This window comes from Cucumis melo, chromosome 12, assembly GCF_025177605.1.
Source record: "Cucumis melo cultivar AY chromosome 12, USDA_Cmelo_AY_1.0, whole genome shotgun sequence".
NCBI lineage: Eukaryota > Viridiplantae > Streptophyta > Magnoliopsida > Cucurbitales > Cucurbitaceae > Cucumis > Cucumis melo.
In genome coordinates, this window is record NC_066868.1 from 10,133,834 (window position 1) to 10,278,012 (window position 144,179).

Here is a 144,179-nt window from a genome sequence, read left to right on the forward strand (position 1 = left end):
TCAGATGTAGATCATGATATGCGTCCTTCATGAGGTCCACGCATGTTCGACACAAATGATTAGGATGGGAATGCTGATGGTTTCTTTGTTGATCAAGAGTTAACTTACAAAATTATTAATTCTCTTACAGTTGAGTCTCGAGCTCTTTCTACTTCCATTAATTTGTTATCTGAACGACGGTTAGAAGTTAATTCACTCATTCGTCATTTGAAATCATTAGCTTCTTCTACTAGTATGGGGGATCGTGGTCCTGAATGATATTTCTTTCTGGTCCAGAGGGGGAGTAGTGGCAAGAATGGATGTTGGAAACTAGATGTTGATTGATGGTTGAATGTATCTGAAGCAAGAAGTGTTGTTCTTTTTTTTTTTTTTTTTTTTTTTGCTTTCTCAAGTTTCTCCTACTGATTTGAAATGATAAATGAGTTAGGTTGTAGTTGGAAGCTTGTGGTGTTAGTTATGATGTTGATGTGAAAGTTTGATATGAGATGTTGATGTATCTTCGCTAGCTATCTGATCCTTAAGACGGTACTGAGAAAGCGTTATCTTGAAATAGAAAAAAAATCTCTTCTTTTAGACAAAATGGGAAGTTTGTTAAAGATTTTGTCTAAAAGAAAATATGAAATTATCTTTTTAAAGGTAAGATAATTAGTTTTTTTTTTAAAAAAAGATAAAAAGATAAAAAGTGTAATTAGGGTTAAAAGAAACACTTACCTTCGAAGCTCATGATGCTCTCAATCATCTTACGATCACGAACTTGGGACCACCACTAGAGTTGACCCGCTATACTTCAGACTTAGAACCGGGTTGTGGGACCCATTCAATGAAGAAAATAAAGAAAGATGGATGAAAATTGGAGAAGGAATTTTAGGGTTTGTGATTTGGGAGAGAGAAACTTTAGGTTAATTTGTAATTCAAAATTACAACATGGTAAAATCCTCTTCCATTTGAAAATTTCTCCTTAAATAGACTAATTACATGCAGAATTTGCATGTAATTGAATCACCAAAGCCCAACACTTCACAATCCACTAACCATTAGTGGATTGATTTACCATTCCATTTTCTCTTAGTGGGCTATTAGTGGATTGATTTACCATTCCATTTTCTCTTAGTGGGTTATGTGGAAATTCATGGTGATGACATTAAGCCCACTAAGAGTTAGTGGGATTATCCAACAAAATGTTGAATTTTCCCAATAACTTTAGTCGAGGGGCAAAATGGTCATTTGATCATTCTAGTCAAAGTCAACATTTTGACTTTTTAAGTCAAAAGTCAACATTTTGACTTTTTACCATTTTGTCCATCTTGACTAATTTCGACCTCCTGAGCATGAATCTGCATTCATTTTTTTTTAAAATTTAAATCATATTTGAATATAAAGTCGGTCAAAGTTTGACTTTTCAAAGCCAAAAGTCAACATTTTGACTTTTCACAACTTTGACCATTTCCATCAATTTCGAGCTTCCGAATATGAATCCATATTCATATTTTTAACATTTAAATCACATTTAAACATAAAGTCCTATAATCGACGGCTATATCACATATATTCGTCGATTTCTCTCTATACCTAATTCGAACAATTCAAATTATTCCAACATATTGTTCTAAGTTAATTCCATATGAGTTAACAGGGAAACCTAATGGACATATCGATCGTGGGCTCCAACGATCCAAGATTAATTGGCTAAACCCTTTTAGACCGAGCTAAACAACATTCGTTAACTAATGGGTCATTCCACTAAAGTCTCGTAGTTGCACTCCTCTCACTATAGATATGTTTTTATCCATTTGATATAACCATGATCAGTAAGTTAATCCTTCACAGGTTATTCGTAACCTCGGCTAGGTGAAAATACTGTTTTACCCCCGAGACTACATCTTGTTCCTTAAGTCCCACTGATCCAGTATTAAACATTTGGTTTAAGGTCCAACTTATAAACCAAGTCCCTCTCGGGCCAATGAGAGGATGAGATTCCTTGTTCAAGACTTGTATTCAATCCTTAAGAGAACAACCTATCTACTAACCCTAAAGCGGGTAGGAGCGAATTACGTAATGCACCCTATGTCCCTAGCCATCCATCCGATCTTACCCTTAAAATGGGAGGCTTATTGGGCCAACGTCGTTGAGCTGCCGTCACCTATATAGATCTAAGGATAATACTGTTTGAACAGAAGTTCATAGTTAGCTCAGGATTAAGATTAAGTTACCTAGGTCATCATAATCGAAATAGTCAGTTTATATATTCAACATTGTTATAACTTAAAAGTGACTATTTCATGGTCCCAATCTTATGCGAACTCTTTACATAGGATACCCCCACTCCCATGTCTCTACATGAACGATTCAGGATCACATCGTTTGTACTAACTACAAAGCAGACTGCATCCATAGTGTTTCCAGAATAAAGCGTCCAACTTTATTCATTCACTATAGACCGTTTGGGCTATATACTCAAATTTGATCCAAATTTATGTCTTTACATAAAGTTCAAGTCTACACTAGATAGCCTCTAGACCCTAGTTTATTAGATTCAAGATTATAGTATTCTATTTTTACTAATAAATCCTCAATAAATACTTGATTTGATAGAATATAGTTTTAACTACAAACTACGAGTTTTAGGACATAAGTTCCAACATAAATATCCATTGTTGAATATATGGAAGTTGTACTGACAAAAACGTAAAAGGTATGCATGGTGGAAGATTGACGGTTATATTGATTGCAGAACCTAGAGATACAAAAAAGGTAGTGTGATCTTATGTCTAGGGGATTAATATGTTGATCTAAGTTGAATCTTATGATGAGTAATGAAAAAGAGGAAGCAGTTATTCGAGTGGTCACAGTAAACTTCAGAAGAGTATAAAAATATCATTGAAGAGATTCACTCATGCATTCAGAGGGAGCTTGAAGTCAAACATCATTGAGAAGGATTACTCGTGCATTTAGGGGAGTCTGAAGTCTGAAGCTAATAGCATGTTAAATAGTCATATAGTTGAACAGAGTTCATATGCTGTATCGATGTATATTGACTAAGTGTGAATCATAATAATATTACTTATCAGGGCTGTGCGCAGCTCCCCAGACGTAGACAACATTGACCGAACTGGGTTACCAAAGTTTCTTGTATTATTCTCTTCTGCTATCCCTTTAGCTATTACAACAGTTATTTACTTTTGAATTAACTAAAGGTTTATTTGATTATCTCACATCATTTTTCAATTTGAAATGGACATCTCAACCACGTGATAATACAAATGCTACTTATTTCTTTTCTTTTATTTTTTTTTCTTTTATTTTACTTTTTTTAAACCATTAATAAAGTTCGAAGCATTCTTCAAAATTCACGCAAAAAATCAATGCTCATAATGGAAGGAGCTAATATTATACTCCTAAAATTAAAGATAAATTAGGTAAAATACTATTTTAAAATTAAAAATTCAGGGTTTAGGTTGGTTTTAATTTGAATGGATACCAAATATGATTTGAAACACAATTAAATCTTAATTTTTAAATTTGTAGAGTTTGCAGCCAATTTCAACATTTACAGTTTGTTAATTATTACTTTATTAAATCAGATTGGTATTTTACCAAATGTAAAACTAGTAAGAGAACATTGAAAAAATGTTATTCCTCTTGTTAATCCTTGTTTTTAAGGGAAATTTGGGTATATAGTATTAATTACACTATTACTTTGAGAGAATGGAAAACCTATAATTTTATAAGAAGAATAGCATACTCCTTCTCACGTGTCTTGGATTTGGATTAACTTTAAAATGCCCTTAGCATAGTTGCTCTTGGGTTTTGATTATTAACCTTAAGTGCCTGTTTGGGGTTAGGGTTAACACTGTGGGCTTAGGTTAGCCCAACCCTAACCCCGTTTGGGCCAAGGATTATGGAAACCCTAGTTTTAGGGTTTCCATAATCCCTGTTTTATCCCTTTCTTCTTCCAAAATGAGTCTACCGAAACCCTCCTTCAAGCCATGTTGCTGCTCCCTTCAACCCATGTTTTCGCCTCCCTTCGATTATCTTCTTCCTTCAGTTCTGCCTCTCTTCGATTATTCTTTCTATTCTCTTCCACTTTCGATTTCAATCGATTCCCCATAAATTTCCTTCCATTATTTTTTCCCAACAACTCCTTCTAATCGAAAACCCTTTGAACCCGTGTTTCTTCTTTTCAACTTTCGATTTCTGTGCTTTATTCTTCTCCGTAATCTCTTCCATGTTCAATTTTGGTAGATTCCTTAAAGAAGAGTTCGGTCGATCTAGAATTCTTGGCTGAAAAATCCATATCTCCGTTATTATCGAAAGGGGTTTCATACACAGATCCCACTCCGATCTACATCTCTCTCATCCGTCTCTCTCACTCTTGAAAAGGTAAGTGGATTTGTTGAAGGCAGCCTCCACCGGCGCTGCCTTCAAACCCCTTCCCGTTTTCTCTTTTTTTTGCATGTTCTATGTGAACATGCATGTGCGTTTTTCCCTTGAAGCAAGTCTTCCTTGCCGCTCGATGTAACCCACTTGTCGCCTGGTGTTAAACTTGTCGTTTGAGGTTGCCATTGACTGATGTAGAATAGGTTCTTCTTGGTCTTCGCTGGCAATGGGTCTAAACCGAGCATGGTAGGGAGGCATACTTCTATTTGAATACTCTTTTTTTCAAACACAACCAATAATGAGTACCTGTATGCACATACATCTGAATCCATGTTACATTTCATACATTTTTTGGTTGATTTCGATTCGCTGATTTTGATTCACTGATTTCGGTTTATATCAAATGCGATTCATGTTTTATTTATGCATTTTTACATATATCAATTCAGTACTTTTCCATTCAGTGATTCGTTTGTGTGAAATGTATCCTTTTTTTTTGTCTGAATTGTATTCAATCTTTTGCCTTTTGACTGTAATGACTGTTTTTTTTCAATGTCTATTTTACTCACTGATATATTTGGAAAAACTACCATTTATGGTGATTATTATTTTGTCCCTTCAAGCAATTATCTTATCTTTTCGTGGTGTATTTTTCTTTTGTAGCTTCCAATATCTACCTTTGACTATTGTTGGACTTATCTTTTAGCCTGATTTTGTAGAGATTCTCTCCGCCTTTTTCTTAGTGTGGTCATTTATGTGCATATTTACTGCCCACCTCCCCCTATATAAACCTCATCTCCTCTTACCATTTACCACTTCAATTTCTCATTGGTTGCCTTATTTCTTTGTTTTCCAAATTTGTCTTTCATAGGTAAATGTTTCAATATTTTGCATACCTTTTTCTGTAATATATGTTTTTGCCTTGTTTTCTCGCGTATGTTTCTACTTTTTTTCTCATGTATGTTTCTACCTTGTTTTCTCACGGTTTCTGCCCTTCTTTCTCACCTATGTTTCTACCTTCTTTTTTAAGTTCATTTCATATTTACATATTTCCTTATACCATTCACATGTGTTTCGTACGTATTGGTATTCATTTTCTTTCATGGCTTGCCTGCATTCTGTACCCTTTCATTTGGCTGCTCATATGCTTTGTTCTTTGTTTTTCATCCCTCTTAATTGATGTGTTCACAACAAAAAATATCTGGTTCAACTTATTGAACCAATTTCTAAACTTTGAGGTTGCTTAACATTTGTTTTCAAAAATGATTTTTATGTTTCAATGTTATTTTTTTAACGTACATGTTTCGATCTTAATTTCGTGTTATTGCTTCTACGTACATGGTATGCAATCCTTCCTTTTCTCCTTTATTTTTCTTGAATTATGCTGCATTTAAAGAACTTGTCATGTTTTCGGAGTTTCTTGTATCGTAACTTTTTTACTTTTTTTTTTTTTCAGAATGTCTACGATTATTCTACCCTTGTAAGAGGTATTACGGATTAGCCATGTGTAGATTCAATGTTTATATTGTATTTGTTTTTTCATTAGAATTAAAATTATGTACTTTAGGGTTATTTCCAGACTACAAACTATCGGTTTTGTAATAATTTTTTTTTTCATGGACATTTAATCTATTTAATTAATTTTTTTTTTTTTTGTTTCATTGTATGTTTCAAAGTTGTGTTAATTTTTTACAATGATGTGCAATACATTTTCTTTCCAAAATTGCCATATCAATGTCTACATTTTCATTAGTATAAGTAACCAATTATTTCACAACTCTTTTAACTTTTCTACTACCGTGTTATAACAAGTATAGGTTAAAACGTGAATTTCGTTCATTCTAAGTAATACAAATGAGAACTTGACAATTTTTTAAAGTTAACAAAGTAATAAATGGTTGTTTCTTAAATATGCCCCTAAGTTTGGATAGTCATTAAATTATGTAAGAGGTAATTTACTACACATTTCATAACATTCTAAAATCTGTTTAACTAATTGAAATATCTCATTCATTATGACACATAAAATTGTATGTCATGCTATTTTTAAAATACTATTTTGACAAATTAGTCATTGTAGCACATACTATTTTTAAAATACTATTTTGACGAATTAGTAATTGTAGCACATACTAATCTTAAAATACCTATCACACATAAAATTGTAGTTACAATTTTATAAAATTTAACCGCAACACGCCTTTTAAAAGAATGTTTGAAAGAAGTTATTTGTCTTATGTTACACTAAATTAGTAAGTAAAAGGGAACAATTTTTATATGTTTCTACAATTTTGGTTTTCGATAAGCTTTGAATGAAATTATGTTTATTATTTTAGACATGACATGTAACCCATAGTAAATAGGGATTTTTTTAAAATTACTAAGTATATTATTTTATTAAGTGCATAATAAGCTTTCAATAAATTACTAAGTGCATGAATTGAAAATTTGTGTTCATGTGCAATAGGGATTGAAATGTTCATTAGGGATCTTTTGACAATGTATATCGATAGTGTACTAATAAACTTAGTAAATATTTTTTAAGAAATTTTACGTACTTTGGAATTGATCAACAAACCATTTTTAGAGTCCTAACTGCGTTCACACTGGCACAACGTTAGATGCTCCTAATGTTGGAGCTACTAATGAACGACAATAAGCGTCTCCCACATATACCGTACGATACAAGGCATAGAATTAAGCAGCTTACATACTTTCACATGATACACGAGTCAGATCTTGTGTGTTGACAAAGCACGCACATGGACATGCAAACATTTCCTATTCTATGCCACTTAGGAATGTAGCAGGTTTGTCATCGATAAAGATTGTGGATGTTGAAGAAATGGTAGCGATGTTCTTGCACGTCCTTGCTGATGACGTGAAGAACCACATAATTCAACGAAAATTTGTACGGTAGGTTAGACAGTATCTCGACATTTTAACCTCGTCTTGTTGGCTGTGCTACGACTACACAACAAGTTGATAAAGAAACATGTTTCAGTAATAAACAATTGCAATGATCAACGTTGGAAGTGCATCAAGGTGGGCATAGTACGAGTTGTCTGTATGTGACGTATCAGTATGTGCCACTAATGTAAGCGTATTTGTTTAAACCTACAGAATTGCCTTGGAGCCGTTGAACGGGACATACATAAAGGTCAACGTGCCCGCAGCAAATTGCCCTAAGTCCAAAATGCGTAAGAGGGAAATTACCATAAACGTACTGGGCATTTGAGACATGAAAGGGGATTTCGTACACGTCCTTGCCGGTTGGGAAGGATCCGTCACAGACTCGAGGATTCTACGGGATGCCCTTGCACAATAAAATAGACACAAGTGCCAAAGGGTATTTACTATTTTTCATCAAACAACACTGGTTTCTACTTTCATCTTGAAAGCACATAAAACATTAGTTTCTGTAATAGGATATTATTATTTGTGTGATGCGGGTTATCCAAACGCTGAGGGATTTCTCGCCCCTTACAAAGGCCAGCGGTACCACTTGCAAGAGTAGTATGGTGCTGGAAATGCCCCAACCAATACAAAGGAGTACTTCAACATGAAACACTCTTCGGTAAGGAATGTAATTAAGCGCGCCTTCGTTGTTCTTAAGGATCGTTGGGCAATACTTCATGGAAAGTCCTACTATCCCCTGCAAGTCTAGTGTTGTAACAACCCAACTCCTTATACTAAGCCGAAGTCATTACTAATTAAAAGATAAATAAATTTTTTAAATTTAAAACTAGAAAATAAAACAAAACCTCAAATTTCTCATTAAAATCATAAACAAATGTATGTAGCAATAAATTTAAATAAAATCCTAACTCGGGCCCTATCTAGTTTTTTTAAAGGAGAAAATTAACAAATACACAAATACTGAAATCTGAACAAATAATATAGGGCAGAAGCAAGAGTTTTCCCTATAGCTCGCCACGGTCACTTCTTGTCATTCGTCAGCTTTCCTCTGCCTTTACCTCTATCTCTACCTGTAAAATTAAACAAGAAGGAGTGAGTATAAAAATATACTCAGTAAGAGACCTACTACTAGTCCCACTAGGTGTCTGTTAACTTCCTATTAGAGTCCTATAAAGTAGTACCCCTAAACTAGCACGTTCCCAAACACGTACGATATGTGATCCCGTAGGAACATCTCTGGTCTTCGGTGAACCCAAAAGAACACCTAGGACAAATTGGTCTTTAGTATACCCGGGGGAAATACTAAGACAATTGGGGTGTGAGTGACCTCGTCGAATCACTCATAATCATGTTTATGTCATACTGGACTTGTGATCCTGTCGAACTACACAGTTATAAAAAGGTGGTGATCCCGAGGGACACCCATGTGGGTACGACTCTAATAGATAAAGATTACAGTACACCATATCCATAGCATGGACATATCATCACATCATCATAAACATGACATAAGTATCAATCATAGCATCGTATTTAAATATTATCATCATAACATATCTCAATCGGATCTATCAGTTATCATAATCATGGAATAATCCTGACTACCAATCACCATACACATGATCATATTATGCATACTCGCTACATCAAAGCATAATAGAAGAATTTTATGCAAGCTTTCACTTCAATACGAAGGTCTAGTAGAAGAATCTCTTACCTGGAGATTATTTAAAACCGAGATTATCCTAACCATCACGGTCAAGCTTTCCAACAGTAAAGTCCAATTCACAAGGAAACCCAATAACTAAAGTAAATAAATTACTTAACAGTCGCTTAAGGATCAAATTCCAATTATTTCAACTTACCCAAAGTTGAGGACGAATCCAAATTTATCCTTGGTTTAGGAAATATTCTACAGTACAACTCCCAATTGAACTATCATGAAAAATAATTCAATTAAATCCATAATGAAATTATTTAGGATCCAAAACTGATTTTTGTTGGGAACCAACCAAAACCCAATCAAACTTACCAAAAATAGGTGAAAAGGATAAACAATAAGCCAGGTGGCTCAAATGGCTTGGTCAAAGGGGGCTCGGCTTGGCTGGAGGTAGAAAATGGCTTGCGGATGCAGGGATGACTTGGGTAAGGTTCAGCTTGGCGAATGGGAAAGCGGCTCGCACACGCACACGGTTGGGATGAGACATGGCTGGGAGATGGCCCAACGTGAAGACACGCACACGGCTGAAGGGAAACGACTGCGTGACTCGACGGCTTCGTGCGTGGCTTCTAGAAGTGATTAGCACGTACGGCTGAAGAACTAAACGCGACTAGGAATGGCAGCTTGCACACAGCTACAATGGAAGAGCTACGGTGGACAGCAGACGTGGCTGGGCTTCGACGGCAACACACGAAACGTAGACGACTCGACAGAACGACAGACAAAGAAGTGACTTGGCTTGATGAACGACGCGGAAGAGACGATGCACGACTAGGGCGGACGCAGACAATCGGCTGCGAACAATGGTAACAGCGGTGGTGGTTTGCGGCGGAGGAAGGTGACAGCTAGGGTTTGTGAAAAAAATTAGGGTTTTCTTTTATAAGGTTGGGTTCAAATGAAGAAGATGATGAATAGGAATCTCACGGTTTCCAAGGAGCCTTTTTAAAGAAAATTAATATAAAATTATCATTATTTTCTTTTCTTTTTCTTTATTCTCTTTCAAATAAAACTCATACACTCTCTCTTCATTTAAACCCATAAAATCCCCTTTTTTACTCAAAATCTTCCTCTCTCTCCAATCTAATCACTTTTACCTTTTCAAAAAATAAAATATAACCTTAAATAATTATATTACCCTCATAATATAATTAGTTTAGCCTAAATTCAATTAATCATATACCCAAACCATAATTAATTAAAAATTCTTTCAAATAGAAATCTTCCAACACAAACTACCTTAAAACCAACTAAAACAATCATTAATTTCAAACTCAATTAATTAGATATTTTTCAAAAGTATCTAATTAATTCAAATTCCACAAATCAAGGATTTCCACAATTTAAATTATATAACACCAAAAAATTTCAATGGTTGTCAAAATTTAACTTAAGGTAAATAAACTTAAAATTACCTACTTTGGGGCGTTACAAGTGTCGCACCATCCTAGCATGTTGCTTGCTCCACAATTTGATAAATAGAGAAATGACAAATTGCGACGACATTGACGACATGGACGAGGGGGACTGCGTATACCCCATGACCACTGCTGCAGAAGATATTCAATACATTGAGACGACAAACGAGTGGTCTCAGTGGTGCGACGAATTAACTGAAACAATGTTGACAGAATGGCAGTTGCGCAACACTTAGCTAAAACGATTTTAAATTAGAACCCATCGGTTATATGCGAATTTAAATGACCTCTACTATGTATTGTTTCATATCTAATGTATGCATGCATGCTGTACATAACTTATATGTCATAATATTTTTCGCAGTTATTTCTGTCTTGTAAATGTGGAATTGTGAAATTTCTAACCTATTCCATGTATTTTGTTTTGTCATTTTTCATTCTCAGTATGGCAACCTCGTCGTGTACCCCAAAGCATGTATGGACTAAGAAGGAGGAGGGCATTATGTCCATGGGAGGATGGAAATCCGAAAATGGTACGTTCCGTTCAGGTTACCTGGCCCAACTGGTACACATGATGGCCGAAAAATTACCTGGATGTTGTGCCCGCGCAACCACTGTAATCGACTGCAAAATAAAGACACTTAAACAGACATTCCAGGCCATTGCGGAAATGCGGGGGCCAGCGTGCAGTGGCTTCGGCTGGAACAATGACAAAAAAAATACATAATTGCATAGAAGGAATTATTTGATAACTGGGTTAAGATAAGGAAAATAATATAAATGTCACACTACTTGCGCACTGTATATTTACTTCACAATTTTCTTATCAGTACTTTTAAGTGGTCCTGTTTTTTATGCAGTTGCATTCTGCAACGAAGGGGCTCCTTAACAAACCATTTTCCTATTACGATGAACTTGTATATGTGTTTGGTAGGGATAGGGCGATGGGTCGCTTCACTGAGACATTCGCCGACGTGGAGTCTAACGAGCCTGACGAGTATGAGGGATTTGACATGTCGGATGGGAACGATGAATTCCTATCCGTGTATAGCTAGGGGATCGACATGTTCGAGGAGGATGTACGCTCATCACGACCTTCTCGCGCGTCAGAGGGTAGGGCCAGATCGAGCAAAATAGAAGAGGAAAAGGGGAAGCTAGCGAGAGGGCGAGATTGAAGCCATACATATGGCCCTCGAGTGTACGAACGACTAAATCAGGACGATTGTGGAGTGGCTTGCACGCGCCCTTGCCAATGACAACCATGTGCGCCAGGAATTCTTCCGCATAGTGCGTGAAATGTCGAAACTAACAAGTTTGGATAGGGCGTTGTTGCAAAGGCACCTATTATCTTGTATGGACGACATGTGGGATCTGGTGCAGATGCCTGATGATGAGAGGGAGAGCTTTTGTAGAGTCCTCCTACGAGATATTTCCAGATAGTTTATGTCCTTACTTTGTTGCCTTGCTTGTTATTTTATAACTTCAGTTCGACTATGTTGTTCACTATTATTTGTTTTTCTATTCTACAAGACTTTTTTTTTTCGTATGTACAATACCGATTTATGCATATGTTTTCTTTTTCTTCCTTCTACATCCCTCCAATTCGGTTGAAAATATTTGTTTCAAATTAAGGCAAATAGTAACAATGTGACCAATATGGCATTCAAGTGCTTCGTAATAAGTAATTTAATTAATGAATATAAATATTGGCGCATGCGTAGTCACGTAATTAAATATGTTAAAAACAAATGTATGACACTATCGCTAATTACAAATACACAATAATTAATTTGTATTTGTAAAAAATGAATTATAATAAAATTAGTACAATTTGTTAACAAATTATTTCAAAATTGGACAGTTTTGTTTACTAATTTAATAACATTAGACATAGAAAAAAAGGTTTGCAATAAGAGGGGTTCGACGCTTTCATAAAAGAATATGCAATAATAATTTCTTTCTTACGTCTACAATGTGAATTAAAAAAAAAATACTAAATAAAAAATATATATTCATAACTTAACCCACATAACACTTCCCCAAACACATCTTATCATAAAATTCCCTTGAAACCTATTCACATAACCCTTCCCCCAAACACATCTTATTCATAATACTAAACCTTTTCACATAACCCTTCCCACAAACACTTCTTATCATAAAACTACATTTCTAAACCCTTCCCCCAAATAAGGGTTATGATAAAACTAGGTTTATCATAATACTAGTTTTATCATAACACTAACTCTTCTATAACTCAATCATTCTCTTAAACGCATCCTAAAATGCTCTCAATTTTTTCAATTAAACAATAGCTATCTATGGAGATCTTTTAGTATAAATGTTGATTTTCTCCTAAATTATCTACCTTACATGTTTTGATCTTTTTTTTTATAATAAAACCCAATGTAATCATTTTTAAATATCAAACTTATACCAAATCTTCAATATCAGGTCTTTACTTTATCTAATTTTTCAAATTTTTATCCTTTTTCTACTTTTCTTTTTGTATTTCAAATTTTTAACATTTTTATTAGATTTCTTAGACCACTACAACAATAGGTTGATGTCTGATTGGATGATAAACTTAAATTGAGGATTTTGTTGACGACGCAGAGATGAAGGGCTCAACTTAAAATTGCCAAATCTTATTCCTTCTCAAGTGATTCCTCTCAAGACATCGTGAAAAAGTTAGGACCAAATTTCCCAAATTCACAACATATGAATTGTGTTGCAATTAACTAATACATATCTTATTTTGTTATTTTATTTTATTTATTTATTTTAGTTTATTTTACTAAAACCTAATTTAAATAAAGAAAAAAATGAATTTAAATTTAACATTTTTTTAAGTAGAAAACAAAATTAAAGGAAAAAACAAATCTATCCTAATTTCTCGTTTTTACCTCCTCCCTAACATCTCTCTAACTATTACCTCCATATCTCTCCACCTTCTCTCCTACGATTCTTTCTTTATCTTTCACTATTCTCCCACTTTCTCCACTCTCTAACAACAACTAACTCATTGCTGTATAAATAAAAATCCCAAGAGAAGATTAGGTTTTTTCCTTTCCACTTTCAAAAAGTCCTTTGCACCAGAATTTCAATTTGTTTTCAACTGTAAGAGTTGGAAAAAGAGAAGCAAAAGAACTTTTCCACCAAGTTAACGTATTTAAAGTTATTCTTTTTCTCTCCGATCTCACCGTCCATTTTTTTCCAAATTGTCATTTTTTGTTTCTGAATTTAATGTGATTTTGATTAATTTCGTAAAATTTAGTTTAATTTGACATTATATTGATTAAATTTGTCGTTTACTGTGTATTTATTAGATTTAGTTTAGTTATTTTTTTTGGTTGAATTTAGTTTAATTTGGCGTTATATTTATTAAATTTGAATTTAGTTGTATTTATTAGATTTAGTTTAGTTGAATTTAATGGGATCTTTTAAAAAAATATAAAAAAGCGTCGAAATATTTACAATGTATAGAACAATTCCAAAAACGAAAAAAACCCAGAGGCCAATTATGTAAAATATCGAAAATACCACGTCAACCACGCCGTCAATATATTTGCAATCGTTTAGATATGACTACAATTTATATGCGATCGTTTAGATATGGTTCAATATATACGTGATCGTTTAGATATGGTTCAATATATACGCCATCGTTTAGATATGACTATAATTTATACACGATCGTTTAGATATAGTCAAATATATACGCGATCGTTTATATATAACAATAATTTATACGCAATCGTTTAGATATGACTATAAGACGATCGTTTAGATATAATTATAATTTATACGTGATCGTTTAGATATGACTACAATTTATACGCGATCGTTTAGATATGACTACAATTTATACACGATCGTTTAGATATAACTACAATTTATCTTTTTAATTCCATCGTTTAATTTTGTTACATGATCCTTTAGATTTAGGGACCCAAATCTAAATGATTTTTTTTTTAAATTTGGTACACGATTTTTTTAATTCTTTTATACACGATCGTTTAGATTTATTTACATGATCGTTTACTTTTTTTATATGATCGTTTAGATATCAAAGACCATTTAAATTATTTTTTTTGTAAAGAAGATGGGTAAAATAAATATTTAGTTTATGGTGTGTTTATTTTCTTTTTTGTCTTTCTTAATTATTATTAATTTTTAAAATTCTATAAGTACAAAATGCATAACCAAAATTCGTTTTTTTTTCTTCTAATTTTATAAGAGTCTAAAAGTTTAACTCGGAGAAAATGTTGAGTTTTTTTCTTGGGTTTTATGATTTAAATTTCATAAACCCGTGAAGTTTCTCCTTTAAGTTTTTAATTTTGAGATTGTTTGAAAAATAATTAATAAATTGACTTTAAAGAATATTAACAATAATTCTATTTTAAAATGAGAATGAGTAGTGTTTTTTTTTTAATTTAGTGTTTTTTTAATTTATTAATTCTTTAGATACATGAAATTTTTAGTAAACACCTATGATGAAGAGTTTGATATTTTAATATTCTTGAGGTGAATGAAATTATCTTTTTGATGTTGAAATTTATGTCATAAAACTCTTAGTTTGTAAATTACATTCAATAATTTGATTATTGAAATAGAATACCATAATATTGAATTCAATAAACTAATGTCTCAGGGCTATCTTATAGACTTGAACTTTATGTAGATACATAATTGTGGATCAAGTTTGAGTTCATAGCCTAAACAGTCTATATAATATGAATAAGGTTGGATGTCTTATTTTGGCAACACTATGGATGCGACTTACTTATTTGTAGTTAGCACAAACGATATGATCCTAAATCATTCATGTAGAGAAATGAAAGTGGGGGCATTCTATGTAAATAATTTGCATAAGATCAGACCATTAAATAGTCACTTTTACGTACCATTGACATTTTAAAACTAATTTTTTTAATTTGATAACCTAGGTAACTTAACCTTAATCCTGAGCTAACTACGAACATCTGTTCACATGGAATTATCCTTAGAACTGCATATGTGAGGATAGCTTATCAGAGCTGGCCTAATATGCCTCCTGCTTCATGTGTTGCAATGCACCAAAAACTTTGTTGGTTTGGTTTTTGCTTAATTATGTTTAATTATTTATGTATTGAAAAATTCATTTGTGGATGTATCATGAAAGGTTCTAATATGGGACTAATACTGGTGTCTAAGTTAGGGTTATGCGATAAAAGATGCATGCCCTACCTATGCATTGTTAAATTCATGATAATCTACATTTAGTACAAGTTTTTCTCATGCTTGCCCAAGTTTAAGCGAAGCAAGAGTTTACTAGGTAAGCTAGGGCCGAAAACATGGAATTGCTATAAAAACTTAGATATAAAGTCTACTTCTACACAAAATGGTATAAATTCTATACAATATAAGATAAAAATATACTAATCTAATTATTTACTCAGAGGATTCTGTAGATGGAAATGGAATAGGGTGATTATAGAAAGTGAACTAACTTAATTGCATTAAGAAAGATGAAGGAAAGTCTCTGCATTATCTGTAATTTAAATGCGAGTCACACCTTGATGTGATATAGATCATTCGATCAAATTATATTTAAGGCGAGTAGCCTCTCAGCGTCTAGACACCATTTTTGTTCTCCTTTCAGGACACAGATGATTCAAGGAAAAATGCTAGAACGAAGTTTGTTTTCAAACTCCCTTTTGCACATGTTTAGCTAGGTATTTGCTACTTACTTTGTTGAGCAGTTGGCGACGAGTGCTAGCCTAGCGATGAGTTAAGCTCAGGCTAAACATGATGAATCTTATACTTAAAGAACCCTTATCAAACACGTAATACATACTTAAACTACTTACAACACTTCAACAAGATGAAAAGTAAGGAACTGGGAGAAAGACTGAGATATTTAAAACAATTGAAACTTAGAATAAAAGACAAAAAGTTTCTTTTAATGCTTATTTATGGAACTTAAGACTTGGTCACATAAATCTAAGTAGGATTGGGAGATTGGTTAAAAGTGAACTTCTAAGTTAGTTAGAAGATAACTCCTTACCTCTTTGTGAATCTTGCCTTAAAGAAAAAATGACCAAGAGATCTTTTACTACAAAAGGTCTTAGAGCCAAAATACCTTTAAAGCTCATATATTCGAATCTTTATAGACCTATGAATGTCAAAGGTTGATGAGGGTATGAATATTTCATCAGTTTTATTGATGAAATTGAAACGTCGTTCAAAATTATGTCTATTCATAGGTTATCCAAAGGAATCAAGAGGTGGTCTGTTTGACGATCCTTAAGAAAATAAAGTATTTTTATTGACAAATGCCACATTCTTAGAGGAATACCACATCAGGGATCATCAACTTAGCAGTAAACTAGTATTAAAATCTCCACAGATGCTACAAATAAATTTAGTTCATCCAATAAAATAGTAGATAAAACTAGGAAATCTGGTCAATCACATTCTTCTCAAGAGTTGAGAGAGCCTCAACGTAATGGGAGGGTTGTTTATCAGCCTAACCGTTACTTGGGTTTAACTGAAACTTAAATCATCATACCTGATGATGGCATAAAGGATCCATTGACCTACAAGTAGGCAATAAATGATATGGACCCTGACCAATGGATCAAAGCCATGGATCTCGAAATGGAGTTAATGTATTTCAATTTTGTTTAGACTCTTGTAGATCAACCAAGTGACATAAAACCAATTGGTTGTAAATAGATCTACAAGAGAAAATGAGACCAAGCCGATAAAGTACATACTTTTAAGGCTAGAATTGTGGCAAAGAGTTATACCCAAAGAGAAGGAGTAGACTATGAAGAAACTTTCTCTCATGTTATGATGCTAAACTCAATTAAAATACTATTGTCCATTGTACTTTTCATGACTATGAAATTTCGTAGATGAATGTTAAGACAACATTTCTGAATGGGAATTTTGAGGAGAGTATCTATATAGCTCAACCATAGGGGTTTATAGAACAGGGTCAAGAATAAAAGGCTTGTAAGTTTAAAAATCCATTTATGGTTTGAAGCTAGCATCTAGATCCTGAAATATAAGATTTGATACTGCAATCAAGACTTGTGGTTTTGAACAGAATGTTGACGAACCTCGTGTTTACAAAAAAGTCGTCATACCATCGTAACATACTTAGTTTTGTATGTTGATGATAAGAACTCATTGGGAATGATGTAGCCTATCTGACTAACCTCAAGAAATGGCTATCCACACAATTTCAAATGAAAATTTTGAGAGATACACAATATGTTCTCAGAATCCAAATTGTTCGAAACCGTAAAAATAAAACTCTAGCCATGTCTCCAGCATCTAAATGTTGTTAAGATATAAGATGGAGAATTCCAAAAGGGGTATGTTATCTTACAGATATAGAATTAATTTGTCACCTGAAGAAGTTGAGGATATGAGATACATTCCCTATGCTTCCGTAGTTGGGAGTTTGATGTATGCAATGTTATGTACTAGACTTAACATATGCTACTCAGTAGGAATCGTTAGTAGGCATCAATCCAATCCTAGACGTGACAACCATTGGACTATCGTGAAGAATAAAATGCTACATGCCCTTGTATGGTAATAAAGATCTGATTCTTATTACCTAAAATATCATAGAAGAACAAAATACTACATGCCCTTGTATGGTAATAAGGATCTGATTCTTACTGGATACACTAATTCTGATTTTCAAACTGATAAAGATGCTAGAAACTCTAATTTACAAACCTAGTTTATTGAATTCATATGTTTATTTTAATCATATGGATTATTCTCTCATGGCTAAATTCAACTTTGTTCTACCTCACTAGGAGTTTTAGTCTAAGTGGGAATTTGTTGGAATTTATGTCCTAAAACTCATGGTTTGTAAATTACATTCAATAATCTGATTATTGAAATAGAATACTATAATCTTGAATCCAATAAACTAAGGTCCTAAGGCTATCTTGTAGACTTGAACTTTATGTAGAGACATAAATGTGGATCAAGCTCGAGTTCATAGTCTAAACGGTCTATAGTATATGAATAAGGTTGAGTGCCTTATTCTAATGACACTATGAATCCAAATTATTTTGTAGTTAGTACAAATGATGTGATTCTAAATCGTTTATGTAGAGACATGAAAATGGGGACATTCTATGTAAAGAGTTTGCATAAGATCTAACTATTAAATAGTCACTTTTATGTTATAACATTATTAGTGTTTTAAAACTGATTATTTCTTTTAATTTGATGACCTGGGTAACTTAACCTTAATCCTAAGCTAACTATGAACTCCTGTTCACATGAAACTATTTTTGGATATGCATAGGTGAAGGTAGCTCATCAGAGCTGGTCTAATATGTCTATCATTTCAGGGGTAAGATCGGGTAGATAGTTGGTGACATAGGGTGAAAGATGGAATTCACTAATGACCTCTTTGGAGACAATAGGTTGTTCCCTTATGCACTGAATCCTAGTTTTGAATAAGGGACCCCACCCTCTTATTGATCAGAGAGGTATTTAGTCTATAGGTTGGACCTTAAACCAGTCGTTCATTAGAGGATCAATGGTACTTAAGGAACAAGAAGAATCTCAAGAGTAAAACGGAAAAATGACCCATTTGAGATTACAGATGATCTGTGAAGGATTAACTTACTAATCATAGTTATATCAGATGGACATAAATATATCTATAGTGAGAGGAATGAAACTACGGGAATTTAGTGGAATGAGCCGTTAGTTAACGAATGTTGATTAACTTGGTCTAAAAGAATTTAGTTAGTTAATCTTGGATCGTTGGAGTCCATGATCTATAGGTCCAGTAGATCCCTCTACTAGGTAATTACGATAATAAAATTTAGAGCATGGTGATAAAAAATTCGAATAGTTCGAATATTTTTAACGAGTTTTTGAGAAATAAGTGATATTTAAATAAGATTTAAATTTAAGAAAATTTTGATAGAGATTCGAATTAACTCAATTAGATTGATTTGGATTTGATTTAATATTATTATTTTATTAATATCAATTAATTAGATCAATTTATATTAAAATTTTAAAATAATAAAAAAAAATTGATTTTTAGAAAATCAATTGTGAAAAATCAAATTGAAATTCAATTTGAAATTGAATTTCTTGAAGCAGCGGTGAGATTTTTTCCACCTCTTCCATCTCTTCCACCTCTTCCTTTGGCTTAGTGTCACATCATTGATAAATTTGATTTGGTTATAAAAACAAAAGATGTCGATCAATTTTGACAAGATTTTTGGTGAAGAATTTAATGAGAAATTTGAACTTTTTTGAAAAAATTTCATATTCTCATTTTCTCTTAAATACTCATAAATCGTTACCGATTCGGTCCCATAACTGTGTTCTAAAGCTAGAGAGTAGTAGAGAAGGCTATTGTGGTCGTCTATGGCTTGAAATGAACGAAAACAATTAAGAATCGAAGGAGAATTTTGAATTCAAAGGCTAGTGTTCTTGAATTCTATGCTTTCCACAATTACAATTTCTTGTTAATTAGATGAAATTAGAGTGTGTTGTCCTGATCCCCTTCTGTTGTCATGCTTGAATTCCCATTATTTGAAACAAATAAATTTCTTTTTTTAAATGGCTCTTATGTCACCGATAATCATCCATTCAAGTTTTGAATTGAGAATCACGAGACATTTAAAAAACCAGAATCAAAATGTAGTTTTGTGAAACTTTGTAATTTAGTTTATAAAAGATAAAATTTAGTTACAATTTTCATTGGTGTTGTAGGGTGCCAACACCTTCCATACAGATAATTGACTTTTGAACGTAAATCTGAATTTACTTATACCAATATTTTGATTTTTCAAATGGGGTGACCAATCATACCTTAATATGGTTGGTGGTGACTCTAAACCTATTTATTTTAAGATTAAATAATAGCCCATATTTTTCAAAATAGCTATTATAACAAAAAAAAAATGTGGAAAAACATAACAATAACTATTTTGAAATAACCCCAAAAAACAACTAAACTCTAAGATTAAAAGCCACAAAGTAAAAAATTAAGGTTTCAAACAAAAAGTACTTAACCAATATTTGAAGAAGAATTAGTTAAAAATCAGCAAAGCTAACAACTATCACTACAACAAACTGTTCTTTTCATAGTAGTATTTTTTTTTTAAAAAAAAAAAGTAGAAAGAAAAATGATAAAGATGTACCAGAAAGTACTTATGATAAGATGTCGGTCTTAAGTGTATAAGTAATGTTGTATGTACTACAAGAAACTGACCCTCTCCCAATGATCAAGAAAACCACACGTTTTGGCGTAATAAGATACTGCGTTGGGAGTACCCCAAAACCCATGCGGGATTGGTAAGTCGTGGGGAGATAATATCTCTCCATGGCGTACATAGCACGCCGGGAGTTATGTGTCAACTCCCAATAATGGATCTACATACACTTGTTGTGATTTCTTGATCATCTGCTGACGAAACACATCATTGGGAGTGCCTAAACTCCCAAAGGAGTTATTAGAAATAGTTATGTAAAATAGCATGACCCTGTATAGATATTGAAATAGCTTGACCCTATACAAAATATTGAAAGTTCTGCAATCATAAGTAATGGTTTAGCAATCAATTGTAAAGATTTGATAAATAATTTTGCCAAAATATTTGTTGTATAAACATGATCTACAAGATGTTCAATACTTATCCCAATTGACATGCAATAATTAATAAATGTTTGGGATGTAATCTCACAAGTGTTATCAAGTCGAATGCTTTTGATTATATAATTAATCATAAAACTATGCTTTTAACTTTATTATTCGAGTTTATTATTTGAGTGAGTAATAATGCAAATGCAGCATTTCAACTTAATAATAAACACACATGTGATCATCTATTGAACACGTCAATTAAAACCATAAAGTATCTAAATTGTCTACTTGGTTGATTGATGAGTCCACATATGTCACTTGAAGGGATGAAAGCCCTTACGCAGGTAGCAGAAGAGCACAGAGACCAAAAAGCTCAATTTTAATTTGAGATTAAGAATCTACTGTATTAGTTAATAATAGATTAAGCATGCAACATTTTGATAAAAAAACAAAAACAGAGAAGAAATCTTAGGTAAGTTGAAGTCTCAAAATCTATAATACACCTTTTTGGGAGTTACGAACTGGAACCCACCAATCAAAAACCTCCACATTCTTTGAGTTGTGAGGTTTAATCTATGGAAAACGATCTTGAATTTAGGATATTTTACGGAGATGGGATGGAGTGAAAAATAAAGAATTTTTTTAAAAATGATGTTGTATATAAAGCTAGATTTTACATCGACATTTTTCCTTTTTAGGTTGCAGAAAAATATTAAGGGAGAGAATAGGAAAACGTGGGATCATTCCACTAAATATCTCCCACTATATATACATACATACGTACATATATATATATATATCTATATATATATATTATATATTATATATATATATATATTAATATAATATAAATAATTAAATCGTATTTAATTAATATTTCATTTAAATCATATTAAGATAAATATATCTCTCACAAAACTTATAGTTCTAATTCAATTAATTTAATTAAATTGAAATAAATTAAATAGTTAATTAATTAATTCATCAATTAGTTAATTACTAAATTAAATATTTTATATTTAATTTAATCTGTATTTAAATTATATTCATATATATTTCTCTTACGGCCTATAGTTTTAATATGTATCATATACACATTAATTTTAATTTATAATTTTAGTATAAATCTAATTCATATTAAATTAATATTTGAATTTATTCAAATTTTTTATTCTTTCGTAAATTAACTTTGAATCAAATCTAAAATTAAAATACAAACTTTATATTATAATGTATCATCATACATTAGATTACTTTCCTAAGTAAATCTGAACCATTCAAATTCAATCCAAAATATAATTGTCTTATTACCCTTTATGAGCTAGGAAGAGGGCATCTATAAATCATCATCTACAACGATATGAGATCAATTGGTCAAACTCATTAACCATATTAATCAATATTTGTTAATTGTGTGTACACTCTACTAAAGATTCATAGTTGAACTCTTCTTACTGTAGATATATTTCTATGTTTATGGATGTAGACCAATAACAATGAGATAGTCCTTCACAAGTGTCCTTAATACCAGTTGGGTCAAATTACTATTTTACCTCTAGGTTACTTCTTATTCCTTAAATACTAGTGTTCCATTAATAAACAACTTGTTTTTGGTCCAACCAATAAACAAAAACCCCTCTCGTGCCAAAGAAAGGGTAAGACACTTTGTTCAAGTCCGGAGACACAATTTAAGAGAACACTCATCTAGTTACTCTAAAGTCGAGGATGAGTGAATTTCATCTTGTGTGATTATGTTCTTAGCTCCTTATTTGATATTGTCCTTAAAATGGTAGGCTTATTAAATCGACAATCTAGTCACTCTCTGTAATGACCCAGCTTTTCGAACTAAGCTGAGGTCATTACTTTACTACTAAGACACTTCATTCAAACATAAAACTTATAAAATCTGTTTAAAATCATTAATCATCCAAAAACAAAACAAAATCGTCTTCGAGCCATATTTCAAAACAAATTCAGAAATTCATATTGTCGTCTAGGAAATTATCAAAAACAAAACAAACGAATGAATATCCTAAACATGACTCATTTTCAATCCTTAAAACAATTAAATTTAAAGACGTTTAGCGGAAGCATAAAGAAATAGGCGTCTCCATATGGCATTTACGAATCCTTCTTACCTCTCGCCGGTCGACCTCGCACGTTACCTTTACCGGAAAAAGTTAAACATAAAAGGGTGAGTATAAGATATACCCAGTAGGAGACCCACTACTGGTTCCGTTATGGTAATAACAATTAGCTTCCTATTAAGGGGTACCCTACAACATAACAGTCTAGTGATCCCATAGAATGCACACATCAATCAGTCTAGTGATCCCATCGGATATACATATCAGTCTAGTATCCCAAGGGATATGCATCTCAGTCTAGAGATCCCGAAGGATAAACAACATGTGGTGATCCCATAGGACACCTTGCTTGCAAGGTACGCTACCCTCTAGATAAAACTAATAGTTACTCCTCGAGCTAGTTTAAATATAGTCCATGATAGTCATATATAAAACATCTCAACTATTAGTTCAATGTCTATGCATAATCAGTCAATCAATCTAAGTTTAGTTAACAATCTAAGTTTAGTCAACAATATCGTTTCACAGTATATACATATATCTAAACTATACATCACAATCAAACCATCTAACTCCAATCCATAGTACAAACCATCAATATGCAACTACCTCTAACAGTCAAATCAAATGCATCCAGTTGGCAGCACAACCCATCAATATATAAATATATATATATATATATAAACTACACATAATGATCCATGCATCTAAACTCAATCAACGACACATTCCATCAATGTAACTAAACTACACATATCAGTCATGATGTCTATACTCAGTCGAAAGCATAACTTAGCAATACTTTTTATCTATACAAACAGTTGAATAGTGCAGTCATTACATTATAACTATCATATCAGTCAATACGTGCCAATCTAAAATTGAGTCCAGTAGTAGGAGTCTCTTACCTTAACTTTACCTAAGCTCATTGATCAAACTGAAGTCCAACGAACCAAGCCTATAAATAAAGATAAGAAAATCAAACACTTTCACAAACCAATTTCATCCGTTCAATTCACTCCAAATAATGTGTATTCCATAACTTACCCAAGTAAATGGAGATTTGAACTCCAATCCAAACTTGTCGCGAACCCAAGATTTCAACCATTATTTCGCCAATGGCACCTTCAAGAAACGAATATTAATCTAACCAATTAATATAACATTACACCTCAATGTAGCTACATTGCACAACCATAAAATCCACAATTAACACTTAACACTAAAACCTTGACGGTTCGCAGCAAGGCAAAAATGAAAGTGCACCTAACGAACCAAACGACAACGAGAAAAATAGGACTGAGTGCAGCTCAGTGAGAAAAATTAGCTTAGCGAAGGACAAATCGACGCGAAACTCGGCGGCTGGCATTTGCGATGAACGAAGAACGCAGCGATGACAGGTGGAGCTTCGCTAACAGAGACAGACGCGGCAGGGAAGAAAACAGAGTTGTGACGAGCAACGCTCACTAGAACTCAATGGTGGACGAAGAAACGACGACCGATTGAAACAAAGAAGAAGGAGGAAGACTAAGAGTGGAGGGGTTGTCAGCTGGGATGAAGAAGAAGGAGGAAGATTTTAGGGTTTTTTAAAAATAAATAATAAAAAAATAAAAAATATATAATAATAATAATATAATATAATTTATTTGATATTATATTATATTATACTATTATAAAACTTATATTCTCCTTTTTTTTTCTTCTTCAAACTTAAATAACACCACTCCCAACAAAATTAAATCTTCAAAATTTAGGATAATAATGTTAAGAAATTACCTCAAAGTTTTGGGGCGTTAGATTCTTCCCTCTTTAAGGAACTTTTGTCCTAGAAAGTTTTATTCCCCGAACAACTTTGGATAATGAGCTCTCATGTCGTCTTTCCTCTCCCATGTAGCCTCTTCGACTTTGTGATTCCGCCATAAGACTTTAACTAAAGGGATCCCTTTGTTTCTCAACATCCTTACCTCTTTAGCCAAAATTTCAACTGGTCGTTCTACATAGCTCAGATTTTCATCCATCTCTAATGGCTTGTAATCCACAACATGAGATGGATCTATCACGTACTTTCTCAACATCGAAACATGGAACACGTCATAAACAACAGAGAGTGATGGCGACAATACCAAACGATACGCCACAAGGCCAATTCACTTTAGAATCTCAAACGGTCCAAAAAAAACGAGGACTCAACTTTCCTTTCTTTTCAAATTGTAAAACACCCTTCATAGTTGCTATTTTCTGTTTGCTCTATGCTGCTTGCATATGTGCTATAACCTTGTGTCCATGGCAGTCTGAAGTCCCTTTTAGAACTTGAAAGTGAAACTGACATTTCTGTAAGAAACAATCAATATTGGCACCCCATGCAGTCTCACAATCTCAGTCAAGTATATGCCCACTTACTAGCAGTACAAGTGGATTTTCCTGGGATGAAGTGTGCTGATTTCGTAAGCCTATCAGCAACAACACAAATCACTGTATAACCCTTCAGGGTTCTAGGCAATCATGTAATGAATTCCATAGACACATTTTCCTACTTCCATTCGGGCACACTTAAAGGTTGCAATAAACTTGCTGGTTTCTGTCTTGGTGCTTTAACCTACTGGCACACCAAGCATTTATTGACAAATTCTGCCACCTCTCTCTTCATATTACGCCACCAGTAAACTCATTTCAGGTTCTGATATATTTTTGTGATACCTGGATGCATGGAAAATGGGGAACTATGAGCTTCAGTCAACAAATCTATCTTAATTGCACTGTCTGATAGCACACATAAACGTCTCTCAAACAAAAGTCCATCATTAGAGGATATGGAGAACTCATCAACTAGTCCTGTTTCAACTAGGCGACGCTTATCAACTAGATAAGGATCATTTCGCGGAGCGACAATAATCTTCTGTCTCAAGGTTGGCTACACTGTCAACTAAGCTAACTGTGAGATGACTGCCTCTATTGATATTGCAATTTTAGCTCTCTCTAGGTCTCGATGTAAAGGGGTCTGTTTGGTAATGAGTGTCGCTGAATGTGATACCTTTCTACTAAGAGCATCAGCTACCACATTTGCCTTACCTGGATGATACAATATCTCACAATCATAATCCTTTACTAACTCAAGCCATCTTCGCTGTCTCATATTCAACTCATTCTGAGTGAAGAAGTATTTCAAGCTTCTATGGTCACTAAAGATCTGTATCGTCAGTGCAAAAACTACTCCTGCCAACTCCAAATCATGCGTAGGGTAATTTTGCTTATGACTCTTCAACTGACGAGAAGCATAAGTGACTATCTTACCTTTTTACATCAGAACAAAACCCAAACCTTTCTTAAAAGCATCACTGTAAATCACAAAACTTCTTGAACCATCAAGTACAGTAAAAATCAATGTAATAATAAGCTTATGTTTAAGGTTCTGAAAACTATCCTCACAGACCTTGCTCCAAACAAATGGAGTCCTTTCTTGGTCAACTGAGTAAGGGGAGAAGCTATACGAGAAAAGTCCTCGATAAACCATTGATAATAACTTGTTAAACCCAGAAAGCTACGAACTTCACTGACCATGAAGGCTCGGGGCCAATTGGTTACAGCCTCTATCTTAACTTGATCCATAGAAACCACATGGCCTAGAAAGGATACTTGCTTTAGCCAAAACTCACATTTTGAAAAACTTTGCATATAGTTTATTGGTTCGAAGGGTCTCTAAAAACATACCTAAATTGTCACACCCCGTTCAGTTCCCTTCTAACCTAGATCGTGGTGAATTTATTACTTTAAACAACTCCTTTTTAAAGGTAAGATTGATAAAATGGTTTTCAAGAATTCTATAAAAATTTTGGTAGCACCTCCCCTAAAATATGGAATAGCCAAACCTGTAAAGAGGAGAAATTTTCATTTCCATATAAGTATAAACAACCACAGAAATCACAATGTGTCAAGTGTGTCTCACCATACACTTATCCAGATAGTTCCATAGTTTTAAAGTTACAGACAAACAACCATACTCTAATTAGATATGTTGTACAAAATAATTCAACCAAAAGAGAGATCTCCCCAAATCATGAGTTCTTAACCTTACTCTCGTTACAATTTAACCACTCCTTAATTTATTACAAAAGATAACTATATACGTACAAAAGAGTGGAGATCTGTAACCAATGACGAGAATTCAATCAAACTCTTGGCCCTTGATTGCTTCCTGAGGGAGGGAAAGAAAACATTAAAAACATAAGTCGAACACTCGGTGAGTGGCAAGTTTCTTAAATGTAAAGCTCATAAAACATACTTAAAGAGAAAAAAAATTAGAAATATGCATTAGAAATATAATATTAGGGAAAAACGTCATTAACTCATAGCCATTAGACAACCAATAAACCTGTAATCCATAAAGCCATGGCAAGACATCTAAAGATACGGCAAAAACTACTCCTGCCAAAACTAGCTCACGCATCTTTAGTACTTACATGATAGCAACCACCAACCAATCCAAACCAACCATGATAGCATACTAAGTACTGGGAATAGCTCACACGTGCTCCATATCCACAAGGAAACACGTGGCCAAACGGAGCTCACGCACACTTAGCAGCTACCATAGTATCTACATACCGCTCCTATGTGCACATTAGAGTCACCTAACCATGGGTTAAGCTAGGCCCGAAGCTATATCACAATCCTCCATCAATGTCCTCACCTAGGCTCAGGTTCTCCAATCTCCCGTCACAGCCTCTTTCAGCCCTGGAATCTCCTGACAACCATAGGTGGCGCTACCGAAACACATTCACGTAGCCTTTAGGGTAATCACTAACATTCATAATGTGACATATTTCATGTTTAATAACCAAACATGGTCGGGAACACATTTCATAAAGCCATTTTAAATCCTTAGCGACCAAAACATGTTTTAAGAATAATCTTTCATTCAAAACATCCACGTTTAATAACATATCAAGTATTCCTTAAATCAGCTGCCGTAAAAATCGTAATTAATAGGTTCAAGTTCAAAAATGCTTTCGAAATATAAGAGTCCATGGAAAATAGAAAGACATGTTTGACAACATTCCAAGCACATGGTTCATAATGTAATTGTATTCGAAGTTCTCACAATCATGGCACACTATAGAACATATATAGATTTATAAGGAAATACTTGAAAATAAGCCACTCACAGTTAGTATCTCTATCCCCTAGGGCTATACGCTTTTCCCACTTCAATTTGGCTTGAAATAATGATTAATGATTCTCAGTTATCTTCGCATATTAAGATACTACAATTATCTCTAAAATATTTCATCGTGACAACTCAAAGTATTTATGATTTGATGGGTCGAAGTCTCTACTTTTCTTATTAACATGGTATCATTCGCCACATGCTTTAATTCAGGCTAACTATTTCACTTTTGGATCCTTAAACTTCAACTTAAACTCCTAACGCTACAAGCAAACAGGCTTAAGTCGTCTTTAAACTATATGCTCTTATATCCAATATCCATACCTTAGAGGTTTAGATCCATTTAACAACTTCATATCAATCTAACTTTCCAAAACTAGGAACTCACCCAAACTTGTCTAAAACAACCTTAAATGTGTTGATTAATATTTCTAAGTCTTCCAAACCTTCAATCTTTCATACATAACCTTATGGGTAATATCAAGTTCATGTTAAAACTAAATGGGTATTCATAAAACTTACCGAAATTACCCAAAATCTTGCCAAACACTTATTAAAGTAACTTTAATCTTAATGGACAACACCCTAACGACTTCCTAATTCGAAAGCAAGCATCCACCATCATGGGCTATTCAATTTTAAAACTTAAACTTAATGGGCATTCAAGAACTCTAGGAAAAACTCAATGAAATTACTCCAAACTTTCAAAGAACTCAACAATGTAGTTTAAACTTCAATGTTCAATACCATAACTACTATGAAACTTCGAAATCTAACATCCAACACCATTAATATAGTTCTAAAATCTTAAAGAGTATAAAAGTATCCCAACTTGTTTTTCACCATTTAAGAGATATTAAATATATAGATAAAATAAAAGAGAACGGAACGAGGGCTTACATAAATACTCTATTCATCAAATCCATAAACACTGTTGGAGCATTTGTCAACCCAAAGGACATCACAATGAACTCATAATGCCCATATCTCGAACAAAAAGCTACATTTGGTATATCATTGTTCTTAATCCTTAACTGATGGTATCCTGATCAAAGGTCGATCTTAGAGAACACTATGGCTCCCTGCAATTGGTCAAACAGATCATCAATCTTGAGCAAAGGATACTTGTTCTTAACAATTACCTTATTCAACTCTCTGTAGTCAATACACAAGCGCATCGATTCATCTTTCTTTTTAACAATAAAACTGGTGCACCCCAAGGTGGCACACTCGGTCGAATGAAACCTTTGTCAAGGAACTCCTGTAACTGCACTTTCAACTCCTTCAACTCTGCATGGGCCATTATGTATGGAATTAGGTTCCAACTTGATAGCAAAATCAATCTCACTATGAGGGGTAATCCTGGAAGTTCTTCAAGAAAAACATCTGGATAATCCCTCACCACCGGTTTCGATGACAAGGAAACATCAGCTTCTCTAGTATCCACCACACTGGCCAAGATACTCCAAGTACCCTGGTTAAGTAGCTTGCTGGCTTTCATAGTTGAGATCACTTTAGGTAATACTACTGTCCCTACCCCTATAAACTTAAAACTGGTCCCTATAGGAGGATTAAACACCACCTCCTTACTGGAACAATCTATACTAGCATGATTAGCAACTATCCAATCTATACCTAGAATTACATCAAAATCATGCATATCTAGGACTAACAATATTACATTTATTACATGACTTGCTATCTCAATCTGGCATGCTTTTATCTTTTCGTTTGACAACATATTCAACCCAGATGGAGTAGACACTAATAAAACATGATCTAAGGGTTCTACTTCTAAGCACGCATGCGATACAAATATAGAAGAGATAAAGGAATGTGATGAACTAGAATGAAATAGAACTAAAGCATAATGCCCCGTACCTATTACTACAGTGCTTGCTCTTTTAGCCTTAGATTTATTTGTAGCAAAGACTTTACCTTGCTGTGGTGCACCTGCTCCGTGGTTCTGTGCAATCCCAGTAAGTCTCATAAGGCATCTGTCAGCTGTATGCCCCTCTTGCTTACAGTTGAAGCAAGTTCTGGCCTCAAACAAACAACGACGTAAATGATGCCTCTTACAGGTGGTACATAATGGCGTCTCTCTGGTAACTTCCCCTGCCTCAAAAGGTTTTTACTGAAAACGTCGAATGTCGCCACCTGATCTCAAGTTCCTCTACGACACTACAATAGGTTGTTGCTCAGCCTTCCTTTTCTGTCCTGAGGTCGACCCTTTCCCTGCAATCTTCGACGGATTAGCCCTCTCATGTAAACTGATATCCACTGCCAAGCGTAGTGCATTAGCGTGGATGGCTGGCCTGAAGCTCGAACAATACCCTAGAGATCTAACCGAAGACCTCTAACAAACTTGTTGGCCCTGGCAGCCTCAGTCGCTACCATCTTAAGAGCAAAGCGAAACAACATGTCAAATTCTGCATTATACTGCTTTACAGTCCTCTCACCTCACTCCAGATTTAGAAATTTTTGCCGCTTGGCATCTCTCAGACTAGTAGAGAAGAATTTTGCATAAACATTCTCCTTGAACTGCTTCCAGGTGATCTGATTCACGTCACCTTTTAGCAACCTTTTTGTCGTCTCCCACCAAGTGGTGCCTCTGTCTATCGACATGAATACGACGGACTGAACCTTCTGGTTGTCAAGACACTTCATATACCAAAATATGGTATCCACAGAAGACAACCACATCTGAGCCTTGGTGGGGTCCTCCAAACACCTGTCGAATGTCTTGTGGTTGTACTTCCTGAAATCCCTAAAATGCTTAGCCTCAGCTGACAGCTGGTCCAGCACGCTCTGGGGTTCAATTGGATCTTGAACAGGAGCTGGCGAGGCAAGCTGCCATGGTGCTCGCGTTTACATCAACAAGTCTCTGAACCTCTACTCCATAGTAGTGAGGTTCGTATGAGTGACTGGTGCAACAAGGTTGGTAACTTGTACTGCAGGCTGACCCTCAGGTTAGACACATCCTACTCCTCTTCCTCGACTTTCTCGACCACCCCTACGTACACCTCTCCTTGGCGGCATCTTTCTAATAACCACCAATTTCCTTTAGTCTCAAACAATAATTCACTTCGCAGTTTAACTTAGGTAAGGTCATACTATAGAGTTATACATAAAATTCATGGAAGCATACCTGACGAATGGTGAAGGATCGTTTTAGCCACAGGAACATAAAACATAGACCTGCATCATAAGTCAGTCTGCAGAACCTAAAACTTAAGCTTTGATACCAACTGTAACGATCCAACTTTTCGAACTTAGCTGAGGTCATTACTTTACTACTAAGACACTTCATTCAAACATATAAAACTTATAAAACTTGTTTAAAATCATTAATCATCTAAAAACAAAACAAAATCGTCTTAGGGTCCTATTTCAAAACAAATTCAGACATTCATACCGTCGTCTAAGAAATTATCAAAAAAAAAAAAAATGAAACGAATAAATATCCTAAGCATGACTCATTTTCAATCCTTAGAACAATTAAATTTAAAGACGTTTAACAGAAGCATAAAGAAAAAGGCGTCCCCATATGACATTCACGAATCCTTCTTGCCCTTCGCCAGTCTACCTCGCATGTTACCTTTACCTAAAAAAGTTAAACATAAAAGATTGAGTATAAGATATACCTAATAAGAGACCTACTACTGGTTCCATTAGGGGTATTAACAGTTAGCAACATAACAGTCTAGTGATCCCGTAGGATGCACACATCAATCAGTCTAGTAATCCCGTCGAATACATATATCAGTCTAGTGATCTCGTCGGATACACATCTCAGTCTAGTATTTCCAAAGGACACACAACATGTGGTGATCCCGTAGGACACCTTACCTGCAAGGTACGCTACCCTATAGATAAAACTAACAGTTATCCCTTGATCTAGTCTAAATAGTCCATGACAGTCATATACAAAACACCTCAACTATTAGTTCAGTCTCTATGCATAATTAGTGAGGCAATCTAATTTTTGTCACAGTCTAAGTGCAGCCAACAATCTAAGTTCAGTCAACAATACCGTTCGCTAGTATATAAATTTATCTAAACTATACATCATAGTCACACCATCTAACTCCAATCCATAGTACAAACCATCAATATGCAACTACCCTAGACAATCAAATCAAATGCATTCAGTCGGCAATACAACCCATCAATATCCAAACTACACATAATAGTCAAATCAAATGCATCTAGTCGGCAACACAATCCATCAATATATAAATAGATATATATATAAACTACACATAATGGTCCAGGCATCTAAGCTCAATCAACGACACAACTCATCAATATAACTAAACTACACATAGCAGTCATGATGTCTATACTCAGTTGAAAGCATAAAACTTATATTTATTTTTTTTTTCTTTTTTTTTCCTCTTAAAACTTAAATAACATCACTCCCAAGAAAATAAAATCTTTAAAATTTAGGATAATAGTGTTAAGAAATTACCTCAAAGTTTTGGGGCGTTACACTCTCACCCGTTCTAATCAAATTAAGGACAACCCATTGTGAATAAGAGTTCATAATACACTCATGATTAAGACTATGTAGCCTAGGTCATCCTATTGAAATAGAAACCTAAATAGTCAACGAAATTATATCTAGTGGTTATTACATCGTGGTCTAGTTTTATGCAAACTCATTGCATAAGATACCCATACTCGCATGTCACCTACATGAATGCATTGGATCATTGTGTTTGTATCAAATACAAAGTAGGTCAGTTATAGTATTATCAGGATAAGGTACCAAAGCCTTATCCATTCACTATAGCCCCTTTAAACTGTATCTTAAACATTGATCTACATATGTCTCCACATATAACTCAAGACTCATGTGGAGGTGTTAACTATATTCCATTGTTGACAATTGCTTTAAGCATTGGTAATTTAGAAAAATATTTTTTACTTTTAAGTATTATTTGTGTAGTTGCACTATTTGCCAAACATAAGTCTTCACTATTCATCTTTGAGTAAGCCCAAACATGAGAAATGTTCATGACTCTTCATTATATAAAAAAAAAAAAACGATTAAAATAAGTCTCAAGGTAAAAGAAAAACATATAAGCAAAAAAAAAAAAAAACTTGAAATATAGATAATTAAAATTAACTTGTAAATGTTGAAGAGAAAAAAACTAAAAAACAAATCAATTATTAATTTTGGACATTATCATAATGAAAGGAAGCATTTGCTAGTCCTTCAATAACATTATTAGTTTTCTCTTTAGGAGACTCAAAGAAGTTAACAACATCCAAATGCGTCATGTTGGAAGGGTTAAATGAAAGTTTTCTTACACATTCTTCTTTCTTTTTCAATGAGCTTTGATCTCAACTAAGTGCTTGGATGCACGACAAGTATGAGACCAATAACCCTTCATACCACATCAGAAAAGCATTGATTTTCACCATTTTTAGAGCTTTTATTTTGTGAAAATTTTCTTGTATGATTACCATTTGTAGTTTTCTTGAAATTTAAATGATTATTTCCACGAAAAGTATAATTATTTCTTCCTCTACCATGGCCACAACCTCGCTCACAACTACAGCCGAACCTCAAATTTGACCATGATTATTTGAAAATACGGCATTAGCTCGGAGGAATGGTGTTGCTTAAGTTGGTTGAGATTCATGATTTTTTTTATTAATAGCTCGTTATTTTGTTTAGCAACAAGAAGATATAAAATAAGTTCATAACACTTTTTAAAACATTTTTTTTCCGATATTGTTGATGTTGGAGCATATTTGAGACATGAAATGTGAAGAATGGTTTCTTTAACATATCTTCATCAGTAATGTTTTTCTTCGTATAACAATGAATTTGAACTAATTTTAAATGAAAGTGTAGATAGTCATGCTGATAATGTATTATGAGATAAGAACAATATAAACAAAACAAGAACAATGAAAGAAAAGGGTAAAGAAAAGTAGAGAAAAGTAGAGAAGAGAGAAAGTAAAGAAAAACAAATGACCTAAATTCTGTCATGTCTTACAAAAACACCTTACACTATTATTTATAGGACGTGTCATGGTATAGATTATAATATGAAATTTAATAGGATGTATGATAAAACATAAAATTGAATATGTTATTGTCATTGGATGAGATCTTTATGAAAGTTGGTAACCTATATAGGTTATGGATATCTACATTTATAATATATTATTATATTTGTAATAAGGAGTACATATTTATGAATATAGTGCTAGTATATATACAAGATTTTTTTCTTAATTTTTCATATATATTAGTTGATTTAAAATAATTTGAGAAGACTAAGTTACTATTTTAACTTCTTAATTATGCTACATTTTTTTATGTGTTACTAGCATCATGGTTAAAATCAATCACATATATATATAAAAGCAAACATAAAAAATGAATATAAAAAATGAATATATAGTCGTTATATATATATATATATATATATATATATATATATATATATATATATATATATATATATATAGTGATTGAAGATGGTTACAGGAAATATGGAGTGAGAGAATAAAGAAAATTTGAATACCAATTAGTGAGATTTAAGAAAAACGAAGAAGATGACTCAATTAAGAAACCATTAGTTATTAATAAACCATGAAATATTCTTCAGGAAGAAGGAACTAATAAAATCTATTGCAGTCAATGTGGAAGGTGAATAAAACTTGGTATTATTTATGAATTAATAAGTGTAGAAGTCTAGTATATGATTTTTTTTACTAACTTCTATATATTAATAAAATTTTAAAATTCTAAAAAAAGTAAGAAAGTAAAAAAAAAAAAAAAAAAAAAAGAAAATCATTCTCACTCATCTTCTTTTCACTTCTCACCTCTTTTCAATGTGAGAGAGAACATTAGGGAATGTCCTATAGCATTTATTCCCTTAATTTGTGATTATTTCATCTGTTTACTGGTAGATCCATTGGTGTAAATTTAGCTACCTAGAAATCAATAGTATTTATAATTAAAGATTATCACAATTGTATATTATATAAAATGGAATGCGACAATCAACAAAAATTATTCCTCCTTACTATTTATTCTTTGTTTTCAATTGTAGAGACTATATCCTTACAAGTTTTAAAATATAAATTTAATTTAAATAGTATTATATACTAAATATAGTCTACAAATTAAAAATATACAAACTAAATCATTACAAATCGAAAATATACAAACTAAATCATTAAATTGACACTTTAGTATATCATACAAGATTTGTATTTGGTGACTATTAGTTTTTAAAAACTTTTATTCTCTCCATTTCTTACTTGATTTTTTGTCTTATGGATAAAAAATTAAAGTTAAATTTACAGTTATATTCCAAAATAAAATATATTTTAATATAAAATTTTTACTTTTCAAAAAGCTTGATTAATTTTTGAAAACATTGGTTTAAAAATACTTAATAAAGCAAAAAGATGGAAAGAAGTATTTATCAGATTAATTTTTAATAACAAAAAAACAAAAGCGTTATAAAACCAAACATGGCCTGAGGGATAAATTCTTTTAACCCTAAATTTACTTGTTAATGAGAATTTGAAATAAAGCAAATAAACATATTTATTCACCAGAATTGAGATAATAGATAGATAATCCTTTTACAATAATTATAAGTATTTTAATAAGGGTGAGGAGTTAAATACATTACAAGTACGAGGACATTTTATTAGTTTTCAAATTGTAAAATGTCATAACACACAAACTAATATATAATATATGTTGTAAATAATAATTATCTAAAAACATACCGAACAACTCCTGGAATGTGAATGTTCATAAAATAATCATCCCAATTGATGCTTTTTGGATCAAAGTAGAACAAATCTGTCTCAATTCCATTGTCTTTTGCAGCTGTTCTCAACTTTTCTGTATTAATATCGTCAAAGCTATACAAATATAAAGAAAAAATGTTAGATTTATTCAAACTATACATATAGTTTCATTTTACTCAGCTCGTTCGTTTTAAAAAATATATTTAGAGTCAATTTGATATAATCAACTCATTGGTTTCATAATGTTCTTTAGATAGACATATTTACTACGAAGTCCAAGCTCTCAATTGATAAGAATTCTATTTTTGCCCCTTTAATAGAGACCCACCATGATAATTTTTAATTTTTAACAAATCATTTCCAGGAAAATTTAGTTAATTCTCTACACTCAACTCATTTGCAAGTATTTGTCTATGAATTGTGACTACAGTTAGCATATTTGAGCAGTTTTGATTAATATGAATCTTGACCAGTTAACTTCATTTTGAGTAATAATCTCCTCATCTAAAGTGGAATATAACATCACTATATTTAGAGCATCCATGGTGGAATGGATTATTCGCTAGATGAAGAATACGTACTATAGTATCATCATGGAATGATAGGAAAAAAATTCTTATGATAATACCTCACCAACCAACAATTTGATTCAACCACACTGCTTTATTATGCTTTACCATCTAAAATATATTCTTGATCGAGTGGCCAACAAAGCAAGTACTGGTTGTAGAGAAACCTTCTAACTAATCACATTATAAAATGAGCGAAAAATATGAATTGATAAATGTTTTTCTTTTGTCTAGGTCTGCAACATAATCCACATGTGTGAAATCCTTCAAATACTGTTGTTTGATCGTAACCCTTGTTCAAAAGACAGACACATGTGAAACACTTTTCGAATATTGTAACACTCATTTACTTGTATTTCGATGCCCATTCATTGGATTTGATATAGAAACAATCTTATCCTGCTCATTGAATAACCCAAATCATAATTATGCTTCCAAGACGAATTTTGTCAAACAAATGACTGTCAATCCACATATGGAGAGAAAACCTTGTGAAAACCAACTTCAAAACCAACTCTCTTCATTTTAGTATAACACCAGGCCCATAGCTTTTAAAAACTTTATACCTAGGCTTGTTATCTCCTATACCTAGGGGTGTGCAAACCGATTCAAACAGTCGAATCGAAGAAAACTGATGGCATTTTTTTGGTTGAATTCAGCTTGGATTGGTTTGTAAACCAAACCTGACTACCACCATTCGAAAAAAGTCGAACCGTCCGATTTAAGAAATAATAAGAATGACTTATTGATCTCATGTCCATTGCCCAATGTGCACACTGATCTCCATCCTTTATAAGTATAAGTAATGATTACCTATGTAATCATAACTAACTTTAAAAATATATATTGTTTTAACAAAAAACTTTTTACCTTCTTCCTCGTTTTTCCCTCTTTTAATTTTTTTTTCTTTTTCTCTTTGGTTCCTCATCTAATAGTCTCTCTCTCCTTTTTCTTCTTCTCCTCTTCTAGCTTTCTTTCTTCTTTCTTCTCCTTTTCAAAGTTTGTCAAGATGATAAATTGAAAAGGAGATCAATCTGCTTGTGAAGTTGATAGATTGACAACTCCACCTAGCTCAAACAGATAAACATCGATCATTAGTAATCGAAGTGTTGGTGTCAACGACGATTTTTGTTCAAAACTGACACTATTTGATCGATACTCACCCCTACCATACCTAGTTTGATTTAATGAAACTACTTTGATTTAATAATTATTTTGGAAAAGAAGCTTTGAGACTTGAAAGTACTAAATGCAACATAAAGCATATTCTCAGACATATGCAGACTTCTCCCTCGTGCCTAAAAAGTGCCCCATAAGGAATCACTAACAACTCAAAACATTTAAGAAGTCCAAAAAATTTTGGAACTTACCCTGTGGAATTGGTTTCGTGAACATATTAGCAAGGTTATCAATAGTACCAATTTTGATCACTTTAACTCTATGTTCACTTCGTAAGGAGTGATATCTCATATCAATGTTCATAGTTCTCTCATGATAAACTTGATCCTTGGTTAGGCATATTGCACTCAAACTATCACAATATACAATAGCTTGGTCATGACACAAACCAATGTCACCAACTAGATCTCTCGGCCATATTTCATCTTTAGTAGCTTCTGTTAAGGCCATGTACTCTACTTCACTAGTAGACAAAGTAACTGTAGGATGTAAGGTTGTCTTCCAACTAACAACAGAACCATCCAAAGTAAACACATATCCAATCATAGATCTAATGCAGTCTCCAACATAGTCAGCATTAAAATAATCGGTCACCAAATGTTTTGTGTTATGTAAACACATATCCAGTCATAGATCTAATGCAGTCTCCAACATAGTCAGAATTAAAATAATCAGTCACCAAACGTTTTGTGTTATTCCCATAAACTAGACCAATATTAGATATACGTGCTTAAGGTAACGAAAAATTCTGTTAACAACTTGTTAATACTTTTTTCTAGGTTGAATCATGGACCTGCTAATAACACTAATAGCATGGGCAAGATTAGGCCTAGTACAAACCATAACATACATCAAACTCCCACTGCATTAGCGTAAGGAACTTGAGACATATATTCCTTCTTAGTTTTAGACTATGGAGAAAGCACTGATGACAAACGAGCATTTGCAGCATTAGAAGGATCTAAAGGCTTAACTGATGTCATACTAAACCTGACAAAATTTTCTAAATATAGCTTTTCCGTGATAGGAAGAGCTTCTTTTTATCCCTGTTCCTATAGACCTTTTTACCCAAAACTTAATTTTCTAAGCAACACTCAAATCCTTCGTATCAAACCAAGCACTAAGAAGGTCCTTTAGCTTTTGAATATCAAACTTAGACGTCGCAGCTATGAGCAGATCATCTACATATAAGAGCAAATAAATCATCGAATAACCATCTTCAACCTTGTTGCGATATACACAATAATCATATGAACTCCTACTGTAGCCAAGTTCAACCATGTAGTTGATAAATCATTTGAACCACTACCTTGAAGATTGTTTCAGCCTATACAAAAACTTATTTAACTTGAAAACACAATCTTCTTTACTTGGACACTGGAACTCATTTGGTTGGGTCACATAAATCTCTTCTTCTAATTCTCCATGTAAGGAAGTTGTCTTTACATCTATTCAACTTCCAAATTCTGAAGTGCTACCATAGCCAGTAAGACCCTGATAGAAGTATGTCTGACTACTGGTGAGAAAATCTTATTATAATCAACTCCTTCTCTCTGCGTGAACCTTTTAGCAACAACTTAAGCTTTATACTTTATGTGATCCTCTAAAGGTTACATTCCCTCCTTTTTCTTGAAGACTCATTTACAAGTGACAATTTTTCTTCCCTTAAGCCATCTAACTAATTTCCAAGTTTGAATCTTGTCAAGAAATTCCATCTCATCCTCCATAGTAGCAAGCCAATGAGCAAACTCACTACACGAAACAACTTTTTTATAGGTGGATGACTTACAGAAATCCACTACTTTAGCAACCTATAATGCAATTGTAAACATATCCTTAAAATCATATTGCTTTAATGGTCCAACATCAACACTTCTAACTCTGTCACGAGCTATTATTGGTCGATCCACTTATGAACTAGATCTCTCAGGTACAAGAAGTTCTAAAGTTTCAGCCACTCCAGTTTCTGCCAAAAAAGAAAAAAAAAAGTTTATGTACAGACGTGTTGGTCTTATCCATCTTGGTGTTGTAATTCATTCACATATGAAGTGAATTGAATCTCTAGTAGTTTTTCAATACTACTGCTGTCTCCCACATCATTAGACATCACAACAAGCTTCACAAAAAGTCAAGCATGGATTTTTTTTTTTTAAATCACATTTCTATTAAGAATAACTATGTTTTCAAAAGGTATGATCAAACTCTACATCCCTTTAACTCCATTCCCAAAACCCATAAATATACTCTTTTTAGCTCTCGTTTCTAATTTACCCTCATTTACATGATAGTAGACAGTACAACCAAAACCTCTTAATGAAGAATAATCTATAGGCTTACCAGATCACACCTTGTGAGGTGTTTTGCAATCAATATCTGTATGAGCTCCACGATTAATCAGATAACATGTTGTATCTACTACTTCTGCTTAAAATCTTCTAGCCAACCCTACATTAGAGAGCACACATCTTGCTCTCTCTAACAATATCTTATTCATACATTCTGTAACCCAGTTCTGCTGTGGAGTATTCCTGATAGTATGATGACGAATAATCCCCTCAGCTCTACAGAACTCATCAAACTCAAACCCAAATTCCAAACCTTATCTGTCCGCAGTCGTTTAATCTTCTTACTAGTTTAATTCTCAATTAATATCTTCCATTGCTTCAAAATTTTAAAGGCTTTACTTTTATGTTTCATCATAAATTTTCAAGTCATTCTCGAATAATTGTCAATGATGGTCAAGAAATACATGTTGCCTCCAATAGATTCAACTCTTAAAGGTCCTCAACAATTCGAATGAATATAATCAAATGTCTTTTTTGTACAAGGAACACCTCTTGGAAAGTTGCTGCGATGAAGCTTCCTAAATAAAAAATGCTTATAGAATTCAAAATCCTGCACCTTGTGCCCACATAAAAGATCCCTCTTTGATAGAATTTACATTCCTTTTCACTTATATGATCAAGTCTCATATACCACAACTTAGTCATATCTTTCTTGTGAATGACAGATGATACAACAACAACATAACCTATTATAGTGGAACTTGATAGAAGATATAATGTTCCACGTTTTATGCTTCTCAGAAGTACCTTAGAACCCTTGTAGACATATATTATTCCACCTTTAACTCAAAAATCACAACCCTTACTATCAAGTACACTAAAGGATATCAAACTCTTTATCATTACTGGAACATGCCAAACCTTATTCAAAGTGTAGAAATTGCAATCATGTGTTCGTTTCTTGACTAAGCTGATTCTAACTAACTTACATGCAACACCATATCCCATGCTAACGTTCCCTTCTATTTGCTGATACATTGAGAACCACTCTCTATTTGAGCACATATGATAAGATGCCCCATAATTTAGAATCCACACATTATCAAACTGTGTATGTTAATTCAAAACTAAAACTAGGTCTCCATTATAATCAATCTCAACTTCTTCAGGATCAACCTCAACTTGTGCAACAGAGACATGTGCTTCCTTCTTATCACTTTTTTCTTTCTTTTCTTGATACGCTTTTAGCTTAAGACATTTGATTTTTCAATGCCCCTTTTTCTTTAAATTACTTTCATGCACCATTCAACTTAGTTCCCTTGGACTTCACAAATTTATGATTCTGATGCGACTTTTGCTTACCATATTTTTTATGCCCCTTGTTCCCTATAGAAGCTAGTCTAGATGTTTGACTTTCTGTACCTGGGCTTACTGCATTCTAATAGTTCTCTTTAATCAACAATATGAACTTGGTATCTTCTAATCAAAGTTTCTTTCACTACAGTATAAGAATCAATGAAAGTCTTATACGATTGGGCCAAAGACGTCAAAAAAATTAAGAAAGCACCCTTATCATCAACCTTAACTTCTACATTATGCAGATCTAATAGTATTTTATTCAATAGATCAAGACAATCTTGATAAGATGAACCTTTCTGCATACGTAGATGATACATACGTTTCTTTATAAACAACTTCTTGGTTAAAGATTTTGGCATATAGAGACTCTCAAACTTCAACCACAAATCAGAAGTAGTTTTTTCATCTCTGACCTTGATGATGACATCATCAGCCAAAGATAACATGATCATCAAATACACCTTCTCCTCAAGAGTTTTCTATTTTTCATCATTTGCGACAGACTTCTTTGACTTACTAGTCAACGACGCCCACAATCCTTGTTGTTTGAGCATGGATCACATTGATCTTCCATAAAAGAATACCACAAACTAGATTTTATCATATAAAGACTCTCCAACTTCAACTATAAACTAGTGACAGTTTCTTCATGTGCGACCTTAATGATGTTGCCATCATCCAAACACAACATAATTGTCGAATACGCCTTTTCCTTAAGAGTTTGCTATTCCTCATCATTTGCAACTTCTTCAACTTACTAGCCAATAGTGCCCACAACTCCTGCTGCTTAAGCAGGGATTGCATCTTGATCTGTCACTAAACAAAATTGTTCCTCCTAGTGAATTTTTTAATTTTCACGTTTACACCAGACATCCTCTATGTCGAGCAAATACAAAATTTTGAAAATTCTAACAAGTAGGCTTTGGTATCAGTTTGTTACGAAATCAATAATTAAACAATACGAAGAATATAAAGTTTGACACATAAGTATACGTTGTTCATTAACAGTGCGTTTGCTTTGTCCATGGAGAGAGGGAGAATAAATATTATTAAAGAGATTATTTCATAATACAATATGATGTCACTCGGTGGGAGAGTTTATATATTGTACTTATCTAAACCCTTTGGTAAAAATTGTATATAACTTTATTGTCAATCTAATCATTTCTTATTGAAATTGTCTACCATAAGATAGATATTGTTGTTGAGGCTTTACTTGCAAAACTAGTGGTGACTCAACTTCCCTCTTCCTTCTTAATTTCAAATTTTTAGGTTTCACCTCTCATCCAACATAATATCCATGGTTAAAGAATCTCTTTTATATTTTATGACTGCCCTAACTTCATGAAAACCCAAATAAAGAATTCAAAAGATTAACTGGTTGATTTTCATGATAACTTCTCATCGATATTATTAAGACCAACCAATTTTTTTTGAAAATCACCAAATCTCTCATCCAAATCTTTACTTTTGTCCTTCATATATCCAAAAAGAGTCTCATTTAGATTTAACTCGTTTAGCAAATACTTAGACAAAACCAAGCAAAGAATATATTAAATGGAAAATAGAGGAGAATCGACACGAAAATTTATGTGGTTCACTATTAGCGTCTTAGCTACACCTTCAGAACAGGAAGCAAATTTTTTATTAGAAAGAATCTTGCAAAGCTAGACTCCTGTCATTTGAAGCGCCATAGAATAAATTCAAGTCATTCCAAGACAGTAAATACCCAGTTTCATCCATTTATGGTATGAGGACAATGTGAAACTGACGTTTTGAAATGAAAGGGTCTTGACAAGAAGGAAGTTGTAAGAACTAAGTATAATTATTAGGCATTTTGGAGGAAGTACGCATTTGCCTAGTGACGCAAGGAAGAGTTAAGCATTCTGACTAGGTGATGCAAGGAAGAGCTATGTTTTGAGCTAGGTGAGGAAAGGAAGTTGGGATTTAGTAAGGACTCTTAAATCTGGATTAATCGGCGAGTTACGTATTAGGTTTAAGTTAAGCATGTTTAAAAGAAATATTAAGCGTACACGTGTAGGAGAAATGTTAAGCCTACACGCGGACACAAAGAAGGAGTTGCAAGCTAAGATGAGTTTAAAGATGACTAATCTAGTTTAGGGTTAATATAAATAATTTACAAAGAAGTTCTAAGAAAAGCTCTGTCAAAGAAGTCCAGGTGACAATTGGGAAAAAGAGAAGGTATAGGCGATAAAAAAGGAGAAAGAGTAAAGGAAGTTTAGCTTTGTGAGTGATTCTAAAGAAAAGAGAGAAGTTTTTCTTTCAAGTCATGTCATGTTATGTATAGTATATTACATGTTGTAATCTTACTTATGATTTATATGGAAAACATGACTATTTAAAAGTATATTTACGAGTTAAAACATACATTTTTTTTTATGCTTGTATGCTAGCGAACCATTAGCTTTGTTCCTATCAAGAGCTAGCTACTATGTGCACATAAGGGTAGAGGTTGCTTTGCGTTGAGTGGTCTTTTTGGAAGAAGGATGACTGAATGTGTTGAGTGGTCCATGTTCTGTTTATTGCTTGAGCAACTGGAATTGAACAAGAGTGTGTAGAAATACTGATGGTGAAATGAGAATCATTAAGTCCACGCGTTAAGGAAGTTCAATGTTTAGGTATGTAACATCCTAGGCGTAGGATTTGAATCAAGATTCAGAGTTCAATTCAAATGTAATATTGGTTCTCAGGATACCAACGTAGTTTGTTCTCAGGATCCCTCTTATTCAGATGTAATACCGGTTCATTCATGTCCCCCCTAAGCTCAGGATATTGTATATCCACCAGCTTCTACTTTGTTCGTCCTCGAACCATATCTTATTAGGACAGTTCCTCTCTGATACCATCTGTAACACCCCCAGGGCAAGATTCAGACCATGATTCAAAATTTAGATCTCTAACATTCTCTTACATCCCCTACGATCTGACAACATCATTTTACTTGTTTTAAAAGCTTATTAGAGTAAAAGGCATCCTTACAAACCAACACGAGTCCTTTTAGCATGCTTTGTCTTTGCTCACATGCATCTTGCATCTTAGAAAAATTCCTAAGACATGATCCAACATAGAATTATTTAGAGCTAAGCATGCTAACTTTGAAGTTCTTATGATAGAGCCATCGAAAAACAAGTTGCAACTTGTTTGTATAGCTAGTAACTTTTAATTCTTTTAAGTCTTTCTTAACCTTACATTCATGTCCTCACGAACCTTTCATTTAGATGTGGTTCAGGGATGAATTAAGCGAAAACTGGTGGGCATGTAGCTTCCTGAGTTTAGAAGGGGGACATGAATGAATCGATATTACATTTGAATGAGGGGGTTCTAATAACTTGTAGAAATACAAGTTATTGTATCATCTTTTATAGAATAAGGAGGCCAAAATATAGAAGAATTGTATCAAAATGCTAAATTGATGTTGAAAAAGTATAATTATTTATAAATACACTTTACATAAGCATCTATGTCTATTTTACCGTATTTCAATGTCTTAACGCAAGAATAAAAGCAAAAGAAGAGATTAGTAAAAAACAGAGGATATCAAGTAAGACCTACACGAGAAAACTCGTCTAGCGAAATGCTAGGCGAGGAGCTTCACTATTATACGAGGACGATTTACTAAAAGACAAGAATGGTAGTTGAGGATGGACTGACTTAACAATGGCGGCTTTCGACGCAGACATGATCAGAAGAATATAAGTTTCCATTGAAAGTAACCTATATAAAGGACTCCATCACCACCAAGAGAACGAGAGGTTTGAATGGACCTAAGGCTGAAGAGCCTAAGGTAGCCGACTGTGTGAAAAGTCATATGTTGATCTTTAGCCAAAACCTAGAGAGTGGAAGAAAGGAGTAGCCTTTCCACCGTCTATAAAAGCCATCATCATCTTCTTCTGCGACCAGGCTATGAGCGAGAGCTTAGAGTTTGAAGGAAAGGAAGTAAATTTCCCACTTCCCTTAACTTATAAACATTTTCCACTCTCTTTTCTTCTCATTTTCGTACTCTTTATAATATATGTTGTTCATATTGTACAATGACCGAAAACCTACATTCTTTAATATATATTACATATTTATATCTTTTGAATCCATTCATCTCTTTACTGTTCATCTGTCAATGTCTTATTTGTAGTTTAGTCTTGTGATAAGTTCTTGATAAGATGCTTTGCTTATAACTCTTATCACGTTAGTTGAGCTATTTTGATCACTTGACCAGTGCATATCGTCAACTATGCGAGAGGAAAAGTAGCAAGGATATGCCTAACGCGTGCAAGGAAAAGTTTGGAAACTCCACCTTTGTGAGATAACTTTCATCATTTGTACTCTGAAAGAATGACAAGTGTGAGCAATAGGCACCGAGAGGTTGCTATCCTTAATCGCAAAGCTCTATATATTTTATAAGTGAATCCTTCTTGATATATCTCGCCTAACTAGGTTGAGTCATTTATACCTCAAAAGGATGACAAGTGCGGCATTTAAAGACTCCTAGAGAAGCTAGCCTTAATCATAGACTAGTTACGAAAGTTATATCACATCACGGCTTTCATGGTCTAATCGCCTAGTTATGCATAAACATTCCTTCATCCATTCTTCATACAAGTTAGTTCGCATCTCCATTTCACATCTATCTAATTTCCCCTTACCGAATCTCTAGAGTACATAAGTAGTTTCAATCCCGCTTACATTTATTTATTCATTATTCATTATTCTTTATTACCGCCTAATTGATAAGAAAATTCTAGAATTAAGCTTTGATATCAATTTCCTGTGTTCGACTCTGGATCATCTGGATAAACTTATTGTTTTGCTTATACTTGGGCAAGCAATAGGAAAACTTGTACATGACAAGGACTTAGCTTTAATGTGATGAATAGAGACATTGGGAGCATTTTGGATGCAATGATCTTTAATCAATGACACATTATGAAGATTGAAATATAGTTCAACTCACTAAGTCTGCAATAACAAACAATCAAGTTGTTGGCAAAACAAGCAGGATCCTAAGGATATCAAACTAAGGTTAAGAAAGACTTAAAAGAATTAAAAACTTACTATCTATACCTAGAAGGTGCACCTTCCTTTTCGGTTGCTCAATCATAGAAAATTCAAAGTTAAGCATGCTTAACTCGGAATAAATCTATGTTGGACGATCTTCTGAAAATTTTCCTAAGATACATGTGAGTGAGGCCAATGCATGCTGAAAGGACTCGTGTTGGTCTATGGGGACGACTTTCACTCTAATAAGCCAAGACAAGTAGTGATGATGTTGCTAGGTTGCAAGGGATGCAAAAGAATGTCGGGGATCCGAATTTCAAATCTTGGGCCTGGGGTGTTATAAGACGAGAGGAATAAGAAGAGGCTAATATGATGTTTAATATACTAAGTGCATGTTTACGCATTAAGGCGTTGTAAATGATTTTATTGTGTGTACTTGTTTTCCCTGAAAGGTTTTCCCTAAGTTTCACTCATTAAGAATTAAGGTTATGTTTTAAGTTTTCTTTCCTCAGGCAAGAAAAGCAAAGCTTTAAGGTTGTTAAGACGAGGCGAGTTGCCAGACATTAGAAGCTAGCTACCAGGTGTTGAGAACCTTAAGGTTTAGTTTTAATTCCTTAAAATGGCTTATTTTTATATATATTAGGTTGTTTAAACATGATAAAGTCGTTAAATTATTTATATGTTTGAAGTGTATTATTTTGAAGCGTCGTACATGTTCTTAAAAAGATGAGTTTAAGGCTAAGCTCGAGCATTCTAGCGCTTCACTTAGAAGTGTTAAGGTTGTCCAAGTCACGACCACAATATTATTTTTAGAGGCATATGACTGTCATTGTAATTAAATTCAACTAAAAGTTAAACAATTGTTTCAGTTCATTCATTAATGAAGTCATTACCCTAGGATGTGCCATGTGCCACTATCTAGTGTTTTCTTCTTCTGTGTTTGTCCTCATTTATTTGCGTTCTTAGATTTAATTTAGGTTCTTATCACAAGTTTTTTTTTATATATAAAATCGAAATGACCTCTAAAATAGCTAAATGTATTATAAACATGTTTGTCAGCCGAGGATGATACTTGCAAGGAAGGCCATTTAAAACTATATTATAATTTGAGACGTGCATTTCGAGTATCATCTCACACTCAATGATTGAGGACCGAAAGGTGGAGATAAGGAATTGGAATTGGTGACTAGTGATTATCTTTTCGATTAACACTCAATGACGGGGATCATGGATCTTCGATCTAAGCTCTCCACCTATTAGCAACTGTTATTCAATCCACTAAACACTTGTAATTGGGATTAGTGACCAACAACCATTCAAACATGGTCTATGGCCGCTGGTACCTGAAATCAATTACTGTCCTTAGTCATGAGTCCTTGATTTTGAGTCTAAGTTGTAGACTAAAATCATTGCCATATCTAGCGATCAACAATTGAGACCAAAGATTCTATGACCAACGATTAGTGATGGTTATTGGTCATTGGTCCCAATCACCATTCATCAATGTCTAGTTTCTTGACCTAGTCGTTGGTTACTGGTTGTCTCTTGTTCAAATGGTCAAAGCTGAGTGATTGCTGGAGCTAGTCATTAGCCTTAATTACTAGTTTTCTATCCATGTTTAAGTTGTTGGCCCATTGTCATGATATCAACCATTGACCATCAATCAAAAGTCATTCTTCCTTGTTGCTACCATAATTGTTGATCTTGATATTTGGTCAACACATTAAATGGAGTTCGGGGTCGAGACTAGGGACCAAATTCAGCCCTATAGTTTCACTAAAAATTAAAGAAAAAAATTAAATTGAAGTAGATGGATTAGTTATTGATTTAAAGTTTTAAATTATAAACCAAATTAATTCTTTCTTTTTTCTTTTTAATTGATTTCAAAAAGAATAAATAAAAAGAGTAGTGGAGAGAATACATACACTCCTTTGAAGAACAAGTAAGGGCCATAGAGGTCGACTAATCGTAGAACATATTTGATCTTACGGTTGAAATTGAACAATATTCCATCAAAGTAGTGGCAAAGTGCAATATTTAGCACTTCTAATCCCTGTGAAATCAAGAACAAGGATAAATAAATAGAAAGATATATGAAAATTTGATATTCTTCAATAAATTTAACAATTAATAATTATTGAATTATACATTCCTTGGGTTAATATTCATATATATTCAATAAAATATTGAACTAATAAAAAATATACTAAGCATTTCAATTCAACAGCATATATAGAGGAAGATTTCAAAAACTTAGAACTTTTTAGTTGAAATATAGAACCTGTTTGATAATATAATGTGTTCACTATCCCTTATCTTATTTTTCATTATTTCTTAGGAAATAAACATGATAATCTTTCTATTTTTATTTCTAAATTATAAGTTTTTTTCTTAATAAAAAGAGACTAAATCTAAGAAACTATATATATATATATATATATATATATATATATATATATATATATATAAAGTAGTTTATAAATATATATATATAAAGTAGTTTATAAATCTTCTTTTTCGTTTTCATACATATTTTAGGCAAATATGAACATAGTTCATCTATCATAACTTTTATAGTATCAGTTCTGAGATTTGGTACTCGATCCCCTACCTTACGATTTATCTAAAAAATAAAACAACTTGGTCATATTTCTCTTTCCTCCTCTTTCATGCATATCTTCAATATCTTCATGAATTGATTGGAATGAGAGATGATATATAAATTTTGAAGATGTTAATTGTATGAATACAATTTAACGAAATTGTCAAAAATGGTAAAGTTAACAAAATTTTCATGAAAAAAATTATATATAGTAGAATTTTTCCTTTAGTGAGTTTCTAGCATGAGGTGTAGATATTTAGTTTTTTCTAATCATTCTTAAAATAACCCCTAAAATTTATTAAAATGATTTAAAAAAATTTTCATCGGTGCTAAAATTGTTTTAAATACAATAACTCTTTATAATTGTTTTATATTGGTTTTAATCTATATTTTTTTATTATAATATACATATTGAAATTTATTGTAACGCCCCAACAATTTGGAACTTAATTTATCGTCTTAAGTGTAATTATGGGAACATTGGAAGTAATTGAGAAACTTGATTATTTTGACTTTGTGTTTAATTAAGATTTAGAGTTATATAATTACCTTTTTTTGGATAATAAAATTGGTAGAGTTATACGTGGAAAATAAAGATAATTGGGTTGAGGGGAGAGAGAATTGATTTTTTTGTTAAAGGTAATGGTGAGATATTATTTGGAAAAAGAAAGAGAAAGAGAAGGGATTGATGTGATTGGTTGAAATTGAACGAGGGAGATTTTGATGGGTTTAATGGAAGAAAGAGAGTGAGATTTTTTGGGAACAGAAAAGATAATAATAATGATAAAGAATTATTATTATTTCATTAAATAGCTCACTATTCATCTTCCTCTTCAACCAAACCAAAAAGAAAAAAAAAAAAAAGAAACTCTAGCTGTAAAAGCGCCGCCGCCACCCTCCTCCATCGCCGCCGGTCGCCGCGCCGTCCGCCCAAGCCTTCTGTCGAGCCTTTGCTGCAGATCAACCCGAACAGATCAGCCCGAGTCGATCGACACCCATCTAAGTCGCCACTGTTCACGTCTCCAAGCTGACCCGCGTCTCCCATCCGCCAGCCAAATCCTTCTGTCATCTGTCGTGCCCCAGCCAAACGCCGCCACCGTGAAGCTCCGCCGGTCGCCGCTGTCTCCGTCGCCAATACAGCCGATCATCTCGAGCTAACCGATCGTCGGACTCGTGCCGCCAGTCGCTCGAATCTGGAAACCCGTGCGTCATGCCTCGTTCACGCGTAAACCCGACCCGAGCGACCCACGTCTGCACCGCTAGCCGAGCCGCATCCAACCGCAAGCCGAGCCGCGTCGTGTCTCCTTCCTTCTAGCCGAGCCGCACGCGCACAACACCTGCGCTCCAGCCGAGCTGCGCCTGCGCCCAAGCCGAGCCGCGCCGCATCTCCTTCCTTCCAACCGAGCCGCTAACCCGATTTGGAGCCACCTAGCTTTTTCGGTCCTTTCCCCACCTATGGTTGGTAAGTTTTTGGTCAGTTAATTGGGTTTTTAGCACACCCAGCAAGGACTTAAGTTTTTTTAACCTAAATAATTTATTTGGCTTAAACTTATTTATCTCTCTTAAAAAAGGTAGCTTGGACCAATTGAATTGTAGAGTCAAAGACTCCTCCAGTTAAGGACCACCCCTTTGTAACCCGACCACGAGTAAGTTATTCCAACTAAATTCTTGAGTCCTTGGTTGTTTAATGTTCAAGTTATGAAAGTTGGCGTTATTAATTATTTAGGGCCTCGCTGCTTGGAAAGCGCATTTTCTTGCTGTTAGAATTCGATTGAGCAAATCTCCAGGTAAAAGATTTCTACTACTAGCTCTACGACTAGAATCATGAGACCGCATGCATTCCTAGTTATGCACGTTGAGGACTAGACTGTATAACAATATGTTAATTAATGAGGGCATGATGTGATTCGATATGATGGCATGGTATAATGTGATGACGTGGTTTGTTATGACTTTATGTTTGGATATTGTGATGAGGTGTGACATGATGATTAGACTGATATGAGTACGAGATGATGTTGTGTTATATGTATGCTATGGTTAGGATACCTGTTAGCTTAGCCTATTAGAGTCGTACCTGCATGGGTGTCCTTCGAGATGACCACCTATTTAGGACTGCGTAGTCCGACGGGACTGCTAGTCTGGCATGGATATAGACATGATTCGAGTGGCTCGACGGGATCCTCGCAGCTCGATTTTCTTAGCGCATGTTGCACGTGTTTGGGAAAGTGCCTGTTATTGGGTACTATTTTTTTCAGGACTCTAATAGGAAGTTAACAGACATCTAGTGGGACTAGTAGTGAGTCCCTTACTGAGTATTTTATACTCACTCTTTCCATGTCACATTTTTCAGGTAGAGGCAGGGGAAGGGCAAGGGCAAGTTGGCGGACGACCAGAAGTAACCGTGGTGAGCCATAGGGATCTCTGCTTTCGCTTTACACCCCAGTTTAAACTTTCAGCATTTGAATTTTTATTATTCTTTATTTATTATTTCGTTTCTTCAAAAGTAGATAGGGCTCGAGTAGGATTTTAATATTTGTTACGTTTTGCACATTACCTTTGATTTGGTTTTTTTAAATAAATAAAATTTTGAGGTTTTGTTCGTTTTAGCCAAACTTTATAACTTTATTTGTGTTTAGTAATGACTTCGACTCAGAATAAGGAGTTGGGTCGTTACAGTTGGTATCAGAGCCCAGTGTTTTAGGTTCTGTAGATTGACTTACGATGTAAGTCTTTGTTTTGGTTTCTTTTTATTTTACCCCTATGGCTATACGGTCCTTTGTCACTCGCCAGGTATGTTTAAGACCTTGCTAACGTTAAGATTATAAGCCTGCCTCAATAGAATAAACGTAGAAATTTGAGTGTTATGTTTTTGTGGTGAAAAGTTCTTACTGGTGAAATTTAGGGAAAATGCTGCCACGTAGAGGTGCACGCCGAAGAGGTGGTAGGGGAGGCAGAGGAGCCGGAGGAGCAACCTGCTGCGCCGGCGGCCGACCCTAACACACCGATCACCCAGGTGGATCTCGCCGCGATGGAGCAGCGTTATCAGGACATGCTGCAAGCTGCTTTAGCCCCTTTTCTTGCTGTCCAACAGACCCAGGCCGCCCCTATTCAGGCCCAGACCGTTAGTCCTCCAGCCTCTGTGGAAGCTCAGCCTGCGCTAGTTCAACTGTCGGCTGAGGCCAAACACTTGATTGACTTTAGGAAGTATAATCCTAAAACTTTTGACGGATCCATGGACAACCCTACCAAGGCCCAAATGTGGTTGATGTCAATAGGGACTATCTTTCGGTACATGAAGTGCCCTGACGACCAGAAGCACAACCTGGTGGGAGACTGCTGAGAGGATGCTGGGGGGCGACGTCAGCAAAATAACCTGGGAGCAGTTCAAGGAGAACTTCTATGCTAAGTTCTTCTCTGCCAACATGAAGCACGCTAAGCAGCAAGAGTTCCTAAACTTGGAGTAAGGGGACATGACCGTGGAGCAGTACGACGCCGAGTTCGACATGTTGTCCCATTTTGCTCCCGATGTGGTAAGGGATGAGGCAGCCAGAACTGAGAAGTTTGTTAGAGGTCTTAGACTAGACCTCTAGGGCATCGTCCGAGCCCTCCGGTCAGCCACTCATGCTGATGCACTACGCATAGCACTAGACTCGAGTCTGCACGAGAGAACGGATCCGTCCAAGGCTGCGGGCAGAGGGTCAGCCCTTGGTCAGAAGAGGAAGGTTGAGTCGTAGTCTGACGTGATACCACAGCGAAACCTGAGGTCAGGAGGTGTCTTCCAAAGGCATCGATAGGAGCTTGCAGTAGCCGGGAGAACTCTGAGAGAGCTACCCGTCTGTTCTACCTATGGGAGAGTCCATGGAGGTCGTTGCTTGGCCTAGAGTGGAGTTTTCTTCAGGTGCAGACAACCAGGGCATACTACTAACCCTTGTCCTAGAAAACCCATCGAGACGACACCGCACCAGCCTCCCGCTTCCCAGCAGGGAAGAGTTTTTGCCACTATCTGTCAGGAGGTCGAGCGAGCTGGTACAGTGGTGACAGGTACGCTCCCAATCTTAGGGCACTATGCTTTTGTGTTGTTTGACTCTGGGTCATCCCATTCGTTCATATCCTCTGAGTTCGTTCAGCATGTGGGTTTGGAGGTAGAACTATTAGGTAGTGTTTTATCTGTTTCTACTCCATCTGGAGAGGTCATGTTGTCTAATGAAAAGATAAAGGCATGTTAGGTAGAGATAGCGAACCATGTCTTAGATGTGACTCTGCTAGTGTTGGACATGCATGATTTTGATGTGATTTTAGGCATGGATTGGCTGTCGGCTAACCATGCAAGTATAGACTGTTTTGGTAAGGAAGTCGTTTTTAACCCTCCCTCTGGGCCTAGTTTCAAATTTAGGGGGCAGGAATTGTATGTATACCTAAGGTCATCTCAGCCATGAAGGCTAGTAAACTACTCAGCCAAAGCACTTTGGACGTCTTGGCAAGCGTAGTAGATACCAGAGAATTAGAAGTTTCCCTGTCCTTCGAACAGTGGTAAGGGAGTACCCAGATGTTTTCCCCGATGAGCTTCCAGAACTTCCGCCTCCCAGAGAGATAGACTTTGCCATCGAGTTAGAGCCTAACACAACTCCTATCTCGAGGGCCCCTTACAGAATGGCTCCAGCCGAGCTGAAGGAGCTGAAGGTACAGCTGCAAGAGTTGCTGGACAAGGGTTTCATCCGACCCAGTGTGTCACCTTGGGGAGCACCAGTGTTGTTTGTGAAGAAGAAGGATGGGTCGATGCGCCTTTGCATTGACTACAGAGAGCTGAACAAGGTGACAGTTAAGAACCGCTACCCCTTACTCAGGATTGATGACTTGTTCGATCAGTTGCAGGGAGTCACTGTCTTTTCTAAGATTGACCTGCGATCAGGCTATCACCAGTTGAGGATCAGGGACAGTGATATTCCTAAGACGGCCTTCCGTTCAAGATATGGACATTACGAGTTCATTGTGATGTCTTTTGGTTTGACTAATGCTCCTGCGGTATTCATGGACTTGATGAACAGGGTGTTTAAGGATTTCTTAGACTAGTTCGTCATAGTTTTCATTGACGACATTTTGATTTACTCCAAAACTGAGGCTGAGCATGAGGAGCACTTGCACCAAGTTTTGGAGACTCTTCGAGCCAATATGCTGTTTGCCAAGTTCTCCAAGTGTGAGTTCTGGCTTAAGAAGGTGACTTTCCTCGACCACGTGGTTTCCAGTGAGGGAGTTTATGTGGACCCAGCAAAGATCGAAGTGGTTACCAATTGGCCTCGACCGTTTACGGCTAGCGAGATTCGTAGTTTCCTGGGTTTGACAAGTTACTACAGGAGGTTCGTGGAAGACTTCTCACGTATAGCCAGTCCCTTGACTCAGTTGACCAGGAAGGGGACTCCTTTTTTTTGGAGCCCAGCTTGCGAGAGTAGCTTCCAGGAGCTTAAGCAGAAGCTTGTGACTGCACTAGTCCTGACAGTGCCAGACGGATCGGGGAGTTTTGTGATTTACAGTGATGCCTCCAAAAAGGGACTGAGCTATGTTCTGATGCAGCAAGGTAAGGTAGTTTCTTATGCCTCCCGTCAATTGAAGAGTCATGAGCAAAACTACCCTACCCATAACCTAGAGTTGGCAGCAGTGGTTTTTGCACTAAAGATATGGAGGCACTACCTGTACGGTGAGAAGATACAAATTTTCATTGACCATAAGAGCCTGAAGTACTTCTTCACCCAGAAGGAGCTGAACATGAGGCAGGGGAGGTAGCTCGAGTTAGTGAAAGACTATGACTGCGAGATTCTGTACCACCCAGGTAAGGCAAATGTAGTAGCTAATGCGCTGAGTAGGAAGGTTGCACATTCAGCAGCCCTTATCACCAAGCAAACTCCCTTACTCAGAGATTTTGAGAGTGCCGAAATTACAGTCTTAGTAGGAGAGGTTACCTCACAGTTGGCTCAGTTGTCAGTGCAGCCGACCTTGAGACAGAGGATTATTGTTGCTCAGCTAAATGATCCTTATTTGGTCGACAAGCGTCGTTTGGTAGAGACAGGGCAAGGTGAGGATTTCTCCATATCCTCTGATGACGACCTTACATTTGAAGGACGTTTGTGTGTACCACAAGACAGTGCACTCAAGACAGAGCTTTTGACCGAGGCCCACAGTTCCCCATTTACTATGCACCCTGGAAGTACGAAGATGTACCAGGACTTGAGGTGTGTCTATTGGTGGAGGAACATGAAGAGAGAAGTGGCAGATTTTGTCAATATATGTTTGGTAAGCCAGCAGGTGAAGGCACCTAGACAGCGGCCAGCCGGGTTGTTGCAACCCTTAAGTGTACCAAATGGAAATGAGAGAGTGTGTCGATGGACTTCATTACAGGACTGCCCAAGACCCTAAAGGGCTATACAGTGATCTGGGTTGTTGTCGGCAGACTCACGAAGTCAGTCCACTTTGTTCCAGAGAAATCCACTTACACTGTCAATAAGTGGGGACAGTTATATATGACGGAGATAGTGAGACTGCATGAAGTACCTGTATCCATCGTTTCAGACATAGATGCTCGTTTCACATTGAAGTTCTGGAAAGGACTTCAGCTTGCATTGGGTACGAGATTAGACTTCAGCACAACTTTTCATCCTCAGACAGATGGTCAAACAGAGAGGTTGAACCAGATTTTGGAGGATATGATGCGAGCCTGCGTGCTAGAGTTTTCAGGGAGTTGGGACTCCATTTACACTTGATGGAGTTCGCCTATAATAACAGCTACTAGGCTACTATCGGCATGGCACCATTTGAGGCTCTGTATGGTAAGTGTTGTAGATCTCCTGTCTGCTGGGGCGAGCTCGGTGAGTAGAGGATGCTAGGCCCCGAGTTAGTTCAGACCACCAATGCAACCATACAGAAGATCCGAGCTCGTATGCTGACAATACAGAGCAGACAGAAGAGTTATACTGATGTACGACATAAGGATCTCGAGTTTGAGGTGGGAGACATGGTCTTCCTGAAGGTAGCACCTATGAAGGGTGTTCTGAGGTTCGAGGAGAAGGGGAAGCTAAGTCCACGCTTCGTAGGGCCGTTTGAGATACTGGAGCGGATTGGCCCTGTAGCTTACCGCTTGGCGTTGCCCCCATCTTTTTCTGCAGTGCATGATGTATTCCATGTCTCCATGCTGAGGAAGTATGTCGCAGATCCTACGCATGTAGTGGACTTCGAGCCACTGCAAATTAGTGAGAACTTGAGCTACGAGGAGCAACTTGTTGAGATATTGGCAAGGGAAGTCAAGAAGCTCCGTAGTCGAGAAATTTCACTGGTCAAAGTTCTTTAGCGAAACCATGGAGTTGAAGAGGCCACATAGGAGAGAGAAGAGAACATGAGAGCCCAACACCCCGAGCTGTTCGAGGATTAGAACTTTCGAGGATGAAAGTTTTTCAAAGGAGGGAAGATTGTAACGCCCCAACAATTTGGAACTTAATTTATCGTCTTAAGTGTAATTATGGGAACATTGGAAGTAATTGAGGAACTTGATTATTTTGACTTTGTGTTTAATTAAGATTTAGATTTATATAATTACCTTGTTTTGGATAAAAAAATTGGTAGAGTTATATGTGGATAATAAAGATAATTGTGTTGAGGAGAGAGAGAATTGATTTTTTTGTTAAAGGTAATGGTGAGATATTATTTGGAAAAATAAAGAGAAAGAGAAGGGATTGATGTGATTGGTTGAAATTGAACGAGGGAGATTTTGATGGGTTTAATGGAAGAAAGAGAGTGAGATTTTTGGGGAAGAGAAAAGATAATAATAATGATAAAGAATTATTATTATTGCATTAAATAGCTCACTATTCATCTTCCTCTTCAACCAACCCAAAAAGAAAAAAAAAGAAACTCTAGCTCTAAAAGCGCTGTCGCCACACTTCTCTCTCGTCGACGGTCGCCGCGCCGTCCGCCCAAGCCTTTTGTCGGATCTTCGCTACAGATCAACCTGAACAGATTAGCCCGAGCCGATCGACACCCATCCGAGTCGACCCCTGTCTCCCCTGCCGCCAGCCAAATCCTTCCGTCATCCGTCGTGCCCCAGCTAAACGCCGCCACCATGAAGCTCCGTCGGTCGCCGCTGTCTCCGTCGCCAATCCAGCCGATCGTCCCTAGCTAACTGATCGTCGGACCCACGCCGCCAGCCGCCCAAATCTAGAAACCCGTGCACTGCGCCTCGTTCACGCGTAAACCCGACCCGATCGCATCTCCGCCCTGCGATCCGAGCAACCCGCTTCTGCACTGCTAGCCGAGCCGCATCCAACCACAAGCCGAGCCGTGCTGCGTCTCCTTCCTTCCAGCCGAGCCGTACCCACACAGCAGTTGCGCCAGAGCCGAGCTGCGCCTGCACACGAGCCGAGCCGCGCCTGCCCCCAAGCCGAGCCGCGTCGCATCTCCTTCCTTCGAGCTGAGCCGCTAAGCCGTTTTGGAGCCACCTAGCGTTTTCGGTCCTTTTCCCACCTATCGTTGGGAAGTTTTTGGTCAGTTAATTGGGTTTTTGGCACACCCAGCAAGGACTTAAGATTTTTGAACCTAAATAATTTATTTGGACTAAACTGATTTCTCTCTCTTAAAAAGGTAGCTTCGACCAATTGAATTGTATAGTGAAAGACTCCTCCAGTTAAGGACCACCCCTTTGTAACCCGACCACGAGTAAGTTATTCCAACTAAATTCTTGAGTCTTTGGTCTTTTAATGTTCAAGTTATGAAAGTTGGCGTTATTAATTATTTAGGGCCTCGCTGCTTGGAAAGCGCATTTTCTTGCTGTTAGAATTCGATTGAGCAAATCTCCAGGTAAGAGATTTCTACTACTAGCTCTACGACTAGAATCATGAGACCGCATGCATTCCTAGTTATGCACGTTGAGGACTAGACTGTATAATGATATGTTAATTAATGAGGGCATGATGTGATTCGATATGATGGCATGGTATAATGTGATGACGTGGTTTGTTATGACTTTATGTTTGGATATTGTGATGAGGTGTGACATGATGATTAGACTGATATGAGTACGAGATGATGCTATGTTATATGTTTGCTATGGTTAGGGTACTTGCTAGCTTAGCCTATTAGAGTTGGACCTGCATGGGTGTCCTTCGGGATCACCACCTATTTAAGACTGCGCAGTCCGACGGGACCGCCAGTCTGGCATGGATATAGATATGATTCGAGTGATTCGACGAGATCCTCGAAGCCCGATTGTCTTAGCGTCTCCTTCGGGTTCGCTATAGACCAGTATGTCCTAGGTGCTCCCTCGGGACACCAAAGACCAGATTTTGTTCCTACGGGAGCGCATGTTGCACGTGTTTTGGAAAGTGCCTGTTATTGGGTACTATTTTTTTCAGGACTCTAATAGGAAGTTAACAGACACCTAGTGGGACTAGTAGTGAGTCCCTTACTGAGTATTTTATACTCACTCTTTCCATGTCACATTTTTCAGGTAGAGGCAGGGGTAAGGGCAAGTGGTAAGCTGGCGGGCGACCAGAATTTATACTCACTCTTTCCATGTCAGTGAGTCCCTTACTGAGTATTTTATACTCACTCTTTCCATGTCACATTTCTCAGGTAGAGGCAGGGGTAAGGGCAAGTGGTAAGCTGGCGGGCGACCAGAAGTGACCGTGGCGAGCCATAGGGATCTCTGCTTCCGCTTTCCACCCCAGTTTAAACTTTCAGCATTTGAATTTTTATTATTCTTTATTTATTATTTCGTTTCTTCAAAAGTAGATAGGGCCCGAGTAGGATTTTAATATTTGTTACGTTTTGCACATTACCTTTGATTTGGTTTTTTTAAATTAATAAAAATTTGAGGTTTTGTTCGTTTTAGCCAAACTTTATAACTTTATTTGTGTTTAGTAATGGCTTCGACTCAGAATAAGGAGTTGGGTCGTTACATTTATTATAATTAAAAAAACAAGAACCCATATTTTTGTTTTTGATTCTTTTCAATTTTCAAGAAATAAAATCAGTTATAAAATATGTTTACGCTTTTAGTTAAAGCAAAAAAAAAAAAAAAAAAAAAAACAAAATGTTGTAGAAAAGTTATATAATAAACTATTAACAACAAACTAATATTTTCCCACATCAATACCTTAAACTATACTGAGATAAAATTAATAATCATCCTGTAATAGATATAAGCTTAAGAGAGGCTAGAATGAATATAATCTAATTTCTTTAATAAAAGAAATTAAATAATTTGGAATAAAATTAATGTCTTGCAACATAAGTCGAAAATCTTATATATTATGCAGTCACCTAAATACCTTACTAAACATGTTTTACTTAAACGTGGTTTTCTTCCATTGGTTTGCCTCTTCAATTCAAATATACTTTTTTAGTGAATAAACCATTCAAATAACCATTTCAAAAATCAATGATTCATTCTCTATCTCGTATTGTTGAACTAAAAAAATGGCTTTCTTCGTATAAGTATATATTTTATATATATATATATATATATCCTTAATAAAAGATAATGGTGATAGAAAACAAACCTTAAGAAATACCAAATACCGAATGGTCATATATCTATGGAAGCTAGCCATGTCGTTCAAAATTGTGACCTTTCCAACCCTAACAGGTTGTCCATCCTTGTTGATCCATGGGTTTGCACTAAAGTAGTGAAATCCATACTCTTGAAGCTTCCCATACATCACTGGATTTCTCATGGAGGAACTCACATGATAAATAGCATAGGATGACGGTTGGCTTGCATGTGCTACCATTGCTACGAGCATCGCATTCACGACCATATCAGCTGGAATCTATATATTTTGCAATAATACATACACACAAAAGATAGTATCAAATTATTTTAGTAGTGTTGTATTCCTTGCTTGAATGATTTGGAAAACATTAAAAGAAGAGTTTAAGAGGGATATAAAGGCCTTTGAGTCATTATTACTTACCACATCTACTAGTGCATTGACATCTCCGAGGAAACATGTTATTTTCCCTTTACCATATGCAACAGCAAGGCTATCAATGGTTCTGTTGCATAAAGGAAAAAATATTGTTAATAATTGCTATATTATTAACTATCGTTAAAAATATGTGTACTTTATGTCACTTTAGCAAAGGTAAGTAGTTGAAGCATAAGGTCTGTAAAGGGGTTTGATGTGCTATTATTTGTAATATTTGGAGGGAACATAATATGCTTTAAGTTCCCTTGGTGTTCTCTCTTGGTGGTTAGTCAAGTTGTTTGGTTTGGATTTTTTTATGTTGTTCTTAATGGCTCAGTGTTTCTATCGTAGGACCAAGGATGGCTCTTTTGGTTGAAACATTTTTCTTTGAGGTATATATTGTTTATGTTTGTGTTTGATTTGACTTTGTCATTATTCATTTCCATGTTTTTCTGGGGTGTTTTGTTTGTACCTAATTATAGGTTGTGATGTCTTGTTCTCTCTTTAGCAATTCAATACCTTCGAAAAAAAACAAAACAAAACAAAAAACAAAAAACAAAAAACTATATAAATTTACAATTTGCTCTTATCTATTAGTTTGAGGTTTAGGCTTCAAGATTTATAAGCGATTTAAGTTCGATTCACTACCACTACTACCAAACTTATAGATGCAATGAGTGGTAAAGGAATATATATATATATATATATATATATATATATATAAAATATGCTTATTTTTACTTCTTATTTTTGCTAGTATTGATTAAATTACCAATTGGAAGTAAAAGAGACGAAATTGGACCAAACCAAATCAATTGAAGCAAAAATGAGAAAAATAGGCCAAAATTACTAAAATACCCTTAAAAGCAAGTGTTGCCCAAAGCATTACACTGTTGCTCATAAATTAGAATGCAACATGATGTCTCCCATACATGCAATAGGTGGCATCAGGTGGTCAGCGTCACGTCTCTTTCCCTAGCATAGCAACGCTTTGCGGTAGACAAACTTTAGTACGAGCAACAGACAATTTATTCGTTAAGTGGAAATTCCTTGATAGCATTGCAACACTGCTCCATGGCGTTTTGACGCTATCTCAATTCCAACACCTATACATTGAGGCTTCATTTTGCTTCCAATAAGTCTCATCTCACTTCAACTTCTTTCTGTCTTATATATTATCACGCCTCTCTTCCTTCTTTTAGTCCATTTTCTTTTGTGTTAAAGTGATAAAATAGTTTAAAGGTTTTTATTAACAATGAATGCTATAGAAGCTGTTCTTCTTTGGTTTTCTCTATCACTTTACTGTTTTGTTGATATTTCTATATGAGAGCATGAACTTCGAATAACGAGTGACTAGACTTCTTAAGTTTTAGGGTGTTGATGAAATTACTTTGAAAATTGTTGAACTCTATACTTTTCAATTTTTTTCGCTTGATTGTTATTGAATGGCCATCGATTATTGTTAAATTATATGTCCAATTTGAAAAGTGATATGTTTAATTGGAAAAATAATATCGAATTGCTATTAGCAGATTATGCAAATGGTTAGAAGAATAGTAAAAGTTGATAATGACCATCTTATTTCCATGCATGTTAATTCAATTTTAAGAAATTAATAACCATTCAGATTGTATGAGAAGATTATTTTTTAAAGATAATAATTCAAATCAAAGTTTCTAGACTTGAGCATTGTGTTCATACTAAATTCCATCAAATATCGACTTATTAATCAATGAATTATATAATTGATTCATCACCGTTGAACATCTTATTTATTGAATTTCTTTCCTTTCTATCTTCTTTCTTTGTTTAAATTGAATATGAACCACACAGTTAAAACCAATTTCTAATTTCTTTGGCTAAAATTACTTTGATACTAAACTAGTTAGTATAAATCAACAAAAGGGATCCCTGTGGTATCTTACACTATTTTATGTGAGACCCTCATCTGAAATAGAAGGATTGTTTTGAAGAGTAGGCGTTTTGGAAGTTTGCATTGAAGTTAGGTGACACGATGAAGGAAGTTGCGTTCGAAAGGAAATAGTTATTTTGATGTTTTAACGCAAAAAGAAGACATATGAAGAGAGAGTTAGGAATTTCAAAAGAAATTTCTAATCTTAATTAGATAGCTGATGACCTATTGAGTTAAAGCTAAACATAGTTAGAAAGGATATTAAGCTCATATGTATAAAGCACCAAGTAGAAGCTGGCAAGTCAAGGAGAACTTAAGGGTGACTAATCCATTTAAGGATGAGTATAACTAGGATTTAAAATGTCTAAAGTAAGAATGTTACTTTAATTCTCTTAAGAATTGCTTTACTGAAGAAGTTTGTAGGTGAGAAGAAAGAACGTGATCAAAGAAAGGAAGGAAACTTAGTGTTTTTAGTGAGTGACTTTCTAAAAAAAGGAACAATGTTCTAAACATTCTTTCCAAGTCTTGTGTTATTTGTAAATATATAACATGTGTTTTATCTTGTTAATATTATAAGAAAGCATGGATGTTTTATGAGTTAAAGTTTCGTATTATGATGTTTGTATGAAATTCATGTATGAGAGAGTAAACCATTACCTTTATTCCTGTCATATGCTAATTATTATGTGCACATAATGAGTCAAGGCAACCATGAGGTGAAAGGACCACATGGCGGTAAGAAGTTGGTTAATGCGTTGAAAGGAGCATATTGAGTTAACAACCTGAGCAACGAAAAATGAACCGAAAAAATTCTCCAGGGGATGTTGATGATAATGCGGTCATCACAGTAGTCTATATGTGGGAATGGTTCATGTTCTTGGCAAAAGGAATAAGAAAAGGCTAATGTATGTTATATTTTTGAATAAGGCATTGTGAGCTTGTTTATGAAAATATATTTACTTATTGTATGCCTCAAAAGGATTTCTAAAACCTCACTCACTAAGTATTTGACTTACGTTTTAAGTTTTCCTTCCCCAGGCAACAAGGCATTGAGGCTAAGTTAAGAAGGATAAGGAGAGCTACTACACATTAGGGTGAGGCATTCTAAGTAAATCTGAAGAGGCTACGCCAGGCGTTAGAAGCCTGAAGTCTTTATTTTTAGTTCTTGTATTCAAGGAAGCATGTATTATGTATTTGGGACGCATGTTGTGAAGTTAATAAAGGAGTTATTTATTTAACTTTTATTGTGGATTTTTCTTATGACTTAGGAATTCTAAAAGTTCCAGTTCAATCTAAGAGTTAAGTGTAAGATGCAAAGGTTTAAGATTGAGCGTTCTGGCGTTTCGCTCAGAGGCACAAGGGTTGCTCAAGTCACGTTAGCGTGTCACAACACGTGGGTCAAGATGCTTACAGGGTGGGACGTGACATTTTATTACTAAATGGCCACGTACACTTGGATGATATACATCAATAATGACATTACTAATTTGAGCAATGATCTATGCAAGATCTTAACCAATAAACACGTAATGGAAAAATTTGCAAAGAAGTTATGCAAAAAATTTGGAGACTCATTGGAAAAGTTCTATTTGAGAAGATTGGAAGGAACGTATTCCTTTGCAAATTGTAAACTATTAGTAACAAAAATAGAGTAACCAAAGGCGGGCATTGAAGCTTCCATAATACTTTGCTTCTCCTTGAAGGATCAAGAGGGAATAACACCCTTTTAGATGTGGAGTTTAAGTACTGCTTATTTTGGATTCATTTTCACAATATTTCTCTGTTTATTTTTTAGGAAATATGTCTCTACTCTTGCAATTTCAATAGGAGAGTTTGAAGGATTTGAATTTAATGAATCAAGGCAATATGGTGGAAAGACTCTTAGAGTTAGAGTTCAAAATTGATACCCAAATTCCATTAAAGTGGAGAATGAATATCAAGTTGGAAGCCATGACCGAGGAAAAGTGGATTTTAATTTCATTTGAGAAACTCCCTGATTTTTATGCTTAAAGTCATTTTTTTCAAAAATGTGATGGAAGATGATAAAATTTATGAAGAGCGAAAATTTGGAGTTTATCTAGGTGGCTTGTCAAGCAGTAAAGGTATAAGTAAGGGAAGAAAAGAGGTGGCTAAAGAGCTATCTTTTAGAGGGAAAGGGAGAGGCAAATGTGGGATGGATTAAAGAACACAAGGTGGAAGAATGGTTAGATGGTCAAAAGGAGAAGCTTGATTTGGCTGAATAGAGGTTTGACGCATCAACAATCGAAAATAGGTTGAAGAAAAATGTATCCAAGAAAACGATGGAAGTTGAAGGTAGTCGAAAGGGAGGTAAGCCAGAAAGAATTATTGGCGAGGACTATAGTGCAAAAAAAACTAAGACCGATGGGATGAAAGGTAGTGTTGATTCGTTCCTCGAGATAAAAGTGGATAGATCTTATTCTAATTCAGGAAGAAGGAACAAAAGTGGACATATCTGCTTTAAAGGGGACTCACATATGTAAACATTAAGAGAAAGAGTGTGAAGTTTGAGTCGGACTTAAAAGATACTCAAAAAATGGATAAGACCCTTCATCGGCCCTTCATCATGTGGAAAAAGATCCAGAGGGGCTGGGATTTTGGGTCTTAAATGGGAAATAAGCTGGAGAGAAGGCTAGTAAAGACAAAAGGAATTAGGAAAAAATTAATAAGGAAAGGTACAACAAAAGAAATTCAAGAAAAAATGAAAACGCGTTGCTAGAGCTGATTCTAATTTAAGAGGCCAAGTCATTGAAAAGGAGTGTATCTTAGCAAGAAAATATTATATTATAGATTGTGAAAAGAGAAAACTAAAAAAGAGAGGTCGAATGATTAATTCCAAAAAAGAAAGAGGGATATCAACGAAGGTTATGGGACAACCCCACCGGATGCCATAAATATCTTGAATTGAAACATTCAAAATTTGGAGATTTTTTAAATGTTTTAGACCCTTAGACACAAAGTCAAAATGGTAAGAGAATCAACGAGAATCAAGTGAAGAAAGAGGAAAAGAAAACATGGCTTTACATGCTGCTTTAATGTCCTTAGCAGAGGGAATACAGTAGGTTATTACTTTCGTGGAATGATGATATTTAACGTCTCGATATCATCTTTTTTCTTAGGCCATATTGATGTCACCATTAAAGATGATGCTTGGTTTTGGAAATTTAGTAGTATCTACGAAAATATGTAAAAGAAAATAGAGTAAAAAAATTAGAAATTATCCGTTGAACTTGACAAAGCTATAAATCTCCCTTGGATTCTGCGGGGAGATTTCAATAAAATTATCGAGGTCAGGGACAAGAAGAGTGGGGCGATTAGAAGCCAACACCAAATGAATCTCTTTAGGATGCTATTGATACGTGTATACTGAGGGATCAGTGGTATTGATATGTTTACATGGAGAAAAAAGATACTGGAAATGGGGTCATAAAAGAAAGGTTGGACAACTTTCTTATGAACAATGACATAATTTCCAAATTTGCTTCTATCCATGTTAGTCCCTTCAACTTTCATCACTCTGACCATAGGCCTATTTTTGTTAATTTGTCTTCTTTAGATCTCAAAGTAACAAAGCTAAAAAAAACTAGAATGATCATATTTGAAGAAAGTTGGTTGCAATTTCAAAACTACAAGGACATTATTAACAGGTGTTCGTAACCAGAGGGGGGGTAGGAGTTTCTTTCTTCCCTGATAATGTAAGGCTCTATCTTGAAAGTTTGAGAAAATTGAATCGGGATAGATTGAAAGGGTTCCTAAAGAGTGCAGTTTCAGGAAAGATGAGGAAATTATTCTCTTATGAGGCCATCTAATTGCGAATAGGTTAAGAAGCTTCATAAGGTTGAATTGGAGCTTGAGAAGCTTTTAGAGGAAGAAGAGATGTACAAGAAAAGTACATCTAAATATGATCGACTAAAATGAAAAGATACAAATACCATATGGTTCCTTAGTAAGGCATCTCATATAAAAAGAAAAAGTACTCTATAACCAACATTATGGATGCCACGGGAGATAAAGTTGAAGGTAAAGATGAGGTCGAGGCTATTGCAACAAGTTATTTTGTAGAGCTCTTCTAATCTTCTCGTCCAAAGGAGGATTAATTGTCCAATATATGTAGTTGCATTGATAATGTGATATATGATCAGTCTGTAATCAACATGAACATGTCTTTTATTCATTAGGAGATTGAGAATGCTATCATGGGCATAGGTCCTAGTAAATCCCTAACTCAAAACTATTGGGAGCAAAGATATAGTTAAAACATGCTTGGGTGTGCTCAATGAGGTAGAGAATGTGGGTCCGTTGAAACAAATTAAAACTTACATATCTTTAACCCCCAAAGTTAAGAAGCCTAAGTATATGGGTATGTTTATGCCCATAAGCCCGTGTAACATGATCTATAAGATTATTGCAAAATCTATAAGATTATTGCAAAATCTTTAGTTGACACGCTAAAAAATGTGCTTGATGACATCATATCTCAAGCTCACACTACCTTTTTTTCAAGGAGATTGATTATTGATAATGCCATCTTGGGTTTCGAGTGCTTTCACACTATTAATAACAAAAGATTTGGGAATTGGATGGCTGGGTAGCTTTGAAGCTGGAAATGAGCAAGGTTTATGATAGGGTGGAGTGGTCTTTTCTCAAAACCATATGTCTTTTGGCCAACCGATCATAGTTTAGAAGCATCATGAATTGTATAGAGACAATCTGGTTTTTTTGTTCTTATAAACGATAGACTATCTTATGAGTTTTCTTTTAGTAAAGGCCTTCTTAGGAGGACTCTTTTTCTCCATAACCTTTTTTCATTTATGCCGAGGGTTTGTCGACTCTCATTTTCGGAGAAGAGTCTCTCTCTTATCCATAGCCTTCGCCTACATAAGCTTTGCCCTTCTATTTCTCACTTTTTTTTTCTGATGGCAGTTTTATCTTTCTCAAGGCTTGAATCGAACATTGCATAGTTATCGACAAAGTTCTCAAGCAGTATGTCGAGTCATCAAAGAAAAAAATATACTTGGCCAAGTCTAAATGTCTTATCAGTAAAAATGTGAGGTCTCAAATCATTGTTGAGATAAGTAGCATTTTGTAGGTTATGGAGTCAGTCTCCCTTGGGTTTGATCTAAGGTTGTCTGCTCGCAAGTGCATAAAAAAGTCTAGGCTTTTTAATTGATTAAAGGATAAGGTGTGGATGGTGCTTCAGGGTTCGAAAGAAATCTTTTTTCTCTAAGAGGAAGGAGATCTTCATCAAAGCTATTACTCAAGTTACTCTCATCTACACTATGAGTTTCTTTAAGCTTCCCCGTTGATTGTGTGATGATATTAATAGGGTTCATTTGGGATGAACCAGAAATAGCCCACTGGATCAACTGGAAAAGAGCTATGTTTATCTAAGGATGCTGATAGCCTTGGGTTTCGTGATTTATAGATCTTCAATCAAGCTATCATTGCCAAACAAAGCTAGAGAATTATTCGATACCCAGGGAGTCTATTGTCTCATGTTTCAAAGAAGGATGTTTGAAAAATGGTGATTTTTGGAATACTTCTCTTGGAAGCGGTTGTCCCTCACTTAGAGAGACATATTGTGGGGTCGTGACCTTTTCCTTAAGGGCTATAGATGGATGGTGGAAAACATGGTGCAAGGGTCTATGCTTTGAAAAACCCTTGTTTCCCTTGAAATGAACCAAGGATGCCTTTACACACTAATGATGGTACGAACTCAATGTCGGCTGCGATTTTATGAAAGGTAATGGAAGCTAGAATTCTTAGCTTGTTGAAAACTTCTTTCTCTCTAACGATGTAAAGATTATTCTTAGGGTCCCTCCTATATCTCACATGGGAGGTGATGGGATTATCTGGGGTCTTGATCCTAAAGGTTGTTTCTCGGTCAAGAATGTTTACACTCTTGTAGTGAACTAAGATGTGGCGTTGAACACTCCTTCCTGCTTACGTCTCTTGGAGGATAAGATTTTTGGAAAATCGGTGAGGAGCCTTGGAATCCCTTTTAAGGTGAAGCTCACGATGTGGAAGGAAGTGTTAGTAAATGGTCCCACCTACTTTATTTTATCACGAGCAAATTAATTAATTAATTGGTTAGCAAATTAATTAATTAATAAATTGGTTATGGAGTTTGGTTATGGAGTTGGTAAAGAATATGTTAAGATCTTCTTTTCAAGGGTTCCACATATGGTTAGGATTTATTTCTTATATATTGGTAATATTCTCACGGGTGGTTAGGATTTATTCCTTATATATTGGTAATATCTTGTATGAGAAGTTATGCGAAGAAAAAGTATAAAAGTTTTTTTACGGTGAGTTTCTCTTGGTAGTTCTTCATGAAAATGATACGAAAGACCAATAGAAGAATCATCAAGTCGTTCTGGGCTTGAGTTGAATACATCATCTATAGATCTGAGATTAAGGGAAAGATATTTTGTCCTTCTTATGAGTTATGGCTATTGTGTTCTTACATATTTAGTTTTGTTGCAACAGTTCTAAGACAGCACGGTGATAAATGTGCAGAGTGTTGTACCTCCAGTCATAACTATGTATTCAACTGTTATTGTATTTGTGATTAATACAATCTTCTATCATGGGCAAACTGTCCCCTAGATATAGATGCGTATTCATCGAACTGGGTTAACAAACTTTGTTGTGTTGTGTATTTCTGTTTGTTTCTATTGCTCTCTACTCTTTACACAACTGAGGTTACTTCTATTGCATATCACTAAAATCGTTCATATTTCAATTGGTATTAGAGCAGGTTGTCATACGATCATTGATGGACAAAATTCGTGAAGGAAACTCAACCACTAGACCTCCACTTCTGGATGGAGGAAACTATGAGTACTGGAAGTCACGTATGGAGGCATTCCTGATGTCTCTAGACATGAGGTGTTGGAGAGCCATTATATTAGGGTGGGAGCACCTCACTGAAAATGATGAAACTGGCAAAATCACACGAAAATCTAAATTAAAGTGGACAAGCGAAGAAGATGATGCAGCCGTAGGCAATTCGAGTGCGCTGAATGCACTGTTCAATGCCATTGATCCTAACATATTCAAGCTAATCAACATCTGCAAGTCAGCTAAGGTCGCATGGGATACCCTGGAGGTAACCTTTGAAGGAACATCAAAGGTGAAAATCTCACGGTTATAGATCCTGACATCACGTCGAAGCACTTCAAATGACTGAAGAAGAAACTATCACTGAATTCAATGTTCGAGTACTTGACATTGCCAACGAATCAGATGCGTTAGGAGAAATGCCTAATTCAAAACTTGTCCGAAAAGTTCTTAGGTCTCTTCCATCCAAGTTCAATATGAAAGTCCCTACAATCGAGGAGGCGAATGACCGATCAAAAATGAAGTTGGATGAACTATTCGGGTCATTACGAACTTTCGAACTACATTTGGGAGAAGGTAAGAGTAAAAGGAAAACTGGGATTGCTCTAACCTCTGTGAAGGAAGAAGTGATAGAAGAGTCCAAGGTGTGCGAATGAAGAATCTGTAGCTGAATCCATTGAGTTACTGACAAAGCAGGTAGACAAACTTAAGAGTCAATTTCATAAGCATGTTGGCGGTCAAAGGAGCAGTCGCTACTCCAATTCGACACATTACCCTAGAACATCTAGTTCATTCTCCTCATCTGGTCTATATAGAAGGAAAGATTACGAATGGGGAGAGAAGGATTATGGAACGTTAAAAGTTGAAAAGAATATTAAAGGAATCAGATGTCATGAGTGTGAAGAATTTGAACACATTCAAAGTGAATGCACAACTTATCTCAAACGTAAAAAGAAGAGCCTTGTAGCTACGCTTTCAGATGAAGAAAACTATTCAGAAAGCAATAATGAAGAAGTTGGAAAGGCATTAATCAGTAGCATCACAACAAACGAAGGAGTGGAAAATGTGATATCTCAAGTGCTTGACCAGCAAGCAACAATGTCAAATAAATCTCCCAACGAAAGCACATTGAAAAGAAAGTGGGAGGAAGATCAAGCTACAATCGTGTATCAACAAGAAAAGATACAAGGCCTAATGGAAGAAAATCAAATTTTCCTATCCTCAATAGTCACTCTGAAAACTGAATTAAAGGAAGCCAGAAATCAGTTCGAGGGGCTTTCCAAATCTATAAAAATGATGACAAGTGGAACTCATAAATTAGATGACTTGCTCGGCCAAGGGAAAAGATGCGATGAAAAAAGAGGATTGGGTTTTTCATAAAAGGGATCTAATAGGACTAAAAACAAAAACCGTGTTTGTACGTGAGTCAAATAGTTATGACGACCAGAGAAAGATAGCGAAAGAAAAAAAGACAGAAGATACTATTCCGTCTATTAAGTCTCTGAATAGATGAAAACGATGGATTTGTTATTTCTGTGGAAAGATTGGTCTTATTCAACCATACTGTTATCAGCTGCAAAGTCTATTGTACCAAAGACAAGTCAACAATCAGAGCAAACGTATAAATAGGCGCAGGACAGAATGGAGACCTAAAGTCAATATGAAAAACTGCAAGGTAGCTCTTACTCCTGTTCATAATCCTAACTCTACTGACCAATATGTTGATAGTGGATGTTCCAGGCACATGAGAGGGAATGCACCACTCTTCTTTGAACTCAGCAAGTGTAACGTAGAATCAGTCATGTTCGATGATGGAGAAAAAGGAGGAATAGTCGACATAGAGAGTTGTCAATGCCCAGAATAGCAATTATTGAGCTGGACGTCTGATAGTTCAAACGATCGGTCTTGTGTTATTAGAGCCCACAATCATGATCTAAGCCCAGTTTGTTTACCTGTCAGTCAAGCAATAAACTTAAATTTAGTTGGTTTCTGTGTCGTTAGTCGTCAAACTTTTTATAACCCACGATCATCTCTGGTTAGTTGCCATCGTCTGCTGTTGTTTTATCCTTTATTCTTGTTTAGGTATAATTACTTGAGTGTGCAAACAATGGTGGTCACTCACGTCAAGTCTTATCAGTCGACTGCCTTCACACTTGTTCATCTTTCTTTTGCTTTGTTTGAATCATCTTACATGACTCCAATCGATGTTGGAACTACATCCCTTGTTATCTTCCTGAGTATGCGTCTCTTTCAAGATTCTCATATACCAGATGTCTTTGCTGAGTTTGACACTGCGTCTGGCGAGTCCAAGGCTTCCTCTGCTGTTAGTCCTACTATTGGTCAACCCCTTGTGCTATCTGCGGTATGTGTATAGGCGCTGATGGTTGAGTCTCTCTCTCTCTGATAGGACAAATCAGTAGATTTTCTGAGTGGCATATAGTGTTGGAGAATGTTTTATGTGATCGTCGTCGGGTGGCTTTGGAGTCTACTGTTTCTTCTAATGATTCTTAGGTTTCACTTTATTTTTGCAACAAGCAAGGGGGAGTGTGGTTTATCTGGATTTCTGTGATTGGATTTTGTCTTTTGTTAATTTTCTCTACTTTTTCATTCATGCAAAGATTATGTTATGGTATGGTTTCTAGTGGTCTTCTGGGTGTTGTGGCAGCATGGTTGTTTGGTTTCTCTACTTTATATTTGATGAGGTGTGCTTGTCTGCAGAAATAAAGGTAGGTGGTCTCAAGGGGGAGTATGTTAGTAAATGGTCCCACCTACTTTATTTTATCACGAGCAAATTAATTAATTAATTGGTTAGTAAATTAATGAATTAATTAATTGGTTATGGATCAGTTTGGTTATGGAGTTGGTAAAGAATATGTTAAGATCTTCTTTTCAAGGGTTCCACATGTGGTTAGGATTTATTCCTTATATATTGGTAATATTCTCATGGGTGGTTAAGATTTATTCCTTATATATTGGTAATATCTTGTATGAGAAGTTATGCGAAGAAAAAGTATAAAAGCTTTTTGACGGTGAGTTTCTCTTGGTAGTTCTTCATGAAAATAATACGAAAGACCAATAGAAGAATCATCAAGTCGTTCGGGGCTTGAGTTGAATACATCATCTATAGATCTGAGATTAAGGGGGAGATAATTTGTCCTTCTTATGAGTTATGACTATTGTGTTCTTACATATTTAGTTTTGGTGCAACAGTTCTAGGACAGTACGGTGATAAATGTGCAGAGTGTTGTACCTCCAGTCATAACTATGTATTCAACTGTTATTGTATTTGTGATTAATACAATCTTCTATCATGGGCAAACTGCCCCCAGATGTAGATTCGTATTCATCGAACTGGGTTAACAAACTTTGTTGTGTTGTGTATTTTTGTTTGTTTCTATTGCTCTCTACTCTTTACACAACTGAGGTTACTTCTATTACATATCACTAAAACGTTCATATTTTAGGAAGGCCCTATCAAATTCCTTTCCCACCCTTGGGAATACTATTAAAAGAGGATTCAATACTAATCCCCTTTGTTTGTTTTATAGAAATTACGTGGAGTAAGTCATGCTTTGTGTTTCAAGTTTTCTAAAGTATTGACATTCGTTTTCCCCTTCATTATTGAGCATTTTGGATGGTTTGAGGTTTAGTTGAATCTCAGTGGACTGCTAGGCCGAAATTATGGAAAAGCTGAAGGGATTAAATCATAGCGTCGCGCCATTCTTCTATAGGATGTGTGGAACTATAGGAATCTTATTAAGTATAGAAACTAGTCTCTAGAAATGAATAATGTGTTGCTAAGCAAAATTGCATTGTATGTGGAGAAGTTCTTTGAGATTGCCTATTATGTGTTTGGCTTGAAGAGAAGGGAGATTCAGGTAAGTCATGAGTTTTGGGCCCTTGACTTTGTTGGGAAGGTTTGTATCGTTGGTTACTTTTCGTTTTATGAAGTTTCTTTGAAAAGAAAAAAAAATCTTGTGATTTAAAAATGGCTAGGTTATTAAAAAAAAATGTCCTCGTGGACTCTATACTTTGTGTAAAAAACACTCTTAAACTTTTAAAACTTTCAAAAATATACTTAAACTTTCAAAAAAAAAAAAAAAACTCCTATCACTAATTTTCGATGGAAACCATTAATATTTTATTGCAAAAATATTTTTGAACTTTTCAAAATATAAAAACTACCCTTGAACTAATTTTGTTTTTTTAAAAAAAAAAAAATACTCTTATGTATGTGAACAAAAACCTTTAATACATCGTTGTAAAAATGATTATTTTAAAAAAAACATTAAAACTTCTCCTCCCATTGGTATGATGATCAATTTGTTTGAATTTTCTTGAGTTAAAAAATACCAATTTTAAGACAAATTATTTATATATCATCATTATCTTTTTTGCATAGATACTCTAATTTTTCTCCTGTTAATTTGTCTATTTCTCTAACACTAACTTTCTTAGCAACTAAAACAAAAATTTAGATGTGTGAACACTTGATTTTAGTTATTTATTTATTTTTAAGGTAAACGAGTCAAACAATTAATAAAATGGGTGTAAGAGAGTATTCAAGCTTAAGAAAAGAGAAGAAAAGAAAAAGAAAAGGATAAATAAAGAAGTAAGAGTGTAACGCCCCAACAGATTGGTTTTTCATTTTATCGTCTTATGGAATTTGATTATTTTGACTTTGTAATTAATTAAGGTTTAGAGTTATTTATTTTGTTTGGATATTAAGTATTTTATTTGGAAATAAATTGGTGAAGTTATTGTTAAGATAAAAGTTGGTTCGTTAAAGGAGAGATGTGATGATCTAATTGAGGAAAAGAAGGAAAGAATTTTTTTAAAAAATGAGAAGAAAAAGGGAATTTGGTGAGATTTGGGAAGGAGAGAGAAGGTAGAGTAAATGGGTTTAAATGAACCTTGGGACCCGTGTACCAAAAGTAAAATTTTTTGGAAAAGAAAAAGGAAAGAGAAACTAAGAAAAATTTTGGAAGAAATTTTGAAACCCTAGACGCCGACTTCAGCTTCGCCGCGCCGCCGCCATCGCCGCCGGATTCCAGCAAGTTCATACGGGAGCCCAGCCGCAATCCCGAGCCGGTTCCTCGTCCGTCTCGCGTCGCCGCGTCGAGTCAGGAGCTGCGAAGCCGCGCAGCCCAGCAAGCCGAACTCCCTGTCCGCAAGCCGTTGCCTTCGCAGATCGGAAGCCGTCGCGTCTCGCCAGCCGAAACCCCGTCTGCAAGCTGTCGCTGAGCGCCGCCTTCAGCCAGACACCACGTCGGACGTCCCTGCTAGTCAGCCGAACAGATCTGCCGACCTGCGCTGCTAGTCGCCCAAGTCCAGAAGCCGTACACCGTGCCCTGTCGCTCGACCCGTCGCATCTCTGCCCCGACGCTCGACCCGCATCACCCCTTCGTGACCCGAGCCGCGCGGTCTGCCGCAGTCGATTCGCATTTCCGACCTGAACAAGAGACGCGTGCCCTTGACCCGAAACCCGACCCACGCAGCCGCTCCGCGCCGCTGAGCCTCGCCCGCGTGCACCCGTAAGCCGAGACGCGCCTCCATTCTGCCGCAAGCTGAGCCGCACGCGCGCAGCTTCTGCACCGAGCCGAGTCACGCCTGTGCCCAAGCCGAGCCTGTCCCTGTTTTTCCAGTCGAGCCGAGGTAAGAGATATCTAGGTAAGAGATTTCTCCTACTAGCCCTATGATTAGAACCATGAGACCACATACACCTCTAGTTATGCATGTTTAAGGACTAGACTGTATAACATATGTAAATTAATGAGAGCATGGTGTGACTGATGATGTGGTTATATGATGGCATGGTAATGTGATGACATGACTTGTTATGTTTGTATGTTGGATATTGTGATGGGATGTGAGATGATGATTAGATTTATATGATTACATGATGATGTTATGTATATGTATGCTATGGTTAGGGTACCTGTTAGCTTAGCCTATTAGAGTCGTACCTGCATGGGTGTCCTTCAGGATCACCACCTATTTAGGACTGCGTGGTCCGAGGGGATGCCAATCTAGCATGGATATAGATATGATTCGAGTGATTCAACGGGATCCTCGCAGCCCAATTGTCTTAGTGCTTCCCCCGGGTTCACTACAGGCCAGTATGTCCTAGGTGCTCCCCTGGGACACTGAAGACCAGATTTTCATTCTTACGGGAGCGCATGTTGCACGTGTTGGGGAACGTGCCAGAGATTGGGTACAATTTTCAGGACTCTAATAGGAAGCTAACAGGCACCTAGTGGGACTAGTAGTGGGTCCCTTACTGAGTATTTTATACTCACTCTCTCCATGTCATGTTTTTCAGGTAGGGGCCGAGGTAGGGGCAAAGGCAAGCTGGCGAGCGACCAGAAGTGACTGTGGCGAGCCATAGGGATTTCTGCTTCCGCTTACCCCCGTTTTAGACATTTAGTACTTGAGTTTTATTTTCTTCCTTATTTACTATTTCATTTCTTTAAAAGTAGATAGGGCCCGAGTAGGATTTTAACATTATTTACATTTTGCATATTACCCTGATTTGATTTTATAAATAAAATTCTGAGGTTTTATTCGTTTTAACTAAACTTTATGACTTAAATCATGTTGTCTACATTTAGTAATGACTTCGACTCAGAATAAGGAGTTTGGTCGTTACAAAGAGTACTAACAATTTTCGTTCATATACAAATATAACCAAAGTATTTTTAACTTTCTTTTTAATTTCAGAGGTAATTTTTAAAATTTAAAAAATTTCAAATATATTTTTCACATAAAACACTAACATTTTTCATAAAAAAAAAAAATCCTAATGATAAGAATATGTTTATATATATATATATATATATATATATATATATATATATATATATATAATTTAAGGGTATTTTTAAAAGTTTTGAAGTATCAAAGTATTAATTTTCATAAACATAAAAAAACACCAGATTATTTACGACTCGTATAACAAAATAAAAAACCTATGAAATCAACCATTTTTTAAAAATATTCTAGGTTTGTCCTTGTCGCTTTTGACTTTCGTATGACTTGATTTCTTCCTTCTTTCTTTCCATCTTCTTCACTTCATAGCGTCGATCTCTCTTTCTCTTCTTCTGCAATTTTTATTTTATTTTTGAAAATTTGATCATTGCTCATTCTAAAATTTGATCATTTGAAATTTTTTATTCTTTTTCATTATACTTCTGCTATTATTATCTTTGTTTTCAATAAATCATCAATCCTTCTATTTTTTTTAATGTGTTGTGAACAGAGATGAAATACGTGATTGTTTACCATAGAACTTTTCAAAATCATCGTTTATCATGAACTACACGGTCGTGTATCATGAACTACATGGTTGTATATCATGATCTACATGATCATTTACTAGGGCTTTTCTAAACCATTTTTTATCATAAACTACTTGATCATGTATCATGAACTACATGATCGTGTATCATAAACTATACACGATTGTATATCATCATCTACACAATTGTTTACCAGGGGTTTTCAAAACATCGTGTATGATGAACTAACAATTGTGTATCATTTCGTACACGATCTCATATCATGATTGTTTAGAAGAGGAATTACACGCGCACGATACTATCTACATGATCGTGCATCATTTCCTACACAATCATGTATCAAGTCCTATACGATCGTAGATCATGATCGTTTAGAAGAAAAATTACTCGCGTGCATATGACTGATTAATCACGTGTTGACTAGAACATTTTTTATAATTCTTATTGTGAACCTGTGGGTTTTTTTCGTTTTCAAAATTATTGTATACATTGTCAATATATTTTGATAGTTGTTATATATTTTAAACCACCCCTTTATAAAATTATACAGGACATGATATCCTATTCAAATCTATACATTGTTATTGTTGTTAGATCGGACATTTTCAATATTGTTGTCAAATTATAGGTAGAATAGATCTTAATTAACTTTATATTTTTGTTAACGTATAAATATACAGGTCAATTAGTAATGTTTTTATAGAAAAATAATTTTTAGTAAGATGATTATCATGGATTGAACTCATAATCTCTTAGTTAATTATTGAGACAATGTCTCGTTTTTTTACCATTAGATCAACCTATGATGGTTAATTAAATTAATAATTTTATCAATAATTTAACTAATTTTTTTTGTGAATATATCAATTTATAACATCTTTCATATTTGATTCGTGTTAAACTTGTAATTTTAATCAATTAAGCTCCCAATATTTCACACAAATTACCAATCAATTTAGAGTACTTTTTATTATGGTTACGTTTGAAAATCATATTCATGCACTAATTCTTCTCAAACGTATGTGTAAGAAGCTTCTTCCAATGGTGGTTTTCTAAAATGAAAATTTCTCAAATGAAATTCTAAGTTAATAGTTCAATTAATTTGATTACAAGGCTTACACCATAAATTTTTCAAACAATAAAATTGGAAAAGAGTGTGAAATCCACACAAATATAAAATTTTAGGATTTAAATTGACACGTGTTATTTTAAAAAAAAAATATAGACAAATAAATTAAAATATTTACAAATATAGAAAAATATCAATATGCTTATCATATAAAGTTAAACCAATGATAGACTATTATGGATGTCCTTCTATTAATTATATTTTGTTATATTCATAAATATTTTTTATAGCTACGTCATTTAAAATGATATATATTAATTAAATAGATATTTTTGTCCAAAATTAGAGTATATAATGAAGTTGTTGGAGATGTAATATACATACCTTACACCTTCAACCCAGCCAGGAAAGGGTTCTTTGTAAGTGCTTGAAACAATAGTAGGACGTATAATAACCACAGGAATATTTTCTTTTAATTCGGATATCAACATTTCTCCCATTGCTTTTGTAAATACGTATGTGTTTGTCCATCCATAATTTTGTGATCTGTTACATTCAATCATATATCATTCTTTTAAATAATATTTAAATATCCTCCATTAGCTTAACTCATCAAAATTTTAAAACTAATGTTTACCTTTGTGTTTTTTAGAATTGTGTCTTACCTTTTTTTGGCTGCACAGATATGACATTTAATTTGTAGTATTTGAAGTGAACTAAGAGTGTGTGGGTGTGGGGTGGACATGGGTTATTGATATTGAAATAATTTACAAAATATTTTTCAAATATAATAAAAAAATTAAAACAATTTATAAAATACAGTAGAATTGTCAATAACATATTTAATTATAATTATATTGACTCTTTTAACTATTTAAAATTATTTAATAAAATTTAACAATACAGATTGAAAGTGAAAATTTAAGAGAAAATCAAAGTTAATTAAAAAAAGTTAAAATTTTAAAATATAGTCTAAGATTAAATTGGAACAAAATTATGAATATTTTAAACACTAGAGATAAATTAAAACCAAATTAAAAGTTTCAAATTAGAAAACTTGATATGGCAATCTCCTGAAATAAAAACTAAACTCAAAAAAATTTAAAAAAATAAAAAATACAATCTATTATTATTTTTATTATTATATATTTTTTTAGTACAAGTTTTATGGTAATTAATAACGTTCAAATAAGAAAGACATAGTGATTTTGTATAGATATACTAACCTTTCTAAACCCATTTCTTTCATGGTTAAAGTGATAGATTGTTGGGTAGCTCCCTTAGCTCGAAGGTCAGATATTTTGTAATCCACAAGGTTTAACTCATCTTCAATTTGTAGGCCACATTTCCCATTAAGAGTGTCTCCCATGTTATATTGGGATTCAAGTATTAGTCCTTCCTTCACTCCACAAACATAAGCTAACCAAACAAAATAAACAATTAAATCAAACTAAACATAAGCTAACCAAACAAAATAAACAATTAAATCAAACTAAACATAAGCTAACCAAACAAAATAAACAATTAAATCAAACTTTTCAAATGTTACTATAATCACATTATTGTTTAGGATTTAGGAGTTGTAATTTTAGGATTTAAAAGTTTGAGAATGTAATATTGCAAGTATGGTTGAGGAGGAGTTTTTGCAATTTAACCAAAATTGAACCATGCTATAGCCGAGCTACTCTGTAACGCCCAACATTTTTCGGTTTCCTTTGTTATTTTGGACCACTAATAATATTAATACTAAGTGTAGTTAATATTATCCTTATTAAACTAAAGTTGTTTCCTTTTTTATAAACTATTGAAGTTAGGGGTAAATTAGTAAATCAATGGAGTGGCAAATTAATTAATTGCCTTGGAAAGGGTCAAGGGTGGAGAGAGAGGAAAAGGGGGCTATTAAATTCTTTTTTATTTTGGGATTTCTTTTAAAAAGAGGCATTGGGAGACGTGAGACTCCTCATCTCCCCAAAGAAGAAAAGAAAAAAAAAAAAAAAAAAGGGAAACCCTAGCCGCCGCCACCCTCCGCGCCGCCGCACGTCGCCGCCGTACGCCGCCGCCGCACGCCGCACGCCGCCAGCTTCGACAAGCGCCGAGCCGATCCACCGCGCGTCTGCAAGCCGAAGGGAAGCCGAGCCATCCTCCGCGCGTCTGCAAGCCGAAGGGAAGCCGAGCCATCCTCCGCGCGTCTGCAGCCGAGTCCGCAGCCGCCAGCCGAGCCGGAACCCGCCGCGCCGCTTCGACCTAAGGGGGGGACCGCCGACGCCGCGCCGCTCCGATCAGGAGAGTAGCTGAGCCGCGCCGCGTCGCTTCGATCAAGCCGATCCGCCGAAGCTCGCAGCGCCGCGTCGATCCGAGGAGTTCCGTCAGCCGCGCCACCCGATCGAGCCGAAGGGAGCCGCTTCGCTCCGCGCCCAGCCGTCTCCCGCAGCCGCCGCTCGAAGCCGATCCGCCGCGCTTCACTCCAGCCGACGAACGAACCCGGAGCCGCTCCACCGTCCGCGCGCCCGAAGCCGAAACTGAAGCCGCGCCGCGTCCAGCCCTCCCCGCGTGTGAGCCGCGTCCGCGTGGGAAGCCGCGCCGCGCGTCCCGCGTAGCCGAGCCGCATCTCCTCCCTGTTGCAAGCCGAGCCGCCCGCGTAGCTTCCTGTACCGAGCCGAGCCGCGTCTGCTCAAGCCGAGCCGGTCCTGTCTTCTTCCAGCCGAGCCGCCAGGACTAATTTGGCTCCATCCACCTAAATTTTGGTAATCTAATTAATTATTGTGGTTTTTCCGGTAAGACTCCATGCTCGGACGTTAGTTAAATTAATTTGGGTCTAAATTAAATTATTTTCCTCAAGGGACGTCTTGGACCAAGAAATTGCTGCAGCGCGGGATTTCTTCAGTAGGGGCTCGAGCACTGCAACCTCCTTCTAGGGTAAGTTAAATTCAATTGAGTCTCGAACCGTTGGTCGTTGGCGACCTATTTACGAATTTTGACTTATTAAACAGTTAGGACTTCGTCGCTTGGAAAGCGTACTGCCTCGCGGTTAGGACTCGACAAGTAGATCTCCAGGTAAGAGATTCTACTACTAGTTTCATGTTTGAAGTATGAGACTGTGTATGCCCTATGTTGCATATTGAGAATTGGACAGTATGATGCCTGAAATAAATGTTAGTATGATGCAAATGACGATATAGTTGTGCTATAGCCTGTTATGTGTGGCAAGATCTATTATGGTTACGACGAATGACGGGACGGAGAGTGTAGAAATGATTTATGTGACATGTTATATGCTGATGCCATGTGTATGTTTACTGCAATTAGGGTACCTGTTAGCTTGATTTCTGTTAGAGTCGTACCTGCATGGGTGTCCTTCGGGATCACCACCTATTGAGGACTGTGTGGTCCGACGGGACGCCAGTCTAGCATGATATAGACATGACTCGAGTGACTCGACGGGGTCCTCGCATCCCGACTGTCCTAGGTGTCCCCGGGCACCGAAGACCAGAGTTACGTTCCTACGGGAGCGCATGATTGCACGTGTTCGGGAACGTGCCAGAGATTGGGTACCAGTTATCAGGACTCTAACAGGAAGTTAACAGGCACCTAGTGGGACTAGTAGTGGGTCCCTTACTGAGTATTTTTATACTCATTCTCTCCACTTTATGTTTTCAGGTAGAGGACGAGGCAAGGGCAAGGGCAAGCTGGCGAGCGACCCGAAGTGAGACCGAGGAGGGCCATAGGGACTACCGCTTCCGCTCATTTCTTATTTCAGATTTTAGCATTTGAGTTTGAGTACTTTTTATTTTCCACTATCTTTTATGTAGATAGGGCCCGAGTAGGATTTCAGAACGTTTTTACATTTTTGCATGACTACCTTGTTTATGTTTTTATAAATGAATTTCTTGAACCGTATGCTTTTAATAAAATTTTAGACTTAAACCACTTGTTCTATATTTAGTAATGACTTCGATTCAGTATAAGGAGTTGGGTCGTTACAGTTGGTATCAGAGCACAGTGTTTTAGGTTCTGTAGACTGACCTACGATGTAAGTCATTTTTGTTTTTGGTTTTTACTTCACCCTATGGCTATACGGTCCTTCGGCACTCGCCAGGTATGTCTAAAGCCTTGCTAATGTTAAGATTACAATTTTGCCTGAATAGTCTAAGACCTAGATATAGGGTGATAAGTTCTTGTGGTGAAAAGTTTGTTGGTGAATTTTAGGGAGAATGCCGCCACGTAGAGGTACACGCCGAGGAGGTGGTAGGGGAGGCAGAGGAGCCGGTCGTGGCCAGCCGGAGGCGCCACCTGTTGCACCGGCAGTCGACCCAAACGCACCGGTCACCCAGGCGGATCTCGCCGCGATAGAGCAGCGTTATCAGGACATGCTGCAAGCTGCTTTGGCGCCTTTCCTTGCCGCCCAGCAGAACCAGGCCGCCCCTGTTCAGGCCGAGGCCGCCCCTGCTCAGGCCCAGGCCGCCCCTGTTCAGGCTCAGGCCGTCGCTCCTCCAGCCCCTGAGGAAGCTCAACCAGTACCAGTTCAACTGTCGGCCGAGGCGAAACACTTACGGGATTTCAGGAAGTATAATCCCAAGACCTTTGACGGATCCATGGACAACCCCACAAAGGCCCAAATGTGGTTGACGTCCATAGAGACTATTTTCCGGTACATGAAGTGCCCAGAAGACCAGAAGGTGCAGTGTGCAGTCTTCTTCTTGGAGGACAGGGGCACCGCCTGGTGGGAGACCGCGGAGAGAATGCTAGGGGGCGATGTAAGCAAAATAACATGGGAGCAGTTCAAGGAGAACTTCTATGCTAAGTTTTTCTCCGCCAATGTGAAGCACGCCAAGCTGCAAGAGTTCCTAAACTTGGAGCAAGGCGACATGACGGTGGAGCAGTACGACGCCGAGTTCGATATGCTGTCCCGCTTTGCTCCCGATATGGTAAGAGATGAGGCTGCCAGGACGGAGAAATTTGTTAGAGGACTCAGGCTAGACCTTCAGGGCATTGTCAGAGCCCTCCGCCCAGCCACGCATGCTGATGCACTACGTATAGCACTGGATTTGAGCCTGCCTGAGAGAGCCGATGCGTCTAAGGCTGCCGGCAGAGGGTCAGCCTTGGGACAGAAGAGAAAGGTTGAGACGCAGCCTGACGTAGCACCGCAGCGAACACTGAGGTCAGGAGGTGTCTTCCAGAGACACCGACGGGAGCTTGCAGCAGCCGGGAGGACTCTGAGAGAGCTACCCGCTTGTACTACCTGCGGGAGAGTCCACGGAGGTCGTTGCTTGGCTGGAAGTGGAGTCTGCTTTAGGTGCAGACAGCCGGGGCACACTGCTGATATGTGTCCTCGGAAACCCTTTGAGACGACACCGCCCCAGCCTTCTGCGGCCCAGCAGGGGAGAGTTTTCGCCACTACCCGGCAGGAGGCCGAGCGAGCTGGCACTGTGGTGACAGGTACGCTCCCAATTTTGGGGCACTATGCTTTTGTGCTATTTGACTCTGGGTCATCCCACTCGTTTATATCCTCCGTTTTCGTTCAGCATGTGGGTTTAGAGGTAGAGCCTTTGGGTAGTGTTTTGTCGGTTTCTACTCCATCTGGGGAGGTCCTGTTATCCAAAGAACAAATAAAGGCATGTCGGGTAGAGATAGCGAATCGTATGTTAGACGTGACCTTGCTAGTGTTAGACATGCAGGATTTTGATGTGATACTAGGCATGGATTGGCTATCAGCCAACCATGCAAATATAGACTGTTATGGCAAGGAAGTTGTCTTCAACCCTCCCTCCGAGGCTAGTTTCAAATTCAGGGGGGCAGGCATGGTATGTATACCCAAGGTCATCTCAGCCATGAAGGCTAGTAAACTACTCAGCCAGGGTACTTGGGGTATTTTGGCAAGCGTAGTGGATGTGAGAGAGCCGGAAGTTTCCCTATCTTCCGAACCAGTGGTAAGAGAGTACCCCGACGTTTTTCCAGACGAACTTCCAGGACTTCCGCCTCCCAGAGAAGTAGACTTCGCTATCGAGTTAGAGCCGGGCACTGCCCCAATCTCGAGGGCCCCTTACAGAATGGCTCCAGCTGAGCTAAAGGAGTTAAAGGTCCAGTTACAGGAGTTGCTGGACAAAGGCTTCATCCGGCCCAGTGTGTCGCCTTGGGGAGCCCCAGTATTGTTCGTGAAGAAGAAGGATGGGTCAATGCGCCTTTGTATTGACTACCGAGAGCTGAACAAGGTGACAGTCAAAAACCGCTACCCCTTGCCCAGGATTGACGACCTGTTCGATCAGTTGCAGGGAGCCACTGTCTTTTCCAAGATCGACCTGCGATCAGGCTATCACCAGTTGAGGATTAGGGACGGTGACATTCCCAAGACGGCCTTTCGATCGAGGTACGGACATTACGAATTCGTTGTGATGTCTTTCGGCTTGACTAACGCTCCTGCAGTATTCATGGATTTGATGAACAGGGTGTTTAAGGACTTTCTAGACTCGTTCGTCATAGTCTTCATTGACGACATCCTCATTTACTCAAAAACTGAGGCGGAGCACGAGAAGCACTTACACCAGGTTTTGGAGACCCTTCGAGCCAACAAGTTGTATGCCAAATTCTCCAAGTGTGAATTCTGGTTAAGGAAGGTGACGTTTCTTGGCCACGTGGTTTCCAGTGAGGGAGTTTCAGTAGATCCCGCAAAGATTGAAGCGGTGACCAACTGGACTCGACCGTCCACGGTTAGTGAAATTCGAAGTTTTCTGGGCTTGGCAGGTTACTACAGGAGGTTCGTGGAAGACTTCTCACGTATAGCCAGCCCGTTGACCCAGTTGACCAGGAAGGGAACCCCTTTTGTCTGGAGCCCAGCATGCGAGAGGAGCTTTCAGGAGCTCAAACAGAAGCTAGTGACTGCACCGGTCCTGACAGTGCCCGATGGTTCGGGAAACTTTGTAATCTATAGTGACGCCTCCAAGAAGGGACTAGGTTGTGTCCTGATGCAGCAGGGTAAGGTAGTTGCTTATGCCTCCCGCCAGTTGAAGATCCATGAGCAGAACTACCCTACCCATGACTTGGAGTTGGCAGCTGTAGTCTTTGCACTGAAGATATGGAGGCACTATCTGTACGGTGAGAAGATTCAGATTTACACCGATCATAAGAGCCTGAAGTACTTCTTCACCCAGAAGGAGTTGAACATGAGGCAGAGGAGGTGGCTTGAGTTGGTGAAAGACTACGACTGCGAGATCCTATACCACCCAGGTAAAGCGAATGTAGTGGCTGATGCGCTAAGTAGGAAAGTTGCACATTCAGCAGCGCTAATCACCAAGCAGACCCCCTTACTCAGGGACTTTGAGAGGGCAGAGATTGCAGTCTCAGTAGGTGAGGTTACCGCACAGTTGGCTCAGTTGACAGTTCAGCCAACCTTGAGGCAAAAGATCATTGCTGCTCAGCTGAATGATCCTTATTTGGCAGAGAAGCGTCGCGTGGTAGGGACAGAGCAAGGTGAAGGCTTCTCCATATCCTCTGACGATGGCCTTATGTTTGAAGGACGCCTGTGTGTGCCGGAAGACAGCGCAGTTAAGACGGAGCTTTTGACTGAGGCTCACAGTTCCCCGTTTACCATGCACCCTGGGAGTACGAAGATGTACCAGGACTTAAGGAGTGTCTATTGGTGGAGGGGCATGAAGAGGGATGTGGCAGACTTTGTCAGTAGATGCTTGGTGTGCCAGCAGGTGAAGGCACCTAGGCAGCATCCAGCAGGGTTGTTGCAACCCTTGAGTGTGCCAGGGTGGAAGTGGGAGAGTGTGTCGATGGATTTTATTACGGGACTGCCCAAGACCCTAAGGGGCTACACGGTGATCTGGGTCTTGGTCGACAGACTCACGAAGTCGGCCCATTTCGTGCCAGGGAAATCCACTTACACTGCCAGTAAGTGGGGGCAGCTATATATGACAGAGATTGTGAGACTACATGGAGTACCCGTATCCATCATTTCAGACAGAGACGCCCGTTTCACATCGAAGTTCTGGAAAGGACTTCAAATTGCATTAGGTACAAGGTTGGACTTCAGCACGGCATTCCACCCTCAGACTGATGGTCAGACAGAGAGATTGAACCAGATTTTAGAAGACATGCTGCGAGCCTGCGTACTAGAGTTTTCAGGAAGTTGGGACTCCCATCTGCATCTGATGGAGTTTGCCTATAACAACAGCTACCAGGCTACTATCGGTATGGCACCGTTCGAGGCTCTGTATGGCAAGTGCTGTAGATCCCCTGTCTGCTGGGGCGAGGTTGGAGAGCAGAGGATGCTAGGCCCCGAATTAGTGCAGACGACCAACGCAGCCATACAGAAGATCCGAGCTCGTATGCTGACAGCCCAGAGCAGACAGAAGAGTTACGCTGATGTACGACGTAAGGACCTCGAGTTTGAAGTGGGAGATATGGTCTTTCTGAAGGTTGCACCCATGAAGGGTGTTCTGAGGTTCGCGAAGAAGGGGAAGCTGAGCCCACGCTTCGTAGGGCCGTTCGAGATATTGGAGCGGATTGGCCCCGTGGCTTACCGCTTGGCGCTACCCCCATCGTTTGCTGCAGTGCACGACGTATTCCATATCTCCATGCTGAGGAAATATGTCGCAGACCCAACACATGTGGTGGACTTCGAGCCACTGCAGGTTAGCGAGAATCTGAGCTACGAGGAGCAGCCTGTCGAGGTCCTGGCAAGGGAGGTCAAGAAGCTTCGCAGTCGAGAAATTCCACTGGTCAAAATCCTTTGGCAAAACCATGGAGTGGAAGAGGCAACGTGGGAGAAAGAAGAGGACATTAGAGCCCAGCACCCCGAGCTGTTCGAGGATTAGAACTTTCGAGGACGAAAGTTTTTTTTTAGGAGGGAAGATTGTAACGCCCAACATTTTTCGGTTTCCTTTGTTATTTTGGACCACTAATAATATTAATACTAAGTGTAGTTAATATTATCCTTATTAAACTAAAGTTGTTTCCTTTTTTATAAACTATTGAAGTTAGGGGTAAATTAGTAAATCAATGGAGTGGCAAATTAATTAATTGCCTTGGAAAGGGTCAAGGGTGGAGAGAGAGGAAAAGGGGGCTATTAAATTCTTTTTTATTTTGGGATTTCTTTTAAAAAGAGGCATTGGGAGACGTGAGACTCCTCATCTCCCCAAAGAAGAAAAGAAAAAAAAAAAAAAAAAAGGGAAACCCTAGCCGCCGCCACCCTCCGCGCCGCCGCACGTCGCCGCCGTACGCCGCCGCCGCACGCCGCACGCCGCCAGCTTCGACAAGCGCCGAGCCGATCCACCGCGCGTCTGCAAGCCGAAGGGAAGCCGAGCCATCCTCCGCGCGTCTGCAAGCCGAAGGGAAGCCGAGCCATCCTCCGCGCGTCTGCAGCCGAGTCCGCAGCCGCCAGCCGAGCCGGAACCCGCCGCGCCGCTTCGACCTAAGGGGGGGACCGCCGACGCCGCGCCGCTCCGATCAGGAGAGTAGCTGAGCCGCGCCGCGTCGCTTCGATCAAGCCGATCCGCCGAAGCTCGCAGCGCCGCGTCGATCCGAGGAGTTCCGTCAGCCGCGCCACCCGATCGAGCCGAAGGGAGCCGCTTCGCTCCGCGCCCAGCCGTCTCCCGCAGCCGCCGCTCGAAGCCGATCCGCCGCGCTTCACTCCAGCCGACGAACGAACCCGGAGCCGCTCCACCGTCCGCGCGCCCGAAGCCGAAACTGAAGTCGCGCCGCGTCCAGCCCTCCCCGCGTGTGAGCCGCGTCCGCGTGGGAAGCCGCGCCGCGCGTCCCGCGTAGCCGAGCCGCATCTCCTCCCTGTTGCAAGCCGAGCCGCCCGCGTAGCTTCCTGTACCGAGCCGAGCCGCGTCTGCTCAAGCCGAGCCGGTCCTGTCTTCTTCCAGCCGAGCCGCCAGGACTAATTTGGCTCCATCCACCTAAATTTTGGTAATCTAATTAATTATTGTGGTTTTTCCGGTAAGACTCCATGCTCGGACGTTAGTTAAATTAATTTGGGTCTAAATTAAATTATTTTCCTCAAGGGACGTCTTGGACCAAGAAATTGCTGCAGCGCGGGATTTCTTCAGTAGGGGCTCGAGCACTGCAACCTCCTTCTAGGGTAAGTTAAATTCAATTGAGTCTCGAACCGTTGGTCGTTGGCGACCTATTTACGAATTTTGACTTATTAAACAGTTAGGACTTCGTCGCTTGGAAAGCGTACTGCCTCGCGGTTAGGACTCGACAAGTAGATCTCCAGGTAAGAGATTCTACTACTAGTTTCATGTTTGAAGTATGAGACTGTGTATGCCCTATGTTGCATATTGAGAATTGGACAGTATGATGCCTGAAATAAATGTTAGTATGATGCAAATGACGATATAGTTGTGCTATAGCCTGTTATGTGTGGCAAGATCTATTATGGTTACGACGAATGACGGGACGGAGAGTGTAGAAATGATTTATGTGACATGTTATATGCTGATGCCATGTGTATGTTTACTGCAATTAGGGTACCTGTTAGCTTGATTTCTGTTAGAGTCGTACCTGCATGGGTGTCCTTCGGGATCACCACCTATTGAGGACTGTGTGGTCCGACGGGACGCCAGTCTAGCATGATATAGACATGACTCGAGTGACTCGACGGGGTCCTCGCATCCCGACTGTCCTAGGTGTCCCCGGGCACCGAAGACCAGAGTTACGTTCCTACGGGAGCGCATGATTGCACGTGTTCGGGAACGTGCCAGAGATTGGGTACCAGTTATCAGGACTCTAACAGGAAGTTAACAGGCACCTAGTGGGACTAGTAGTGGGTCCCTTACTGAGTATTTTTATACTCATTCTCTCCACTTTATGTTTTCAGGTAGAGGACGAGGCAAGGGCAAGGGCAAGCTGGCGAGCGACCCGAAGTGAGACCGAGGAGGGCCATAGGGACTACCGCTTCCGCTCATTTCTTATTTCAGATTTTAGCATTTGAGTTTGAGTACTTTTTATTTTCCACTATCTTTTATGTAGATAGGGCCCGAGTAGGATTTCAGAACGTTTTTACATTTTTGCATGACTACCTTGTTTATGTTTTTATAAATGAATTTCTTGAACCGTATGCTTTTAATAAAATTTTAGACTTAAACCACTTGTTCTATATTTAGTAATGACTTCGATTCAGTATAAGGAGTTGGGTCGTTACATACTCACACTCATATACATAGCTACATTAACCTATTGGATAGAGGTTACGATGCTCATTTATTTTAATTGGAAGAAGACATATATTTGTTGTAACCAAATATTAATGATATCAACAAATATATATATTTGGTAGGGCTCACTTTCATTTATTGTGGTTGTCGCTGTCGCATGGTTGAATTTCCATCTTTTAAATTGTACACTTGCATTTATTATTTTGCTTTTGTCATTATAAGACCTTTTTAATCAATGAAGATGGGATCAATCTGTGATAAAATCACTTTTTCCTTTTTAAAATCACTTTGATACATTCTCTTACTATCTCAAAATCATGTTTAACAACAAAAAAATTATATTTAAAATTATATAATTGAATATTAAATTAATTTAAGTGATTAAAAGACTTGTATTTAAAGTGAATTCGGTTTCTTAGTAATTTCAAAATTATTGTTAGACATTCACTATCAGAACTACAATAATTTGATCATATATCAACATTCATTTTTTTCAAAAAAAGAAAAAAGAAAAAGAAAAAACTAATTCAAGCAACCCTAAATGTAGAAATTTGATTTGAGAGAACTAAATGTATATTTAGGATTGCATTTGACGTGGTGAAAATGACTTTTGCTGTTATGAAACTCACTTTTCTTTCAATTTTTGATTTATTGGCAAAGCTTGAAAATGAATTTCGAAAAATCTAATACTATTTATAATGGTCTTTTCATGCGTGCCCATGAATTTTTTTTTTAAAAAAATAATAAAATATTTTCAATAATTAGGGCCTTATTAATTAGTAACCTTTTGTTTATTTTTATTTTTTTTCTTTTTGGTTTTTTAAAATTAAGGATATTTTCTTTTAAATTTCTTATATGGATAGTAAGCAGAAGAGTTTAATTCTTTGGCTCAAATCTTAAGAAAATAAGAACAATCTTTTTATTTTAGATTTCGTCTTTGTTTTAAAAACATTCGTAAAAAATAGATAACAATTAAGAAATTTAGACTTACATTTTTAAAAACAAAAAATAAAAAACCAAATGATTATCAAATGAGACGTTCATAAGTCTAAAATCACTTTAAAAATCAAATAATAATTTAAAATCACTCCAAAATATATGAAAATCACATTTAAAAATTTGAAGTTAAAATCAATATTGCAATGGTATGGAAAATAATTTTACTAAATTAACTAAATTACTACTTCAAGCTTCACTTTCAAACAGAGAAAAGATCCTTTTCTTGGTTAACAGAAACCACAACTTAGACACCTTAATTTTTTTTAACCTAAAAGTTAAAAAGAGATTGGAAAAAAAAAAAAGAAAAAAAATGGTTTAGTACCGAGATTAAAACAAGTTCCCACAAACCGTCCAAATAATGAGGGATAGGAGGAAAAAAATGGATAACAAAAATATGACAATAGATTTAAGTGAACATCTATCCATATCTAATACTAAAACGATAGATGTTTATGTAAACCTACCACGATTTATTACCAGTAATGAAAAGTTCTTGTTATATTCGTAAAAGAGTTCACTTATTTTGTTATATTCAGAAGCAGCCCTATCTTATAAAATGTTTTAATTAAGTCAAAATAGTTGTTAAATTAGTTGATGATTAATCAAAATCATGGTACAAATAAATAACTCCAAAACCCGGATCATCTAACAACCTAATCATAGCAAACTAATTAATATTTAGTCGTGAATGCATTTATTGGCATCTCAATAAAACAAAAAACATATCTTTCTATCTTCTATGAAATAAATATATTATGCTTTCAAACTGCCCATTTGAACGTATCGAACTAACATCATCTTTTCTATATGCAATAAATTTGTTGTCTCAAATTTCACATCATTATTATTAAAAGTCGTGCTTACTGAGATTTATACAAGGATAATGTATATTAAATTTATATGTAATATGATTCATCTAAAAACGACTCAATTAATTAACTATTTATTTTCACTTCGAATAAGTAAATTTGCAAGAGATGGTTGGAAGAGGAAAAAACCTGTGGACACATGAAGGAATGCCTTCAATTTCACACAATTTTTAGCAAAGTTTATAACATGCTTAGCTCCCAAAGTGTTGACATGAAGAGCAATGTCGTATCTAAACACAAGAAAAGCAAGTTGAAGTATCGTTTTAGTTTTCGTAGTTTTTTCAATTTAGTTTTTATACATTGATTTTTATTTAATTTTTTTTAATTAAACTTACGATGCTGTTTTCACTTCCAAAATTATTTTTTTATTATCTAAATTTACCAATAGTTTAAAAAACCAACCAAAAAATTGAATTATTTTTATAAAAATAGTTTTTAGAAACAAGTTTTTGTTTTTGCTATTTGGTTAAGTATTCAACTATTGTACATAAAAATATGCAAATTATTATAAGAAATGAGATGGAAATAGATTTAATTTTAAAAAAAAAAACGAAATGATTACCAAATAAAGTTTAATTGTTCGATTTTAGTTTATATACATTTAATTTATAATTTTGTCCCATGACTTATTTGTAAAAATATCTTTTTATTAGAGTTATTTTCAATATAGCAAAATAAACAAAAATATTTACGCAATATAACCAAAGTTATCTACGATGAACCGCGATAGACTAGTATCTGTATCTATATGTATCATGTCTACATAGATAGTAGTCCATCATAAACAATTTTTACTATAAATTTTGAAAACATATACATCAATGGTCTCAGTTAGTTGCATGAAAACTATTTTTAATGAAACTAGAATATTGAAATTAAACTTGAAAGTATAATGGCAAAATAATATTTAGCCCCAAAAAAAATAACTTTTGTTATAATTATTTATATGATTTAACTATCTCAAAAGAAAAAAAATATATGAATATATGCTACATCAAAATTATGCGTATTTCATTCTATTTGTACGTACCTCTCATCAAAGTTGGTAGTTGCAGCCAAGTGCACTATTACATCGATTTGGTCATACAATTCTTCTCTCAATTGAGAGTACTCTTTGAGGACCAAAAGTTCGTCTGAGATATCCCCGGCCACCGCCACGAGCTTCTCTGATATCATAGTTCTAAAATTTTCTCCCCATTTTTCCTTCAATATCCTGAACAACTCCTTCCCAATCACGTCAGTGTTAAGGCGTTGTGTCGCAGCTTTCTCGTCCGCCGCCCTTATAAGTAGATAAATCTTCTTCACATTTGGTTGTACTCTTAAGATCTTCTCCACCATTACTGAAATTTTTATTTACATATCTCAACACGTTTTCGTAGGATAATTTTAAGTACAATCTTTGTAAATATGAAAATTAACATAAAATTCTCTGTAAAACCATGAATAAACTTTGAAATTTCATATCTTCAGATCATACTAAACTACTGATGAACTTTACAATTGAAGTTAACAGGTTTCAGATAAATTTTACTTTAAATTCATATTTTAAAAGCGAGAAAGGGGAGACGGATGACCTTTTGCGAGAAATCCAGTGGCGCCAGTGACGAAGATGGACTTATTTTGAAGAAATTGAAGTACACTTTGGAACTCCATGGAAATGAAAAGAGAAAGATCAGAAAGAGAAAGGAGACAGAACAATAAGAATTCAAATAGTGGCGTAGTGTGTTTTGGTTAGAAGTTGGAAGTTTGGGTGTAATATAAAGAATGATGGATCCAAAATAATCCTAACTTATTATCTATATCAATGAGGTGCACACTTTACTTTTTCAGTTGTTTTAATTAAAGGAACTCCAAAGCTAAAAATGTTTAATTTAGAGCAGTTCTATATTGAGTGACTTTTCAAAAAAAAAATTTGGAAGTATTTGAGTGAAAACATAATATGCTGAAAGAACCGATGTTAATTTGTAATGATAACTTTCACTCTTATAAGCATTTAAGACAAATAAAAATGAAGTTGTCAAGTCACATGAAATAAAAAATTTCATATGCATATGAACGTATGGTTAAGAAAGGCTTAAAAAAATTATAAGTTACAAAAAAAGAAGTTTGTATTGATTTGTAGAAATAACTTTAATTTTGATTAAAAAAACCTTGAGATCACAAGAGAATGATGGAATCATCAAGTATCAAATTCTAAACCTAAAGCACTACGGGAGTAAAACTAAGAAAATATGAAATAACTTTTCTATATAAATTAAAACTTGTTGTATTGGATTATGCCAAGATAATAATTGTGTAAGATATTAAAATAACGATTTGTCAAAAAAAAATAATTTATACTGTTAATTATTTAAAAGTAAAACCTAAATATATATTAGATGAACAAACTTTTTCTTTCCATTCAACCATTTTATTTTCTAATCATTTTGTTAGAATTTTATTAGTTTCATATTTCTTAAAGGCTCAATCTTCTCGCTATTCTAAGGCACTTGAATTGTGGTAATGAGGTAGACCTTTAACATGAGGTACGGTCAAGACGCAATTGACACACAATTCAAAATTTCTTGTTCACCCACAAGAAATTTTGAATCAATCACAAATTATCATGTCATTTACTAAATTGAGGAAGAAAATACAAATAATTGAATTTGGGACTAATTAAAAGTTAATATGTGTCCTAAATTGAAATTGAAGACATAAATTGACAAATTTTGATAATGTTTTTATCATGATTGTTGAATCAAGGAATAGTTACAAATTTAGCAATTATATTCAAAATAATTAAATATATAGCAACATTTTAAAAAGATTACAAATATAGCAAAATCTATCAAAATTTATCAATGATAGGAGTCTATCACTGATAGACCATGTAGCAAATGTTGATCTATCACTAAAAAACCATAAGAGTCTATCAACGATAGAAATCTATCACTGATAAACTTTGCTATATTTACAATTTTTTTAAAATATTGCTACATACTTAATAATTATAAAAATTGCTACCTATTATAATTACCCTTGAATCAAGTTAATTATATCAGTCCAATTAAACATTATTTATTTGGGCTAAAGTTCAATTGAACCCAAAAATATGCTTAATTTAGTTCAAATGTTTAATAAGCGTAAACCCACAAGGGGCAAGGTCCATATGCCAACCTAGCCTAGGGACATAAAGCCCGTGTGAGAAATCTATAAATCGAGAATTTTTTTGTTGAAATTTATGTCCTAAAACTCGTAGTTTGTAATTAAATTATATTCAATAAAGTGGTTATTGAAGACTTATTACTAAAATTAGAATACTATAATATTGAATCCAACAAACTAAAGTCTAGAGGCTATCTAGTGTAGACTTGAACTTTATATGTAGACATAAACATGGATCAAGTTCGAGTATATAACCCAAATGATCTAGAGTATATGAATAAGGTTGGGCGCCTTATTCTGGAAACGTTATGGATACAATTCACTTTGTAATTAGTACAAATGATGTGATCCTAAATCGTCCATGTAGAGACATGGAACTGGGGACATCCTATGTAAAGAGTTTACATAAAATTGAAACCATGAAATAGTCACTTTTAAGTTATAACACCGTTGACTATATAAAACTGACTATTTCGATTATGTTGATTTAGGTAACTTAATCTTAATCCTGAACTAACTAAGAACTTCTGTACAAACGGTATTATTCTTAGATCTGCATATAGGTGAGGGCAACTCATCAACGTTGGCCCAACAAGCCTTCAATTTCATGGGTAGGACTGGATGGATGGCTAGGGACATAGGGTGCAAGAAAGATTTCATTCCTACCCAATTTAGGGTTAGTAGATAGGTTGTTCCCTGAAAGACTGAATCCAAGTCTTGAACAAGAGGCCCTACCCTCTCATTGGCCCGAGAGGGATTCGATTTAGGGATTCGGTTTCATGTATAGTTTATTTAAAGACCATTTTTGAAAATTATCAAGACTTTTGAAAGTTTTCTTAAAACCACTTGCGCAAATGCCAGTTGAAATACAATCAACATCATTAAATATCTTGAAAGTCATGAACAAAACATAGATAAGCGATTCTAACCCGATCAAAACAATAATAAATTGAATAGAAGGAGGAGAATAATTTAACAAGCAAGACAAAACTTTCATGACAATCACAAAGGGATATTGTGGTAACATCTCCCCTTGTCGAAATTCGTTCATGAAAAGATATATTAAATATTTGTGCTAATAAAATTACTTGAGAATACATTTGTGCGCTCCCCAATCTGTCTGGGCGAGTGTGGTGAGATAAGGTGATCCCTAAAGGATATCATTGTGCTCTTCGCAATCTGTCTAGGTAGGTGTGGTAAGGTGAAGTGAATAATAAGTATCAGCCATGACGCACTCCAATCATGGTGTGTGTATGATCGCATATCACCAATGTGATGAAGGTTTGACTATAGGGATAACTCAGAAAGAGTCTTTAGTTGGTAAAATGCGTTTCGTGAAAGGAGTTACACGTGAATGGAAGAATGGTCTAAGCTACTTCACCTAGAAACAGTGATGTGACCTTGGTGCCAGTAGGCCAACGATTGATTGGACCCTGCTACTCAATCAGAGTTTAGGATATAGGTTAGGCAAATAAACATGGTGTTTTGAGATTGGACCACTCGTCGTTGCCGAAAAAGGTAATCATTCTGTCCTGAAAAATTTCACCAAGGAAGATCTATAAATAAACAGAATTCGTATTAATTGAAGTTGCTTATGTCGTCCTAAGCTTACCTAAGAAAAGATCGAGGAAAATACTTGAGATTTTATAAACGCAGAAGGAGCTTGATTTCGACAAAGAATACAAGAGGTGCAAGGAGACTCTTGGCTAAGGAAACTACGAGAAAGAGCAAGTGGATTGTAACTGTGAGTGGTTTACTTTATAAAATGTTTCCAAAATGAAAAAGATTTTCAGACTATGTTTAAATCCTTAAATCTATTTCTATCAAATTTACGGTCTGTGTGATTTCTCTTATGCTTCCAAACCCCTAAGATGCCTATGATTTCCATAGCTATATTAAACTTCTTATTGAAATTATGTATTCAGAAATATATGTGAGATTTGATAACTGAAAACATGATGATCCTTTGTACCATATGCAATAAGAATGCCTTATCCTTACTGTGTGATCTAGGATAAGATGCTCTAATGTTGTTGTGTGATCTGTAATAGAATGCTCCATTCTTGTTGTGTGATCCAAAATAAAATGTCTTGTTCATGTTGTGTGATCTTGAATAGGATGGTTCACACTTGCTTTGTGATCTGGTATGGGATGCCTTTTGTCTACTGTGTGATGTAGCATTGGAAGATACATGATGCATCGTGTAATAGATGGACTTGTTAAATGCGTGGAGTTTACTCTATATAGCTGGTGTTGGTTTTTTATTGTGCTCTATAATCATTTTATGGATAATTGGTTTATTGTTTAATTATTTAATAAAAGTTATTATTCAATTATATGTTATTGTATAATAATATCCATGAATATGTTATTATGCTCTAAATGTTCCTAATCAATTATTATTGTGGGAGCAATAATAAATTAAGATTAGTATGAGTTATAATTGATAATCGTAGGATAATTATATATGTAGAGACATAAATTATAATCAGGTTATTTTATTAGAGAATAAGAATTAGACTGGCCCATTTCAAGATTATTACATGGACATGTGTCATAAATAATCTCAAATAATTGATTGTTTTGATCCTTAAACCTGAGATTATCATAGTGTCAAACATATGAATTAATATATTATGATGTAATCAAACGTTATCTTTAACCGGATAATTATAAAGGTTATATTCGACTACATTATGAATTATACAATTGACAATGATTAATCAAGATGGAATTTATCCCTCTTATTATGAATTAACTCCAACACTTATTTTAAGTGTTGGGACGTTACAAAGTTTCCATGCTTGTTTTACCCTGTTTTTAGTGTTTTATCATAGGATTATAAAGAAAAGAAGAAAGATAGTGAATTGCAGAGGAGTGTGTGCTACGCGATAAGAAGCTTGTCTGGCGATTAAACATCCCTATGTGAGGAATCACATCAACACGCGATAAGGATTCACTAATAGACAAGAATGGTAGTTGGAGTTGATATGACTTGACAAAGACTACAACCAACGTTGACATGATCAAAAGAATAGAAGTTTTCCTCCCAAAGTAGCCTATAAAAAGACTCAATCTCTACCATGTAAAGTGTTCAGTCTAAATGGACAAAAAACTAAAGAGCTCCATTGAAGCCGGCGAAAAGGCTACCTTTTTGCCTTCTATAAAGATTTCCACCCTCTTTTCCGATCAATCTTGTAAGTGAGATCTTAAAGAGAGATTAAAAAGAGTCCCTTTTATTCTTCCCCATAACTTGTAAAAGAGCCAAAAAATGCTTAGGCATTCTGCAATTCAGCTCCATTTCTTTACTTTTCAGTTTTGTATTTCATTGTAATGTATGAGTTTATTTTGTATAGTGGCCAAAGGCCTACATTCTTTAATATATTGCAAGTTTATCCATTTTCAATCCATCATGTCTTTACTATTCATCTGTCAAAGTGTTATAGGTAGTTTAAGCCTGTGATAAGTTCTTGATAAGAAGTTTAACTTATAAGGTTTATCATGTTAGTTGAACTATAATCCACCGCTTGGCCAGCTCTTGTCGCCAACTACTCAATAGAGTAAGTTTTATAGGTAGATAACGCACACATAAGGGAGTTTGGAGATAAACTCCAGTTTGGAAATTAAACCTTCATCATTTGTGTCCCGAAAGGAGAACAAGTGTGGTGACTTGGTACTGAAAAGGTTGTCACCCTTAAAAGAGAGGCAATATGATTCTTATAAGTAACAACTTCTAGGTAGCTGTAGATTAACTAAGCTTTATCATTTGCATCCTGAGAGGCGAGCAAGTGTGACGTTTAAGGCATTAAGAGGTGTTCGCCTTAATTGAAAGATAGTTAACTGCTCTCTATTGCTTCAAGGCCTATCGCGTAGTTTAATCCCGTATAACGCGAAGACCTTCCTTCACACCTTCTTAACCCAAGTTAGTTCACTTTCTACTCTTATCCCACTTCTTGCCACCTCACTACTACAAAATCTACTTTACTTGACACTAGTTACTTTTATATACTTGACGTTTTTAGTAAAAAACGTCAAGTATAGCCTAAAAAAGCGGAGTTTTTACGGAAGTTTTTTAACTTTTTTACGTTGGCTTTTACTTGACGTTTTTTCCGTGTCAAGTATAAAGGAAAGTTTACTTGATGTTGTATCCGTGTCAGGTATAGTGGACATTATACTTGACGCGAAAAATGCGTCAAGTATAGTATGAAGAAAAATACAAATGTCAAATTATTTTACGTTAGTTTTAGTTGACGTTTTATTTCGCATCAAGTATAGTATAGATTGTACTTGACGGTTTATTAACGTCAAGTATGGTGCAGAGTTTGCTTGATGTTGTGGTCGCGTCAAGTATAGATAATATTTACTTCACGTGAAAAAAACGTTAAATATAGTTTACATTTTCATTTTAAAATGTTTTTGAAATGTTAAATATAAAAAAGAAAAAAGAAAAAAAGTATAAAAATACCATTTATTCCATCTTTCCTTGAATAAATTTAATAAAATAAGGTTATTAAAATAAATTTATTAAAATAAACTTAATAAAAATTATTTTAATAAAACAATTTATTAAAATTTCCCTCCTAACCCTTTTCATTTTCCTCATTTCTCTTCTAAATCCATCTCAAAGCTTCATCTCACATATCTCAACCCTCCATCTCCAATCTCACCGTGCTCTCACTGTAAGACGCCGCCGCTCGTGATGTCACTGCTCATGATGCCGCCACTCGTTTCTGTATGCCTAACCGTTGAATGTCGCACCAGAAGACGCCGCATAGCTAGACGCCGCCTTCTACGCCGCACCCAACCCGCTGTAATCCGACCGTACACCCCAACCATCGCCACCTTGCTGTGCGCCGCCGCCGCACACTCTAACCCGCCGCCACTATTCGTCGCTATGTCTCTTCACCCCAAGAACTTTGGGTTTGTTACATCGATGGACTGGTTTAGTCTTTATATTAAATACCTAATATCTTGACTTAGGTCTTGGGTAATTTACTGTTTGTTTGGCTTCTATCGTAGAGATGTTTGTTTGGCTTCTATGGTAGAGATGATATTAATCTACATTTGAATGTGATGTTTGAATGAAATGTTGATTGATTTTTGTAGCTTAATATTATAAATATTAAAGGGATTAGGCCAAAAAATGAAAAATTTTTAGGTTGAAGACAACGAGAAAAGAACATTCTTCAAAAAAGGGAAAAGAATTATTTGTGGGTTTGAAGATGAGATTCTTTTAAATCTGAAAAATGCTAACTCAATATATTCTAATTGTTGTTCTGCATTCCCTCTCCTTCAAACAAGTGACAAAAGGGTGGTGTATGGCTTTGTTTGATATTAATACATTATATATTCTTTCCTTGTGTAGAGTGGTCACTACAAATCCTATTCAATATATTTCATTGTTATTTCACTAAGTTTCTAAGGGAAAGAACTAAAAATTAACTTAAGAACACATAAACTAAAATACATAGATTTTGTTATAACTTTATGTGTGTTGTTAAAGTTCAAATTTAATACAGGTAAATGTAAGCATCAACTAGGGTAGAACTTTCTAGTATTACAAAAAAAAAAAAAAAAAAAAAAAAAAAAAAAAAGGAGCTTGAACTTTATACCTATATTTGATAGTTTAGACATTAAAATCATAATCATATTTTAGTTTAGTTCAACTAGTTAGGAATATATTTTTTCAACCAAGAGAATTGAAAGTAAATCTATTCAACTCCACCCGTGATAAAAAAAAGATATATATTAATTTTCTTTTCCTTTTCAAGTTATTTTTCTAAAAGGAGAAGTTAAAACTTGTGTGAATTTGAAAAAAAATAATGCTTTTTTCTTTCTTTCTTTTCTTTTCTTTTATTGGATCTCTATATTTTCTAAAAGGCAAAAGGATAACCACTTTTGAGATTTTTTATAGATAAGTTTTGAAGTGTTTTTAGATCAAACAATGTGTTGAGTATGGTGAATAAGGATTTTTTATAAGTTAATTTTGTCTTTTGGTTTGAGATCGTAAAGTTTGAACTTAAGTTCGTTTATGTTTTATGTTTAGATCCTTGATTTGAGACTACTTTAAGGCTTGACGAAGAGTAAATTGCTTGTTAATTTGAGCTTTGATTTCGACGTAAATGATGTTACTATTAGAACACTTAAGCTAGATTGGGATTTGTTTGTTAATAGGATAGTAAGTTGCATGAATTACCTAGCTAATTTTGAATATTGTAGCTTTTTTTTGTAGATCCAAGATTAGCATATTATAGCTTTTCAATGTGTCAACTAATCCAGTATTTTATCATTCATCTGTTTTGAAGTCCAACAATATTAAAATACACATCAATTGAAAAATTGAAATCAACTCAAACTTTCTATCAAAGAAATTGCATATATATCAATTAACCATATATAAGTTGGTCATTACATACTTAATTACAACATATATGTGTAGCCCAAACTTCTAGCAATCCCAAACTTTTCATCTATGTTTAATTATATAAACAAAATATACGTATCTATGCTACAATATGAACCTTTCTATGTCCTCTTGAACTAAGATTTATAGCATCAATAGAAATTCATTTCTTGGAAGCATGTTTCACAAATTTGAGATTGTGCCTGAAATTTCAAAATTTCAAAAGAATAAGTTAGAGCTCAAAGGAAAAATGAAGATAACCCACCCATTGATTCCCAACAATATAATATCCAAATCAGTCAAATATCATAAAACATATAATGCTTAAGGTCAACCTACTGACCAACCCAAACAAAGAATGTTAATGACTTCTGTCTTTGGATCATCATGAAGTCATTAATGTTGCATATCAACACTAATGACTTCACCCTATTTCAAACTGCTTCACCCTATTTGTGTTTCCTTCTTAGGTATCAAACAGACGAAGGTTTCGACCAACGAACTGTTCAGGATCCCTCTTTCAAAGAATTCCTTAAAAAAAGCCTCTCCTAATAACTTGAACCCTCCTAATCAACTCCAAATAAAAATTAACAAAAACTAATAACATAAAGAAGCAAAAAAGGAGTTAAATCAGGGATGGGAGGATGAGAATACCATCATCTTCGTTATCATAATTGTCCATGTCGAGTTCCTTCAAACCTTCAGCAATGTGTCATATTTGGTTTTTAGATTCGTGGTCTCAGAAGATTTTCCAAGTGCTTGTGCAACAGCTAGGGCATTGGCAATCTGTTCATCACTGGCGTCTTCAACATCCATATCTTCTTCATCTGCCTCATCATCACTATGTTTACTGCAAAAACCAAATCATAGTTTTCAAAATGCAAAGATATGGAATTAACATATCCAAATGAATAACACCAAAATCATGAGATAAATGCATAATCATTAGGCACTACAACATAACATATTCCCTGAAACAGAAAGCATCCGCTTTCTTCATATATTATATTTGTATAATTATCAATAACACATTTGGATACAACTCAACCTAATCCAAAAAGCAGTAAAGAAACATAAAACTTAATTAACCTTCCTTACTATAGATTAAAGGTGAGTGGTCAGTGAAATAAATATAGCTAAAACAGAAGTAAAATGAATCAAAAATTTTCGTTACTTAGAATCCTCTACAACTAGGCTGCTCTTGTAGAATCCTCTACAACTTGGCTGCTCTTGAGGAGTTCATCAATAATCTCCTGGGAGGAGGATACGCAAGGTCTGGAACAGGGTTACAAACCCCTTTAGGAACCTATGAAACCGCAGATATCATTTTCCCGTAAACGTCGGAGTTGGTCAGGGGAAGTAAACTGTAGAACAGAAACGGTAAAGTGTGATAATCTTTCACAAAGAGAGTGAAAGAGTTTTCTATCTGATGAAGGATGAACGGAGAAAACTGAACTAACGAAAGACTTAAAACAACTAACAATATTGAAACAACTATTCTTTTAAAAAAAGAAAAGAACTAATCAGTTAACTGCAACTAACATAAAGGAGAAAGATTGGCGCTGCTCAATACTCTTTACTAGAAAGAATGTCGCTTGTCCACGCCGCTAAAGTCACCAAACGCCTGGGGTGAAGGAGGTTTCAGGTGGAGTTGTCAGAGGACGATGGTGAAGGAGGTTTTAGGTGGAGTTGTCAGCTAAGAAAAAAGAAGAAGAAAGCAAAAATAAAGATAGCTGACGAACTGAAAAAATGGGCAGAAACAGATTGAAAAAAGTCTTGAGCGGCGGCAGCTTGTGGCGGACGAACCTGTTCTGAATGATGGCGGACGAACACACCAAATTTTTAGCGGCGGATGAACACGATGTCTTCAGCGGCAGCAGCAAACGAAAACAATTTCTTCAACGGCGGCGGCGATGAACCTATTGTGGTGGTTTGCGATCGAGCAGATGAAAGGAGACATGGGGGCTTGCGATCGAGCAGACGAAAAGGGACATGGGATTACAATCTAGAAGATAAATATGGGAGGGGGAAAAGTTAGGGTTTAATTTGTTTTAGAAAATTTGGGGGAGAAGAGAGTAAATTTGGGAAAGTAAATTAAAGGAGGGAAAATTTTAATTGAAATATTGAAAATTATATATTACTTGAAATTTTTTAAATGTCAAGTAATTAAAAATAATTTTGACACTTTAACCTGTCAAGTATTTAAAACAAAAAAAAAAACAAAAAACAAAAAACAAAAAATTGTGGCTTTTTTTACTCTTTCTTATTCTTGATGCTTTTTTATGTTACTTGACAATTTTTATTAAAATTGTCAAGTAAACCCAGTTTTGTATTAGTGAGTATGGATGAATCAAGGATGTAAAAGAGTAGATTATCTAAAGTGTTTTAGTTGGGTGTAGAGAACTTTATCAGATTTGGATTTTTCAATACAACTAATACTTCTATACATTGCCCTTGTTTAAAGAGTGGAATTCACTACAAGAAATCTGGCCTTTAATGTCGGTTTAAAATCGACATTAAAGGCCTTTAATGTCACTTGGCGATCTACATCTTTGCGAGTGTTATTAAAGGTCTTTAATGTCGGTTTATAACCGACATTAAAGATATCTTTAATGTCGGTTATAAACCGACATGCTTTGAAGGTGTTATTGAAGACCTTCAATGTCAGTTCATCTTTAATAACTGTGGATAACCGACATTAAAGCTGTCTTTAATTTTTTTTAACCGACATTAAAGCTGTCTTTAATGTCGTTTTTAAACCGACATTAAAGATGTCTTTAATGTCGCTTATGATACATCTTTAATGTCGTTTTTCCACCGACATTAAAGAGGTCTTTAATTTTTTTAACCGACATTAAAGCTGTCTTTAATGTCGTTTTTAAACCGACATTAAAGACACATTTAATGTCGTTTTTAAACCGACGTTAAAGACACATTTAATGTCGTATTTATAATAGTTTTTATGATGGCAAAATCGATATTATTTGAGTCGAATTACGTCCGAAAATGTTCGTCATCGTATATTGTAAAAAATTTAAAAATGGCTTGCACACTGTCTATAATGCCTACTACTCAATGTCTTATAACTAGTTCACCTGCAATGCACATAATAATACCTAAAATTCCAGCATACACTTCCATATAGAACTACAACAAATACACATCATCCAACACCTACATATAATCACATATCAATAAACACAACTATATTCAACACTATAAGTCCAACTACTCCAAATCCTCCAATATATCCACTTATATATATAATCACACATATCAAACAACACATCCTGCCATCCATGGCAAACCAAAAATAAACACCTTCAATGCATATGATCCAACACTAAAATACGAGCACACTTTTCCACACTTCCATATAGTACTACAGCAAATACGATCATCCAACACCTAAAATATCAGTACACCTTCCCACCCTTCTATATAGTACTACAACAAATAAAATCATCCAACTTCTATATATAATCACATATTTAAATAAACAACCAACAACTGTAAGTGAAAACTCAAAAATATAAAGATAATATATAAGATCGTGATTAATAAACAATGTATATGTAAAATAGAAAGTTCCTTCATTAACTAAAGTATACGTACAAACTATCTAACAAACAACAATTAGTACGGGACCACCTACCCTTCAAAAAACTATAAGACTGTCCGTCCCTACAAAAACTTAACTCGACCAACTACTAACCTAACTACAAAAGCAACTACTAACTTAACTCGACCAAAAAACACATTTAAAAGCTTATACAAATCTGCTAACAAAAGCTGCCCATTCAGTTCGAATCTCGTTAATCTCCTCTTGCGTATATGCATTTTTGGTATTGAACTACACACAAAGAGAAAGATATGGAAAGTATGAGTTTAGATCATAAATTGTAATATGTAAAAAGTTAAAGTAGAAACTTACAAGGCTAGTAATAGAATTATGAACTGTAACGCCCCAAAAAATAAGATAATTTTGAAAGTTAATATCTTAATTTTGTTTAATTAGATTTAATTTATTGGGCGTTATTTTGAATTCATTTAATGAGAATTATTTGAGTTATGTGGGAATTGAAATTAATTAAATATTTGTTGGATGGATATTTAATTAATTAGAGGTTTTAGCATGTGGAGTTTGTTGAGTTTTTGGATTAAATGGTAGGTTAAGAGGAGTATAACAAGAATGTAATTACTTTTAGTTTCATGAATTTCAATGAAATAAATGGATTATAGACAGAAGAACTTACTCTATATATGGTTGCACATCAACGGTATTCTCCAAAACATATCGATGAGCTTGATATAAAAGCTCTCGTTTAGGTATGCTAGTAACTCCACTTGACAATGTTCTACCAAGTTCTGAATAGTCAGAATGGTCTCTTAACTTTTGACAACCAAGTCCAATAGGATCTACTCCACATAAAAATTCTGAACAAAATTCAACAGCTTCTTCTAATATATAACCTTCAGCAATACAACCCTTTGGACGATTTCGATTTCTCACAGCGTTTTTTATAACCTTCATGAACCTTTCAAATGGATACATCCATCGCAAATAAATGGGCCCATAAAGTTTTACTTCTCTAACAAGGTGTACAGTGAGATGGACCATTATCATGAAAAATGAAGGAGGGAAGTACTTCTCTAGTAAACATGTGGGTTTGGAGGTAGAGCCTTTGGGTAGTGTTTTGTCGGTTTCTACTCCATCTGGGGAGGTCCTGTTATCCAAAGAACAAATAAAGGCATGTCGGGTAGAGATAGCGAATCGTATGTTAGACGTGACCTTACTAGTGTTAGACATGCAGGACTTTGACGTGATACTAGGCATGGATTGGCTGTCAGCCAACCATGCAAATATAGATTGTTTTGGCAAGGAAGTTGTCTTTAACCCTCCCTCCGAGGCTAGCTTCAAATTCAGGGGGGCAGGCATGGTATGTATACCCAAGGTCATCTCAGCCATGAAGGCTAGTAAACTACTCAGCCAGGGTACTTGGGGTATCTTGGCAAGCGTAGTGGATGTGAGAGAGCCAGAAGTTTCCCTATCTTCCGAACCAGTGGTAAGAGAGTACCCCGACGTTTTCCCAGACGAACTTCCAGGACTTCCGCCTCCCAGAGATGTAGACTTCGCTATCGAGTTAGAGCCGGGCACTGCCCCAATCTCGAGGGCCCCTTACAGAATGGCTCCAGCTGAGCTAAAGGAGTTGAAGGTCCAGTTACAGGAGTTGCTGGACAAAGGCTTCATCCGGCCCAGTGTGTCGCCTTGGGGAGCCCCAGTATTGTTCGTGAAGAAGAAGGATGGATCGATGCGCCTTTGTATTGACTACCGAGAGCTGAACAAGGTGACAGTCAAAAACCGCTACCCCTTGCCCAGGATTGATGACCTGTTCGATCAGTTGCAGGGAGCCACCGTCTTCTCCAAGATCGACCTGCGATCAGGCTATCACCAGTTGAGGATTAGGGACGGTGACATTCCCAAGACGGCCTTTCGATCGAGGTACGGACATTACGAATTCGTTGTGATGTCTTTCGGCTTGACTAACGCTCCTGCAGTATTCATGGATCTGATGAACAGGGTGTTTAAGGAATTTCTAGACTCGTTCGTCATAGTCTTCATTGACGACATCCTCATTTACTCAAAAACTGAGGCGGAGCACGAGGAGCACTTACACCAGGTTTTGGAGACCCTTCGAGCCAACAGGTTGTATGCCAAGTTCTCCAAGTGTGAATTCTGGTTAAGGAAGGTGACGTTTCTTGGCCACGTGGTTTCCAGTGAGGGAGTTTCAGTAGATCCCGCAAAGATTGAAGCAGTGACCAACTGGACCCGACCGTCCACGGTTAGTGAAATTCGAAGTTTTCTGGGCTTGGCAGGTTACTACAGGAGGTTCGTGGAAGACTTCTCACGTATAGCCAGCCCGTTGACCCAGTTGACCAGGAAGGGAACCCCTTTCGTCTGGAGCCCAGCATGCGAGAGGAGCTTTCAGGAGCTCAAACAGAAGCTAGTGACTGCACCGGTCCTGACAGTGCCGGATGGTTCGGGAAACTTTGTAATCTATAGTGACGCCTCCAAGAAGGGACTGGGCTGTGTTCTGATGCAGCAGGGTAAGGTAGTTGCTTATGCCTCCCGCCAGTTGAAGATCCATGAGCAGAACTACCCTACCCATGACTTGGAGTTGGCAGCGGTAGTCTTTGCACTGAAGATATGGAGGCACTACCTGTACGGTGAGAAGATTCAGATTTACACCGACCATAAGAGCCTGAAGTACTTCTTCACCCAGAAGGAGTTGAACATGAGGCAGAGGAGGTGGCTTGAGTTGGTGAAAGACTACGACTGCGAGATCCTATACCACCCAGGTAAAGCAAATGTAGTGGCTGATGCGCTGAGTAGGAAAGTTGCACATTCAGCAGCGCTAATCACCAAGCAGACCCCCTTACTCAGGGACTTTGAGAGGGCGGAGATTGCAGTCTCAGTAGGTGAGGTTACCGCACAGTTGGCTCAGTTGACAGTTCAGCCAACCTTGAGGCAAAAGATCATTGCTGCTCAGCTGAATGACCCTTACTTGGCAGAGAAGCGTCGTGTGGTAGAGACAGAGCGAGGTGAAGACTTCTCCATATCCTCTGACGATGGCCTTATGTTTGAGGGACGCCTGTGTGTGCCGGAAGACAACGCAGTTAAGACGGAGCTTTTGACTGAGGCTCACAGTTCCCCGTTTACCATGCACCCTGGGAGTACGAAGATGTACCAGGACTTAAGGAGTGTCTATTGGTGGAGGGGCATGAAGAGGGATGTAGCAGACTTTGTCAGTAGATGCTTGGTGTGCCAGCAGGTGAAGGCACCTAGGCAGCATCCAGCAGGGTTGTTGCAACCCTTGAGTGTGCCAGGGTGGAAGTGGGAGAGTGTGTCGATGGATTTTATTACGGGACTGCCCAAGACCCTAAAGGGCTACACGGTGATCTGGGTTGTGGTCGACAGACTCACGAAGTCGGCCCATTTCGTGCCAGGGAAATCCACTTACACTGCCAGTAAGTGGGGGCAGCTATATATGACAGAGATTGTGAGACTACATGGAGTACCCGTATCCATCATTTCAGACAGAGACGCTCGTTTCACATCGAAGTTCTGGAAAGGACTTCAACTCGCATTAGGTACGAGGTTGGACTTCAGCACGGCATTCCACCCTCAGACTGATGGTCAGACAGAGAGATTGAACCAGATTTTGGAAGATATGCTGCGGGCCTGCGTGCTAGAGTTTTCAGGAAGTTGGGACTCCCACCTGCATCTGATGGAGTTTGCCTATAACAACAGCTACCAGGCTACTATCGGTATGGCACCGTTCGAGGCTCTGTATGGCAAGTGCTGTAGATCCCCTGTCTGTTGGGGCGAGGTTGGAGAGCAGAGGATGCTAGGCCCCGAGTTAGTGCAGACTACCAACGCAGCCATACAGAAGATCCGAGCTCGTATGCTGACAGCACAGAGCAGACAGAAGAGTTATGCTGATGTACGACGTAAGGACCTCGAGTTTGAAGTGGGAGATATGGTCTTTCTGAAGGTTGCACCCATGAAGGGTGTTCTGAGGTTCGCGAAGAAGGGGAAGCTAAGTCCACGCTTCGTAGGGCCGTTCGAGATACTGGAGCGGATTGGCCCCGTGGCTTATCGTTTGGCGCTACCCCCATCTTTTGCTGCAGTGCACGACGTATTCCATATCTCCATGCTGAGGAAATACGTCGCAGACCCAACACACGTGGTGGACTTCGAGCCACTGCAGATTAGCGAGAATCTGAGCTACGAGGAGCAGCCTGTCGAGGTCCTGGCAAGGGAGGTCAAGAAGCTTCGCAGTCGAGAAATTCCACTGGTCAAAATCCTTTGGCAGAACCATGGAGTGGAAGAGGCTACGTGGGAAAAAGAAGAGGACATGAGAGCCCAGCACCCCGAGCTGTTCGAGAATTAGAACTTTCGAGGACGAAAGTTTTTGTAGGAGGGAAGATTGTAACGCCCAACAATTTCGGTTTCCTTTTGTTTTGACCATTAATATTAATACTAAGTGTGTTTATTATTATTATTAAACTAAAGTTTTTATATATTAATTTTGAAGTTAGGGGGTGAAATAAATTAATGGCTTAACAAATAAACTAATGGCCTTGGAAAGGGTCAAGGGTGGTTAATTGAGGAGAGAGGAAAGAGGGTTTTAGGGGATTTCTTTTATTATTTTTTTTATTTCTTTAAAAGAGGCATTGGGAATTGAAGAGACTCATCATCTCCCCAAAGAAGAAAAAAAAAAAAACCCTAGCCGCACGCCGCCGCACGCCGCCGCACGCCGCCGCACGCCGCCGCACGCCGCCGCACGCCACCGCCGCCAGCTGCAAAAAAATAACCCTCGGAGCTGGCCGTAATAGAGCCGAACCACCATCCCAGCCGCGCCGCGTCTGCAAGCCGAATCCGGAGCCGCTCCTCATCCGCGCAGCCGAGCGCCGTATCTGCAGCCAGCCACGCCGCGCCGCGTAGATCCGACGCAGCGCAGCCGTCTCTCGCACGCCGAAGCCGAGTCGAAGCCATCTTCGCGCGTCCGCAGTCAACCGTCAGCCAGCCGAGTCGCGCCGCTTCGATCCGACGCAAGCGCAGCCGAAACGCCAGTCTGTAGCCGTCGCCGAGCGAAGCCGCGGTAGCCGGACCACCAGCAGCCGCCGCGCCACCCAAAAATCCAGAAGCCGAAGCCTCGCGCGCAAAGGTCCGACCGAAGACCCGCCCCGCGACCCGAACCGACGCGCGCCACCTTCCGGAACCCGACCCGCGCCCGCGTGCATCCGTGCGTGAGCCGCGTCCGCGTGTGAAGCCGCGCCGCGCGCTTCTGTGTAGCCGAGCCGCGTAGCTTCCTGTACCGAGCCGAGCCGCGTCTGCCCAAGCCGAGCCGGTCCTGTCTTCTTCCAGCCGAGCCGCCAGGACCAATTTGGCTCCATCCACCTAAACTTTGGTAATCTAATTAATTATTGCGGCATTTCCCCAGTATGACTTCATGCCTCGGACGTAATTAAATTAATTTGGGACTTAATTAAATTATTTTCCTTAAGGGACGTCTTGGACCAAGTAATTGCTGCAGCGCGGGATTTCTTCAGTAGGGGCTCGAGCACTGCAACCTCCTTCTAGGGTAAGTTATTTCAATTGAGTCTCGAACCGTTAGTCGTTGGCGACCTATTTACGAATTTTGACTTATTAAACAGTTAGGACTTCGTCGCTTGGAGAGCGTACTGCCTCGCGGTTAGGACTCGACAAGTAGATCTCCAGGTAAGAGATTCTACTACTAGCTTCATGTTTAAGAGTATGAGACCATGTATGCCCCGACTTTTCATGTTAAGGATTAGACAGTACGTTGTCTGAGATAAATGTTAGTATGATGCGAATGACGATATAGTTATACTATAGCCTGTTACGTGTGGCAAGAGCTGTTATGGCTACCACGAATGTCGGGACAGAGAGTGTAGAGATGATTTATGTGACATGTTATATGCTGATGCCATGTGTATGTATACTGCAATTAGGGTACCTGTTAGCTTAATCTGTTAGAGTCGTACCTGCATGGGTGTCCTTCGGGATCACCACCTATTGAGGACTGTGTGGTCCGACGGGACACCAGTCTAGCATGGATATAGATATGACTCGAGTGACCCGACGGGGTCCTCGCATCCCGACTGTCCTAGGTGTCCCCCGGGGTACCGAAGACCAGAGTTACGTTCCTACGGGAGCGCATGATTGCACGTGTTCGGGAACGTGCCAGAGATTGGGTACCAGTTATCAGGACTCTAACAGGAAGTTAACAGGCACCTAGTGGGACTAGTAGTGGGTCCCTTACTGAGTATTTTTATACTCATTCTCTTCATTTTATGTTTTCAGGTAGAGGACGAGGCAAGGGCAAGGGCAAGCTGGCGAGCGACCCGAAGTGAGACCGTGGAGGGCCATAGGGACTACCGCTTCCGCTTATTCTTATTTTAGATTTTCGCATTGAGTTTGAGTATTTTTCATTCTTACTATCTTTTATGTAGATAGGGCCCGAGTAGGATTTCAGAACGCTTTTTTTTACATTCTTTTTGCATGACTGCCGTGTTTATGTTTTTATAAATGAAATTTCTTAAACCGTATGCGTTTTAATAAAATTTTTCGACTTAAACCACTTGTTCCATATTTAGTAATGACTTCGATTCAGTATAAGGAGTTGGGTCGTTACACTCTTACTCAAGACTTGTTACATTTTTAGTCATACTATATTTAACTCTTTATATCTATTAGTTCATTTGATTAATCCATTCAATCGACCTTTAGATAGATGAGTAGGTTTTTTTTCATATGTATCAACTTCGTTTCTAATATTTAAATGAATTGGTAATCTGGCCATTGATATTGACTTGATTATTATTTAAACATTTGTGCTAATTCTATATATTTTACGTATTTCTACCCTATTCAAAAGGTATAATTATTTAACAAACTTACCAAGAATTATAATTAGTTATTGTTTTGAAATGAAGAATTAAAATTAAATGAAAATATATTATTGAAATAATACATAAATAGAGAGGACAATTTTTTTCCTCCATTCCCTCAATTATAAGATCCATAATATACTATAGTGGTAAGCACATCATATATCTTTACATCAAAACTTAATTACAAAGTAATAATTAAAAATTAGAAAACCTAGTTTTTTGACATCCTCATGTCAGTTTGTTATTTTTTGGAGATGACGCATCTGAACGTTCTCTTTTTAGTCTTTCACTTCTACATCCTCCATCTTCAAATCCTTGCTGGTTCTACATTTTTATTTTCTTATATTCACGCTACCTCTTCCATATCTGCTTACTCCCAACAACTTATCTATCACAACATAATCTCCAACGCTGCTATTCTCTACTTTTTGTATTTTATATTCATCTCATTCACTTGTCTGCAACAGAAAAATCAAATTTTTCTTTGTTTCATTCTTTCTTTTATGCAACCCAATTGAATGGTTTTGTTGAAGGAAGCAACAATATATGAGTCGTTTTGGTTTTGACTTTCAACTTGTCTCTAATTTTTGTATTTTTTACTCCTTTGATTCGACTAATAACCTCATCATCTACACGTAATATATATGCGTAGGTGAAAGTTAGTAAAGGATCTTTAGATATTGAATACCATATAATAACAGTCATTAAATAATATCATTTCAAGCGTTGATTGGTGGCCCTTTTCTCTTGCAGATTTTTTTTCTTTTTTCTTTTTAATTATTAATGATCAATTGAATTGGTTCAATTCATTGGATAGTTAATCTACCTTTTTGTTTTTTCTCTTCCATCAATTATCAATTATTATTAATTATATATAAAAAAAAATTAGTATCTTTAAAAGACAAAGATCCTCCGTAATTTTAATTGTTCGTTAAGAACATTATTGATATAAAAAGTTTTTAGAATAATACTTGCTTATATTTTCTAAAAAAAATCCTCAAAATCCAAATGTAATTTTAGTATATTTAAACATTTTTGTTATATTTTGTAAATAGTTATTTTTTTTTGTCATATATATAACAATTCTTCTATATATATACAAATGTTTTATTTTTGAAGAATAGTATGTAACAAGTAAACCAAAAACAGATTAATATAAAATTGAATTATTTATACTCTCACTACATCCTAAATTTTCAAAGTACACAACCAAAATATATAATAAATATAGAATTTTATCACTAGAAAAACATAATAGAATATATGAAAATAAACAATTTTGTTGGTATATACTTTGTTTTTATCTTACCTGTCTATTTTTAGTTTTGCTTTCTTTTTTAAAAAAAACACCTACATATAATAATTTTTCTCTCACCCATGTATCAATTTGATAGGAGTATTAAAAATTGATCTCTAAAATCTTTCTTAAAAATTCTAAATTTGGTGTTTGTTTCGGTCTCTAAAATTTAATTATTTATTTTTTATCTTCAAAATATTTATTTTTTTTCTATAACTTTTTATATTTTTTATTAAGAATCTTTTAAAAAAATATAACAAAGTGACAAAATATTTATACTGTATATAATTTGTACACGATCGTTTAGATTTGGCTACCCAAATTTAATCATTTTTTTTCTAAATCTTAGATTTGGTATACCGTCTTGAACAATCAAATACCAATTTGGAAAAAAAATAGATCTTTTATATTTAATACACGATCTTGAATCAAATAACAATTTGAAAAAAAAAAAGACGATGGAAAGGAAAAAAAATCAAATTGCACAGAAAGAGAAGAAAGTAGATAAAAGGGAAGGGTAAACCTAGAATATCTAAAAAATAGCTAAGTTCGTGGGATTTATTATACGGAACATAAATATTTTACCAGTTTGTTATATATATTAAATTTTGCAATTTTATCATTTTTTAAACTCATATATTCTATTAATTTTTTAATTTCTCGTTTATTCTTTCTTTTTTTTTTTTTCTTATTTAATTTTAAATTTGTATATAAATACTTTATTTTAAATAATATATATACACACACATTTCACCCATGCGAAAAAAATGTTGGATGTGAAACTACCTCCACTTGTACTATCTCAATGCATGTAAGGTTTGATTAATTTTCCAATTTCTGAAAGAAAAAAATATCCAATTTTCAAACTAATATTCTAATCTTATTTTTAGGTTTTTGAAATCAAGATTGTTGTATAGATAATGAAAGAGAAAGAACGAATTGCTTTTAAATGTAGTTCAATAAAAAGAAGGAAATGAAATGTAGGAGCAAATTAGTTAATTAAAAAAAAAAAAAAAAAAAGTCTGCGGTGGAGGACTTCAATTTGTGACCATAAATCTACAAAACTCTCAAATAGGTTTGGTGCTAATAAAATTCTATTAAGTTTTTGGTTTTCTATTCAATAATATATTGGTTTCTTTTCGAAAATATAAAAAAGGCAACAAAATATTTATATTTATAGAACAATTTTAAAAACAAAAAGAGCCTAGAAGTCCACCGTGTAAAATACAAAAAATGTCATGTCAACTACGCCGTCAATAATGCGTCTGTAATATATTTGCGATCGTTTAGATATGGCTAAAATTTATACCCGATCGTTTAGATATGTATACAATTTATACGCGATCGTTTAGATATGGCTACAATTTAACTCTTCAATTCTATCGTTTAATTTTGTTACACGATTCTTTAATTTAGTTACGTTTTAAATTTGGCTACACAATCGTTTCAAATCTAAATGATTTTTTTTTCAAAATTTGGTACACGATTTTTTTTAATTCTTTTGATACATGATCATTTAGATTTCTTTGCACGATCGTTTACTTTTTTTTATTTACTTTTTTACACGATCGTTTACTTTTTTTACACGATCGTTTACATTTGGCTACTCTAATCCAAATAATTTTTTTTCAAGATTATTTATACACGATCTTTTATTTTTTTACACAATCATTTACTTTTCTTAAACGATCGTTTACATTTGGCTAGTCCAATCTAAATGATTTTTGTTCAAGATTCTTCATACATTATCTTTTATTTTTTTTACACAATCGTTTACTTTTTTATAGGATTGTTTACATTTGGCTACTTCAATCTAAATGATTTTTTTTTCAAGATTCTTTATACTTGATCTTTTATTTTTTTTACACGATTGTTTACTTTTTTACACGATAGTTTATATTTGGCTACTCGAATCCAAATAATTTTTTTCAAGATTGTTTATATACGATCTTTTAGATTTTACTATTTTTTGTACACAACGTAAAAAAAAAAGAAGAAAAACGATGGAAAGAAATCGCAGTGGAAAAAAAGAAGAAGAAAAGTAGAAAGACGATGGAAAAGCGAAAGAAAAATAAGAGGAAAAGAAGAAAAACGATGAAAATATTAAACGACATAAATAAAGAATCGACAAATAAGAAAGAAGATGAAATAAATTGCAAAAAAAATAGGAAAGAAGAAATACGAAAACGCATGAAGAAGACGAAATAGTAGGAGGAAGACAAATCACAAAAGAAAGATAGAAGGACAAACTTGAAATATTTAAAAAATAACTAATTTTATAGATTTTGTTACATAGACTATAAATAATTTGGTATTTTGTTACATTTATATAAGTTCCCCAAATATATTTATAACATTAGTTTGTTTAAGGGGAGAATTTGGATAGTTTTTTGTTTTACTTATGAATTATAATAGAAATAGTTGATTTTGCAACTGCAATGCGTCTAATTGGTTTGATCACATACTGATTGGTTTTCTATTAGTTAATTAATTAAATAAGAGTATAAATGATATACATTTCAGTTAAATTTTAGGACCCTTCCAATCTAAAAAATACAAATTCATTGAACGATTTTATAGTTTTTATTAACGTTTAATTTATTTAACAAGAGAAAACAAATACTTTATTATTAAGCGGTAAATGACAGAATTGCCACTTATTTAAGAGTGAGAAGACTTAATAGGAAAGGGTAAAATATAATGGGACTAAATTAATGGTTACTTCCTTCGTGAAAAGAGAAAGATTAAGAAATTGAAAATACCTAATCTTTTTGTTGTTTTTTTTCCTAGAAACCTTTGACACCTCAAATAAAAATGAATCAAAATAAATGAATAATGTAAAAAATGAGTGTTCCTTCCTCAAGTCACATTGGAGGGTGAGTTGTTCCGTGCAAGGTAAATTCTCCTCTCTTTACACTTTTCTCAAAATTTTCTATCTTGATCCACTTTTTCTCTCCACCATGTTCTCATGCAAGCCTTCATATTTTGTCTCTACCACAAGGTTAGAAAAATGGAACACATATAGAAAAGGGAAGAAAATGTTTATTAAAATTATAATAGCAACATACATAAATGTTTAATATCCAAATATTTATTAAAATCTGTAGATGATTACAAATACACAAAAGTGAGACAATGATTACAATAATCCATTTCAATTTGTTGTAAACCCTAAACCCTAAACCTTATATAAAAAATAGATAACAAAATAAAGAATAAAAAAAGATAATAATAAAAAAAACATGATTTGATTTATTCTTCACTATTAACATTTTGTTGTGACTTATGAATATAGATAAAAAGAAAAGGAATGAAATATTTATTCCTAAAAATTTGAAAAGAAAGAATTTAAAAGGTCAAAAGAGATGCAAAAAAGTTAATATGAGAAAGGGAATGTGAATAGATTGGAGAAATTAAACAATAATTACAATAATTAATTCAAATTGAAAAATAAAGTTAAAAGGTAAAATGAAGAATTTAAAAGGTTGAAAGAGATACAAAATAGTTAATATGAGGAGGGAACGTGAATAGTTGGGAGAAATGGAAATAATAATTACAATAATTAATTTAAAATTGAAAATTAAAATTAAAAGGCAAATTACAATAAAACCAAAGTAGTAAACAAGTAAATGAACTAAAAGGAAGGACAAAACAAGAAACTTCACTTCCATCCTTTTATATACACTATAGATATAGGCTAGATAGTAACACGTGCATTGCAAATGAAATATCTCCATTCATTTTACTATACATAAATTTAAAGTTACTTTTATTCCCTAATTAGAGTTAAAAGGAATAAAATATGCTAACATGAACTCAGTTTAACCGACATCTGTATATTTTCGAGGACAAAAGGTCCTGAGTTCAAATTCTCCACTTCAAGTTGGTCTTAATAAGACATTTTCAAAAATAAATAAAATAGGAGCTATCAACCTCTTGTCCCTCATGTTTGACTGATTATTTAAAATCTCACAAATTCATGTAAAATAAATAAATAAAATTTATGATTCATTTACACTCAATTTTCTTGTAGTCGAGTCCTTAAATTCAATACTTAATAATACAATAACTTTTGTTTTTCTAATACAATACTAGTTTCTTTAACCTTTTGATTGACCCTAGTTATGAATTCATTTTTTTAAAGAAATTTGGCTATGTTGTCCCAATCTTTCTGATTGATATACTGATGTAACGACCCAACTTTCCGGACTAAGCTGAGGTCACTACTCAGTACTAAGACTCGACCACAAAACACAAAAACTCATAAAGGACCGGTTACGATTCATTAAAAACGTTAGAAATATTACAAAAGCAGTTTGGGGCCCTATTTTAAATCACAGTCACGAGAGTTTCAAATACAATATTCAAGTCATCAAACTCAAAATCACAAAACCAAATATTCTAACAAAATACATCAGCGGAAGCATAAAGAAAACCAGACGCGTCCATATGGCCTTCACGCATCCTTCCTGCCTCTCGTCGGTCTGCCCCTCGCTGTACCCTTACCTGAAAAGTTAAAGAAGAGAAAGGGTGAGTATAAAATATACCCAGTAAGGGACCCACTACTGGGCCCGTTAGGGAACAACAGTTAACTTCCTATGCAGGGGTACCCTACGTAAACAGTCTAGTAGTTCCGTAGAACGCACACATCAATCTCGTGATCCCGAAGGATGCACGTATCAGTCTAGTGATCCCGAAGGATACACCTATCAGTCTAATGATCCCGAAGGATGTACATATCAGTCTAGTGATCCCGAAGGATGCACATATCAGTCTAGTGATCCCGAAGGATACACATATCAGTCTAGTGATCCCGAAGGATGCACGTATCAGTCTAGTGATCCCGAAGGATGCACGTATCAGTCTAGTGATCCCGAAGGATACACCTATCCGTAAGTTACACTACCTCATAGATGAAGCTAACCGTTACCCCTCAGTCCATACTAAACCGTCTACAACAGTCACACTCCGACAACATTCATATTACAAATTCGCCATAGGCTTCGCTAGTCAAATAGTATAGGTTTAAACAACTACATCCTTAGTTGCTATATGCGTTTCCAATTCACACACCATTGTAATATTCCTTAGATCCAGTCAACTAGTCAAATCAGAATCGGTCTCATAGTCCTTCCACGACAAAACTCCATGATCAATATCCAAACAAATAGACTACCACAAACCTAACCTTAAGATTTTAAAGTCCATCGACATACAATTCCAGTCCACAACGTAGCCCATTAACATAACTACAATATACAGAACATCTGGGCATCAGTGTCTATCCGTAAACAACTCCTTACACTCGATGGCACACAAGCTACAACTAGCGGTCACGTTACCTTTACATCAGACAAGAGCATAACAGCGATACTTAATAGCCAAACATGCATCAATTCATTCAGTACAGTTACTAACGTGTAATCCCCTGTGGATTACTACGTTTCCAGCCTCGATCCGAGGTCCAGTAGTAGGAAATCCCTTACCTGATACTTGGTTATGCCCCTCGTTCGAGTCCACGCTCAACGGATCCACCTAAACGAAATCACAAGGGTTTTAAACGACGATACTAGTAAAAGTCATTTTTAAATAGTCCTAAGCAACATCCGTTGGCTTACTCGAGAAAAAGAAAGCATCTCCAAATAAACCTGCCGCGGAACCCGAGAACTTGAACGTCAACTCCTTAATACCTTCAAGGGACGAAAGGTAGGACCAAGTCTTACTCCAATATTCAAACTCGAATCGGTTATAGCAACATTAGGAACTTCATCAAAATAATCCTTGACGAAGACTCGCCGTGACCCGAAATGGAGGAAGGAAAGCTTAGGTGACTCGGCTCGACTCGGCTCGGTTCACTCGCGGCTCGCGGCTCAACTCAACTCGGCTTGACTCGGCTCACGGCTCGACTTGCGGCTCAGCTCAACTCGACTTGACTCGGCTTGGCTCACCCTCGGCTCGGCTCAACTCGCAGCTCAGCTTGCGACTCGCGGCTCCCGGCTCGGCTCAACACGCGACTCGGCTTGGTCTGGATTCGTGGCTCGGTACTGGATTTTTGCTCCACCCGACAACGTTCGAGTGAGAGACGTCGACGGCGGAAGTGAGTAGCTCCCCTCGGTGTTCTGGGCTGCGTCGGGAACACGGAATGAGAAGAGAGGAACCGTCGACGGTGGCGGAGACGAAGGGAGAGGGAGAGATGTTGGCTGCAGACGGTTAGATGTCGATTCAGTGTGTGGATGCGGGAATGGGCGTACGACGAAAACACGCGGATGGCGTCTGTGTTCGTCGGGTGAAGAAGCTGAAGAGAAGAAGAAGAAGAAGAAGAATGACGTTGTCTGCTGTAGGTGAAGACCGTCGGGCGAGGAAGGGAGAAGAAGAAGACGAGCGGCTGGGGGGGTGCGTGCGCGCGCTAGGTTTCTTTTAAAAAATATATTTATATATATATATATATATATATATATATATATATATATATATATATATATATATATATATATATATGTATGTATGTATGTATATATATATTAAAAAAAATAAATAATAATAATAATAATCAATAATAATATTAAATAATAATAATAATATTAAATAATATTATAATATTAATATTAAATAACAATAATATTTAACAATAATAAATAATAATAATAATATAATTATTATTATATTATTATTATATCAATTTACAAAATATTAGATGTACAGAAATTCATATCCCTAAATTTCTTTTTCTACCATCTTTGAAGGAAACCGATAATTTACACCAAAATTTTAAATTTAAAAAAAAATCACACAAAATGATAAAATTTACCTCGAAAATTCGGGGCGTTACAACTGATCAATATATTTTTCATAATATTGATCGTATAAAGCCTTGTCTTCGTGAGTTATTGTATTTATCTGGTTGTAGATATTTTCAGATTTTCTCTCCATGTTAGTTTGAGTGGGCGATAAAGATCCCTTGAACTTGTCATATTGAACGTCTAGAATGGACTGTTCAAAATCCATTGACATTCTCATTGAATTAGACCTAATAATCAGTCTTTCTCTGGTGGTTGGACGATACTCTAAAATGTTGGACCATTCACTGTAGAATTCTCTAATTGAGCGATGATGGATTCCTCTTGAAATTGAACTTCAATGTGTCCTTCATCGTATTCAGTTATCTGAATCGTGCTACTTTGCCTAGTTCTAGGGGCAGTCGTGTGCTCAATAGACTAGACTGGATTGTGAGTTAGCTCACTCCAGTCTAAAAGTTTAGGAGCCGTCATGGAAGACCGTTCTAAATTGACTTCCATTAGCATGGTGTAATTTTTTGGAGATACACCCAAAGTTTTAGGAGAAGCATTGGTATATATCATTTTGTACTACAAGATATACATGACTGAGAATGGGTATGATCCTGTAACGCCCCAAGATAAGACGATTTATTTTAATTATCTTAAGTTTAATTCTAATTAGTGTTGGAATTAATTTGGGTGCTAATGGAATTTTGATTGGAGTTGTTTATTTAGTGAGATTTGTAGTTGGGAGAAATTTGATTAATTATATGTGATTTGGTAATTAATTAACTTTGGAGTTAGGATAATTATATTATGTGGATAATATTGTTATGTGAGGCTATTGTTTTAGAAAAAAAAAGAAAAAAAAAAGAAAGATATTTGTGGAGAGAGAGAATGAAATTTAAAATAATAATTATATAATAGAAAATATAATTATTATTTAGTAAAAGATAATGTTGATATTTTATTTAGAGAAAGGGTGAGGTGATTGGTGGAATTTTTTAGTAAAAGGGGGAATTTAGTGGATTTTAAACGAAGAGAGAGAAGATATGATTGTTTTGGAATAATTAAGAAATAGGAAAAATGGAAAAATAATAATAATTGTATTATTATTATTTTGGGTTTAAATAGGGTCAACTATTCATCATCTTCCCCAAATAAACCCATCCTAAAACTTCCCAAACCCTAAAAACCCTAAAGAGGGAAAACCCTAGGGAAGCCGTTGTCGTAGTGTTCGCCGCCGCCGCCCTCCTTCCACCCGTCGGTTGCTGCAACCCGCATCCTAGCCATCGTGCAGCTTCGTCGCGCCGCCACCTTGAATCCACCGGTTGTCCCGATCGAAGCTTCGTCCAAGCCAAGCGTGTCGATGAGAGTCGCGCCTTCTAGCCGCACGTTTTCGCTCCGAGCCGTACGCGAACCCGTGCCCAACCGCAGTTGAGTTTCCAGTCGTGTGCGCGTGTGAGTCGTGTCCCCAGCGTGCTCGCCAACTGATCATCTAATTTGCGCCCCCTACATCTGAGTCGCGCGCGAGCCACCTCTGCTTGCAAGCCACCTATCCGAGCCGCCCTTTTCTTCAGCCTTGAGCTGCCAAACCTCTTTCAAGCCACCTAGCCTATTTTGGTCCTTTCACTTAATTTTGGTAAGTTTTTTATTGGGTTTTTGGCATACCCATCAAAGGTTATTTTTTACCCTAAATAATTTAATTATGGACTTAATTGAATTATTTTTCGTGGTAGATCAGTTGGGAGTTGTGCTGTAGAATTTTCCTAAACCAAGGATAAATTGGGTTCATCTTCAACTTTGGGTAAGTGGAGATAATTGGAATTTGGTCCCTAAGCGACTGTTATTTATTTATTAATTTTAGATTTTGGCTTCACTTGTGTTTAGGATTTTCCTTGGGAAGCGCAACCGTGACTATTAGGAAAAAGATCAGTATAACTAATCTCCAGGTAAGAGATTCTACTACTAGACCTTTGACCGAATTTAAGAGACCGCATGTATTTACGGTTATGCATTTATGGTAGCTAAGATGCATAGGGGATGCTGAGACGATGATTGATATTGTGTTTATGATGACAACTGATGTTATGGTTGATGATGATGATCGTTATGTTATGTTTGATTTTGATACATGTTATATTAATAACGTGAATAAGGACGTTAAGATTAATACTCAGGTCATGTTATGATGCTTATGATGATAATACATGTTTTGGACTGTGGTGTGTCTGTTAACTTTATATGATGAGTTTCTTACCCCACTTGTACCGTGGTCCTATCTATAGGGTCACTCGCACGACTAGGGGTGTTCTTACGGGATCACTCGCACGATTTAGGGGTGTACCTACGGAACACATATACGGTTAGAGGGGTACTTACTGAACACATATACGGTTAGGGGGTAGTTATTTTGTGTATACGGGATCACTTGCACGACTAGGGGTGTTCCGACGGGACCACTCGCATGATTAGGGGTGTACCCTCGTATCACAGATATGTTTATGGAGTGTGTACTTGCGATCACTCGCACGACTAGGCGTGTTCCTATGGGATCACTCGCACGATTTAGGGGTGTTCATACGGTCTCACTCACTCAGGTGTGCTCCATTGGACACACAATACTACATGTATGTTTCTAATGAAAAGTTAACAGACTACCTAGTAGGACTAGTAGTGGGTCCCTTACTGAGTATGGTTATATACTCACTCTTTCTTATGTTTAATATTTCAAGATGAGGTAAAGGACTTAAGAAGTTGGCGAGCGACAGCGAGGGATCCGTGACATGTCATATGGGGACCCAGTTCAGCTTCCACGCTTATTTATCGTTTTTTTTTTTGTATTTTAAATTTTAATTATCTTACTTAAGATTTTATTACCTTTATTCATTTCTATTTTCTAGAAAGTGTTAAAACCTGCAGGTCACATTTTCAACTATCTTTGTTAATTTTGATAAATCTTACGCTTTTACAAACATCTTGGTATTTATTTTATAAAAAATTTAGTTAGCCTCTTTTTTTTTTTGGAAAATCAAAAAACGTCTTTAATGTTTATCTTTTAAGTAATGACCTTAGCTTAATTTAAAAGTTCGGGTCGTTACAGATCCATTCTTCAAATGTAGTCCTTTGGCTCGAATATCTAGGCATAAAACATCATAAATATTCTTATCTTGAAGCACAATTCTGAATCCACGCTTACAAGTGAAATAGACTAGACCGTTTTCGAGGTTTTATTGAACAATCCCTTAGGGCAATATAGACTAGAAAAGTTCAGATGCCTTTTATCTCTTAGGGCAATATAGATTTGTACATCCAATCCCATCCCAAAGAGAGGTTTTCTGGCTACTTGAATGCATCCTACGTGCAGATATCTATAATTGTGTCTGCGACATAGTTCAATGTTTGCATTTGCAAGAAGACGATATTTCAAAAAGTCTTCACTTACCGGAATGTTGTCTTCTGAAATTCTTACTACATCCTTCTCCGTAAAATTGAAAAAAGGATGAGCGTAGATTTCTTTAGGTTCAAGCATTGGAATATATCAATTTTGAAGTCTATTCTCAATGCGAGATAATTGATTTTCTACCCTACTATATGTGGATAAGGCTTCTTCCAAATTGTTAGAGTTAAGTCTGGAATTGTTTGAGGAGGTAGAAGAGGAAGTTTCAATTACGGGAGGATTAAGGGACGGTTTCTTTTTTTTTAGTTTAGACAGCATGGGAAGAGGAAGAATCCAAGAATTCTAATAGTCTCCTTCTAATATAATTCAAAAAATTCTATCTATGTTAATATTGTCTTTTTATCATGATTCAAAATCATTTATATCAATTGATCTAATTTTAGAAATCATAATCAAAATTACTTCTTCCTTAAATTAATGTTCATCTCATTCAAAATACGCAAGTTGACCAAGCCACACTTGTACCCAAAAGAATGATATGAATATAAACGTTAGGAAATCATAATGAAAAGATTTCGCAAATTAGAGAGATAACCATGATAAAGAATTTTGATAAAGAAAAAGATTAGAACTAGAGAAAAAACTAAAAGAATATTATTAAAATTTGACTATCGTCCTTCATGGATTCAAAAGAGGAGTTACCCCATAGAGAGAGAAAGAGAATAGAAAAAGATGAGTGAAGGCTTTGATACCATTAAAGGTCGAGGGACGTGCCTTTATATAGATAAATGTATCTCCCTAAAATAAAAGCATATTGGACCTATCTATTATTTTCTTTGAACAATAAAGAACCAAACCAATAACAAAGATAATGCAGCTTACGAAACATTCATATTGATGGCCTCAAAGATCCAATAATATTGTTCATGTCAAACATTTACGAGCATAAACGGTAAGAATGCATGACATATTGTTAGGAAAAAAGTTTGAGAGGAAAAAAAAAACTATGACATTTTTTAATATAAAAAAATGGTGCTTATTGTTGTAAAATAGTTGGTTAGATTTTCATATTTACCCTACTTTCTCCACTAACTTATTCTTCCCCTTCAAAAACCATTGGATTTCGTCTACCACCTCCCTATCTTTTGGCATTTTTATCTTTTTTCCAGCTCCCTCCCTATCTTTGACATTATTATCTTTCCATAATATAAATACATATTAGTAAAAGTAATTTAAAACTAAACAAACTAATTTCAAATGAAAATTAAAAAGAGCTGTTTCGAATGAAACAAAACAAATTTATTACATTTCAAATCGTGGTTATAAAGGAGTGAAGAATGACTTTACAAATGTAATGCTAGAATAATTATTTAAATTTTAAACTCAAATGAAAGGGAACAAAGAAGAAGAAAGTGAGACGTCTCTTAACAATCAATCAATTAAGTTGGCACATAGAAGAAAAAACATTTATAAATTTGGCAATGGAACTTCTTTGCAAATGCGCACAAATATTTTTAAGAAATGCAAGAAGAAGTATAATAATGAATCATTTATTAGAAAAGAAATATTTTACCAATTCTCCTTAAAAAAGAGTGTTTACCGGATTCATTATTAATCTATGATACAGTAAAAAAAAGGTGAATGTGGGTAATATTAAATACTCATTTCTTCACGAAAAAGAAAGCAATAATAATTTTAAATAAAATTAAATAAAATTAAATCTCTATTTCTACACTGTCTCACCTGACAATGAAAATGAAAATTTTAAATCTCTATTTCTACTTCTCTCTTCCACAAAAATGAAATTTTTAGTAGGAGCTCTATGGTTTAATATATAACAATCCCCCTATATTTATAGTGGTAGAGGCACTTGATTTATACTATGGAAGTCATTTTTTTCATTAACTAACCAATTGCAAGTTTCACTTGGAATAAGAACAGTTCGCCTCTATGCTTTCTTCATTTTTCATGTTAAAAGTACGATTTCAGACACTATTACTACTTATTAATTATAATGCAAATCCCCATCTCAATCTGCGTTACTAATTAATTTTAGAGTAAAATAGCCATTTTCAATACATTGTTTAAGGTTTAGCTATAAAACTAATTTAATATCAACTTATTATTTATTTTTAAATTCGGAATTCTTTTAAATCTAGTGTGTAAAAGGACAAAATTACCATTGACAAATGTGTATTAATGAAAGAACAAAAACGACATTAAAATTTTTTCCTATCTAAGCTTTTAAATATAAATAATAGTTAATAATAGATAACAATAAATGCATTTTAATAAACAAATTGGAGTTTTGGTTCATTGGTGTGCGGGCACAATTGGGAAAGTGGGATTTTGTGTTCAAATCCCTTTTAACAGTAATTTATGAGTTCTTCTTTTTTGCATGTATAAATAATAAAAGTATAACTTAGGTGAACTGATGTGGAGGCTTGCCATAAATAAATGAACTTAAATATTAAATTTTAAGTATAAAATAAATAAAAATATAATTTAGGGTTTATGTATTATAATTATGTGAAAATTTTAAATTAATCGATTGATTTAACTCTAAGGATTGAAAGTGTATACTTTATGGGTTATAAAAATAACATGAGTGATCCGACCACCCAGACTATCCAATCCATTTAATATAGGTTGGGTTGGGTTGGGTAGTTGGGTTTAGTTAGTTTAAAGTGTTGATTGAGTTGAGTTGAAAATTTTGATTTTTTTCGAGTTGGGTCTCGGGTTGGAGGGTTGAAAAATTTAGGTCTACTCAAGCCAACACGAATTAATATTATTTAATAAAAGTTAAATAATCTTGTAAGTTTCAAGATTTTTTTTATTGCTTAACATGATGCGAAACATATTTGATTTATGCTTGATGATTTCTATTTACAAACATTAAAATTTAGAAACGAAAAAAAATATACTAATACAACCTGATAACTCAATCCAACTCAATTCCTATTTTACGGGTTGGGTTGGAAACTTAATTCAGGTTATTCGGGTTGACAACCCAACCAACTCGAAAATATGGGTTGGGTTGAGAATGTCTCCCAACCCAACCCAACCCGTTTACACCCCTAGTATACGTAGTGGAAAACAAGCTAAAAATGTAAAAATTTGAAGCTTAGAGAGAATGGAAACAAATACGGATAAAAGTGTAACATTTTGTAACTTAGAGACAATTTTTCTACCATATATACAATTGTACCTCTAACTTAGATTTTTTGATTCGCCACTAATCTGGCCTCTAATTAAAAATTAAAGTCCTAAAGTTTTAAGAGTGATTATCTTATTTAGGAGCCTAGTCATCCCTGGAATCCTAACAGTAAAGATCAAAATATGCTCTTTTTAAAAATTCAGGGACAAAAACGAACATTTTTAAAAGTCTGAAAGCTGAATAAAATAAATACTACTAGAAATTTGGGTTTTAACGACGCAAACTTTGAATCATAAAAAGTTTCAACAACACAAATTTTACGTCATTGAAGCCCCTATCAAGAAAGGCTATTTAACGACACTTCATAAAACATCTCGTTAAATATGCTCAATAAATATGTCATCATTATCTATAACTCGACACCAATATATTGTCATCAATACCTTTATATTGACGCTTTAAATGTATCACTATTATTTATATCTTGACACCAATATATTGTCATTAATACCCTTACATTGATGCTTTAAATGTGTCCCTGTTCTCTATCATCGGACACCGATATATTGTTATTAATGTCATTATATTGATGCTTTAAATGTGTCACATTTGTCTATAACTCAACACCAATATATTAAATGAGAATGAAGTTCATGTTAGTGAAGTTCAGGTTGGCTTATGTGATAACATGATTACTTGGGGTCACTTCGGCTATATGAAAATTGTAACGACCCAGCTTTTTATACTAAGCTGAGGTCGTTACTGTCATGATGTGATCACGACGTGGAGCGGCTGACGTCCTCAATTATTTATTCTTAATAAATAAAATGTTCGGAGTTGCCACCAACCATATTAAGGTGTGATTGACCACAAAAAAAAAACATTGGTCTTATAAATTCATATTTAAAGTTCGGAAGTAAGTTTTGTGTAGGGAAGGTCTTAGCACCCTACAACACCCATAAAAATGGTTACTAAAATTTTTCTTTTAAACTAAATTAGGAAGTTTCGCAAAACAAAGTTTTTTTTAAAATGCCCCGTGGTTATCAATTCACATCTAATAAAAAAAACGCTAAGCATGAATTGATAATTATATGAGTGACATGAGAGCCATTAGAAAAATGGATTTTATTTTTTATTTCAAAAGATGATTTTTTTTATTCACCTAAAAAAATATTAAAATATAAAAATTTGATATTTTAATCTCCATCATAGGTGTTTGGGAAATTTCATGTACCTAAAAAATTAATAAATTACAAATAAAACACTACTCAGTCCCATTTTAAAATATAAAATTGTTGATATATTTTGTTTAAAAACAATTTGCTAATTAATTTTTCAAAATGAGAAATTTCATGTATTTATGAAATCTAAATCATAAAATCCATAAATGAACATTACTTCTTTCCTGTCTCACATTTTTATATTCATATGACAAACAAAAAACTAATGAATTTTTCATACATGTTAGGTGGGGAAATAAAACAACTTGGCAAATGATTTGGAAAACAATACAAGTTGACAAATAACATACAGGTTGGGAAATAATATATTGTACATAATATACAGGTTGAAAAATAATATATTGGAAATAATATGGAGTAATATATTAAAAATAATGAATTAATATAGAAGTTGAGAAATAATATTTGGGAAATAAATACAAAGTGTAATATGCAGGTGATGAAATAAATGTCAAACCTAACAGACTATTTTGGCTTCCACAAGTCTAATCAATTAATAACAAACATGCAATATATTTAATAAATAGTAAACAAAAAATTAACAACAGCCAAATTAAACCCTAAATCTAACAAATTTAAATAAATTGGCTTAAACCTAACAAATTTAAAGCTAGTAAAGCTGAGGCATAGGAAACTCAAATGCCCTAAATCTAACAAATTTGGCGCACATTGAAATCAATTGACTTGAATCTGCTAAATTTGATGCAACAATAAATTCAAATTGCTTAAACCTAACAAAATTAAAGCACAGTAAAGAATGACCTAAATCTAATAAATTTGATGCAAATTGAAATCAATGGGCCTAAATTAAGCAACAAGAAAAGTACAGTAAACCCAATTTGCATGACCCTAACAAATTTAAAGCCACTGTAAAAACAATTAGCCTAAACCTAACCAAATTAAAGCCACCGTAAAATCAATTCAATGAAACTCCAACAAAAACAAATTTGAAAAAATACACAGTTATAATTAATCACATCTCCAAAGGGAAAGGTGTAACGTCCCAAATTTTCAACTACCACCACCACCACTGCTCCTACTGCTGCTACTGCTGCTAAAACCAAAAATCTCCTTCTTCCTCACTGCAGCCGCGCACACCCCCGAGTTCCAGCTTTTTCTTCTTCTTCTCGTGAACCACCTAACCGCCGCCGCCTCCAATTTTTTTCTTCTCCTTCTTCAGCCCGACAGCAGCCGCCCCAAACGTCGTCCATCGTGTTGAAGCCAACCCGCACGCCGCCACGGGATTTCGTCTACATTGTTCGATTCTTCACGAACCTAGCTGTCGGCTACCTTCGCCTTCAGTCGTTCGTCACATCGAAGTCGAGTCGCACACCACCGCGGGTTGCTCCGCTTCGTTCAGTTCCTCACGAACCCAGTCGTTGGCCGCCTCTGCCTTCAGTCGAGTGCCGTCAGCCATCCTCTGTGTGATCTCGTCTAGATTTGGAGCGTCCACACAACTCCAGTGTTGTCATGTCTCAGGTAACTGCTCGATCCCTTCCTTCTTCTTCATTCCATCAATTTATAGCTAACGTCATTCTCTCTTCGTGCGCCATTGCGCTTGGTCAGTCCCAACTCATTTGAGGCACCATAAAAAAGCATAATTCATGTCTCATGATCTGTAGCATCATTTTCAATTAGAAATATGTTTTCATCCAAAAAGTCAATCCTCATATGCTCGTAATTTGCTACTAGTTGAGCAGCTAAATGATTAGTAAGTGCACTTCCCTTTATTGCTTTTTTAGTAACATAAACAATGTCATACTTTAACAACAAAACTTGCCTTTTTATAATCCTCCCAAATAATGACGGTTTCTAAAAAATGTATTTTATTGGATCCATTTTTTAAATAAGTCATGTCGTATAGTATAACATATATTGCCTCAAATGATGAGCGATCCATACAAAAGCACAACAAGTTCACTCTAACATTAAGTATCTAGACTCATACTGGGTGAACTTTTTGCTCAAATAATAAATAGCATGCTCTTTCTTTCTTGATAAGTCATGTTGTCCTAGAACACTATGCATAGAAATTTCTAATACTATTAAATATAGGATTAACGGTCGCCCTAGAGCTGAAGGTATTAGTACAAGTGGGCTCTGCAAATACTGCTTAATTTTGTCGAAAGCTGCTTCGCAATCCTCATTCCATTTTTCTAGGTTGTTTTTACGTAAGACCTTGATTGGTTTGCACGTTGGTGTCAAATGCAAGATAAATCTAGATATGTAGCTAAATCTTCCAAGAAAACCTCAAATTTCTTTTTCTGCTTTAGGGGATGGCATTTCCATGATAGCCCTCACTTTATCCCTTTTTCACTGACAATGAATCCCAATAGCTTTCCCGAGGTTGTCCCAAATGTACATTTGGATGGATTTAATTTCAATTGATACTTTCTCAATCGATCAAATAATTTTTGGAGTGTGGTTGTATGATCTTCATCTGCCTTGGATTTTGCAATCATATCATCAACATATACCTCTATTTCCTTATGCATCATATCATGAAAAAGTGTAACCATTGCTCGCTGATATGTTGTCCCAACATTTTTCAAACCAAAAGGCATTACTTTGTAGCATAATATTTCACCAAAGGGTAATGACTGTAGTTTTTTCTCTATCTTCTCAACCATTTTGATTTGATTATATCTTGAAAAGCCATCCATGAAGGAGAAAATAGAGTATCCTGCAGTGTTATCCACCAACATGTCTATATAAAGGAAAGTTATCTTTTGGACTGACTCGACTTAGATCTCTACAATCCATACACATTCTCACTTTTTCGTCTTTTTTAGCACTGGAACAATATTTAACACCCATTCAAGATATTTGGAGACTGTGAGAAATCCTGCTTCAATTTGCTTATGTACTTCCTCCTTTATTTTAATTAATACATCAGGCTTCATTTTACGTAGCTTTTTTCTCATTGGATTGTATTCTGGTTTTAAAGAAACAAGTGTACTACAATATCCCTATTTAATTCCGATATATCCTGATAACTCCAAGTAAAAATATTTAAGTACTCACGTAACAATTGATTAGTTTTTTTTCGAGATTCACTAGTTAATGATGTGCCAATTTTTACCTTTTTTAGTTCCTCTTTAGAACTCAAATTGATTACTTCAACTAGTTCTTGGTGAGGACCTAGAACCTTTTCTTCTTCTACCATTCTTAACAATTTTAAGGATATTCCCACAGCATCTTCATCATCACTTTCCTTGTTAGATTTCATAGTGTATATTAAGGTATTAAGGGTAGAACTAGAATTACTAACATCTTCATTCTTATGAATATTGTCTATGAAAGGGTTTGGACTTTTGTGTTTAATTTGCAAATGCAAGAAAGAAAGCAGAGAGAATAAAAAAATAGAACAAATGAAATGAAAATGCATAAATTTTATTAAATTTCAAGAAAACAGAACATCTATGTTGTAAAGCAAACAAATACTATGGCCTTGGATAGACTCGTTCGAAAAATAAAAAATTTAAACAAATAAAAGCTTAATCATTACTCTTGAAAATCTCTTGAAAATGTAAGTAGATCTACAATATCCCAATTGTTAAGTTCAAAATCAGGTGAACATGCATAAACTGTGTCGCCTTAAAATGATGCTTCTTGTGCCACTATTGCACTGGATAAACTCTCTATCTTCGTTAACAAACCATCCTTCAAACCAGAGTCATGTGATGAGTAACTTATACGAGCACTATTGAAAATATCATATAATACTGGTATAAATTTTAGACTTGGATCAAACTCCCTCATCTCTAGCTTTGCCAAACGCTTTTTTTTTTCTTCTTGAAGTTTAATCTTATCATATATGGATGGCTTATAACCCAAACCAAAACTCTTATCATTGCTCGGTGTTTTTGAAAGTGTCTCTAAGTTTTGATTCAAAAAATCCTCCACATCCCATCACCTTAGTGGTCATAACTTCAACTTTAAAATTAAGTTTTCAAAATGAGAAATTTCATGGATTTAAGAAATTTAAGTCATAAAATCCATAAATGAACATTACTTCCTTCCCATCTCAAATTTTTATATTCATATGGCCAAAAAAAAAAAAAACAAATAGGTTTTTCATACATTTCGCAATTATAGAAATTGAAAAATAAATAATAATAATAGCAAAATAGTGAGAAATACAGGTTAGGTAGGGAAATAAATTAGGTGGACAAATGATTTGACAAATAATACAATAAACAATAATATATTGGAAATAATATACAGGTTGAGAAATAATATATTGAAAATAATATGAAGTAATATATTGGAAATAATGAAATAATAAATGAAATAATATACAAGTTGAGAAATAATATTTGGGAAATAAATATCAAACCTAATAGATTGTTCTACCTTTCACAAGTCTAATCAATTAATAACAAACATGCAATACATTTAATAAATAGTAAACAAACAGTTAACAACAACCAAATTAAACCCTAAACCTAACAAGTTCAAATCAATTGGCTTAAACCTAACAAATTTAAAGCATAGTAAAGCTGAGGCATAGTAAACTCAAATTCTCTAAATCTAACAAATTTGGCACACATTGAAATCAATGGGCCTAAAACTAAATTAAGCAACAATAGAAGCACAGTAAACTTAATTGGCCTAACCCTAACAAATTTAAAACCACTATAAAAATAATTAGCCTAAATCTAACAAAATTAGAGCCACCGTAAAATCAATTCAACGAAATTTCAATAGAAACAAGTTTTAAGTTATAATTGATCACAGTCTTCAAAGGGAAAGGAAAGAGAGGAAATTAAAAAAAAAAAAGTTAACCAATTTGGCATAATAGTTCTTTAGCTTCTTTTTTCAAACCTTCCAATTGATCTCTATCTAACGTTCCTCCTAAAAAGAAATCCTCTAGAACAGTGAGATGGTAGTTTTTTTTAGAGTGTTGAGAAAAAGGTAGGATTGTGTTTTTTAGAGTGGAGAAGGTGGGCAGAGTCGTTAAGAGGGAGAGGAAAAAATCGTGGGAGGAAAAAATCGTGGGAGAGAAAAATTGGATGAGTTGAGGGAAAATAGAGAGGAGACGTGAGATTCTTTTTTTTTTTTTCTTTATCACTTTTTTTTAAAAAAAGTTAAATTCAAATTCAAATCCAACTTTCAAAATAAAATAAAATTAAAGTAAATAAATAACATAAAATAAAATAAAATAAGTAAATAAATATAAAAAATAAAAATAAAGAAAAAAATATGGTATCTAAAGTTACTTCTAGAAAGACTAGAGACTTTAACATTTAAAATGAAGAGAACACTAAATCTTATGAATCATAATTAAAAGTATGTAGAAATAAAAGCCAGAAAACAAAATCCTAGTTTGGGCCCTATCTATTTGTAAATAACATAAAATAAAATAAAAAAGTTAATAAATATAAAAATAAAAATAAAGAAAAGGATATGGTATCTACAGTTACTACTAGAAAGACTAAAGATTTTAACATTTAAAATGAAGAGAACACTAAATTTTATGAATCATAATTAAAAGTATGTAGAAATAAAAGACAGAAAACAAAATCCTAGTTTGAGCCCTATCTATTTGTTAAAGAAAAATAATCAAAGAATTAAATCATGAGTTCAATAAATTCAATAATACAAAAAAAAACTAAAAATCCAAACAGTAAAAGTAAAAGCAGAAGCAACAAAAAGTGACCCCGTCGAATCACTCACAAAACATATCATAACAGACTGGTGGTCCCATTGAAGCACATGTTGATTGGGAAAATTGATAGCTCAGTTATTCCAATTAGATGTAGCCAAACCTTCATGTAAAAATATAATCCAATTTAAATCCAAAATTAATTTATTTATGACCAAAAATTAATATTTGTTGGCATACCTAAAACCCAATCAAATACTCACCAAAACTACCAAATAGCTCACAGAGGACAACAACAAGCTTAAGCGGCTCGACTAGAGGAAGATGGCTCGACTCATGATTGGAAAAGGATGAAGGGCACGCGACTCAAGGACAGAGGGAGGCTTGACTTGCTCATGGCTCAGAGTGGGAAACAGCTTGCGCAGGAGAGCACGCAGCTTGAACTCACCCTCTACGACTAAGATGGTAGACGTTCACGGCTAGACTCGCAAAGGAGACCGACGGACGATGGTGGGACGCGATGATCAGCGACATAAAGAAGAATGCAAACGAAGATAGCCTAAACAAACATTACGCTTAAGGGAAGAAGGCGGAGTGGGGACGCTGTGCGGACAGAGAGAAATGAAAAGGACGATAAGGAGGCCACTACAAGAAGTGAGGCAACTCCTGATGCGTAAATATGTTGGCATATGTGTTAATAACATCGGTAACTAAATTCCCGACGCAGAACGCGACGTCGAAAAGACCATCAAAAGAAACGCTTGAGAGAAAGATTCCTGACGCATCACCAACAAGGCATCGGGAAAACATTTCTTCCAATGTTATCGTTACCAACGTCTACCGTGCGTTGGCGACAAGGCCTCCCCAACGTCCACAGTTCTGACGTCAGCTATGCATCTGAAATAACTATTCCCAACATTTGTATATCCGACGTCATGCATGCATCAACAATAACCATCCCCAACATGACATTTACACCATATTCTCGACGTATGTACTGCGGGAAATATAAATATGTAATTTTTTATTTTTTCTAAAATATTTTCCTATAAGATTTAGTTCTCGTAAGATTAATCTTCCCAAAATATTCGAATTCGTTTTCAATTCAATTAAAGAAAATTCAAAACAAATTAGTAAATTAGTAAATTACGAGATACAAACAGAAATTCAACAAAAAATTAAATGTTTATAATACAAAGAAATACATAAAAATGTAACAAAGTTCATAATAGAAATAAAAAATATTCCTCGTTCCAAAAAAAAAAGCGCAAAGAAAGTCATACATCTCCTAACGAGCCTCATACACCATTCTACACTATCGGTCCTATAATGATATAAAAGTTGTTATGTTTAGTACATAATGCATATCATCACTTGATACTGTCATTTCAAGAACTTAAAAATCATGGAAACATATATAGGTACCGAAAAGCTAGGGATCATATGGTGGTCCTTGTTGTGCCAGACTCATGTCTTCTATAAGCTTCCGCATTCGTTCTACTTTTGAAGCTAACGCATCATGATTTCTTGTTTTTTCTTTAATCCATAGCATAGCTTCATCAAACGCAACCTGTAATTGGAGCTCTATGGTGGACTACAAACATGAGAGGTCGTAGCACTGCTCGCACTGGCTGTCCTGCGAACCTTGGGCTTGGGTCCCCAATCAAGGCCATCTAAATAGTTCGTGTAATAGCCCAACTCTTTATATTAAACCGAGGTCATTACCATTAGAAGAAAATAAAAATCTTTCTAACCAAAATGGAAAATAACGCTAATTTTAACTGAAAATCTTAAATATGCATTTAAAATCATAAATAAATAAATAATGTAGAAATAAATTTAAAATAAACTCCTAATTCGGACCCTATCTACTTTTGAAGAAAAAAATAATCAAAGAATACCAAAAAATACTGAAATCATAATTGCAAAGTAAAAGCAGAAGCAAAAGGTTTTCCTATGGCACGTCATGATCACTTCTTGTATTCAACAGCTTTCCTCTGCCTTTACCTCTACCTCTGCCTGAAAGATTAAACATAGAAAGAGTGAGTATAAACATATACTCAGTAAAAGACCTATTACTAGTCTCGCTAGGTGTATGTTAACTTCCCATTAGAGTCCTATAAAGAGGTACCCCTAAACTGGCGCGTTCCCGAACACACACGATCTAATGATCCCATAGGAACATCTCTGGTCTTCTGTTAATCCAAAGGAACACCTAGGACAAAACTGGTCTTTGGTGAACTTGAAAGAACACCTAGGACAAACTGGTTTTTAGTGAACCCGAAGGAACACTTAAGACAATTGGGCTATAATTGACCCCATCGAACCACTCATATACAACATCTCATGAGACTGGTGATCCCGTCAGACCATACAATCATAAAAAGGTGGCGACCCCGAGGACACCCATATCGGTACGACTCTAACAGATAAAGTTAACATATCACCCTATCCATAACATATAGCTTATCATTACATTATAAACATGACATGAATATTAATCATAACATCCTTAATTACGAGATTAATACTTCAAACATCAACATTAACATAACCAGTCAGCATCATCAACATAACTTAATCATAACTACCAGTCATTAACATACACCATCAATACACTATGCATTTTAGCTACATCAATGCATAATAGATAAATCACATGCAAACTCTTATCTTCAATACGAGGGTCTAGTAAGAGAATCTCTTACCTAAAGATTAGTTTAACCAAAAATAATCCTAACAGTAATAGTCAAGCTTTCCCAAACAATCAAATCCTAAAAACAGACAAAATTAATTTAATAATTTTGTTAACTAATAACTACCAAAATTTAATTAGGGTTTCCAACTTACCAATAAAGAGGGTTGAAACCAACTCAAACTTTTGGGGCAAAAATCCTTAGGTAACTACTTCCAAGATTCAACGAAAAATCCTTAAAGAAAAATATTCCAAATTTTAACTTAAAGGAAATTCCAACTTAATTGCAAAATTAGGCTATTTAGGGTTTAAAATTACTAATTCATGGGTATTATCCAAAACCCATTAAAACTTACCAAAACTTACTAAAATAGGTGGAAAAAAGACAAAAAAAAATAAGGCTTGCGGCTTGGCTAAACGGGATCGGCTCAACTGGAGGAGATCGGCTCAAAATGGCTTAGAGAAGAAGGCTAGGCGGCTTGCAAAGGGTGGAGGCTCACATGCGGCTAGGATGATAGGGGAGGCTTAGCGTGCATCAGGTGGCGGCTTGCGGAGACGGCTAACCAGGAGCATTTAGGTTGCATTTGATGAACTCAACTCGAACTCACGCGACGATCAATGATTAATGATGGCTTGTCGATGGCGCTGCTGCACGATGGAAGGACGCAATGGAAGATGGCATGATGTGAACGATGAAAGAGACATGACGGAGACTTGGCTCGACATTTTGTTACGCGATGAAGAACCGGCTCGATCGACAATAGAGCGATACGACGACTGTACAATGGTGAAAGAAACCTGCTGCCAGTGGTGCAAAGGGTGTCGGCTAGGGTTAGAGTTTTGTGATGGTTTCTTGAGGATGAAGAAGATGAATAATGATGCACGCTCTTCGAGACCTATTTAAAGAAAATAATAATATAATAATTATTATTATTTTACTTCTCTTTTTCTTTATTCTTTTTCCAAAATAAATCCCATACCTTCTCTCTCTTCATTTAATGCCAATTAAACTCCTTTTTATCTTCTTTTTCTCTTCTCCCAAAAATAATATCAAATAATTTTTTCTCCTCAATCACATCCACTTTTATCTTCCCAAAATAATATATTTCCTTAAATAATTATATTATGATGAATAATTCTATTATCATCATAATATAATTATCCTTAACCTTCATAACTTAATTAATTATATGATCATATATAATTACATACAATCTCATTAATTTAAAATCAATCAATAACATTTAACTTAAATCAAACCTTTCAGCACCAAAAGTTACAAATTTTAAATAATTAATTAAATATTTTTCCTAAAAATGTCTAATTCATTCTAATTTTTACAAAATCAAACAATTCCCAACAATATCTCAAATTATCTCCAATTAACACCTTAATAAATCCAAAATAACTAAAATTATTCCAAGATAAATATAAATTAAATTTACCTTATATTTTAGGGCGTTACAACCCGGTCATCTACCCAACATCGTCTCGTATATCTCATCCCAGAGAGTGGCTAAGTACCCTCTGGGTTAGGTTAGGACTAGAGTTCTAGCATTTAATTCTGCAACAAATTTAGAAACTATCTTAGTAAGTAAAAAATATATTATACATTAAAGAGGACAAATAAGAGCAGAAGTGTTTCTTGAATAACTTACATACGCATCCTCCACAGCCTGCAACACAAACATCCCATCTCGAACGTGTGTTTATCGAAACATTTTCACACGATCGACTGGCTCCCATCTTTGCTTAGCAAGCTCATGTTGTCATTGTGCAAACGACTTCGACTTGCTGCTATAATTGTAAAGTTGCTTTTGTCTAGCAGCATTATTTGTCCGTGATTGCTCTCGTATGAAAATAATTATATTGTTTATTTCTTATACATATTAAAAATTGAAATCATAATTAACCATGACAAAGGGTTCAGTTGCTCACCTAGAATTCATGGCTTATGTTGTGGTCACCGAGGTAGTCCAATCCTCATTACATTCCACCAATAGGTGTGGTGGGTTGGCATGAGCCTCCTCAGAGTCGCTGTACTTTTTGAAGTGCTTGTGACCTCGAGGTCACGTCCCACCTATTCATTGCTTGATCATTGAAATCAAGCACAAAAAACTGCTACACATTACAAAAATAACACATTAGCTTGGTTAACTTTAATATGTTTCAAATGAAAACAGAAATGTGAAATGGACTTGCCTAGAGATCAACCTTGACGACCTTGATCTATTCTTTGCCTATGTCTGTCCTCTTAAGGCAGCAGACGGAAAATGTCTTTTCCACAACACGCCTTTCGTCTGGCTAAAGCGAACAGTGTGAGGGAAAATAGGTTTCTCTGTGCGTCATCGGAATCCTTCCATTGGCTGCAAAGTAGTGCCCTAACGCTAATAGTCGAGACTGCGCACGTTTCCTAGGAGTTGGAGTCGGAGATGGTTGAGAAGTACATGCTGAATAAATTGTAAGAACATATAATGTCAAAAACAAAGTTCAAATAATCTTAAGTTAAAATGTGTACCATTATGAGACTCACTCGAATTGTCGCCCACTGACAACGACCCTCCCGCAGGGTGATCTAGCACCTTTGCAAACTCGAGGAACATGGCATCGATCTCGTCGAAACCAATCGAGAATGACAACATAGGGCCTGTACACATACAAAACAAACATTTGTTCGTACGCACCAACATGAAACTTGGCAGCTTCTAAAAATTGGGTCACTCCCTCTTTATAATCAAGGAAAAAATTATTCCTAAGTTTCATCCAACCACTGTCCATCGTTTAAGTCCCTAAAACATAAATAGGTTTGGTTAGAAGCATATTCCTCACCTTTTACATCCTAAACTTACTCCCCCGAATATAGAATCTCCCAAAATTTCACTAAAACTAACTTCAAACTATAGAGGCTACCATAACTACAAGATAACCACCACAACCTAATTAACCACAAACAATTTCAATCTTCCCATCCTACTCACCCCTTCCAACAACGCTAACTTACAAGCTACCCTGCTACTACATCTTCAAACTTTAGAAATACAAACAAATTCGAAACAAAAAAAAAATACCATAACTGCAGGATAGTCATCTCAAATCAACAAAGTTATTCAAAACCACTGAGAAATAAACTACTAGAATTGAACTAAAGGCTACCATAACTGCAAGATAGTCAAAACAAATCTTAACATAAGTTACATAATTTTTAAAACAGTAATAACCCTTAGCCCCCTTCAAAATTTCATCCTCAACCCTCCTCCCCCCCCCCCCTGCCGCTTAAATTTTGAACTCATCCCCTTCAAATATTCGATTAAATCTACCTCACCTCCTTGAAAAGTTCAATTTATCAATCCCCTTTTCAAAATTCCAAGTGACACCCCCCCCCCCCATTCAAAAATTTCCATTGAACCCCCTCTAATTCTTAACTCATTCCATTCGATTAACTCTTCACCCTTAAATTTTCAAAATGTGGAACCGAAATTTAAATTCCCCAACCCAATTTTTCAAATAAACCCTCCTCAAATTTTCAACCCACATTCCAAAACTAATTCAATAACCTAAAACTAATTCAATATTCAAACTTAAACTAACTTCAAAAAACAAAACTATAAACTAACTAACCTAAACTAATTTCTAACTTAAACTAACTTAAAAACTAATAATAAATTGCTTTAAACTTACCAGAAAAGGAAGAACGACGACACGGTGGCGAGGAGCGGCAGCGAAGAGGGCAACAACCGACTCTTCTCTTTTCCTCTTTCCTTCATTTTGGTTCTGTCTTTCACAGAAATGAAACGAAATATATAGGGGAACTCCCGATTCACCACGAAGATGTCGGAAGTTCCACCATATACTCGACGCCATTAGTAACGCATCGAGAATTTTTTGAACTATTTTCGACACGTCACTAATGGAATCATAAATGGGTAACATATTTCCCGACGCCATGCATGGGCCATTGGGAACCCCTTCTCTAACATAATTAATATTCAAATGTTTTCTGACACCCATGCAAGTCATCAGGAAATATGTTACAAATTTCCAAAGTCGGACGAGAATCGTCACGAACAAATGTCATCATTCCAGACGGCTTGCATGGGACGTCGGGATAAGTTAAATATTTATTTTAATTGTGAACTATTCTTGATGGCTGTAAACCTAGACGTCAGAAATGTCTTCTTGTTTCCCGAAGCCCTTCGTGAACGTCGAGATAACGTAATATTAAAATAATATTTAACTAATTCTAACCTCCACAAAAAATTAAATAATTCTCCAAAAAATCTTAGAATAACACGCCAATAATTCTAACGTAATTAAAATCATACTTAAGACAATTAAATTTAAAATTACCTTAGCTTTAGGGCGTTATAGAAATCATATGAGTCATATGATTCAAAAGATGATACTTTTACACGGGAGCCAGTTGAGATGAACAATTAATTAATTTGCCATCCCACAACAAGGAGATGCTCCTACAAAAGATTGCAAAGGAAAAACTAAAGTTTACTACAGCTCCACTAGCCAAAAGTTGAAAGCAAAAAGAAAAGTAGTTGGTCTGAAGAAAGCTCTACAAGTGAGGAGTTGGATGTAGGACAAGTATATATATATATTTTGTAAGATAAATTTTTCGATGAGATTTAGTGTCTCGATAATGAAAAAACTTACTGATCTACTACAAAAATGTACCAAATTTCAAAAATTACTGCCCTAAAATAATGAGGAATCTATACATAAATTGGAACTTGTGGTCTATAGAAACAAAAATTGGAACATGTATTCCATAGAAAATTGAAGGTTGGACATGAACTTATTCACAAATCTAAAACTTGTATTCCAAATACATAAATTCATAATTAATATATAATAGTGAATATGTTCTCCAGACTCATAAGCCCAAAAATTACAATGATACTCATTACAGATTCAACCGATTTATGTACAGATTTCGCAACATACATGATATACAACTCTTACAGATTTTGCAATAAAATTCAATACATAGGAGTGATGGTCCATAATTGGAGCGCCAATGTTTTCTAAAGTAGGACATGTTTCCTTGACATAATGAAACTAAATCAGAACCATAAGCTACATATCCAAAATACTTAATGGTGAATAAGTCGTAATCACAATTGTTCCATTGAAGTGGAATAGAGTCGACAACAACAAGTGGCTAAGGTTTCTTGTGTGTCGATGATCCACCTCTCCTAGCAAAGAATCTTACGTGGTCAAGGTTCTTTTTTTTTTCTAAATAAGGCTAACTGATCCAATTTGAGTTCTAAATAGCAAAGAATCACAGTTGTTTCGTTCTCGTTTGACCATAATATTACGTATTTGTGTTTTCCAAATGAGACAAAAACAACTTACTAGGGTCTGAAAATGATGGGACAACTTAATCTTGTACATGAGTGTGTTAGTTAATGTCAATGTCATAACAGAAGCCTGAAACAAAAAGGAATATATAAGAGAGACAGAAATTTAATTTTGAAACCCATAGTGAAAGTTTGGAATGTGCAAGATGCGTGCGAAATAAACCATAAGCACTTAAAAAGCTTACTAAACATGCATAAAAACACTCCAAAAGACTTAAAGAGGGGTAGAAATTTGATTTTTGAAGGCATAGTGAAAGTTTGGAATGTGCGAGATGTATGTGAAATGTGTGCGAGATGATATATAAGTACCTAAAAGACTTCCTAAACATGCATAAAAGCACTCTAAAGAACTTAAAAGAGGCATAAGTTTGATTTCGAAACCCATTGTCGAAGTTTAGAATATGCAAGATGTGTTCAAGATGATACATGAATATCTAAAAGGCTTCCTAAACATGCATAAAAGCACTCAAAAGGACTTAAGAGACATAAATTTGATTTTGAAACTTATAGTCAAAGTTTGGAATGTGTGAGATGTGTGCGAGATGTGTTTGAGATTGTGCGAGATATGTGCGAGATGTTTGTGAGATGTGTATGAGATGTGTAAGAGATGTGTGCGAGATAAAATATAAGTACCTAAAAGACTTTCTAAACATGCGTAAAAACACTTCAAATGACTTAAAAGGGGCATAAACTTGATTTCAAAACTATAGTGAAAGCTAGAATGTGTGAGACGTGTGCGACATTATTCATAAGTACCTAACAGGCTTCCTAAACATGCATAAAAGCAGTCCATGGGACTTAAGAAAGGCATAAATTTGATTTTGAAATCCATAATGAAAGTTTCGAATGTGCGATATGTATGCGAGATGTGTGAAAGATAAAACATAAATACCTAAAAGTGATAATAAAATGTATGTAGTCCAAAAGAGTTCCAAATGAGTTGGCCCTCTCAATTTCAGCACTTGATTAGTGTAATAATGTAACATGTGTTGTGTGTAACATCAAACAAAAGCCAATTTTCTAAATGACATCCTGACTGAATGGGGGGCCAATCTCTCATTTCCCATATCACAGGGTTCTATAGTAGTAAATATGATCAAACACAATATTTTTTGTTCTAATATATTATGGTGTTGCCAATTCACGTAAATTGTTGCTAGTTTTTAGTACAAGGAGCACAAGAAAGCTTGATTTTCATTCCAAACATATTTTTCTCATCTCAAAAGGCAAAAGCATGGCCAACCAGCATATACAAAATAAAAAAAAAATTATAATCAACACACAATAAATTTAGTAAGTCATCATATTTAACACAAAACTAGCATTCATTGACAATCAAAAGATATAAAATCCCACACAAATAAAGAGCAATAGCACAGCTCCATAACCATATGGATAACTCACCAAGACTTCAGGATGACCAAACAATGATGACCAAGCAGTGATTAAGCTAGAAACGAAAAATTCTACAAATGTCCAACAACTGCTTCTTTCAGGACTTTTAACAAACAATGGTGTCCACAACTAATTAATTATTCTATAACCAAATAGTACTACCACAGCCAATCAACATAACTTCCAAACTTTATAATAAACATCATCCTCATTCACCAATGTTTAGGTGGAAAGGGAATGAGGAGGTGGGAAAAGAGTAGGTGAAAATGGTGAATTTTTGTACGTAGAAGTTTGAAATGGAGATCACTGAAGATGACCTTAAATCATAGGGAATGAGAGAGACCTTAAATCAAACCCTAAAGGAAATAAAGATGAAGTTTATTTCAAAATTTCCATTGTGATCAATATACTTTCATTTAAAATTAGTTTAGGCATCATCCTACTTAACTTTCCATTTAAGTCATATTGTATGATACATTCGTAATTTTATACATACTCTTCAAAAACACATAGGGACAAAAAAAATACAATAGCCAAATACTGAGAAATTTGTACGGATGACCCATTTGGTCTGCCCAATATCTGAAATGACCTATTTTTTAAAGGAAAATTGCATAAGATGATAAAAAAAAAATTAGAAAAAAGCAACCCATATAGCACCTCTTTTTTGTATATTGCAAATATGACAAATATGACAAGTAATTAGATATATAATATATTAAAGGGCTGTTAGAGGACTGTCAAATGGCTATCAAAGGGCTATACGCTTTTAAATTTGCTACTTTTGCAATTTAAAAAATATAGTGACATGTGCTCTATTATCATAAAATATTTTGCAATTTTTGCAAACGCCCCTTTTTGAAAAGAGGTTAATTAACCCTCCGCGTATGTTAGAACAACATGAAATTACCAAATTGCCTAACCTTCTACCAAACAAAAACGAATAAAAATTCTTAAAACAAATACACTTCAAACGTAATGACTTTGTTTCGCTCATCTCGTTATTCCACATTCCAACCATACTCGCTGCGTTTGAAAGCCATCAACTTGTTTCTAGATTTTCCTTACACATGCGATCTACAGATCGAATCTCCTAGTAAGTGAGTTTAATCTTCATGGCACTTATGTCTGCTATGTTTGGATTTTTTTTTCTTCTTTTTTTTCTTCTTTTTTTTTTGCTTGTCGTATGTTGTTTTATATTTTATTTTGGCTTGTGCTCTATAGCATTAAGGGTGAATTGAGGTTGAAGATAGCTAAACTTGAGGGTTTAGTGAATGTGAGTGAGAAATGTTATGATAATACATGTGATAGAAAGTGAGATATATATGAACGAGACAGGCGAGATCGATACTGAGAGAGCAAACTATAATAGAGCGAGACAATTATGAGTGATCCTAGTCAGACAATTATGAACAAGTCCAGCGAGACACTAATGAGTGAAACTAGCAAGATACTTATGAGTGAGCTAGCGAGACACTTATAAGCGAGCCTAGTAGGACTAGCAAGGCTGATTTTATCGAGACTTAGTTCCAACGAGACAAAGAAAAGAATGCTTTAGTAATTTTTGTTTTTTTCTTAAGATTTGTAACTGATAGAATCTTTATTTATATTATGTAGGATTGTTTTAAGATGAAAACTCGTTCCAAAATGTCTGTGGCCAATCAGTTTTCTGGCAAGCTACAATCTTGTCTCACATTAGGAATGCAAACAAGGCTATGTTGAATAAGCTAACCCCACATCAGTTAAAGATCTTCAAGAGAATAGTTTTTTGGGTGATTTGTAGACATGGACATGATAATCAACAATCTGATAGTCCATCATATGTTGTTGAGAGAAGTGAAGCGAAGAGAGGTGACTTGATGAGCTTCTGTGTTGGAGGAAAGATTGTCACTTTTTCAAAAGATGATTTTTTTGTTGAAGACTAGTTTGTGGCAATCTCCCATGCGAGTTGATCGAAATAAGAAGTCATTCATTTGGACATCTAATAAAGTACTTTGGCAAGTAATCTACAATAACTTCATTCCACATCAATAGCATGGAAAGTATAAGGATTTGGAGTTTAAAAATGATAACAATGTTGTGAAGATCACCTTATATTACACAAAGATTCCAATGATGAGGAAGAACGACAAGCAGAAAAGTGTTGTTGAACTTTAATTGTTCAAGAATTTCAAGGACATTTAGTATTTTTATAGTCTAGATTGGGGTACCCTTATTTGGGAGAGGACACTTGACAATCTCAAGACTGACACTAGAAGAAATATGACCTTTAGTGTCGATTGAAAAAAATGAAAATGAATGTTTAATGTCGGTTTTTAAAATGTGGATGTTTAATATCGGTTTAAAACCGACATCAAAGAGGAAGGATTAATGTCGGTTTAAAACTGACACTAAAGCTACTTTTTATTTATTTTTATTTTTATTTAATTAATATTTCCCTTTTACACTAGGGTTTTAATGCTTTTTCCTTTAACCCATTAGCAGCCGCCTCCATCCTTTCCCTCTATCCCTCTCGTCTCCCCTTCTTGCATCTAATCCTCGTTCATCTTTCATCTCCTCTTCTTCCCTTTCTTCAATCTCCACCGTCGCAAAGTTCCAACTCCCTTCTCTCCACCTTTAATACCTCTCTCAGATAATTCCATCAGACAATGACGGCTATAACCTTAGGTGCATCTTACGTATGAGCACTAGCTATGGTGTTTTTGAGGAACATATCAGCAACGTTTACCTAGTCGTCAACATTTAGATTCACCATCATTCTCCCTTCGTTGGTGTTCGTTCAATCAACGCCTATCGCGTGAGGTCGTTCTATTTCGCATTTCTTCCAGTTGTCGTTGCGCACAAACTTGCACTTTCGTCCTCTACTCACCCTGCCCTCTTGCAAGTGGTTGAAATTTTGGTTTTTCGGGGTAAGATTTTAGTATTTTTAGGAAGTATCTTGAATACCCATTGTCTAATGGAACAATAAAACAGAAAC

At 35.7% G+C, this 144,179-nt stretch overlaps 2 protein-coding genes across 2 annotated transcripts; one reads left to right on the forward strand and one right to left on the reverse strand.

Annotated features, from left to right (window-relative positions):
• Positions 1–35,873: 35,873 nt before the first annotated feature.
• LOC103500564 (fatty acyl-CoA reductase 3-like) lies at positions 35,874–91,942 on the reverse strand. The gene is made up of 9 exons (XM_008463915.3): positions 91,807–91,942; positions 91,263–91,572; positions 90,362–90,462; positions 78,429–78,621; positions 77,587–77,748; positions 60,069–60,150; positions 59,655–59,924; positions 48,434–48,561; positions 35,874–36,217 (listed from the first exon to the last, which is right to left on the reverse strand). Exons 1-9 carry the CDS (start codon positions 91,883–91,885, stop codon positions 36,064–36,066), a joined length of 1,479 nt encoding a protein of 492 aa, XP_008462137.2. The 5' UTR covers positions 91,886–91,942; the 3' UTR covers positions 35,874–36,063.
• Positions 81,237–109,793, forward strand: LOC127144216 (uncharacterized). The gene is made up of 2 exons (XM_051079857.1): positions 81,237–82,638; positions 109,675–109,793. Exons 1-2 carry the CDS (start codon positions 81,414–81,416, stop codon positions 109,722–109,724), a joined length of 1,275 nt encoding a protein of 424 aa, XP_050935814.1. The 5' UTR covers positions 81,237–81,413; the 3' UTR covers positions 109,725–109,793.
• The last annotated feature ends 34,386 nt before the right edge of the window (positions 109,794–144,179 follow it).

What these genes read in the sequence shown, in the direction of transcription:
- LOC127144216 (XM_051079857.1), top strand. Translation starts at nt 81,414, where the DNA reads ATGCCGCCACGTAGAGGTACACGCCGAGGAGGTGGTAGGGGAGGCAGA. An exon ending in AGCTGGCACTGTGGTGACAG is followed by an intron (nt 82,639 to 109,674) that starts GTACGCTCCCAA and finishes TTATGTTTTCAG; the next exon opens with GTAGAGGACGAGGCAAGGGC.
- LOC103500564 (XM_008463915.3), bottom strand. Translation starts at nt 91,885, where the DNA reads ATGGAGTTCCAAAGTGTACTTCAATTTCTTCAAAATAAGTCCATCTTC. An exon ending in GGTATTTGGTATTTCTTAAG is followed by an intron (nt 48,562 to 59,654) that starts GTTTGTTTTCTA and finishes TTGATTTCACAG; the next exon opens with GGATTAGAAGTGCTAAATAT. An exon ending in TACTTGTTCTTCAAAGGAGT is followed by an intron (nt 36,218 to 48,433) that starts GTATGTATTCTC and finishes ATATTTGTATAG; the next exon opens with CTTTGACGATATTAATACAG.